The 144,179-nt window shown below is 38.9% G+C and overlaps 6 protein-coding genes and 3 long non-coding RNA genes across 20 annotated transcripts in view; 3 read left to right on the forward strand and 6 right to left on the reverse strand.

Annotated features, from left to right (window-relative positions):
- Positions 1 to 479: 479 nt before the first annotated feature.
- GNG5 (G protein subunit gamma 5) lies at positions 480 to 5,207 on the forward strand. Its single transcript, XM_086901585.1, has 3 exons — positions 480 to 687; positions 1,753 to 1,908; positions 3,997 to 5,207. The coding sequence occupies exons 1-2, from the start codon at positions 607 to 609 to the stop codon at positions 1,876 to 1,878; spliced, it is 207 nt and encodes a 68-aa protein (XP_086757711.1). The 5' UTR covers positions 480 to 606; the 3' UTR covers positions 1,879 to 1,908; positions 3,997 to 5,207.
- On the reverse strand, positions 5,196 to 10,274 carry RPF1 (ribosome production factor 1 homolog). Its single transcript, XM_086901584.1, has 9 exons — positions 10,075 to 10,274; positions 9,936 to 9,992; positions 8,724 to 8,804; positions 8,247 to 8,342; positions 7,379 to 7,532; positions 6,743 to 6,825; positions 6,190 to 6,371; positions 5,977 to 6,103; positions 5,196 to 5,612 (listed from the first exon to the last, which is right to left on the reverse strand). The coding sequence occupies exons 1-9, from the start codon at positions 10,228 to 10,230 to the stop codon at positions 5,571 to 5,573; spliced, it is 978 nt and encodes a 325-aa protein (XP_086757710.1). The 5' UTR covers positions 10,231 to 10,274; the 3' UTR covers positions 5,196 to 5,570.
- A 9,682-nt stretch (positions 10,275 to 19,956) lies between these two features.
- LOC147651666 (uncharacterized) lies at positions 19,957 to 23,267 on the forward strand. The gene is made up of 2 exons (XR_015290373.1): positions 19,957 to 20,382; positions 21,437 to 23,267. It is a non-coding gene; the product is annotated as an uncharacterized LOC147651666 (long non-coding RNA).
- Positions 21,543 to 26,493, reverse strand: LOC111932861 (uncharacterized). Its single transcript, XR_002866394.2, has 4 exons — positions 26,397 to 26,493; positions 25,140 to 25,306; positions 22,857 to 22,966; positions 21,543 to 21,624 (listed from the first exon to the last, which is right to left on the reverse strand). It is a non-coding gene; the product is annotated as an uncharacterized LOC111932861 (long non-coding RNA).
- Positions 26,494 to 31,149: 4,656 nt separating this feature from the next.
- On the reverse strand, positions 31,150 to 49,188 carry DNASE2B (deoxyribonuclease 2 beta). Of its 6 annotated transcripts, none has more exons than XM_086901608.1 (9): positions 47,638 to 49,188; positions 46,834 to 47,067; positions 43,722 to 43,802; positions 41,060 to 41,211; positions 37,184 to 37,361; positions 35,855 to 35,936; positions 34,694 to 34,855; positions 32,970 to 33,167; positions 31,150 to 32,370 (listed from the first exon to the last, which is right to left on the reverse strand). In XM_086901608.1, exons 4-9 carry the CDS (start codon positions 41,170 to 41,172, stop codon positions 32,015 to 32,017), a joined length of 1,089 nt encoding a protein of 362 aa, XP_086757734.1. In that variant the 5' UTR covers positions 41,173 to 41,211; positions 43,722 to 43,802; positions 46,834 to 47,067; positions 47,638 to 49,188; the 3' UTR covers positions 31,150 to 32,014. The 6 variants fall into 6 exon arrangements, with proteins under 6 accessions (XP_086757734.1, XP_086757732.1, XP_086757733.1 ...); XM_086901606.1 differs by adding an exon at positions 44,696 to 44,793 and having other exon boundaries at positions 46,834 to 49,188; XM_086901607.1 differs by having other exon boundaries at positions 46,834 to 48,683.
- On the forward strand, positions 41,942 to 49,188 carry LOC111932859 (uricase-like). The gene is made up of 8 exons (XM_086842033.1): positions 41,942 to 41,946; positions 42,331 to 42,724; positions 43,500 to 43,616; positions 43,742 to 43,820; positions 46,969 to 47,155; positions 47,644 to 47,767; positions 48,105 to 48,188; positions 48,982 to 49,188. Exons 1-8 carry the CDS (start codon positions 41,942 to 41,944, stop codon positions 49,117 to 49,119), a joined length of 1,128 nt encoding a protein of 375 aa, XP_086698159.1. The 3' UTR covers positions 49,120 to 49,188.
- A 7,520-nt stretch (positions 49,189 to 56,708) lies between these two features.
- Positions 56,709 to 68,513, reverse strand: SAMD13 (sterile alpha motif domain containing 13). Of its 2 annotated transcripts, none has more exons than XM_086901614.1 (4): positions 68,375 to 68,513; positions 66,922 to 67,002; positions 62,828 to 62,939; positions 56,709 to 57,955 (listed from the first exon to the last, which is right to left on the reverse strand). In XM_086901614.1, exons 2-4 carry the CDS (start codon positions 66,972 to 66,974, stop codon positions 57,812 to 57,814), a joined length of 309 nt encoding a protein of 102 aa, XP_086757740.1. In that variant the 5' UTR covers positions 66,975 to 67,002; positions 68,375 to 68,513; the 3' UTR covers positions 56,709 to 57,811. The 2 variants fall into 2 exon arrangements, with proteins under 2 accessions (XP_086757740.1, XP_023787936.1); XM_023932168.2 differs by lacking the exon at positions 68,375 to 68,513 and adding an exon at positions 68,139 to 68,162.
- Positions 68,514 to 79,176: 10,663 nt separating this feature from the next.
- The window catches only part of PRKACB (protein kinase cAMP-activated catalytic subunit beta), a 67,000-nt gene continuing 1,997 nt past the window's right edge, over positions 79,177 to 144,179 (reverse strand). The window contains exons 1-11 of one of the 6 annotated variants that reach the window (XM_023932170.2): positions 115,634 to 115,786; positions 114,068 to 114,159; positions 97,386 to 97,447; positions 96,314 to 96,442; positions 92,872 to 92,970; positions 91,818 to 91,900; positions 91,157 to 91,283; positions 88,900 to 88,995; positions 87,261 to 87,383; positions 85,069 to 85,233; positions 79,177 to 81,463 (exon numbers count right to left, since the gene is read on the reverse strand). In XM_023932170.2, coding sequence (XP_023787938.1) covers positions 81,338 to 81,463; positions 85,069 to 85,233; positions 87,261 to 87,383; positions 88,900 to 88,995; positions 91,157 to 91,283; positions 91,818 to 91,900; positions 92,872 to 92,970; positions 96,314 to 96,442; positions 97,386 to 97,447; positions 114,068 to 114,159; positions 115,634 to 115,668 — 1,137 coding nt within the window. In that variant the 5' untranslated portion in view covers positions 115,669 to 115,786 and the 3' untranslated portion in view covers positions 79,177 to 81,337. Of the gene's footprint in view, positions 81,464 to 85,068; positions 85,234 to 87,260; positions 87,384 to 88,899; positions 88,996 to 91,156; positions 91,284 to 91,817; positions 91,901 to 92,871; positions 92,971 to 96,313; positions 96,443 to 97,385; positions 97,448 to 110,469; positions 110,561 to 114,067; positions 114,270 to 115,633; positions 115,787 to 116,147; positions 116,264 to 144,179 lie in introns of those variants that run through there. The other 5 variants (XM_086901613.1, XM_086901612.1, XM_023932169.2 and 2 more) reach the window with 5 other exon arrangements.
- LOC111932864 (uncharacterized) lies at positions 134,628 to 136,213 on the reverse strand. Its single transcript, XR_002866397.2, has 3 exons — positions 136,124 to 136,213; positions 135,375 to 135,418; positions 134,628 to 134,715 (listed from the first exon to the last, which is right to left on the reverse strand). It is a non-coding gene; the product is annotated as an uncharacterized LOC111932864 (long non-coding RNA).

The raw sequence follows: 144,179 nt of genomic DNA on the forward strand, positions 1-144,179 counted from the left end.
CCGGACATTCCAAGTCTCACCCCGGCGCTGCAGAATTAAGATTTCCCCATGTCATTGGGAAATATCTAGTTAACAGAGGCTGTGTCTCTACTGGCAAGCTCCCACAGATGACCCGAGTGTAAGACCCCATCACTGGCACGGCAGGCACAGCGCTCCTGCCATGGTTCCTGCCTACAGGGAAGGTGCTGCACTTTGCAGTGCCTGATGTCACCCCGTGCTCCACCCCTCACTGCCGCTCCCGGGCACTTCCTGCACTGAACTACAGCTAGTAAACTGATCCTCCAGGCTACAGTCAACACTCAAACTGCTAGCAAGAACCAAGTTAGGAACTTCATTCATTGCGTCTCTAAGTAACCTCCAGACTGGGACCGCAGTGGATATTACCACCAGTGAAAGTCTCCTCGTCTCCCAGTCCACCCCACGAACGCGTGAGGGCGGCGGTGATTCCCGTGCCCACAGGCGGGTCCCCGGCCCGGGCACACGGAGCGGCCCCGCCCGCCGCGGCCCCGGCTGCGCAGGCGCGGCGGCCCGGGCAGTTGTGGCCACGCCGGGAAGTTGTGTTGGGAGTGCCGCGAGTGCCGAGCCCAGCCCGCCGCCAGCCCCACCATGTCGGGCTCCTCCAACGTGGCGGCCATGAAGAAGGTGGTGCAGCAGCTGCGTCTGGAGGCGAGTGTGACCCGCGTGAAGGTGAGCGCGGAGCAGCGACGGGACGGGACGGGGCGGACGCGCCGCCATTTCACCGCCCCGGGGCCGCGCCCGCCGCGCCGGGGCCGCCGGCTCCGACCTGCACCGCCCCGCGGACCCGGCTGGGCGGCGGCGCCCGGGCTTCTCCCGGGGCTCCGTCGGTGTTCCCCGGCCGAGGCGAGCCCGGAACGGCAGCGCAGCCGCGTCCCCTCCGCCGCACCCCTGCCCGGGGCTCGGCCGCTCGCTCCCCGCTGCCCCTTAGGCCCCGGGGCCGCTCCCTGGTCGAAGCGCTGCCCCGGGGCGATGGACGCGGCCCGCGCTGCCCCTTCGTGCCCTCGGGGCGAGGAGCTCCCTTCCGTCGGGCTCTGGGGAGAGGCCGCCCGAGCCGGGGCGCACAACAGGCTGGGCTGGCCCCTGCACGGCAAGATGGAGATGTCGCTGCCAGGCACACGGAGTGCAGTGAACTTGTGCCCGGCCGGGGTGGGACCGCGCCTGGCACGGCCGGACAAACCAATATAAGTGTCAGTGCAAGACGCAACTTTTTGAAACTTTGATCGTTTTATTTATGAGTTCAGAGTCACAGCAAAGAAAAGCGAGACAAAGAATTTTTTCACTTTCAGCTTTTAGGAAGGTACAGCATGCCAAAAACCCCTTATAAGGGTGCTCGGAACCCCATTATCTCATCATAAGGATGGCTTTCCAGGGGAGCCTGAAATGCTAGTTGAGTCGAGTAGAACATGTTAAACCATAGACTATTTTTGAATTGTTTATGCTAGAACAAGGATCTTCATATATTTAATAAAGCTATCTTCAAGATCTTGTTTATGTTTTACCCTTCATACTTAGAAGTTTAACATGGAAATTAAAACATCCAAATCCATTCTCATTCTTACAGTGTTCATCTTCTTGCTTTTAAGAAACGAAACTACAATGAAATCATTGCATAAAATCTATATAAGCAGCATTGCAGCATCATTTAGTAGTATTCTTTATACTTTTCAATGTAAAAACCACATCCTCGGTAAGGACTGCTCAGTGAATTCTAATGCCAGCTTTTATTATAACTAGGTTTCTCAAGCTGCAGCTGACTTGAAGCAATTCTGCCTGCAGAATGCACAACATGATCCCCTACTGACAGGAGTATCGTCAAGTACAAATCCATTCAGACCCCAGAAAGTTTGTTCGTTTTTGTAATTATGTGAACTACTTCAGTATCCTTCAGTGGTAAGTTCTTGAATTACAATTCATAAACTCTTTTGTCATTTAAATGAGGCAGGCTGTGTGAAAGGCACTCAGAAACATCTGACTTGTACAGCTGGTGTTGGTCCAGATCCCCGTTTTTGGTCCCTTCTCTAGTCACAGCTCTGCATGGGACTTGTGCTGGCCATAGGTATTATGAGTAGCACTTTGCTGTTGCAGAGCTTCCACCAGTTTCTGTAGCTGTAGCAAAGTAGTGGGGCCAGCTACTCCTGAGCTGCTATTTAGCAGCCAGACTAACCCAGCTGAACAGTAATTGTGCTGTATCTTCCTCTCTGTAAGGGTATTATTTCCCTTTTCTCACATAGAATTAATTGCCTGACAGCAATTAATATGTGCTGAATCCTGACTGTGGCAGATAAATTTGCCTTCTCTTCTTAAAGAAGAGTTCCATAAACAATTAGTGGTGGTGGTCCCCAAGAAGAGCATTGACCACTGTGGGGGGAAGATGCCCTCTCTGCCAAAAGAAAGAAGTATATACTTTTAAAAAGATATGTACTTTTAAAAGCCCATACTCCACTCAAGTAAGCTACTATGGGGGTAGCAGTTTAAATAACTATAAACAGTGAAATACTCATTTGGATTTTCATTCCAAAACTTTCATAGGTTCATTAGCATTACTGCTATCACCAAGAAGACTACTCACTCATCTGGCATTTTGGTGATTAGATTTTAGGCTAACCTCTTTAGAAAGGCGAGTTTTAGATCCACTATAGTTTCACCAAAACTCACAAAGTCACCATAACTTGGTTATTTTGACCACAGGAAACACATGATAATTTTACCATATTCCCTTTTCCTGTTGCCCCTTGACTTGGATCTGTTGGAGATGAGAGCACAGGCGTTATTTCGAAGCATCTGATGCACAGTTAACTGTAATTCACAATCCTTAGAAATCTCATAGTAAGTCTTGACCTTTAAAAATTCTGGTTGTGTAGCTGACTTATATCATCTAAAAAACTGTAGTTTGCTAGATTTAAATTGTGCTGTTAGGGAGCTTTATAGAAAGATGACTGCAGTCAGACTGAATTGTTAAAATTGTTCTCTCCTCACGCAGACTGTAGAAATGTTCCAGATGTGTGTACTAGAAGAATAACCACGTTTAAAGACCAGAGTAGTAATAGTATAGAAGTTGATCCTTAACTATTTAACAAGCAAAAACACTGTCCACCTTGTTTTGAGCAGTGAATTACAACAGTATAACTGAAATGTGCTTTAGAGTTCTTGCAGCTTTTAAGGTTACTTCTATTGTGAGTTTTTGCCAACTACTGTTATTTAAAAACTACTCTTCGATAATACATTAGTGTAGCTTCAGCTTAAGCACTAATCCAAGGAAGAAATCAGATCATATGTAAGCATTATACACTGCTTACTTCTACAAAGCCAAATAAACTCTACTTAATCAGTGACACATACAATTCCTCGTGGAGGTTTGCTAAGGTAAAGTAATTCCAGGATTCCTGGGTGTGCATGTAGGGAAACAGTGTTTCCTCTGTCTCACACACCACCTGTATGCATAGGGTGTAAAAGGCTTAATATTTTCTTTCTCAGTTACAGCCTTTGGAAAGGACCTCTTGTTTCTGTTTTAGTTACATTACTTATAGGTGAAACTCCTTCACTTTGAAAAGGGGTGATTCCTTCTGTTTTCTTGATGAGCCAATAGTGTTCGTGTTTGCAGTCAGCACCACCTCACTGAAGAGGAAGTGTAATTTGTTAGTTACACAACAAATTCCTTGCTTTTCAAAACCAAATGGAAACCTGGTGTTTTGGGGAGCACAAAGTGACTGGGAACAGCTTCTATCGTTCCACTTAGTTTCTTTTCCAGGAGACACTAAGCTTCAGTTCTTTTGTAAGAGCTTTGATTACCTTGTTTTATCTTTGGGGATGGCTTCATTAAGAATTTAGTTTTTAAACTAGTATTTTATAAAACAGCTGTGAAAAAGAGGATATTTTTTTCCTAAATAGTAGTCCATGGCATACTCTGAAATGTGTTCTTAAGAGTTGTTTCATTTAGCAGTGATGCCTTTCTAATTAGATCTTGGTTTTGTTTTTCAGATCTTCTAGCATCTTTTCCTACCTGCTGATGTGTGTATGGGCAGAATGCCTCAACGAGTGGCCTGGTTTGAAGTCTGTACAAAAGCTTAGCTTTAACGTGCCAAATCTAACTTTCTAAAAGTGCTACTGTCGTCAAACTTCTTACCATCTACCTCTCCAGATGAACTGTATGCTAGTTACGTGTTTCTGTTTCATACGGGAATCGGTTTTATATGCCAAGCAAAAAATAAAAGTGTCTTGACTTAGTCTGGGCTTTAAATTACTGTAAGAATTTGATTAACTTCTGGGTATGGTGGCACCTCAGAGTCACTGCATCGTGGTGTAGGCAGCTGGAGAGCAGAGAGAGAAGTGTAAATATTCTCTGCTGCTGCAAGTCTGCCTGCGGTTAACAGTCCTTCAGAACAATGAGACTCCATGCAGTACCATACTTAGAAGCATAACAGAAATAGAACACAAAAAAATTTTGGACTGTTTGTAATTCAGCTATACAGCTGTGCCATATCATAAACATCACATTAAGACAGAGTAAATTATTCTTTATCTTAATGAGTAATTCTACCCTAGGAGATAACTTACTCTTATGCACCTTCTTATTCATTAGGTAAATATGAAAAAGCACTTACAGCTGTATATGAAAAGAAAGTAGCTCAGAGAAAACTTGACCTTTTAGCTGCCAGTCAATGTGCAACTTAAGGCAAAACAGTAGTTTATGTACAGATAATACCAACTCGAGTGTTGCTGTGAGGCTAAAGAAGCATTTTTAAAATTTTACTGGGGAAAACCCTGCTCAGAGACTTCACAGTCACTGAGCAGCATTTTTAGATGACAGCTTTATGTAGTGCCTGTAAGGGTGTTTTATGATTCTTTCCCATCTGTCTTTGTTTCCTTTCAACTGCTTTGGGTATGTAGACCTCTTATCAATGTGGTATTTACAGAAGAGATACCTGTAGGAGTTATGCATTGCTTTTGTAACTTCAGCAACATGCCTACTTTATGCAAAATGCTAATTAAATAAAATACCATGGATTTCATGGATTGCATACTGCCTTCTCCATGTTCTCTGGATAGGAGAACCTTTTTGGAAAACTATTCCCATACTGACAGGAAACAGCATACTGTAAGTTAGAAAAAAGTTTAAAGTGTTTATCTCTTACCTGATTGAAGATGTCTGGGCTAACAGAAAAAATAAAACCAAACTGTAAAACTAGAAATACTTTATTTTGAAAATTTCTTTAACCAACATATTTGCTGTCTTTGTTGTGAGGCATAATCTGTTTCTGCAGCACAGCAGCAGTTCTGGCAAATCCTTTGTGATAGCTAAATGACAAGTTGCTCAAACATGGCCATAATTTTTCCTGGTAAACTGGAAAAGGTCACTGTCCTTGTCATGTTGGCTACAAACAGGAAGAAAGGCACATCCTACTTGATTGCTGCTGAAGAAAGTTCTAATGTTTGCTGTTTGTCTTTCTGCAGACAGAACATTCAGTATCATTTTCATTAGTTAGGAGTCCAAGATCATCCATAGTTCAAAGCAGCTGCTGTATTCCTGGTCACCAGCAATTGGCAGATTTCACTTATAAGTGGAATTTTCTTCTATTTGTGTCCATTTCTCGACGCTGAAATTTAAAAGAAAAGTTGTTTATCAGCAAGTTCATGCAACAGGATGAAACACAAACAAGCAAGGATGACCACTCCATTTTATAGCAGAGTGAACAGTGAAAGAGTTATGGTACAGTAGTTGCAAATAAGTAGTAGTATGGTATATTGACAATCATCATCCTTGCTATTTTTGACTTGAAATACAGCAGAATGTTTCTGCTTTGCATATTTCTCAAAATTTACCTCTAAATACTTCAGTTAAACACTTGCACACTGAGAACTGCATTTATACCACTTTTCTAGGGTAAGATTTTAATTCAAATTTTCATTTTGTGTCTGATTTAGCACTCCAAGCAGGACTGTTATCAGTACTAAGAATACCTTATGAATCCACTCATATTCTCCAAATTTGGAATCAAAGGTTCCTTTTTGAAGTGACCTCAGCTTTAATGTAAAACGTGGTCCAAGTTCTTGAATCCCCACTTTCTTTTCACTCTTGAAGATATATCTTGGGGAAGAGAAGAATTAAAATTAGGAATTAAGCTACAAGAGTATTCTCTCGCACTTGTAAATGAGTTTTGTGGAAAACATCACCTGTGGAATCTGAAAAAGATGTAGTCCCTCTGGTTATGAAATGTAGCTACTTGTCTTCCAATGAACTGAGGATCGTGTGGGAAGAGAGCAGCAAACATGCGGCCAATGGAATGGCCAAGCCGCGTTGTGAAGTTATTCAGGATCACTTCAGGGACGTGTTCTGTGGGCTCCTTCCCTTTTCGCTGGAATGAAGGTAATGAGAATGCAAAGAACAGATTGAATGCAAAAGGATTTTAACGTATTATCAAGGAAGTGTTTGAAATAGGAATATGGGCAAAAACATGCCCTAACAATTTTTTCAAACACAACCTAAGTTCATAAGGAGCAGCTAGTAATGTAAGCATCTTTGGTTCAACAATACAGCAAATAAGCTTGAAAATGGAAATATGCTGCTTATGAAGTAGAATACACTTCCTTTTAGCTTACCAAAAAACTGCATTTACCAGATCAAGCTGAATTATATCAAACTGCAGTTTTGACAGTTCAGGTAGACTGGCTGTATTTATCATTAACCAACAGATAACCCAGTCTTCAAATTTGTTTGGAGTCTCACCTTTATTTCTTTACGCAAACGCACACTACTCATTCTAAAATGAGCAGTTGGACCATCAGGCAGATGACTTAAAACAAGACCATCTGTGCACCAAGTTAAAAAAAAAAGGCTGGTAAAATTGAGCATGTAATTTACAGAGGAACATTCTATGCAAAATGCAGTATTACATTAGAAGTTTAGATCTATAATCTAAGCCCAAGGTTTTGTTTTATGTTCAAACATACATTCCCAAGCTCGTTAACTAGCTTTCTGAAGGATGTCCATTACATTTTGTTTCAACTGCTAACAAGGGTTATCCTCTATTGCTTTCTCATTCAACAAATTTGTGATGTTTTATCTAGCCAGAAAAACAGAATGGATCTCCCTGGTCAGAAAAACTTGTTAATTAATCAAACTGTTACATTTACTAAAATAGTAACGGTGCTTATTCATGCAGTACAAACAAAAAAGTGCCAACATATCTACACACTTTCTTTAGTAATTCCAAGTTCCATTAGCCATCAGACACTCAAGTCAGCACAGTGATTTTTTAGCTCTGTAATTTGCATTGTGAAGAGGAAGAAAACAGAATAAAGTAGATCTCTGATGCACATGAGAGAATTGTTTCCTTTCCCTGATAAACACACAAAAGGATACTTGGTATTTTGCGATCTTCATTAATGACAATTAAATCCGTGAAGTCCCTCGCAATGCACTGTGGAATGATTCTTTTCAAAGCCAGTCCTCTTCGATAGTAGACATGTGAGTTGGGTATAACAGTAGCCAGCTGCTCACAGAATCTCACTGTTCTCTGCAAAACGGGGAAGTTAAATTGCAATGTGGGCAATTCCCACTGAATTCAGTTATTAGGAGAACACAGGGTTGGTTCCAACTACACTCTCTGAGCATATATTACTTCCAGTATCTATAAAGTTTTGATAATAAGCTATTAAATTATTTTATTAAATTATTTTGTTCAGCTAGTGCAAAAACATCTTATTTGCAGTCAAGACTGTACACACATGAGATTTTTTAAACTTTTTTTTCTCCTCCCTCCATCACAGAAAAGCAGGGAAATGCAAAAAGCGTAATCTCCACATTCATCATTTATAAAGGGCACTGGTTTACAAAAATTTCACAGCATCTCAAGATGCAATATAACTGTTTCTTCATGAACTCAGTTTTTAGATAAACCATCTGAAGTGTATTTTTTCTTATTTTTAAAGCAATTTCTTTTACGCTTTTCACAAATGTCAGTAATCTCTCCAATCAGGCAATGCTAATCATTTCAATACAAGAACACATGCACAAGGTTGTTTTTTTTTTTTTTATATGAAGGAAACAAACAGTGCTAGAGAGACCAACAGATTACATACAAGAATATTGCTGGGCACTAAATAAAATGACAGAAAGAATCCATGTGAATGCTATCATTTTCAGTTTTAATGTAACAATCATAGGATGAAAGCCCCAGTATCTTATAACCAGTCAGTTGCTCAGAATTTTCCAAGGAAAACATACGTACCCCACGAGGTCGGTCTGACGTTGTAATAAGAATTTTGGGAACTGTCTGTCTATTAAAGTATGGTGCAAATTCATCAGTTGCTTCATCAAAAGCAACCTGGAAGAACAGAAGTTTTGTTAAATCCACCATGTATTAAGTAAGTGAGGAACAATTGTTCAATCTGATCTAAATTTCAATTCACAAGATCTATTCTGTTATTAATCACCCCAAAGGCGTGTGGTTCGGATGTTTTTCAGGATCTAGTGTGATGAACATGGGCAGCTTTTACTACCAATATCAGTAATGCAAAAGGCAATTATTTAATACACATAATAAAAGAATGACATCACCTCTTAGTAAACCCATCAAGTGTAAAAAGTAATTCATCAGAAGATTAAGAGGAAAGTGGTGAATGTTCAGTTTCGTTGATCAGTTTATGTCCCTTCTTAGAAAAAAAAAGGTTAACTTAATCACACATGCAGAAACAAAAGCAGTTACCTCTTCATCATTGGGATCTACAGTGGTTTCATCATACACTCGCTGATTTTCAATAGTCTTTGGTATGGCTTTTGGAGGTGCCTAAAATACATTTATTAATACATTCATGTCATTATTAAATGCATTGCAAATACCACATTCATACTAGCACGATATTGTGTATATTTCTACACAGAATTGGAAGTATTATTTATTTGATGCAACTTTTAAAGAAGGAGTTACATAACCCTGATTAAAAATATGCACAGGTATTGGGACACCAGAGAGCATCAGATGCAGAGAAGTACCACTAGAACAAGTGTCACTTTTTAAAACAAAACAAATACAGAGGGGAACTTTCCTTACACTTTTATTTCTTCAATGGAAGAAAAAGTTCCTGCTTTCAACAGCAATACTTTTTAACCTTGATATCTAGAATGTAATGACTAATAGCATTTAACGTTTACCCTGTTAACTTACACTACTCTTGTGAACCTATTGTAATATAGGAACTCTCTGACTACCTTCAATCAGTCCAGGAAAGGAAACAAAACCTTTGTTCATTACTAGGCTTGGAATCCAGCAGATAACTGGTCTGGGCGTGGTTTGGTCAGATCTGATTGTTTGAAGCTATACGGAAATTACTATTAGAGTATAATTCCTAATAATATCAAGACAAATGCCACCACAATCACATCAGAGACAACTTTTCAGGAGTGGTTTCATGTCATTCGTTTAAAACTCACCCTGCCTGTTTAAGCATCCTTTAACACAGGAGCAACAATGTTTCTGAGGTCAGGTGTTTGATACCTCTGCTAGACAACAGTGTCTCTGAAGGCTACCACAGCCTGTGAGCACAGAGAGCACACCATCACATAATGGTTTGGCTGGAAGGGACCTTTAAAAGCCATCTATTCCAACCCCTGTGCAGTAAGCAAGGCCATCTTCGACCACATCATGTTGCTCTGAGCCGCTCCAACCTGGCCTTGAACGTTTCCAGGCATGGGGAATCTACCACCTCTCTAGGCAGCCTGTTGCAGTGTTTTATCATCCTCAGCGGATTCACTGCTCCGCTTCTCTGAAGTCTGTGGAAAAACCCTTTGGCTGACCAAGGTGAGGAGCCCCAGCTCCGGGCAGAGCTGCAGGACTCTCACCCTGGCGAGCTGTGCCCCGTTCGCGGCGGGGCAGGAGCGGCCTCGCCGCCACACCGGCTACCGCGGCCGGAGCCCTTACTTTGTCTCCGAGGGCCTCTCGTTCCTTCTTCCGCTTCTTCTTCAGGGCCAACTTCTCCTGCGGGCAGAGGGACAGCGCTCCGTTAGCCAGCCCCGCCAGCCCCGGGCCTCCCCCGCCCGCCGGCAACAGCCCGCCCCACCTTTCTCTGCTGCTGCTTCCAGCGAAGGAACATAAAGTGCCGCCGCTGCTTGTTCTTGATCTCGGACACGCTGAAGGTGGGCGGGAAGAGCACCCGCTCCGGGGCGGGCGCATCGCTGCCATGCCCGGGCCCGGGCCCGCTGCCCTCAGCCGCCATGGCGCTGCTGCCGCGGGGCGGGGCCGACCCCTCACCCCTGGCCTCTGCCCGCAGGGCGGGGCCGCGCATGCGCAGCGCGGGGCTGAGGGGCCGCTCCGGGCCGGCGAGGACGGCCATTCTCCTCAGAGGCGGGGAGGGCTGCGTGTTGGAGCTCGTGGGTCTCACCATGTGCCTGAGAGCGTTGTCCAAACATTTCTTGAACTCTTGTCAGGCTGGTGCTGTTCCAGTGCCCAGCCACCCTCTGGGTGAAGAAACTGCTGATATCCAACCTAAACCTCCCAACTCAGCTTCAGGCCGTTCCCTCGGGTCCTGTCACTGTCACCACAGAGCAGAGATCGGTGCCTGCCGCTCCCCTTCCACTCCCGAGGAAGTTTTGACTGCAGTGAGCTCTGCCCTCAGTCTCCTCCAGGCTGAACAGACCCAGGGCCCTCAGCCCCTCCTCACACGGCTTCCCCTCAAGGCCTTTGACCACCTTTGTTGCCCTTCTTTGAACACTCTCTAACAGTTTAATGTCTTTCTTACATTGCGGTGCCCAAAACTGCACACAATACTCAAGGTTGAGCCTGCTCCAGCGCAGAGCACAGTCACCTCTCAACCCACGACATGTTCGGGCTCATTGCTCAGCAGACAGAACCGGGAGATAAGATCAGTGTATCTGATAGGGATTATTGCTGCAGTGTCATTTTTAAACCGAGTTAGCTGTCAGAGTGGGAAGCTTTGCATGACACATTGATGGGTTTACGTTAATGCAGGTAGCATCATGGCCCAACAGTGCCTGCCCATGTGAGCACTTTAACATTTAGACTATTGCTCACAGTGACTTAAGTGTTGGGGAGCATCTGCTACTTAGAAACCATAGGGGTTTTGATGGTAATGTTCCCAAAAGTTATTTTTATTCCATTAAAGTCTGTTAAAACTTGATGTTGAAATGAAACAAGAACTCCTACAGCAAATTAGAGATTCAATTTACAAAAAATCAGAAATGAGGTTTTCTATTCCTGAGCTAATTTTCATGCTTAGGGGTGTGCAAATGTTTCTGCACAGCAAAGACTACACAGTGTTTTATAGAAATTGAGTACTCAGGGATTTGGGGGACCTGGTCTAAACTGAAGGCATTTTAAATCTCAGACTGCAAAATTCTGAACCTCAGTGGAACTGATTAGTTCCATTTGTCCCAAGCATTTTTTAAAGCTTGATGTCTACTCATTTTATATACAAATAGTATTTTTCCTTACTATGTTTCTCTCACTAGGAAAGGGAAAAAGAAATCTGTTAACATAAATATAATGGGAAAAATACCTAGAAATAATCAGAACTAGAGAATGAAACCTTGTTCTGTCCTAAAAACAAATTTTGTTCTGCAACTCAGCTTGCTTCATTGAGATTATTCTGCTTAATACAAATGTAAATGAAAGATCAAAGGCCTCATTATGCACAATCCCATATATTTCTGGCCTCACTCCCATTTTTGTCAGGAGAAAATATTTCAGCTATCCTTACTGCCTTAAGGATAAGTAGTTTCCATGGTAATTGAGGTTTAGAGGATTTTGTTGAGAATATATTAACCAAGGACTTGCTGTAACTTTATTGCTCTAGCTGATGCAGATGTCAGAGATTGCAAGGTTATTTCTCAAGTCATTAGCAGATATTTTCATCACTGCTATTAGCAGAGCATACAGGTAGTTCTGTGTCGTTTGTAGTTTCAATTTGCAATGTTGTTTTTGTTTGGATCACTGAGTGCTCACATGAGGAAAAAACACATTATCTTTTTCCCTCCTAGCGAAAGAGATGACAACCTCCTAATATTATTCAAATACCTGTCTTCCAACGACTCACAGGAACAAAATAATGATACACAATAATAGCAGAACTTCCTAGGGCAGGGGAGGGACAACAAAAAGACACCAGAAACACACTGAGGATTTGGTAGAGATCACTGACAAGGTACAATTATAACTTTAATTGAAGGCCCAACTAATAAATGCATCCATAATATTACTTTAGTTCTTTCATAGAAGTTCCAAGGTCTTTTTCTTGTTTTATCTATGAACTCTATTCTGTGCAAATAACATTTTTACCGGGGGAGTCTTATTTTACAATTTTTGTGGGATTGTCAAGAAACCATCTTTTGGAAGAAGCTGCTTGGTTGAAAACAAAGCAACTGAAAAAAAACAGTAAAACCCAAACAACATCCTCCCCCCCCACACACACACAAAAAAAACCCTCAACAAGCAAATTCTCCTGTGAATAGTGATGAATGAAGACATTAATTTCAAGTCAGCATTTAGAAATTTTGGAGGAAAACTTTCTGTAAATAAACCCAGCTCAGTAGTGAAGCATCATTTTGAATGCTCAGTAGAGCACTGTTGTGTTTATTTTTCTGTTCTGTCATTTCAAACAATTGAGAAAATATTTTGCGATTAAGTTGAAAGAACAAAATTCATCTGGTGAAAGGAAATTGAATAAGAAAATACAGAAAGAGGTGAGAAAAGAGGGTAAGGTATCTCTGGATTCAATAATTTATTAGAGAACTGTTCTGGGGTTGTGGGGTTTTCTTGATTTTCCTTTTTGTTGTTTTTTGTTTGGTTGTTTGCTTGGTTTGGGTTTTGTTTGTTTTTTATTTCATTACCTGCAGGTTGAGAGCACATATGATGTGTCTATAACATTCCTTACACTAAACAAAATGCCTCAGAAAATGCAGTGCTCCAAACCAAACAAACCACTGTCTATGTTGGAAGAGAGCTATGCCCTACCATTTCCTTTCCTTCTTCCTTTCCTTTCCTTTCCTTTCCTTTCCTTTCCTTTCCTTTCCTTTCCTTTCCTTTCCTTTCCTTTCCTTTCCTTTCCTTTCCTTTCCTTTCCTTTCCTTTCCTTTCCTTTCCTTTCCTTTCCTTTCCTTTCCTTTCCTTTCCTTTCCTTTCCTTTCCTTTCCTTTCCTTTCCTTTCCTTTCCTTTCCTTTCCTTTCCTTTCCTTTCCTTTCCTTTCCTTTCCTTTCCTTTCCTTTCCTTTCCTTTCCTTTCCTTTCCTTTCCTTTCCTTTCCTTTCCTTTCCTTTCCTTTCCTTTCCTTTCCTTTCCTTTCCTTTCCCAACAAGCTGTTTTATACTTTTTTAATGGATTCATTTTGACTGTAGTTACATAGCCTTAGTAACATGGCAAAGGAATTCCCCTCTGAATCAGTGAGCCAGCATTCCTTGTGGTTGTTGTTAAGAGATAACCACCAATTGATAATAGTAATTTGAAGATCACCAGATTCTGAGCACAGTTTGCAATGTCTCTGGTTTAAGTATTCTTGGTGTGTTAGCAGAGTAGAGCACAAGGGAGGGATGACTATTTTTTCTCTAGGACAAAATTCCCCATATTACACAGCTGGAATCGTACTGTTGTGGATCTAAAAGTGGTGAGAAGGAAAGTACAAGGAACACAAGATCACAACAAAACAGTAACATGTGAGGCTCAAGGCTCCCGCAAGGTTTGTTGCAGTCCACATTTCTGGTCCTCAAAAACCTCAGCAAGGAGCAGCCTCAAAACCTTCAACAGGATCCTTAGGCCCTCTGAGCACTCTGGTGGTCGTGAAGAGGGGGAACAGAAGCAGGAGAGGAGCTGGGGGCTGGCAGTGTGGCTGCTGCAGCAGGAGTGCTTGTGCAGCTGCCCAGGGGCTGACTGGCAGCAGCAGAGTCCTGAACTAAGGTGAGTGCACTCCTCTTATTCTTGCATTCAAAGCTGCTTCTCCTGCCCTTCACAGTGCTGTGTAAATAATGAAGTGGTACCCCAAAGGTCTGGTTTTGTTATGCCTGTAAGTACCTCAGCCTTGACAATTCAGAGCAGTTGCACAGCTTTGATCACATCTGAACCCTTAGCAGGTCACTCATGCTTGCAGCTTCTCTCTAGTAGGTGTTCCCAGGGGCTGCTGAACACCATGGAATGTGTAGCAAAGTTAGTGATAGTGGCTTTGCTTAACTGGTAGTTGAAAAGTTAAAGAAGGATACAGAAGACAGGACTTTCCAGCCTCCAGAGATTATCATCTTACCTGTCAATGGAACAGTGAAACCACAAGCCTGCAGGTTTTTCTGAGGTGAGAACTGTCTTCATTCTTCCAGCTGAAGTGACTGCTGTGTGTTGAATAAGATCCAGAAAATGTTGAATCAAATAGCTAGGCTGGGGCACTCTTCTTCTGAAAGGAAACAAGATTCAACTACTGGCCAGGTCTCAGTATTCTCCCTGTAGTTTACTTTAAAAGTTACACAGCAAAAAAACAAGTTATGGAGAATGGATTTTAGCCAGCTTCAGTTTCTCTGTGTATGCTCTCATCTCGGGGCTGAAGAGTCTGGTTCTCTCTACACTCCTGGCCTGATGCCCTGTTGGGCTTTTCACACAGTGAAGAATGGACAATGTGGTCTCACCAGGATGGAACAGTCAGAGTGGTGGGAGATGCTCCTGTGGCAGGAGAATCTATCTTTGAGCCCTACCTCCCTTCAGCTGAGGAAAGAGTGGGCCCACCTTAATATGCTGTCCTATGAAAGATGGACATCCATAGCATCGTTTTCTGAGAGAAAGTCTGCAATTGTGTTTTGTAGAGAGACTTGGTCAGTGGTGCTTGGTATGTATTATTGTACCAAGCCATCTGGGGCCTCCACTATAGAATAGTGTCTTGTTTACCCAGCTAGGCGTAAGTACAAAATAAATGCTAAACTGCTTAGCTCTTTCCACATTGTTCCCAGACTCAGGCATACCCAGAGCTGTTTCTCCAGGGGTGCATTTCATAGGGGAGCAACATTAAATTACCAGGTGCCTATGCAGGAACTGTGTGGGTAGTTTTTCAGGATCATCGGTTTGAGACTTACAGGCTTGCATTCCTTAGTGGATCTTGTCTACAGTCTTTTAATTTCAGTGATTTTAGTCACCCAGGGCAATCTATCTAATGGATAAAATGGGTATCATGCACAATAAAGTTGGGTATTATTTAATATTTCAGGATGAACACTAGATCTTACTGTATGCTCTCAATGCCCTGTCCTCACCCCATAACACAACACCAAAAAAAAAATATTTTTGAATGCATTTCTGCGTTGTTTGTCTTTACAGTACCTGAGTTGTGTACAAACATTAAGATGCTTATTGGAAAGGTATGATGTCCATTATACAGATGGGAAAATTAAACTAGTCTGTCAAAACAAAATTTATCAAACACATTTAGAATGCCCAGTGTAAGACACCTAAAGATCATTTTACAAATATTTAGCACCATGCATTCAAAACACACTATATTCAATTAGATTCACAATTAATATCTTCATGCTCAGAATCATTCTAGATACCAGATTCCAGGTACATCAACCAGCAAATGAGGAATGCAGGCTGAGTGTCTAAAAAAGTTTGGTGTACTATGGGAAAATTAGGAGATTAAATTAGTTTTAATTCTGTAGTGGTCTTGCTCTTTAAAGTTTCTTTACAATGTTCACACTTTTCTGTAAAATGTCCTAGGTTTAAGAAAAGAAACAATGGTAAAAAAGAACAAAGACCCCTCTGAAAAACAGCTCTATCTTCCTGAGTATTAACAGCCCTGCCAAAAAAAAGTATCACATCTGAACATGCTGAGAATGACCTTAAAAAGAACATTAAGAGTTTTGGCCCCTGTATGGGTCCCTGAGGAACACCATTAGTAACCAGCCCCCTTTTTATGTGAAGTTAGCACTGCTGATCAACAGCTGATCATCCATCCACCTTGTACATTTTTCCACTCCGTATCTCATCCATTTGACTGTAGGGATACTGTGGGAGTCCAGGCTGAAGGCCTCCCTTAAGTCAAAGTAAATAGCAAGCACTGCTCTACCTCCTCTGTTGGGCCAGTCTTCCCATCAAAGGTTTGCCCTTGGTAGAGCCACATTCCTCCATCTGTTCTCAGTAACCTTTGTGTCCCTCAAGTGCTAGGAAATGTGTTTCAGCAGTATTTTTCCCATACTCATCCTGGGGACAGAGCTGAGGCTGACAGACCTGGTCACAGACCTGTAGTGCCCCGGCTCTCCCCTCCTGTTCTTGAAGCTGCAGCAGCTCATAGAGCAACCTTCGTGCTGAAACACTGCAAAGGGCAGCGATGTGTTCAAATGCTCTGTGTCAAACATCTCAGAATGTCTGTGTGTTTATGTACTCATGAGAAAGAAAAAGAAGCAAAACTTTTGGAAGCCTGGCTGAGCAAGATTTACATAATCTAAGGAAGAACTAAGCAAAGGAGAGGATTTTTAAAAAGGCATTTTATAAGGAATTCTTGCAAAAAACCTTGCAAATGTATTATTTAAAAACTATGGAATTCCATAGTCCACAGTGTCCAGTTTTCAACTCATTTGAGTTTAAAAAAATGACTTTATGTATGGATGTCAACACAGTAGTAAACATGTGGTTATAACCAACATCATAATAACTTCTTCTCACAGGACTTATCAAGATGGCCTAGCTGACCATTATCTTAATCTGGACAGATCAGCCTGGCTAGTACTGGGTGTCTGATTTACTACAAGTGTGTCAGCATTTCTGGTTAGTTAGTAGATTATAATTGCTAGATAATGCATTAATTACATATTAGCTGAAAAAAAAACCCCAAAAAAACAAAAACCAGAAACCCAGAAGATAATGAAGATCGCTAGAGTTTTAAGTGTCTAGTGTAGAAAACTGGAATACTTCCCCAAGCAGAAATTCTATGGACAATAAAGTTGTATTTTGACACATTTAAACTTTTTGAGAAGTTTATCCAATAGTTACTCATGGTAAAGTACTGAAGAAACTTGTTTCCAGCCTGGTCTTTTGCTGAATTCATTGTGCTGCTTCTGGAGATGCCTACCCTTTTCTAAAGAATTATCCCATAAAAGGGAAGATAGTCAATGGCAACATTTCATCAACCTTGGTTGGATGATGGGTATGTAGAAAAACTTGTGTTTCTTGGGAGGTGTGGTTCTCTTTGTAGAAAGTGATGCTTATATCTTTCTGCTGGTGCAATTACACATAGCTTGGGCTGTCTTAATAAAACACTCCTTCATGTATGGAAAAAGAAAGAGTTTACCCAAGATTAGAGTATGACTCATTTCTAGGCAGATTTTTTTTAGAATATGCTACCTTGAGTTTTCATTTTATTTATTAAATTCCTGTTATTTTATATTAAGGCATATTTGTGCAGTAGTGGAATAATTTTTCTGAAATAAATAGAAATTGGTATAGCAAATAATTTTGCTTCTTCTTCTGCATGCTTTCCCACAGATAGGGAAGAATTTTCTCCTTGTTAAAAGTTTTTGCAACGTAATTTGTAGGTGCTACTACAGAAATAAGGTAATTGTTTTGTTACAAAGTAAAAGGTGTCAAGTAAAACTGTTGTTCCCTTCCCCTTGAAGACTGCTCTTAACTCCATGGTATCAACATACATTTTATCAAGAGTAAGCAAAATATTGCTTGCATATTCCTCTATTTTAATACATTTCAGTGTCTGGCTATACTACACTTGGTTCTTAGTATATAATTTACATTTTAAATTGAGAAAAATAGTCAGGATCATTTTATACTTGGCATTATTAGTAAGTGAGAAGTATTTATAAATAACTAGTGACAGATACTAAATATTAAATAAATATTTAATATTTAATATTTATAAATATTTAATATTTAATATTTATAAACATTAAAATATTTTACACATGTGTAAGATAATATTTGTATAAGAAACAAAAATTGTAAAGTGATACATGATAAGAAATTAGCCTACCATGTTCCCAGAATATTGAGTAAGATGAGCTAACTTGAACAATATGCATTTTAGTATAGTTAAGTGCAGGCTAATACTGCAACAAAAGAAAAGTGTAATTTAGTTACCTGAGGGAGGGCTGCATCATGAAAAGGAGTGATACAGAAATGCAGTCCGGGGCACACAGAAATGCCATCCTTGTGAATAAATGTGGGGAGAACTGTAGCAATAGGGATTTTGTTGGTGGAGCAGTAGGTCTTGCCCTGAGACCAAGACAAAAACTGAGAAACTGGTTAAGCAGAACTATGTGGTTGCTTTGGGATCTAGAAACCCTTTTTACAAAAGAGACTTTAAGAGCTTCATCTCTTTAGCCCAATAACGAACCAGGGAAGAACTAACTCACCTGGAACTACTTAAATAAAGAGAATAATCATAGAAATCTTCAGTCTAGCAGACAAATCTTTTAAAAGATGCAATGGTTGAAAACTGAGTCAAGAGATATTTTTTGATTAAAAAGAAAATATCAGAACAAACACAAAACCCCTTAGATTAACTAAGCCCTGGGGAAAAAACCTGATAGATAGACCTGTGAAGTATTCTTTTTTCACATGAAATATTTAAATCAAGATGGTGGATTTTTTTCCAAAGGACACATCCCTCAATCTGATTATCACCTGTACCATGCAAAAGGTCAGGCTGGAGACCTGTGGTGCTTTCTTCTGGCCTGAAAACCTATGACGCTATGAAACCCCAAAATTAAGTTAAAAAAGCCCTTCCAAATGTTTTATAAGAATTTTAGAGTATCTTCCATAATATTCATATGGTATGAGGTTAGACACTGCAATGAATAAACTTTCAAAATATTTTAACAGGCTACATTATAACTTCATTAAAGTTGGGTATTTTTCCTGTTTGTATTGCTGTATTTTGATAAATAGATATTAGAATTGCAGTATCTCATTTATTTAAGCTACCAAGCCCCTTTTCCCTGATAAGATTTTCTTTCTTTATTGGTTTATCAAATCTTTTAAGACTGATATTTCAATGTTGGGTGTTCACCTAAGGATAGCTTTCTGGAAAGCATATTCTGTACTTGGCCGTGATCAAAAGCAAAATTACTGAAGCTAATAAAAAAAAATGCTATTGCAAGAAGTAGTTCCAAAATGTTAGACAGACACATGGGCTAATATGAAGATTTACAAGATTTCTTTCTCTTTATATTACAAACTCTCGATAACTGTATTTTTTTTCTTATATGTTGATAAAATATGAACATGCTTTTGGACATTTAAAAGTGCTAATCACAAACTAACAAAGATAACAAGCAATGTAAGACATTTATCTTGTAACATATAATCCCAGGGTCAGATAGACTCTTTTTTTTTCCAGCATGCATATGTAGCTCTTATTAGTGAAACTCCAGTTGCACATAATTACTGGTAACAGAAAAACACTGGCGTTTACCTCCCACACACAAAGCCACACCTTGCCCTCCAGGAAATCCAGAGAGCTTCCTAAGAATTATTTCGAGCTGTGGCCTAGATTTCAGCCTCTTTTGTATCATTTTACAGTGAAGCTTGTCAGAGCCAATCCTGTCTGGTGCACAGGGTTTGACCAAAAAAAGAAATTAAACTCATGAAATCTGATCTTACATTGGACCTTTTATCACAGGATCTTTTCTGCTAGGTCTGCATGGTTCAACAGGTTTGATGCTTTACCCAACACAGATTGATGCTGGGGACAATCTCTGTTCTCTGCAGTAGGAGACAGAGGATAGAATTAAAAACACATTTCCATAAAAGTTACATACAAATTGACAAGGAAGAATTAGCTACAGTAATACTTTGTATTTCCAAATTGATCATACTTTCCTCTCATTTGGAAGAAGACTTATTTCCTAAGCTTGCATGGAATTATTTATGAAAGAGAAGGCATGGCATGGTAACCTTTGTCAGGAGAGTTAGGCTCAATGGTTCAAACCCTATTTTTTTATTTTACCAGGCGACTTTTAGATATATCTGGAAAGAAATAGCAGCATTCATTCTGATCCAAGGATTGATCCAAGCTGACAATGTATCTGGCCATGGCCTCTGTCATTCAGCCTCACAAAATGTGTAGTACTGTAGTGCCGCTATGGGATTCAGGAGATCTGTCCTGTCCTCAGTCTCCTTCTTCACAAAGACTTTCTGGTAACCTCTGATACATCCCTTTGAACCTTATTCTTCTACAAAATCACTGTGAAAGCATTTTTGCCTTATACAAATAAAAAAGAAGAATATATATTCCAGAAAGAATAAAGGCCCAGCAAATCTCATAGGAAGCCCTCTGCTGGGAAGCAAAGTCAATGAAAAGGAATTCTCTCAGATCACAATTGCTACTTCTCTGACATAGTGACCAGAACATGGAAAGTAACTCTGGATTGCCCAAGTAAGTAAATACTGAGAAAAGATAAAGAGGTTTATACTTCATTTGTGTCTGGTACTGATGCAAGGAAAGGTGGAATGTTGTTTGGGATCTGGGTCCTAAATTCAAAAGAGTGATGAAAAATTAGAATGATTTCACAGAATAAAGATGAGACATGATTAAAGGATACTCGCCTTCTAATGTGGAGCTCAAGGAGTTCTACCTATTTAGCTTATCAAAAAGAAGGTTAATGGGGGCCCTTTATGTACCATTCTATGGTGTAAATATTCATTTAAAAATCCATGCCTTAGCTCAGGCAGACAAAGATCCAAGACCTGCAATCTTAATTTATAGTTACCCATAATTAACCACTGAGAGGGTTACCAAGAATTATGGTAAAGTTTTCCTTGATATTTATATCAAGATATATGTGTCCCCCTTAAGATGATACAATCTAGTTCGGACAGGGATGAGTTCAGGAAAATCCCCTCCCCATTATGCCAGAAGTCAGACTAGAAGATCACACAGGTCTTATCAGGCTTTCTAATCTGTTAATTAGATAGTTTATATAAATTCAGTTTAGTTGGGTCTGTGTTTTTACTAAACAGTATTTTTAATGTTTTGTGTTTGACTGCAGCCTCATGTAATCTCAGTTGATTCTTACTGTATGTGTGTGGTGGGACTTTGTCATCCTACCAACACCTCCACCTTCATCCTTAAGTGTTGCATCATTAGCTTGTTACACAACCTGCAGGGTTGATACTGTTGATACGATGCCAGCCTCAAAATCATTTAGAGATGGAGTGATGGCATTGCTGGAGGTCCCAACAAAAGCGCTCTAGATCTTGCACACAAGTTATTTATCAAGTCCAAATTCTGTTGTACCATTTTTAAAGCTTAAGTAGAATTTATTGCCCAGATGATTGTAGTCTCTCTACAGGTCTTTGTTGAGGATTTTTAGCATGCTATTCCAGATTTTTTTTATTTTTTTTTTTTAAAGCTAAATGTATAATTTTTCAAGTTTTTATCCAGGCTGAGGCTGATATTTAAAAAGTTTTGTTCTCACTTGTTCTTTCAGTCATATTTTGCTCGGTAGTCCAGGGAACAGCCTGCTACCTGGTATCCATTGGACACGCTGTTGTTTCTCTGGGCACCCCTTCAGCTTTGCATGGAGACCAGCATGTCTTCAACATCTTCTCATCAGGAAGCATTCCATCCTTTGGGATTTCCTTTCCTTTGGGCTCAAGATCTTTCATTCCTTCAAGCCTGTTGGCAGAAATTAAAGGAGTACCTTTTGAATGCAAAGCCCTCACCTACTGGCTGAGTTTCTAGGTGTTATTCTGCCTTAGGAAGAAGCAGGCACTCCACAACTGCATTTAAAACTCTTTGAAAAGTGCTGTTCCCTTCCTGTTTGCATTCATAAATTGTTTCAATATTTCTCATTTCCAAAAGCAAGCAGCAGAAGATAACCCTTTTCACTCATTTTGTTGTGCCATGTTTTGGTGCCAGTTAAGCTCCAGCTAGCTTCCTGAGCCCTCTGGCCTTTAAATACTTCTTGCTTTTCCAAGAACTTTTAACAGCCACTACCTAAAATGTCAATGCTACTGGATGTTCCAGTATAGTCTCAAACCAGACTTCCACCTACTGTGATTTAGAAAAGACATTGCATATGTCCATTACATATCCTTCACTAGCAGAAGACTGTTTGCAGAAACCAAACTGCGTACTGAGGGTGAAAAGCATTTCACCAGGTTTTGAGAAAACCCTTGTAAGTAAGCCTAGGTAAAGGCTTAGCATGAAGCCAGGATAATCTTGTGACTAATAATAGATCAAACTCAGAAAAATTGTTTAGCAGCAGAACTGCTATAGTGCACTGGAAGGGCTCCCACAGAAGGAAGGAAATGAACTGTTTGAATCTGTTAATATAAAACACTCTTTATGCCCCCACCTTTGTATAGGCATACATCTTATCGGTACCACTCCTACATATCCTAGATCAAACGTGAGAGCCATCATACTTCAGGGATCTAAATACTTTTGGATGCTTTATTTCACAATACCAGAGCTCTGCAGGTATAAATTTCTTTTTATATATCATGTGTTCCTACATCCACGTACAAGACTTACTGGAACCCTTTTCAGTATTAAGCCATCTGGGACAGGGTGCTATAGGAATCTGAGGTACTCCTTTTGGGAGTATCTAAATCAGGATATTCCAAGCATTAACAGATACAAACCTGTACCAACAGTGAAAGAAATAGCATGGGTGGTTTTCTTTAAGAACAAAAGCAAGTATTCTGATTGAGAATAGTGGCTCTCTATGTGTGAAATATTTTAAAGGCTTGTGCCTTTGAATGTATTAGGTCCAATTTCCAAGGCTGTTGAGAATTTGCCAACTGCATAATTTTCAGCTGTAATTATGAAAGATTACTGCCAGAAAGGCTGACTTTCATTTTTGAAGGCAATTCCTGAGAAGATACTGAAAAAAACAGACTCACCCTCGGTGTTTCTGATGAACCTTTTACAGCTTCTTCTGACAACGTAATGCTGGTAAGATAATAGCTTTGCTAGAGAGCTTTTGAAAACTGGTCTCTCAAGCTTAGACAATCTGTGTGAAGAAAGTAATAGTTATCATTCAAACTTGACGCCAGACTCTAATTATTACTTCAAACACAACACAACACAACAGGATTTTTTTTTAATCTCCTTGGTACTGCAGTAGCCACACCTGCATCCTTTCAGAGGAAACATATTTCTCTTCTCCTGGATACTTTGCACAAATATGTATTCATTTGTACAGTACACTCATAAATTTGTTTAGAGTTTGGGTCTTCTAATTTTTACTCTATTCATCTTATTGTAATGCTTTATGCAGTACTGCATTTAAATTAAACTGGACTTACTTCAAATGCTGTGAGCCCTTGAAACTTCCCTTGCTTAGGAAAGACACCTTGTTTATGGTAAAAAGTGGTAAGGGCCACAAAGCTGCTCAGTTTCACTTTGCCTTTACCACAGTGGTCTAACTAAGCCAATCAGACCAGTTGTGCTCAACAGTGTTGTTTAGGAGTGTCACTTGATCCCACAAAGTGCTGGGCTCATACTCCCAGAGAAGACAGGGACTATGAAATACGGATTAGCCTCTTATCTGACATGCAGTGTTTCATCTTTCCTGTACTATCTGTCTAGCTGACAGTCATCTCAGTTGGCATGCCAAGCTAAACCCACAGACCCAAATATCATTATTACATGGTTTTCAAAGCAGCCAAACCACATGCTCCACTCCTCCTTTCTTAGACTGATTATATATGTGCTGGTTGTTAACAATGAGGCCACTGAAAACCAGAGGAATTTAGCATTAAAGAAATACTACATTTTATTACAAAAAAGTATTGAAATCCCAAGTTCTCGGTACCTGCAGGGTCCCGAGCAGTGCTTGCTCTTTCAAAAATCCCAGCTGTACATTTTGACACACAATCTGGGTCTGACTTGTAAAAAGCACGGGATTTGAAATATTCTTACAGTTTTCCAAGAGAGGCTTAGGATTCCTTAAGAAATTTAATGTATGGAAAGCATGCATGAACTTGTATTTTGTAGTCGTATTTGTGGCTTTATTAAAGGTTGTCCATGGAACTCTTTACACCCAGCAACAGAAAATCATTGCTGCATAGAACACAGACATACAAACATATGTTAAACACAGCTCTTTTAAAGGGGCTTTTCTGAAAGTGCTTGCCATTGCTTTCCTGATATGGCTGTGTCCTGAGGTAACTCTCCCAAATTTTCCCTAAACCAAGACAGGCTGCAATGGTCTGGGGGTACAGACACCATAGGAAACATATGAAATATAATTAGAAATCAATGGAGACGCCTTAAGGTACACACTCCCATGGAACGTTTTCCTACTGTTCTTTGGAATCTGGTTTATTTGAAAGAGTCTGTGTTGTCAGACTTATTTTGATGACCAGGAAATAATGAAGGACACAGAGGGACTTTTCTCACAAAGCTAAGATAGGACTATGAGGAGCAAATAAGCTCATCAAGAGTGTAGCAACCTCGTACATTATACACATTTTCATCCAGTGACTTGATATCATGCCATATAATGCATTCCCAGGAATGGAAGAAGCACAAGGAGTCATCCAAAGGAAGGACAGGAAAACTAATTCTGCTGTTAGTACCTCTGTTCTTTGAATTTCTATTTGCTGTACGGTGCAAAACAAGACCTGCAGAGATACCTAGGAATGAGTTCCTTCATCCTGGTTTTCCCACATTCCCAGCATTTAGCAGGCTGTGTGCACCTAAAGTATGTTCTTAGCCTTCAAGGGAGATCTTCAATTTTCCTAGAGAATAAACTATTCTTTATATCCACACCACTCATCTTCCTCAGTTCTAACAACACAAATCAGGACTGGGGAGACAGAGCTTTCATTCTGCCAGAGACAGGCTTTGAAAGAATATCTTAAGCTACTGAGATGTAAAAAAATATATCTATAAAGGTGAGTATATCATTTTGTCCTGATTTGTGGACTGAAAATACAGCCATGAACAAAGAGAGACAGGAGGTTCATCTGTGCCCAGCTCACGTGCCTCAGAGAGGTTCTTGAGTCAAGGCATGAGGCCTCTCTGAGGTCTGTGCTAACACCACCCTGCCAGTGCCAGGGACAAGGTCATGGTCAGGCCAAGGTCATGCAGCTCCTGCTGGGGACATTTTCATCGTGTTGGGACTACCCCACCACCCCCAAACAGTTTGTGTCAGAGACTATGGAAGGTTCAGATTTTACCCTTCGGGTTTTATGGGTGATTCCTGTGTCTTTGAAGTTCTGTTCCCACTGAAGATGAAGGCAAATTCCCAATGATATTAATGGGGTTAGGATGTGTCCTTGTCTCTGTTTTTTTTGCTGTTGTTTCCTTTGTTGCAGTAGACCTATTCCTTTATTAAAGTTTTTGCCTGGGGGAAAAAGAAAAGCCACGTTGCTAAATAAATTATGAAATATTTACATTTGTGAAGCCAACCCCTTATGCCTAGCTCCTCCTCTGATGTTAAGATGACACTTTTTATAGAGCTTCAGCTTCTATACTGCCATTATTCCTCTGTGGGATCTGAGACCAGGAGGTGACAAAACAGCCACCATGAGCCAAGTGACAGTAAGTAATACCCAGGAATGATTGCTGATTTTGACTCAGTGCAATGAGAAACTACTATACTAGAGCAGTGATGGTTTGTTTATTGAAGGAGAGCAAAGTAGGATCAGAGATGAAACTGAAAAATACCATAAAACTGGGGAGGTTTCTAAACAAAGCTTGATTTTTAACCTGACAATAAAAGGCCGTATGTTGTACAAAATACCCATAATAATAATGATCCCAGGAGCAAAGTGTTAAAGACATCAGTTTGCTAATCCCTATGTATGTTCTTTTTGCTTTCTTTTGCATTTTTATTTACTTCTTTTTGCCTGCAGTGCTCTCAAAGATACAAGAATGAATGCAGCTCACTTTACTGTCACCAGCTGTAATGAAATGGTCTGCAGTTACTCTTGTGAATGTTTTGCATCTCTTGTTTTTATTGCATTTGTACATTGGCTTTAAACCTTAATAGTGGCTTCCTTCTCTTAAAAAAATGGTTTAGCATGTGTTCAAATATGTATGGTTCAAACTGGTTAGCCTAGCTTATGAATTTCTCCCTCCTACTTTTACCTGTTTAATGCATTTGACTTTACCTTACCCCACCTCTTGTAGGTTTGGAAACAGAGAGGCAATGACTTTCTCAGGTGTTGGTTTGTGCTGTGTTTTTTTATCACTTGGTTAAGTCACTTCAGTTTATGCCTTTTGCTTTTATTTCTGTGGTGTAGCCTATGGAGACTGTATCTGTAAAATGGGTGAATGTTAGGTAACTATCATGCTAAATGAAACATCCTAATAACTGGAATTTTGCACAGCTAACTTCAAAATTGTTGCCACACTCAAGGTCTCTGACTCCCTTGGTGTTGACCATTATAATGTTCCTTCTGCTCTTCCCTTGCTTCCCTTCTCTTGCTTACCTTCAGTTGTCTTGTTCTCTCTTCCATTCTCCTACAAACTATTTTTGCTCCCATTTCTGTTTTTTCCTTTGGCAGGTTGGTGAGCGGCTGGGAATACAACTGCACAAATTGTCCCTAACTGCTGTGAAGTGTTTCTTTCTTTGCAAAATGTTCTCTGCAAAATTTTCAGTTCCTTCATTCTCACTTTTACTTTCCTGAAAAAAAAATATTTGGAGTAGTTAGAAAGCAAGAATTAAAAGATGAGATTTGCCTTGCACAGTGCCTGGGATTTACAAGGTCAGGATATGAAATGGAGCAGCTTTCAGAGCAGGGAAGGGAAGAGTTCCTGAAATTGTGCTGAAGTGTAGGACAGTGGTGCTTACCTCCTACTTGTGTAAAAATACATTTTTAAAATGCACTATAGCAAGAAAAATGTTGCTATTTGGCTTACAGAACATTAGCCCAAAAAAGAACCCTGGCAAATGGCACACACAAAAGCACCCTGGAGCTAAATACTCTCACTCTTTAGAAAGTCATAAGTAAGCAACAAAAAGAAAACACTCAGTGACACAGCTTTTAGTGAGCTTTTGGCAGGTTTTGGAATGTGGAGAAACCACGCAGTGCTATAATGTTATACCTTTAATTTGCAGGCATTAATACATGTGAATACAGATTTTTGGATTACTGTATTATGATGCACAACTCTCTGGCTAATTTGCATGCAACATTTCTATGATTAATAAATGAGGCAATGCTGGTAACTACTGTATAACAGTGAACCACTTGTAGCAATTGCCAGCACTCCAGCATGCAACATCAAATACTATGCTCTGCTCCTGTAAGCTTTGAATATTTGAACATCAGCTTGCAGTTCCCAGGCTGCAGTGATCAAAGGAGGGGAAGAATGTTCCTTACTTTTATCCTTCTTACAGAGAACCAGAATAGTCAGCAGATACCTTGTGTAGAAATGTCAAGGAAACACAAATGAAAGAAAATAAAATCAAAAGGACTTACTAAAGTTACTTGAGTAAAAGTGTAACACAGCTCTTTATAAAAAGCAAGATATATTTTTCAAGTCCTAATGTTTTATAGTTAACAGTTTTAGTAAAATGAGCATGTCATATATGCATAGAATAGCATACTCTCAATACTGGGATATATAATTTAAAGACCATAAAGATAAGCATATAATGGGTCTGCATTAAAAAATTATATTATGCTGTCTGAATCCAAGATCTAGAAGAGTTACAACTGATTTCTTGATTCAGACACAACTTCTTTTACTGCATTCATGCCAAATTTGTGAGGATTATGAAAAATTCAGTATATTAGATCTATAATCTGCTATTTCCAGTCTAAATAAAAAAGTTTCAGATATGTGACACATATGGCTAGCAATTTAGGGCATCAGGATATCTAGAATACACCAATATTGCTATCCTAGGTTGGAATTTCAGGTCAGGCTCTCTGCCTTTTACTATGGAGAATTTTTTCCCTGCTACAAAGGGGTTTTTTTTCACACTTAGCCTAACACAAAGTTTTTCATCTCCACTCTCATTTTTTAATTCCTGTCTTTTTAAGACATCTCTTGTGAAATTCAAGAGGTGCATCATATTCTTGCATCACACCCTGAGCACAGTTAGGCTTTGGCTTACCGAGCTTTCAGGTGACGCTGCCAGCACCACTCTGCCTCCTGAACATTTTACTGCAGGCATGGGCAGCTTACATGTTCTGAAGCAATTACTATATTAAGTACCCAGTGATGTATCCTTCCCAGAAACTGAAAATAAAGGTATAAAAGAAATCCGCACAATAATTCATGGGCGTTAACATATGGGTGTATTTTCTCTGTGGATAATTATCTGGCTATGCTAATAAAGCCAAGGATGCTTTGATACATTAAAACAATTTCTCACAATGATGCTATTGAGCATTTCATTAGTCAGAAGTATGCCTGCAGACCCCTGTGACAAGACAAAGCACTGGGCTACTTTAGCACGCCTTGGAGAAGGTTCCCAGCTCAGAGAAATTGCTCCCAAAGCTTCCTTTGACTTGCTGGCAGGCAGCTGGCATGGAGCCCCAGAGTCCTTGAGAAATTCTCCAATACATTGCTCATCACTCCCATCATGAGAGCTCAGGGTATGTTCGGTGGCTGTGCAGACCCCAGAAGCAACTCTGCCACAAAGGCTGCCCTGTGAGGTGGGCTCAGGCTGCCACACCTCTGCCTGTTTTCCAGTATTGCAATTGCCCAGCTGGAATTGAACTTCACACAGTTTAAATTTTTAAGCCTTCAAAGTTTTTTTATATTTTTGGTTTTTTCTCGATGTTTAATCCTTTGACCTCTTGCAGTTATTTTGTGTAAAAATGCACTATTCTAACACAGGAAACCACTGCCCTGCTGACACACAACTACCTGCATTAGGGAGCATCCTCAGAGATACGGGGGTTTACAGAAGAACCAGCCAGGTTTTTTGAGCAGTGTCAGAGAGGCAGAGTCCTGCCTTTGCTCTGGGGTGGTGGTGGTGGTGGCTGTGGGGAGGGCAGGAGACGCCCCGGTGTGGGGGGGCTGGATTTGGAGAGCCTGTGTCTGCATTTCCTGCGCCCCACGAGCGTGTCAGGCGAGCCTCGGCTTGTGGAAATGATTACAAGGCAACTTACACCAAGCAACCATCCCTGCTGCTGTGTTTGTTACAAACTTGGCTGCTGTACAGTAATGTTTAGTGGATTAATAATGTTTGCTTTTGGCCTCTCCTACTCCCTCGGCAAACAATTTTCATGTATAATAAATGTTCTCAGAACAGAGCCCAAGGGTCAGAATAGCCAAACCTGCATGCTGAGAAGAGACTCCAGGTTTCCACACGAGAAACAGCTTTCTTCCCTCTCCAGGGTCCAGTGTCTGGGCATTTCTGCAGGGTCAGTTTTGCTGAGCAGGTCCCCCTGAAACTGCAGAGGGGCCACACCACGTATCTCCTTTTGCAGGAACCAGTCTGTCCAGTCAAAAGGGTCACAGTGGGCAGCAGAGGCAGCACAGAATCACCAGGACAGGCAGATATTTCTTGAGTGTTTGGCATTTTGAAATAGAAAAGCATATTTTAAATTAAAAAACTTCATCTATATATGTATTAGGCAAAAAATGAACATTTCACACAGGGCATACTGTGTTGAGCATGAGGTTGAGTAAGTGGCTTATGGTCTGGCATTTTCAAAGAAAGCCTTAGAGTTACAAACCCTTTAAAAATCTATATGGTTTATTTTGTTAATTATTAGTCTATTTTGGGAAACAAAGAGTCTGCCCACGTGTCATAATGTGTGGCAGAAATATAAGGATATGCAAATAAAGAAGTTACACAACAAAAGCAAAACTAAATTAAACTGTTTACAGTCAAAAAAGGAGAGAACCAGATCTGCAGCCTTTTTATTTCTATACCACTGAAATAAGAGTGTGCACAGCCAGGCTGCTGGGGTACAATGGTACATGGTACAGCTGTTTCTTTACGTCTTTCCTCTGCTCTTTATGCCTCCACAGTTACAGCTGAAATGGAGGCAACCAGCCTTGGGTACAATGAAAGAGGAACGTATAAGTAGTCTTGTAAAACTTTATGACAACTATTAATTGATCAAATAATTAAGAAAAGCAATCAGCACTTACTTCAAGTGGCCTGGGGAGCAGGAGCCTGGCAACACTGGGACAGAGACTCTTTGCTATTGAACCCTGTGACCCAAATGCTGTGGCTGAGTATTTGAAAATACTACAAGAAATACAGGTTGTGCCAGAGATCCAGGTGCTCTCTGACACACATGGTGAGCTCGCCAGCACTGTCTCCAGTGGAGGATTTCTTGCCAGTCCTGTACACTGAAGTTGTGCTTACACAAAGCTGTGGGTAAGATACAAGAGCTCAGACAGGCAGGTTAGGTTAGTGTCTGCCATGAAAAGATAGGCAAGAGAAATTAATTTTGTCTTGGCTTATCTGAGCAATGCCTTACCATCCCACAGTGCAGTGTTCTGTGTCACTGGCAATTTTTGCTGCCACAAAAGGTGTTGCTTGACAAACAAGCAGCCAAACAAGAAGTAAATATGTAAAACGATTTGACTGGCATCAGACAAAGAACATTATCAGACAAATTATTTATCGAATGTTACTGGGTCATATGCAGAGAAAATAAAATTTAAAAAATTCTTGCAGGATATCTGAGCAACAATACTATTTTCACTGAGCCATTAGACTCAAGCTACGAGCTATCTTCCATCCAGACTGGCTAATTATGAAAACTATTCCTTTACAACCCTCTTCATTATGCAGGATATGTACATTATTTCTATCTCTTATGCACAATTTTTTTCTGAAATTAATTTGTTTGGCACTTTGCACACTTTGTTGTTTGGCTGATTGGTCAGGATGAAAAGGGAAAGAAATCTTTCGTAACCTCTTGTGATTGTGGGGCATTTCCTTACACCTACTTCCACGGAGGCTCAGTGGTAGGGACCATGAACACAGCAAAACAGAAATGTGAGTGCAACAGCCAGATCTTCAGACTGGAGTTTATATTACCAATTCAGGAAAAAATGAGATAGAAACATATAAATATATTTAGGAACACATTAAACACAGATACACTTTTGAAATCTGAACATGAGAGTGTACTGGGGTTTTGCCAGTCACCTTTGTCTTTATAGCAAGACCATGTAAACTTCAGGTCCTGAGCCTGAGACTAGAGATATTGAAAATTAACAGCTGCACTTGTTGCAATGTGAAAATGTAGGTTAAATAACACCTTTCTTCAAATATATTCTTCTCTTTATTTTTTTTCCTAATTGTCTCCATTTTCCCTTGGCACCTACAAAGCACTGTAACCAACCACAAATAACTATACAGACGGAAGAGGGATACTGTAAATACACCATTGTTACTCCTTATTTTGCTTATTCATACTTTAGACATGTTTATTTGTTTATAAAATTGCTGTACATGAATAAAAGCGCTAGAAATATTCCCAAGCTATTGATTACAGATAATTTAAAGATGATTTAAAGTATATTAATTCTCTAAAAGTGAATCATATGAAGATGGGGTCTTCCTGTCTTCAGATCTACTCATCTCCTTGTCTGGATCTAATCTTCTCAGCTCTTTTAGAGATTTAGCCCAAGCTGAGCAGAAATGCTGTGATTTATCTCAACAGTGCCAGAAATTCAGGGCAGTTTTGAAGTATTTGGGAGTACTTATCCCTTACTACCAGCCCAGTCCTGACAGCCCAGCTCATGAGAGAGGTTTCTGTTGTCCCTCCTGTCCCACATCCAGCCCCACTCCCAAGGTGCCCAGGGATACCCGTGAAGGGTGCTCACAGAGATGTGCTTTGGTGCAGCCCCATGCAGCAGCATCCCTCCAGTCCCAGCCTGGTGGGGATGCTGAGAGGAGCCAGGGGAGCAGAGCAGGGCCCAGCACACAGCCCCAGAGGGCCCCACACCACAGGAAAACAGCTGCTCTTCACCTGCACACCACCTGCTCCTACAGCTAACAAGATGTGCTTAGCACATCTGGAAACTCACAGGGCTGATTTTCAGAGTGAAAGTACAGTTGAAGGGAGACATTTCCTACACTTCCCATGTAGCAAGGGCTGTGCTGGTTGGCAGGAATGGTTTGTTATAGCTCTCTGGGAGCAGAAGTGCAGTTTTCATAGTGGATTATCAGATGCCTGAAAGCTTTGTAGATCTGTTCATTCTGGGTACAGATGAACCCACCACTTCTCCAAGCTTGCTCAGCAGCACGGTTCAAGTCCCCAATGCATGTCCACTGATCTTTGTACTTCTTTGAAACAGCCCATTTGGAATGGTCATTAATGGAATGAAAGGTGGAGTTCAATGGCATCCCTATGATGTTTATGTTGTAGACGTGGTAGTCAAGAGAGCAATTTGAGTAAAGCTTTTCACCAGAACGCTGCCATGATTCAGCCAACAAATCAGTCTTCAGTTCCTGAGCCATCCAGGCCACATAAATATCTGTGGAATAACACAGGATGTGGACAATCAGTGTTTCATGTTCCTTCATTCAAGAATAGACTGAAAAGCATAATCTAAATTGTGCTTGCTTCATTGTAATGCATGAAGTCAGCCAGAGGGAATTTTGCCCACTCCCCTTATTTTGACTTTTTCAGAAGTTCATTTCTACTTTTTTTTCCTTCTAGAAAACACGTTACAAACAAACAGCAGGAAAAAAGGGAAGGGACAAAAAAATTGCAAGTCTTCTTCATAACAGAAAACCCCCAGATGATGCAAACCCTCTGTTTCTTCTTTCCTGTACTGTTGAGTAATGGAACATAATTTTCCTGAAAATCTAATTGTTGAATACCTTAGGATGGACCAGACAGCTTTTTGCTTTGTGGGGCTGAGAGAACACTGGGATGGGACAGCACACCTTGCTCTCTGTTACATTTATTTATGAAGCTGAACTTATTTTTTCCCCCTCAGGAAGAATGTGAGTTTTAATTAATTAATAAAAATTAATTAATTAATTAAATTAATTAATAAAATAATTTATTAATTCACATTTTAAGAATTAATTGAGAATGTGTTATATAGAGAGCAAAAGGTTCTCTTACCATCTATGAACAAGTGAGACTTTGCAAAGTGGAGAAAGGTTTCCCCATGAGCTGACTGGAGCTTGGAGAGGTGGCGCAAAGGGACCGAGGGCAGCCTGGACTTGGCACAGAGTTTCTGGAGATTTGGGAGATCAGCTTGGAAGATGTCAGGGATGGAACAGCTGTAGATTCCTGGATTATAACTCAGCATCTGTTGGTCTGAGAAAAACCCACAGAAATGAACGCATGCAGAATTAAAATGAGTTAAAGAAAAGCAATCAAGAGAGCAAAATTCTGTCTTGGACAGAAAACCTAAATCCTTCTTAATCTTCACAGCCTATCTCCTGGATGAGTTAAGTGTTGAAGTACCTTATTTTAGTGACCAAGAATTTGTGCATTGCTTTGTATTCTGACTGGCCCAGCAGCACAAAGACTGGCTGGGAGAGTAACACTCAGGCTTTCCACTTACACCTCATTATTTCTAGCAGAACTGTTAACTGGTGGTCTTGGTCCACTGCCACTTCCACCCATACTCATCTTCAAGCCTCTGTGCAGCCCCAGAGCACTCAGACATCATGTGTAAATCCAAACCTGTCTGTATTTACAGGAGTAGTTTCCAGCTAGTTACAGCTGCCAAACCAAATGCAAACAGGAGCTGCCAAAGGGTCTAGTTTGGTTTTAGGGAGAACAGAACTCAACTTTCAGCATCTGGATTGAATTTGAAGAAGAAATCTCCTTTTCTCAACAATGCACAGCTCAAATGTAGAAGTCCTTGCCATGGATAGCATAAACAGCAAGGGAACAAATGGGCTCATTAAGTGAGTTCATGGAAAACCAGTCCATCAGAAACATTCCAGTCTTTCTGGCTCAGGAAATCCCTGAACCACAGATTAGCAGAAGCTGGGAGGACAAGGCAGGAAAATCATTAGCATATGCATATCATTTTTTGCCCTCTTATGCTACACACATGCATAGATGTGTTTCCACAAACAGGAACCTGGGTTAGATAGCTCTGAGGTGTGGCCAACCTGGCAATTTGCACAGCACGTGTCTTTCATTAATATGATTTCAGGTTTTTAACTGAGAAAAGAGTGAAAAAACAGTGTGAAAAGAGTTAAGGAACATGCCAATATGACTTCTTGTAATGTCTTTTGATAGTCCCTTTTCAGGATTCCAGTACCAATTATCACTGCCAGATAGATCTAAATCTTACAGCTATATTTTGTTGGGTTTTGGGGTTTTTATGTATTTAGTATTAGCAATTTTTGCAGCAAAGAAATACCTGGGAAAATTCTAGGTGACATTTATTCCATACTTCGTACTTCTGTTGAGTCAATGCTACTACTCCAGCTCAGGCAGTGGTTGCCTTACATTTTTAGAACTGCAGATGACTGTTGCTGACTGAGCTATTACTGTTAAAAATTACTAATCATCCTACTTTGTATTTCCAAAGCATTTTGTTTGCGTGGACTGAGTTTACTCTTGATGTGCATTTGTGAGTATTATTATACTGATAGTCCCCACAGGGAGATGAAAACAGAGTGGAAGAGTGAATTTCCCACATTCACACAGGAAATCATTGGATAAACACAACTGAAGCCAAGAATGCTCTTTCCAGGCCCCACTTGGTTTCCCAATGTGACAAAAAAAAGTCAAGAATAAGGAACTTTTGAGGTGAAACCTCAAGGAAAGCATTCAGAGAGGTGTGGTGGGACAAAGGCCTTCTTAGGGAGAAGTTTTCATACCTATTTCTGTGAACTGATCATATTTGAAGGTGATACAGATGGCTGTCTGTCCAAAGGACTCCCCAGTAGATGGATATCCATAACCATCCTCCGGGATGGGAGGGAACAGGGGCACACTGTGAATCACCCAGAAGCCTTGTGATTTATCCAAGAGCAGAAATCCTGTCAAAATAAAAGTTACTGCAAATGAATTAAGGAGGAAAAAGCCCTGAGATGATAGAGCTGTGCCCTACTTTGGTTTTGCTGCTGCAGATACCACATTTCTATGTGTTAATGTCTACAGTAAGCTGTTCCAGAGTAGATTAGTAGACCATAGGAAACACTAATATTTCATTAAAATTGCATCAATTCTTTCCTGCATAACTCAAACTGTCATCATGTTTTATTTGAAAAAAATCCTTTCACACCCCCTTCCTCTGCTCAAATTTTGTCTTCAAGAGTTCTGACAACTTAGTAGTTGTGCTCCTCTTTCCATTTCTCATCTTTCTTCACTCCAAATATTCACTGGATAAAGGGAAATGGATTCTGTCAACACTGTGTCTTCTTTCCCAGACCAAACTGTCCCCCATGGGGAAGCAGCAGAGGGACAGGCTATGCTTCTCCCCTCCAGGGTGGATCACGGCTCCTGAGCTGTGCCCATTGCTGCAGCCTGAAAATACACCCCTGCAAGATGTGCTCATTTCCACGTCAGGCTGGGCAAACCCCATCTGCTTCCTCAGGGGAACATTTAAACTCCACTGAAATTTACACTTATTTAAAGTCTCGATTTTGTGTAACTACATCCTACAGCACTTCCATGATCTTGGCAGCAGTTTCTTGTCCCAGAAAGTTTGGAGGGGTTTCTGTTGAGGGCGTCTTTCCCTTCACATCTTGTACTGCTTTGCCATTAGGAACAGGATGGTCCTAAAAGGATTTGTACTAGTTTCAACTCTCGAAACAAAGAATCCATAAGCCCCAAGATCCTTCACACAGCACAGGTGTAGCAAAACCCAAACAGAAGCTGCAGTATACGTAACTATACGAAAACCACACACCATGCAAATCCCTCTTTGGTTTTGCTTTAGGCAGGAATTTTAGATATGCAAATAGACAAAACAAACAAGTAGATGCTAACCACAACTTTAGAAAGGATAAAATAGTAGTTTGGTCCTCTCCTTGTACCTTTGGTGTGTCCACACTTTGACCCTTTGGAGTCTGGTTCAGGGATCTCATCGTTGTATATCGCATATGCAGTGGTGTTCCTCTGCAGGGAAACACACATTTCTGAAACATGACATCCAGTAAAAGGAGGGCATTTAAACAAACATCTGCTGGGAACAGAAGAAAGAATTTGGGATTCCTCTGTGTGAGCTTCATGAGCCTAATCCTGCTCCCAGTTCAGCTGACACAGTCTCCACAGACATTACAGTAAAATAAACCTGAAGACTCAGCTTTAGGGCCTTGGCTGACATGAAGTGGAAGTTCTCTCCATCGCTGCAGTAGCCCTTTCCCAATGGTTGAATATGCTTGTTAAGCCAGTTTACATGGGTTTAGTGGGCACTTGCTTGCAAAGAAGTTCCACTCTGTTTTTGGGGCCTCTCTCTGATTTGGCAATCAGATCTGGTAAAAATATTTGCTGAGTAAAAATAGACATGACAACTGTTCTTATGAAGGGCAAGCAATTAAAGCTTTTCTGCAAAACATTTGCATACGACTGCACCTTATTTCCCCTGAGCAGAGAACTTCAAAGGAGTTGGGACATGCCTCCCCTCCCAATGTACTATGAGTTTGTGAAAAGTTTATTACAGCTACAGTAAGACCTGGGATAGCACAGTTTTCTGCCAACATTTAAGTGACTTCTGGGAGTCTCTTCTACATACAAATTGATTGAACCTTACCACAAACCCACAGGAGAATTGCAAAGACACACCCAGACTCCCAACAATACTACATAGATGGGAAAAAAATAATTATAGGGAGATCTTTTGATATTTTACAATCACTTCACACAAATTTAAGTTAGGTGTCTGAGTGTGGGAGCAAAGAAGGTCAACAAGCAGCACATCACTGCTGGAGCAGTCACAGTGATTCCAGGGGGATGATGAAAACCCAGATTTGATTTGAGTTAGAGTATGAATCACATGTTCATAGGAGGGCTTAGGACAAGTGTCTGTAACAATTCCACTGACTTTAGTTTAAACTCACAACTTCAGATGTTGCTCAACATGAATTGCAGAAAAGCCAAAGGGAGAATGCATGAACACTCTTTTTTTGATGAACAACACTCTAACTATATGGAAAGCTTGACTAGATATTTAGAAGTTTGAGGATTATTCCTAATTGTAGCCAAAACTGCAAACAATCTGCCCAGCTGTCAAGGTGCTCCTCCCCTCTGTGTGTTTTAGCAGATCTATTGGTCAGGCCTGGCCTAATGTGCTTATTTGGGCTGCTTTCATGTCATCTGCATATAATATCAAGTAACCACACTAACAAAAATGAAACATCACTTGCCTTGGATTCATATGTCTCATACAGCTGCTGCAGTGTTTGTCCCAGAGCACCCTGTGTCATGTTGATGAGGTATTTACCAAGCTGCCACTGCGGAGCCAGGGCGTCCATGTACAGGTATTCCAGTCCCAGCATGGGAATCTGTCCTTTGGCATGTTTTGGCAACTTGTAAAGAGCAAACCTGCAACAGTGAAGAGCAATTGTTTTTTTTATCACCACCCTGTTTGAATGTGTAAATAAGTATGCCCTTCCCTGAGGAAGAGAAGGGTGAATCCAAGGATGCCTGGGCTGGAGGGAGAGCAGTGTGGACATCTCAGCCTCAAAGCAATGACCCAGCCCAGGAACCAGCTGCAGTTTGGCAGCACAATCCCCTCTGCAGACAAGTCTTTTCTGCTTCTTAGCAAGCAACAGAGGCTGATTCAGCATCAAACTCCTGTTGCTGTGGCCAGCTGTTGGTACCCCTGAAGAATCTGAGGTAGCCTTGGTTGAGTCCATGAAATCCCTATTGTTCCTGGTTCTGGTAAAGAACCTCAGGTCCCAAACCCAGTCTAAAATTCCCCCAGGTCAAACAATGTATATATTATATAAAATGGCTTTATATGAAATAGATAAAATTAAGTATTGAAATTTTTAAAATGCATTATATTATGTTTATATGTATCACAATCACAAAATAAGTATAAAGCAACGTGATAAAAGGTTGTTCCAGTCTTACTTTCCACAAGAGACTTGCACTCTGATGAACTCTTTCAGACTAGAAATTTTCAAACCATTAGCCAGGAACACAAATTCCTTCAAATTTGTAAAGTACTCAATATTGTCAGTAAATGGCTCAGTTCATACTAAGGTTCCTGACAAAGCAAACAAGTTTTCCCAGTGCACAAGTCCATGGGATTAATCACAATGTCATTAACTCAGCTACTTTCTCTGAGGGCTGTAATTGAGTAATTTGCTATTAATGTCAACAGTAAGGACCAAGTGGCATTATTTTCAATCTATTTAACAAAATGCAGCTATTTAACAAAAATGCAGCCCGTGCTTAACCCTTCAAGTATATCAGGAGGAGTAAACCCTGCCCAGCTGACTTTCAGGCTCAAGTTGGTCACAAAAGACATCTCCAAACACAGGTAAGAAGTGTTAGGAAAACATTTTGCTAGAGATGAACATTTAATCCATAGGAAACGTACATGTACAGGCAGAAGAAAAACACACATCAATGGTGGTCCTGGTAACCCACCTGCATTGCCACTGACTGAATGATCTCCCTAAAGCATCTCAGGAGAAATAATTTCTGATGACAGATCACAGGCAAGAAAGTGATTTACAACTAGGCTGGGGAGAGCATTCTGTGCCTATACATGCAACAGGAGTCACAACAATTCATTTATTTGAAATAAAGATTTGAAACGAAGATTTGGAAAGGAGAGGAATAGCAGTAGTTACAGTAGTAAGAGCTGATCCAGGAATTAGTAGATGAAGCCTTTCCAAACTACTTTGAAACCTACTGAAAGATTTATGCTCTGGAAATGTTTACAGCCTCACACCTGAGAAATCCACCTTAGCAGGTATGCTTATGAAAAGCCAGTCATTGAGCTATCCGGAAACTGCCTGCAAATTCCCAGTGGATACATGTTTTGGCACTTTCCAGAAAGCCAGCTGAGTGTATTACCAATTAAAGTTGTATAAAATCTTTACTGCTATTCGTGCACAGGAAATTTCTCAAGAGCTTAGGCATTTGTGGGAGCAGAGTAAAAGTTATTTTCCTGAGAACCAAAAAAAAGCAAATCCGCTTAGACCGGATTAGGATTGTCACATTGTTTGCTTGTGACTGAACACAATTTACAAGCAAACATCACATCTTTACTTCTTCCCTTCCTCCCTGCCCCCTTAAAAAAAGCCCAAACAAACAATATGCATGGTGGCTTCAGTCCTTGACTCAACATTTCTCAGAAAGCATAGTTTTGGTTTTTATTTGCAGGGAAGGCTTCCCACAGAATACAGTGAGTTTAGATGAACAAAGGAAAGCCTCTGCTCTCCTCAGAGAGCCGAACCTCTGGCCATTTGCTCTGGCAGTCCCTGAGGGAGGTGCAATGAGGATTGTGGGATGAGATCCCGAGTGAAATGAAAACACAGGAGAGACTTCTGCCCGCCCAGGTACTGCGTGTGGGGAGGAGCTGCCAGCCCAGCTGGGGAGCACAGATGGGAGGGAGCAGGTCAGATATAGCAAGTGATTCCTCTGGTTCAGTGGTAAATGAAAGGGTGTGTGAAAACTGAGAAAGTATGGAATACTGCAGGATGAAACCACTGCAGAGCAGGAACTCACATAAGCCTCTTGCTAACTGAAAATAATGCTGCGTTGTTTGTTTGAAAGGGCATTGACTTCTTTTTATTAAGAGGAGGCTCCTCTCAGCAGTTTCAGTTCTGCTTCTCCTGTCAGCTTCATAGCAACCAAATCTAGAATCTAAAGGCTGACTCTTTCTTCTCAATAAACCAGGATGAGCCCAGCAGACAGGCAAGTTTCTCTTCTTTTGATCAGGGCATATTGAAAAGGAAATCCCTCTGTCCTACCTGCTAAATTTGTGAAAGGGAACATGGATTTGCCTGTGCAGAACCCCAAGTTCCCTACTGGAATAGGCCCCAAGTCACTGGCATTCACACAGAGACACAGGTGAATTATTCCTAGCCTCAGCCTTCAAATAATTTCTCAGAAAATTTTAACACAAAACTTGTCTTAATTTAAGAAATGCACAGTTTGTATATGTATTGGTGTGTGGTTTTTTGTTTGGTTTATTTTTGTTTGTTTGTGGTTTTCTGTTTGTTTCTTTGTTTTACACAAAAAAACTTCATTCTGCAAGGAATAATTCCAGTTTTGGGAGAAATTAAATGTCATACCTTTAAGTTCATGGGCTGCACCAACTAAGATTCTGATTCCTGAAAAAATTACATTATCCAGAAGGGCCTTGGCAAAGGGGACAAGTCATAGGAATGGATTAGACCCTCATACATTTGATACTATGCCAACAGAGAGCAAAGCCAGCTTTGTGCTCCTGCCTGTGGTGTGAGGAGCACCTGCCTTCCCTGCAGTTAGCTCTGTGTGCAAGGAAAGGGATGGGCAGACTTCTTTAGCACTTGTATCCGAACTAAGCACTGTTCATAAGAAAAACATTTTTCTTTTGAAAATGGTTGACACTTACTTTCAAGAAGCTTATGTGCTCTTTTAAAAGAGCCCTGATTTCACTTTTTAAATCTGGGCTGGGTATTATGCGACTTTACTTTGCGTCTTTCCATCTTGCAAGCGCGTTAATCCAATTAATCATTTAATGCCCGAAGCTGGGCTCGCCGCTGGCAGCACCGGGACCGCAGCGGCGGTGCCGGGACGGGAGCTGCGGGCAGGGAGCGACTTCTGCTCCAGCCACAGGGCACAGGGCACAGGCCACGCTGCTGCCGCCAGCCCTGGGCCGGCTCAGCCTCCGCCGGCCCTCGGAGCCGGCAGCAGGAGGACGAGGCCCCTCGCTGCTGTTCCAAGGGGAGATGCGGGCGCTTTCCCCTCGGTGTTGCCCGGGCCCGGCCGAGCCCCGCTGGCGAGCGCAGCCCCGGCACAGCCTATGTTCCCTCTGATCGTGAGACACCAATGCCGCGTAAAACCGGGATTATTCTGCAGTCACGCAGCACGGTGGCTGGTTCGGGGAAACGAAATCAGATTTTAATAACTTATCCTAGGTTTTTCAAACGCAGCGTTCAGCCACTACTCCCAGGCAAAGAGCGCTGAAGCAGCGATCGCCTTTGCATTGCTTCTCGGTGACCCACCCACTTCCCGCGGGTGACTCTGTGCTTTTATTTACTCACCCAGCGTTTCTCCCCTGCTCGGTATTTACTCACCAATCCACCGTCTCCCCGTCTTCATTCCTGCAGGAGATCCCGGCGGCCCACAGGGGCACGGAGGAGAGAAGCAGGAGCAGAGCAGGGAGGCAGCGGGCAGATCCCGCAGGCATTTCGGCTTCCCGGCAGCGCAGGGCGAGCCCCGAGCGGCTCTGAAAGGAGAAGTTGTGCTGCCTTAGCTCGCAGCTCCTGCCCACGGAGCACAGCCCGGCACGGCGCAGCCGGCCAGGCAAAGCGGGCTCCGCAGCACGGGCTCCTGCCGGCCGCCCCGAACTGCTCACCATTTCTTTAGGCCACAAAATGACAGCTGACAAGTTTGACAAAAAAAAAAACCCCAAACCCAGAAAATTATTATTTTGACTATTTAGAGTATTCCTGGTACTCTGCTTGAAAGAAACTCCAACCTGCAGACATCTTTTTGTTTTCTTTTTAGTGCTCCTATTTTTCACAACTGTCTGAAAAAACCCCTGGTGTTCACACAAGCAAACCAAGATCATTTCCAGCTCACTACTTCTCCGGCCTGCCCCGGCAGTGAGCGCAGCCCTCACACCGTGCCCGCAGAAAGAGCTCCCGGCCAGCGCTGGGGACCTTCAGTCACCCCTGGGGACTGAGCCCATAGGGACTGAGCCGGAGAAACGCTCTGATTTCTGAACCAAAAAAATTTACTTACAACTACCTAATGTTATTTTCAACTATTTTTAAAGTGCATTAGCTTTTCTCTTAGGAACAAACATGTCTGAATTGAGCAATTTCATATCTGATAATCTTATAGCAACTCACGCATAAAAAGCTTCAATTTATATTTTGGTGTGGCAAATGCTCTTTCTCCCTTCTCATTACGTCTACATGAAAAGGGGCTGATTTCCATTAGAAGTTGTTGATATGGAGTATGGGATATTTCAGCCTCGTGGAAAGCCTAGTGCAATGAGCTCTGGATATTTTAGCACAACAGAAATCCGCACAACCTCTGCTGAATTTTGTCGCCTTGCTAGTACAGCCTCTCCAACACCATAAGAGATGTGTAAATGGGGTGTGTTTGACAGAAGCAGGGTAAAACTTAATAATTTGGCTTAATGCAAACAAAACCAATGATCCTAGAGAAGAGACTCAGTGAAGGTCTGAGGTCTATATAAAGGACTATATAGTCAGGACTAATTCACAGAAGACAATTGAGAGACTACTTCACTGTGACTCCTGTTCTATAATCTGTCCCCCAGAAAATGTTAAAATTTTATCACAGCTGCTACTAATATAATAAGAGGCTCCTAAAGCAATTTTTTTCCCGATCAGGACTCTGTAATTTATAATGAAAGTATTCTCATTATCACAGGTAACTACAAAAATAAAGGCCATAAGCACTGTTTATGTTCATTGACATTGTTTCATGACAGCATAAATCAGGTTTCCACTGCATTTCTTCACAACTGCCACGTGTTTTCTTTGCAGATCAAGGACCTTGAAGTTCTCAACTGTGAATATGGCAAGAATACAATTAAGTTCCTTCGCCTTCACAGAGAGGGAAAGAAGCATTTCGTTAAAGAAGTGGAAGTGTGTGCACATCTCCGGCTGACTTCTCCTCAGGAGTACCTGGACGGGAACAATTCTCTTGTGATACCTACAGACACCATAAAGAATACTGTCCTTGTGTTGGCCAAAAAAAATGGGGTATTTTTTTTATTTTTTAACTAGCCTTACTGTTTCTTACAATTTCATTTGCAAGTATTTCTTATACTAACTTTTTATTTTCAATTGGGATATGAGATCAGTACCAAATTAATTTTCAATGATTTAGGAGAGTTTTCCTCCTCCACTGCTTGTCCTATGCACACTTTCTTAGTTTTCAAGAGTCTTCTTTTCTCAGGAGCTAGTACTGTTTTTTGTGGATTTGTCATATAAAAGCAATCTCTTTTAAAAAGAATAAATAATTTAATAGCCCATAATCTTGCATTATTCCTATAGAGTATTTTTAAACAGAAGGTCTCAAAGTATGAGACTCCTCTTAATTCTTCTGTGTTCTTACTGCCATCAATTGCATGCATCGTAATGATAATCTGAAGCACTAAATTTCTCCATAATGAAATCCCATCTTTACCCTGTAAAACTTAATTAGAATATCACCCTATCAATCAGAATAATCACGATAAATTATTATTTCAGCATTATATCCTCGAAGCATAAGACTCCTGCAGCAGTTTCTCTCAGTCCAAGGACTACAGCTCACTGTACCACAGAATGGGAGATTTTTGACACAACTGTAGCTGCTATTTGCAGCATATGCTGCAAGCTGGTCAAATGACTGGGCATAGTGAGCCAAGCTAGGAATAAGAGAAATGTGTTTTTAACTGCACTGATTCTTCCCAAATACTTACAACAACCAGAAAAATCTACTTTTGTACATGAGGTAATTGCTTCTTTCTAACAATACTGTTTGCTGCCTTAGATCCCAAGTTTAGAACAATTTGCTATAGATATCTGCAATCACTTCATGACAACATTTTGCCAAGTGGCCTACGTCAAAACCTACGTTCAAGAAGTACCATGGCAACGTCTGCATGAGGTATCTAAAACACTAATACATTCCATTTGTTTATACTGTAGTCATTCCTCACTCTCTTAGCTCCTGTTTTCAAATTAACATAATATTTATGGTACTTTTACTTACATGTCTGCTCTAAATTGCAGGATGGAGTTCCCCACATCCACTCATTCATATGTGTTCCTGATGGAATCCGCTTCTGTGAAGCTGAGCAGTGCCGGAATGGTGAGGAAAGAATTCTCTGTAAATATTTCTGCCAATGAGAAGTGAAGATGGCTTTAGAGATAGCTATGGCTGTTACAGGGCTTAGGGCACAGCCAAACTGCTCCAGAGGTCTAAACAAAAGAATATTTTTATAGTGTAATTTTGATGTTCTTGATCTCTGAGATGTGGCTGAAGAGCTAATGTAGCTCCCGTTTGTATATATATTTGTATAATATTTGTATATATTTGTATATTTGTATAAATATATCCCAAACATGGAATGGTTACAACAGCACATCCAGCAGGACTGTTACATCTTGCCACAGGATTTAACAGCCTTTTGAGAACAGGCTGCTTACTTTTCTACCTTGTACTATAACCTGCAGTCTCCTCTGATCCTTACCCGATACCACACTGCTGCAGGCCAATTGCCTGGTTTGCAGTAATTTTCAAACCCCTGTCAATAGGCCCTGATTTTATTTCTAAGAAAGCAATTTCATTGCTGCAAGCCAGACTAGCTTGAACACTGTGAGCATGCAGGTCTATATGTGAACCATTTTTCACATGAAAATACTTCATTGTGCTTACTACTTTTGCACACCATGCATAAACAAAGCAGTATTTGGCTTGGCAAAGAGTTTTGTGATATTTAAAAGACAGGCTTTCAAGCTCAGCTGTCTGTCCATGAATTGGCATTCCAAAGGGAGCGAAAAACTCATCTCTACTTGCTGTAGCTTGCAACAAAAGCCTAAGTTCAGTCTCACTGTGATGGTGTTTTGTTTAATACATCTCCTGGATTACTGGGGACCAAGCTGAGCCCACTATTTCATTTCACACAATGGCTTTAGAGGGTTTAGGCTTTAGTTCAGTACCTATCCATAACACATGAATGTTACCTGGAACTATTTCCCATCTTGCCCAGAACCAGTGGCAAGACCAGTTGCAGACAGGACACAAGTTTTGAAAGGTGCATTTGAGCACTGTCCCTGTGTTCCTGATGAAAGAACAGAGAAAGCCTGCACAAGTCTCCAGTGCTTCTTGGCCTCATCTTTTTTAATGTTTCTAGTAATATTAACTATTGCTGTACTTTTGGCAGCCTCAGTAGTATTGATTGTATTTTCTGGAAAACGTTAAGACACATGAATTTAAAAAAAAAAAAAAACAACCAAAAAACCAAAAAGAATCTATATTTTTTGGAAAAGCTACTGCTCTTAATGTAGATTGTATTAAATTTTTCATCATCATAAAAATTTAACATGCAATTCTGCAACCTCAGATTCTACACAAACAGAAAGCCTTTATGGCTTACTGAAGAAACCACCTTTCCCTTCATGCAGCCCTTTAGTTGTTTCTTTAGAATTCCCTGCCTAAGTGAACAATAACCAAAGTGAAGATTTTCAAATCACTTTTATTTTTCTTCAGAGAGAATATTCTCTATATTTAGCATCCTCCTATGCACCTATCAGCCAGACACGGGAGTTCATTTCAGTTAATCCTATCTTTTAACAATTTTCTTACCATGAAAAAAAACAAAACCCTAGTGAGGTTTAATAGAATTATTTTTTGCCATTATATCAGCTGATAAAAGGCTCCAAGTTTTTTGGAAACTCAAAACATCATAAGTAACTTAACAGAATCAAAATTTGTCAACTGAAGACAGCACGATCACAAAGCTTCCTGAAAGCACAGCTTGAGCTGTTCACCTTGGAAACTCTCCCTGGGTGCTGTATCCTTTGGAGTGAGTTTCAGGTTGATTGCTGCACAGCCAGCCAGCCTTTCAGTCAATCTTTTGTTACAAGGAGCTCTTTCAAACAAGGAAATGTATTTGAATATAAGACAAATATCTCTCCAGGTTCACTGATAGTATCTGCATTACATTAATACCTGTGTGTCACAGTCTTATATCCAAGTGATGAATTACTCAAGATCTGTACAAACCCCAGAATATCCTGTCCAAGGTCAGTCTCTTCTTTTGATCTTTTTAAAGCTTTAGTAAATAACAGGGGGACATAGGCAAAATGATATATATACCTCCTTAGATTAATTCAAAACCAAAAATGAATGTAAACAAGAAAAGAAACAGATAAGATGTAGTTTCAATATCCAGTCACAGAGCATTTTAAAAACACCCAAACCTCTAAACAACCATGCAATTTAGATATAACTACCAGGGTGGAATTATTTCCAATATAAATTCCTTCAAAGACATCATTTAAAGACAAAATTTGTCAGTCTTCCAAATCCAAGTCAGGATTACAATGCACTTGACATATTCAAGGCTTAATTTTGAACTAGCTAGTGTGAGCACCAAGAGCAGCACAAAACCAGCAGCCTGGGCTTCAGCCACTGGCTATCTGCACAGGCCCTGAATGAGCCTGCATGCCATGAAGTTTCTCTTTTCTGAATTTTTGGTAGTTCTGGTTAGTGAATTTTTCAGTTACCATCTTGGTGTGCTCTAAGTGACTGACTGCTTGAAATTGAAATAGCTGCTATTCAAAAGGTGTGAAAGAAGAAAAAGTTCAGGTCACAACTGCTTGGTCTTTAGAAGACAATAATTCACCCATGCAGCAATGATCCTCAACAGCTTGTTTTATAAATAGTTGCTAAGAGCAAAGCCACTGTTGGTTTGGACCTGTGGGTGGCATCTGTATCAGTGCCAGTTCCTGCTCATTAGCTGAACTGCAGGGATTTGCATTGGCTCTGGCTCTGATTCTCAGAGATGCAAAACTTCCAACAGGATGGGTATCTAAGGCAAATTACTGACCAAGACTCTGTCTTTATACAGAGAATTTTTACATTTGTCTGTGCTCTTGGAAAAGGCACCAGACCTCTTGCTGCGTGGTAGCCTATTTAATTTCCCTTTAAAGGCATTCCTAAATTGACATCAGCACAAGCCAACCCAATCCACGTTACAGTTCCAAGCAAGTGAGATAAAAAAGTCTATCCTCAGTTTTCCTTAACTGCAGATCCCTTGACGGGATTCTCTGTTTTCTAGACTGAGCCTGACTTCAGTAGTTTCTGTCTTGTTTCTTACCTTTCTGCCAATATCAGTGTGCAGAAATCCACTGTCTGCTTTCTGGCTCTGGAGCCGTCAATGCAAGTATGCACCCAAAGGTTTCTTTCTTTGCGTGAAAAGAAGCTCGTATTTTCTTGTAATTTTCAATCCCAGGTCCTCTGGTTGTCTTTGCTGGAATTAAGGACCTGAAACTTATGAAGACAACGCAGTCTGGATTTGAAGGCTTCTGTAAGGATGAACACACCACACTTCCTGAAAGGCATGACAGGATTCTGTGTGGAGAGCTCTTCTGCAAATGGTCATATGGCGAATGCAAGGATTTTGACTTTGACTGCATATGGTATATGTTATATCAAGTAATACTAATTTCCCAATCTATACTCACAAAGTCCCTCTATAAAATACAGAAGGTGTAAGGGCCAGATTCACACCTGTTGTGCACCAGCCACTCACAAGTCTCAGTGGCAGCACTAAGCTCTTGCTACACAGGGTGAGAGGCATGTCTTAGGGGTACTTCCCCCTCTCAGGGTAGATCATTGCACAGGATTCAGATGAACAGTTCAGTGTTCAGTATACTTTACGAGAATAATGTAACTAATTTGTTAAATAGTTTTAACAAAACCTATTTGTGAATTATATATCTGGTGGGGGTGGGGAGAGGAAACAGAATTTGGGTGACAGGACAAATTGTTCTTCCACAAAATCCCATGAGCTATTTGTCAGAAAAGACATGCAAAATATAAAAAAAAACCACCCCACAGCAGAGCATAATAGACTGAAGCAGAGACAGCTGATACAAGGTATTTTAAGAACCTGTGTTACCTCTAGGAAGAAAATCCGTGAATGTATCCTTGAAGCCTTTGCTGGACCACCTGACTGTGGGGAATATTCACCCTCTTACCAGAAAACTGTCAACTGTATCCAGATGCTTGTCCTTTCCAGAGTGTCACAGGTATCTTCTTTCCTCCTAATGATGTTTTACTTCAACAATAGTGAATGTTAATTGCACCACTGAGAAGACCAACATGAGACTGTTATTTCCTCTGTCAGTTCTAAGACTGGCAACTCCCCAGCTGGGAACACAATGTGGGAGAACTTCACTCAGTTCTTGGCAGCCCTTGAATAAAAGTGAAAGGTGTGCTACACATGTTCACTAGATTACATTTGATCAACTGTACTGGGGGAGGGTGGGGTGGCATTGTTCTTTTTTACACAGAGTGAAAAGCTTGCCAGGCTGTTGACTGAAAAGGTGCCCTAATTCATTGTCTCATCCATTCTCATGGTTTCAGGTACAGGTCATAGAAGTCGTCTTGAACAACACTTTTTATAATGTTGTAGACATGAAGAATCTAGGCTTGACCAATGACAAAGAAGTAAGTAACTGTTTTAAATACAACTTGACTGTCCGCTTTAGAAATACTCAGCCTCAAAGCATAGCAGCAGTTCTTCATAAAACAGAGTTAAAGTGAGCAAGCTTTCTTCCCCCGTCCCAATAAAAGCTCCACATTACTTCTAAAAAGACTTACATTGATTGCAAAAGGAGGATGAATAATTTTCTTCTTGTGGTATTGGTAAAAGCTAAAGGTCAAGTGGAATACTCTGGACATCAAAAGGATCTGTAACAGAGACTGTCTCTGAAAAATCATTCCTGTTTTCTCCACTGAATTTTACTCTCAATTAACAATTACAATTAACCTGGGCATTTTACCCAAGCAGAATACACTGTGGCATCCCAGATTGGTCCAACAGTGGATGAGGTACAAGCCTGGGATCAGGCAGAGGGCATGAGGTAGGGGGTGAGATGCATTTGCTCCTCCCTCCACAGCTGCTCTAGCACAGCTAGGTCCAGCTGAAAGTCTATTACTCTCATATGAAAGAGAAAAATTGAGTTACTCCATTTGACATCAATGGTCTATAGTCTGTTTATTATCTAGTCTCCCTCCAAAGTCTTGTTATTCTGCTACTGGGCTCTGCTATCCTTTCCCTCCTTCATGTGGACATTACAGATCCACTTTTACTTGTGATAATGTCAGCATCTAGCACTGATGTTCATAAGAGAGGGAAAGAGTCTGGGCATGATTTTATAAGGAGGCGAATAGCTGCATTTTTCTGCTGGCACATCCCCATCTCAAACATAACCTTTGTGTTTGTGCTTACGCCCCTCAGGTTTTCGTTCCAGTGGAAGCTCCTTATGGCTCCTGTGCTTGCACACTTGGCAGGAAGAAGTTTTTTGAAGTACAAGCCCACATGCTGAGAGATGAGAGGAAATGTCAGCTTGGACTGGCAGCTGCCCAGGGCAACTAAACTTCTTGGCTATACTCAGCCTTCCTGATAAACTTAATAGCATGGCTTTCCTATAAATGTTTACTCCTTATTGGCCTCTTCCATTGCTGACTACTTTTCCCTGCATGGAAAAATACTCCTGAACATGGGATTTATGAAGGACCCTCAGGAAATCAGAAATCAAAGTTTGCCCCTGAATTCCAATGTAATTTGCAGACTGAAGTGCCTTAAGCTCTTTGGAAAATCCCAGCTGGAAACATTATAGTAAACTAATTTTTAAACTACCTATTCCCAGACCTTTTAATGAAATAATTAATTTGATGTTTGTAACATGTTTTTGACATGTAAAATCAAGAAATCACCATATTCTCTTTATTAATATTTCTTCAGTAAAATGAAAACACAGGCACAAGACCTGCTGTTTCATTGACATAACCTGTCATGACCCCTTGATGCCACACTGATCTACAGAGCTGAGGTTCTCACCCAGTGACAGGAAATCAGTCAGAATAGGGATTTCTTTGCACTGGAAATGAGAAAAAGAAAAAAGAAAAAGCATCTCATATCTCCTTTGTGGTGTGAATAGTTAGAGCTGTTGACTACTTTCTTTGCACATATTCTGACTGCATGACTGCTGCTGCTACTCATCAGACTATAGTTACTATAGTACTTTTACATTAATCACTGAGGTGATATGAAGGTTTGGGCTATCTCTGTAGGTTTAATTAAACAGTTTTCTTTAGTCTAATAGTCTTATCATGACTTCTGAGCAGGCAGGAGTCAACATACATAGCCCTTTTACATTTGGGAGGGGTAGGGAGAAAACTAGATAATGCATATTTTACTGTAGTTACCCCAGGCAATAGCTTTGAACATTGAGATAAAACAATACAGTCAATAATTCTCATCTCACAAACTGTGGCTACATTTGCAGCAGGAATCCTGCTCAGCTTCCAACAGCTTCTAACCCTTGCTCTCATTTTCTCCGAGTGTCATTTTCACAGACTCCATGAGACAGAGTACAAATCGAATGGGAAGTGCCCAAAGTAACTCCTAAAAACTGCAGTTAAGTTGCCTTTGTGCCTCCTGAGTATGGCAGATGTGCAGCACTGCTCTGGGTACAATCATTAAATTCATAGGCACCAAAAATGAGGGAGATGTTCTGCTCTGTGTGACCTTTTGAGGTGCTTTGCAAGATAGAAACTTGCCTTGATGAGCAGGGCATAACAGATGCAAGGGCAGAACAGTCCTCCAGCCCGAGCTATCTCCTGAACAACAGGGAAAATGACACCATGGAGTGAAGCTGTACCAGCTATGATGTTCTCTGGTCACCAGCCAATTCTGAAAGCTTTACTTACAACACTTCCAGCTTTTCCTGGGGACATTCTCGCTTACCTTCTTAGATTTTGTTGTAATGTACTTGCGGGCTTATGTCTTGCTACTTCTGTCACTTCTACATGCTTTTAATTTATTAAAGTATCTTTTAAAGGCAAATAAAGAGCAACATTAAAAAACAAACTAGCTTTTGAGTATTTACTACTTACATATAAATGTGAACATTGTAAGTAAAATAACTATTTATTATTTACTTATTTTAATTCATCCAATTTCACCTCAAAAAGTGACCAACCTTCTTCCAAATGACACTTCACTACCAAGAGATGAAAAAGGATCTTAGTGAACATTTCAGCATTTACCTCTTTCTGAAACAAGGCAGATCTGCACAACCAACTTCCTTTTTACCTTCTAAGAAATCTATTGCATTAGGCACAAGGTTTCTTTATTTACTCTTTGTGCTTCATTTGTGGTCCTGCAAGGGAGTGATGGACTAATCTCCATGGCAGAATGAGGACACAAAGGAGTGAGCAGCTGTTTACTTGAGCCTTTCCTGTGGCAACAAGCACACACATACACTCGTTCAATGTGGTTTGTTTAAACCTCCACAGACACACAGGCATTCACTGTCTTTAGAGCATCTCAGTGCAGCTCCATCCAGCACTGCAAACCTGAGTCACTTACGTGGGCAGATTCCTTCTAAAAAAAGTACTTAGGCAATCGGAAGCAGCCCAAATTTCCCATATGGCAACAAGATTAATATAACAGTGGCATAAATCATTCTTGAAAATGTGAGTTAGCCAGACTCACTTGGGCCTGAAATCTGACCAAATTCCCATTGGTTTCATTAGATTCAGTCTCCACGATGGACTTGCATTAATTTCATTGAGACAGATGTTTTTTTGAGTTCCTGTCCTAAGGAGCTATTCAAGGTGCTTACTGAGCTCTACTCAGAAGCAGCTGCGGTGCTTTGCTGACAACATCACACTTGATGAAAATGAGCAGCAGCTAGCAGATTGTAAAACTGCTGTTTAAAATACAACTTCTTGCTGATAACATGAACCTTGTGGGTCCCAGACTACATCCCAGTAGTTCATAGGGGCTGAAGTCTCCTAACAGGAAACAGGGTCTTTCAAGTGCACAAACATGTTATCTTTTCAGTCTTTGACTCTGTCCCATCCTCTTTCTGTTCAATTCTCCTAAGTGCCCAGGACAGTCCCTGCCTCTGCTGCTCATCATGCTCCACACACAACCAATGTCACACAGATAAAATGTACCAGCAAAACTCATCAGCCATCAGTACCTAAAACTGATGAGAGCAGATGTCACTGTCAGGGTCGGCACAAGTCATCTGTCTTCCCTGACTGTATTATTCTATATATATATTTCTATCTGCTTTCCAATAGACATTTAAACCTGCCAGTTTTCATTAACTATTACAGATACTTTTTTTTTCCTTCCCCAGAGCTGTCTTTTTCCTTTCTTAATTTAACCTTACATTTATCAAGAGTACTTAATCCTGACTCTAAATTGAGGTGAGCAACTTAAAGTGACCAAAAAACTGTTTCTGGCTAAAAATCTCAAAATAAATACTTCTGAATTTAGAATTCCACTATTTTTATACATACAGAAACCAATCATATCCCTCCTGGAAAGTGCACAGCTGTATCTAGAAATGAAACATATAAAATGTTTCCAGTTACTGGATCAAAAATGTCAACTCACATCAGCTATATTATGAAATGTTTCCTGAAAGCTTCACCACTCATAGCAGACTGAGACACACACATGTACCTGAGTGCATGCATGCACATATACACATGTATGTGCATAAAATAAATGTATAAATGTCACTTACTAGATCAACTGATGTATGACTAATCTATGGTGATCACATCACAAAAAACACAATCTGGGGTTAGCTGCTGCTAAAACAAAAAAAACAACCCAACCAATACTCAAAATTAGATAAATGAGAGGGTAGAGAAACCTTTGATTCAGAGGGAAATACAACAGACACCAGAGTGCCTGAGTACTGTGGAGCGCTTCTGCCACTTCTCAAGTGTGGCATTAGGAATGAATTTCTACATTACATTAGACTGAGAAAGACAAGAGTTCAAGTTTTAATGGCCTCTTACTCCTGCAACGTTTCAAATCCTCTAGACACACGTATTTCCAGGTAGGAAAGCCCAGGCAAACTGGCATGTGTTATTTATGCAGAAGGGAGGAGGGATTTTGAAGAGTATCCTTGTGAAACCAGCATCCTGGTGAAACCAGGCACACACCCATTTCCACACTTCTGTTCCCACAGTTTGAACACCAGCTTGTGAACAAACTTAGCCACAAGTTCCTTACTTTGACTTCCTTCCTCCTTCCACCATCCACTAGGACAAGACAAAGCAATGTTACTCTTGAATCCAAAAGATCAGTGCAAATGATGAGCCTTCCCTCCCTTTTCTGGTAAAATTTAGCTGCTAAAATCAGAGGCATCCTCAATATAGTAAGTATCAAAGAGTGTACTCTGTAGAGGGGCAGCTGGATTATAGCAATCATCCAAAAAGGGGAAGAGAATATCCTGAGATGAATGCAAGTCTGCCAATGCCAAGACATTTGCTGCTGCCTTATCAGCAGATCAGCTGATGATACAGCAGTTGTAACTGCTGACTGCTCCTTCAGCAAGGATGCTCCTGAGTGCAGCACATAAATACAACAGTAGTCTCCAGTACTCACCAGCAGCCTTCAGCAGCAATGAAACTCACATGGAGACCAAGAACCACTTACAGGCTTCAAGGTGCTCCCCTTGGGCTCTCCAGGTGCCTGAAGTTGCATTCTCCAAATTTTTAGCAACTACCAACCAATGTTATTCTGGGAATTGAACACACATTGAAGATCCAAATGAACATCACTAAATTAACTCCCTAATTATAGGGGCTAAGCAAAAAGTAATATAATGACTATGCTACATTATTAAAAAGAAGACAGACTTTCCCAGTAGGAATGAAAACTATTTATTAAATCAATCTGCCCATTCTTCCAATGTAGATGGCCCCTGCCAGTGAGCTAATGACAGCCACTGTCCTCAGCACTCCCCCTGGGGAAACTGATGTCCAAACTGAGCAACACAGAGGTGACACAATGGGACATGAGTGAGATCTCTCAGATGACATCTCCAAGCACCAAGTCCTCTTGTTTGATGAAGAAACCAATCCATTGCCTGTGTAAATTGCCCAAGGTGAAGGAGAAAGTAGAGCAGACCCTCCTCTGCAGTGCTCCACTCACCCTGCTGCTTATGAGCCAGTGGCTGTCACACCCTCCACATGCACATTTACAGTCATTTTATTTCATACATGACTTTTGGGCCAAGAGCCATTCCTAGAAGAGAAGAAACTGCTCTTCTGACTTGGAAGTAAAAAACCAAAATGAAGACAAAGTAAATTAATATTTTTCTGGTCCTACTCAGACTCAGCCTTTAAATTTTGTATAATATTGTCATTTAAAAAATGAGAAATAAATCTGCAGCTTCTCCCAGACTCACAGAAAATAAGACCCTCTGATTTTAAAATAACTGTCACCTTAAGTGGGATGGTAGAAAGAGGATTGTTGAAGACAAAAGATCAACCGAATGCTGATTTTTAAAAAGAAGAAGAGGGAATGGATTTGGTAGAATTTAAGAATGCTGGAAAAAACAGGGAAAATAAGGAAGAGTTTATTTAGCAATTAATCCATGAGTGACAGCCTAATGAGGTATTTTGCCAGGGCCTTTTCTAACCAGGAGCAATGCATGGGGGCCTACTCCCTTTGTTACAGCTGATGAATCTTGTCTTATAATTATATGGGCAAAAAATCTTCTACAAACTGATTAAGTGCAGCATATTAGAACAAACTGGGAACAATGGCATGCAGGGATGGGAGAGAGGAGAAAGTAGTCAGAACAATTTTTTCAGGGTTGAGAAAGTGATCCTGGTGGACAGGTACTGCCACAGATCCCATACTTTGCTGACAGTTGCCTTACATGTGCTTTGTGTGGTACTTGGCTCTCTTTGCATGCAAAGAGAACATGTTGTGTATCCATAGCTTGAGAGGAGAGTGACCAGAGCTGATGAACAATTCTAATATATTTCACACCCATCATACCAGAACACACATATTGTAATGCTTTGAAATCATTTTGGAAGTGTATGAAAGATTCTGATAGATATGCATTTCTAATATTGAGAGGGAGGACAGGGAAGACCTTGGCTGCAGCATGACTGGTTTTGTGCTGACCGACAGCAGGGCAGGGGAGCTCAACGCTGATTTATTCCTTAAAGCTGCCCGCAGGAGAAGGGCACTCTCAATTGTGATTCAGTGTGAAAGCCAAGACCATCATCACACTCACCCACTGTATCAGCTGAGCAGTCAGATGCTGGCAGCTTAACCATCACCCAGGGCACAGGCAGGGCTTTTAAGGAAGAGGGACTCTCCCAGCTGCAGGCACATATAAGGGCATGATTTAAATTGGATTCCTGCATAGCTCTGCGACTCATAGCTGCTGTACTGACATGGTATCCAGTAATGCCTATCAGTTGCTTCCTCAACAGCAGCTGTGTTTTCTGCAAGAGGAATGGTAGCTAAAAATAAACTGGCTTTGACTTCCTCTTTTAAACCCTTCAGTCTCTTAAAAAGATTTTTTTGTTCTCCCAGAAACAGCAAAGCGAATGTAAGAGACAAAACCAGAACGGTCAATTGCACAAAGAGAACAGCAGAATTAGAAAGCTCAGAGAACAGAAGGAAACTACAATAAAAATCAGAGACAGTAAAAAAATTGTCACAGTTTTGACCAATGTTTTCCAAATTCCCTTTTGCACTTGCAATGACATTTCTGTTAGGCCTTTACTTATATGACTCAGTGGTGCTGAGCAAAAGGGAAATAAGATCTGGATCTTTCTAAATGCAATTCATTTTCTCATTAAACATATTAAAAGAAAGAATTTTTTTTCAGTGTTCATCAAATGCAGTCTCATGTCTGCACAGTGGAGATTTTTACCCCCTCTTGGAATAAGTATGTTTTACTTCAAATTCTGTCTTCTATAGGACCACAAAATGGAAATCCCACACCAAGCATGCAAATGGAGAAAGAATATTAATTTAATCCTTCAGTAACACAGCACTATGTATTATCATCCAAAATAATTCTACAAATACAGTGCTGGTTAGCATGTCCACACTGCTTTCACGATCCTTTTCATAAACATACATAATTCTATATTAAAATATTTAAGAGTTTCATGTATAATTTTTAAATGGCAATCCAAAATTAGCCAGATACAGAATATAGCTCAAAATTCCCCAAGGCAGGGTTGATGATCTCTATTTTAATCTAGTCTTTCAGCAGAGCCCTACTCTCAGCAGGTATCTCTGGACATGACCAAACTATAAATAAAATCATAAACAGAATTCAGACTATGACTTACAAACCTGCTGCTAACAGACCAATACCTGAAGTAAGCTCAGTACAAGGGACAGACAAAGAAATGATGAATACATCTCTGTGCTATTGTCTCAAATTCCAAATAAATACATTTTACCATGTAAAGGTTAGGAAGAATCCAAGAAAGCATGCTGCTGTATATATTTATGTAATATAGCATATACCATAAGCTTTACCTATGGCATAGCTATCACCATGGCTTTGTCCCTTCTCTCCCTTTAACACCAGTAACCACAAGCATGAACAGCCACCTCACACTTGCCCAAGTCTAAGTGAAGACAGGGCCACTACCCACACAGCAGATTGCAGGAGTTTCTCCTTCTTCTCCCTGAATCCTGTCCCCACTTGGCAGAAAGCAGCACCCTTCTCCCTTCCCAGCTGCACCCCCTCACCATTTCCTCCCACACCATTTCCACTTTCACCACACTCTCATGCTTATTTCCTACTCCCTCGTTCCTTTGCTCAGCATCACTGATGCAACCCCACATTCCGCATTTCAGGAGTCATGACAAAGCTGTCTGGGCCAGAGATGATGTGAGCCCAGACAGGGCTCAGCACCATCCCTGGGCTGTCTCCCAGACATTCTAGGATAAATTGACCCACCCTGGGTACCAGGGCCAGCGGCTCCACACCAGTGACAGCTCCAGACAGGGGTGAGGGAAACACAGATGTTACTGGTGAACTGTGGCCAGGGCTGCTCCTGCAGCAGTATGTAACACCAGAGAAGAAAGAGCAAAACTAATTAAACCTTTAAATATTATGGTAGGTGATGTTAAAAGTAATCACAAGAACATAGAATATTAAGTAGGTTTTGGTACCTTTTTAATAGGAAAATGGAGAAAAGGAGCTCCAGGATACCACAACAGAGAAAGTAAAATATCTGTAAAGTAAACTGAATCCAAACATAAGCAATGTTTTATTGGGATATAGCAAGCAACCTATCAAATAGGGAACCAGTACAAACGGATTGAACATGACTCTCTTTTAACAGAGATGTATGGTGACAAGACAGCTTCTTTCAGTTATTAAAACAAGTATTCAAAATGTTAAGTAAAGCATTAAAAAAAACAATCATTACAACACCAAAGACAGACAATATTAAAAATGTGCCGAATTTTACTTTTTACAAATTTCTGCATAATGTTAGAAAACAATCATAAATTAAAAAAGGAATAAAATGAAGCTTTTTTGTTTGCAAAGCAACACAAACCTTTAAAAACTAACTGTATTTTACATAGGACTACTATTAAAAACAGGTGAATAGCTGAAAATTTAAAGGACAGCAAAAAATACACAACCCAGTTTCACCTGTCAGCAACACCTTCTGCTATCGAAGGAGTTATGTTAGTTCTATGTACAGCTTTAAACATTGCAGCATACCACAAGTAAACCTTAATAAGGTCAAAATAGGACCCTCTGCAAAAAAGGGTGACTTGGCAAGTGTCAGTCCCATCCTGAAATTACATGTAGTAAAAATTTTAGTAGGTCTTTAGTGTAAACCAAAACCTACTTTAATTGGTTCCTCTCTCTAAAGATGCATGTAAACTTTGGGGTTGTTTTTGTTTAATTTTTTGGTATCTTAATTAATGAAATCAAGAACATGTCTGGCTCAAAAATGAGAATGACATACCTCCCTTTTGTTCTGGATACAGTGATGTAGCTATCTCAACATGCTCATTGACACTTCCTAAAAGAGAAAATCATTATGTACTATGTAAAAAATACACACCACCTCTCTCAGTTCAGACTCAGTATATAGTATATTGCCAGCTCTATCCAATAGGATATATATTCTAATTTGGTTTAAACTCTTAATAGATATATTCTCTCTTTACAAAGTTCCATCACATGAAACCAAATTGCTTATTTTTCCTTTGAGGCACAGCATGACCCCAATTAGACAATTAGCTATAAAGAGTTGTTCTTTAGATGTTGTGTCTGTAGAGGTTTTACGTGATATTCATAGATTTTCAGCGCAGGCCCCAGTTTTAATGAAAGTCCAGTCAGTACATCATTTCTTGTCATCAACAGTAATGATTTGCCATCAATTTCCTATAAGAAGAATTAAAGAGTTGATAAAGACAAATATACAAATCTAACAGATGAGAACAGTCATGCAACAAATGGAATACTACTATAGAGGATCAGTGAGAAAAACAGTAGCCTTGATTTTCCTGAAACCATGTTCACAGCTGCTAAATTCTGCTTGCTGTCTGCTTTTCAAGTGCTCACCTGTGCTGACTAAGGCATAAATACTATTTAGTCAAGCACAAAATCCAAATGAGCCTAATTTCAAAATTCCCTCCTTGTAAACCTTTTTCTAATTAATAGGTACAAGTGAAGAATACCTAATTATCAGCCATTAAGGGAAGGGTACTCCTAAGAATGCAGCTTATGAAGTGCATTTCCGAAGCAACTATTACTATTGACAGCAATATGCAAGTTTAAACTACTGAATATCTGCTAATAACTTCAGGTGCCTTCTTTAAAAGGCCATCCTTCCCATGCATCCTGTGGGGGAAAAAAGGGAAAAAGACTCTTGCAATCAGAATTTTGAAAGAGCCTAACTGGAGCCTGACACTGAGGGGAAAATTTCTCTTCCTCTACTTTCAAGGGAAGACAAGAAAAGCAGCAACTTGCCAGCTTAGGTCTCAACAACCCCTACACTTTCCTGCTTAAAATACCTCTTGTAAATCACAGACATGGTGGGATTTTTCTTTTCCTCTCAGACCTTGACCTTGTGACCTGTTTAGGTTAGAAATCCTGTAGGCTTTGGATTTATTTCCCATCTCAAAACCTTGACAAAAGCTTGAAAACTCCATCTAAATAATTTTTAAAGTCAAAATGGAAGAGAAAGAATCCATCTACATCTCTCCACTCCCTTCTCTCCCTTCTCTTATCTTGGAAATATCAGAGATCCCATCCTTGATTACAATGCAACATGAAAAAAAGACTTCTATTAGAGGTCAGCAGGAATTTGTCAAGACTGACCTCTCTTAAAGTTTGTTTAAGTTTATAAATACAAAATACATGGACAAACCACAACATAGCCGAAGATTAGCTGAAAGTGGCATTTAAAAAAATATCCCAAGATGTATATAACTACTAATCCCTCAGGGGAGTACAAAGTAACAGTAATTCTAAAAGAAAAAAAAAGTTTCCAATAGCTTTTTACCCAATTATAGCAGGTGCCTCTTTCCAATTACTGTTGAGAATGTAAATGGTTAAAACCAGTTTCTATCCTCTCTTTTCCATTCGTCACAATTCTTTCTGTGGGAATTTTGACACCAGTGAGTGTTTTGCTCATTGCTATGACCGATCTGAAGTTGCCTTTTCTGCTGCTGTTCAACGATGCTATGGAGGAAGAACAGCCTCCAGCTTGGTAGGATCCAAATGGAGTAAATCCAGTACCTAGAATAGGAGAAACTCCAAGAATAGGAAAAAAGCATCTATTCCTTTCTCTTCTTCTTCCACAGGGTTTCCTGTATTTTCTAGAAATGCTGGTAACTACTAAGACTTCCACTGAATAGAAAACTGATTCTTTAAACACACTTGTGTAGGAATGAGTGATTACATATTCAGAGTTCAGGTGTTTTATATCTGTGTGAATTGTAAGCTTTACCTCTTTCACTTCCTTTAAGTTTTCCACATTAATGTGCTTCTGCAGAATTGTCACACTTTTTTTGTACCAGGTAAGATTTTGCTCTGGTGACTTTTCTGATTCCTTCTCTGCTAGTCCTCTATTTTCTGGATTTTTTTCAGGATGCAATTTCAACGCTCGCTCTCAGTATGTCTTTTTAATGTTAACTGCAGAGGGACTTCTCTGCACAACTCAAGCTAACAATAATTCCCCACTGTGCCAGGATGACCTCAACACCAGTATCACATTGTCTTCAGCAAATAACCAAGGGACTGGTTAAGCTTCAAGTCCTCCCACCACCCCTGCTGAGTGACTGAGAAGTGCAAAGTTTTACAGTAAGCCAACAAGAGAGCACAGCAGCCAGCACACCCACATGCTCCTCCACACCATGGCTCTGCCAGAAAGCAGCAGTGGACACCAGTTGATGTCAAACCCCAGTTTCCCTTCTGGTAAGGCACTGCAGTGAGGCCAGCAAACCAGCACTGGGTTACCTGGGCATATCTGGCTATCATAACATAATGGTCAAGAAGCCACATGGGCCATAACAAAGGTCAGAGCACATCTTGAGACCTTGTAAACAGCTTCAGTCTTGGAGTGAGCCACAGTCCCCTGTGCTTCCAGGGCTCCTACAGAAAGCTCAGACACAAATTGGCAGGCTGTACTTCTCTCAAGGTGTTCACACCCTCATCCTGCAACTGCTATTCCTCCCTCTTCAGGTATCCTGTGTCCCCAACTTCTTGGCTTGTCTGATTTTGCTTGCTGATGTTATGGATTTTTGTTATTGGGCAACATCCTTTGGTTGAATCTGTTTTCAGCAGTGAGATCTTTTGAATTGCTGACATCAGTGGAACTCCAAGAAGGAATAAAAGATAATCATCATACAAGCATAACTTCTTACCAGCACTTAAAAATAGAGTTTTTATTAAAACATTCTGCAGCCCTTCAAATGTCTTCTAATTTTCCTTAAAATATTGTAAATTCAGGTCTTAAAGATTTTTTGAGCCACTTATTTTAGGTGAGTCCAGACATATTCAGATTCATCAAAAGAAAGTGTGGACTCATTTATTGCTGTGTAAAAGCTCAGTGTAATATTAGATGTCATGATTACCTTCTGGGCTAAGGATATTTTGTAAGGAAAACATTGTGCTACCACTACTGAAGCAGTTCAGTGGAAAACAATTTCTCAGTGTTGTAGGTGAAACCGAATACTTTCCTTTACTGCTTACAATCTCATTCCTCTTCCAGTACATATTCAGGGCAGTAGATCAAATGAAACTAGGTTTCTGGGGCCCAGGCAACTGCGAATGACAGAGAAAAATAGAAATGGCCAGAACTGCAGCTGCATGCCTTGTGCTCAACACACAGAGGATGGCTATGGGTTCAAAATTAACCTGTCTGCACTCCCATACCTGAGAGATCCTGACAAAAAAATACTGCAAGAGCACAGTTAAAGTTAGTGGTAGCAAATAGTGTAGAAGAAAGTGAACAGCACCACTGATAAGAAGTTAGGGATGGGATTGTTTATGGGGCTGCTCCTGGTGGAGACAGGGAATAGGCTGACAAACCTGGCATACAGAACCAGGCACTTGCTGCTCCTCATGCTGCTAATGGAAAGGAGGGGGAAGGAAGTGGCAATGACTTCTGCTGTGATTATCCATCCCTCAGCTCTTGGCCACATCCTGGTGGCAGCTGTCAGCCTCTCTCTCCAAGGTTTTAGCATAAGGTGAAGTTGGCAGTGGAATTAGAGCCACATTTCTGCACATGGCTGTCCTAGCAGAGTCCTCAGTTACCCTACTGAAGCCACTTATTCTCATTGCAGAATACTAATAAAGCATACACTCTACCTCTAAGCTGCTTTCTGTAAGACTATTGCAAACTGATTTCCCAAAACTCATAAATTACCCTCACCTTTCTGCTGTAAAATCAGTAGTAATTACTGCAGTATTATTAACAAGCCAGCTGTGAGGCAAAGAGGTCAAGGTATTTGATGGAAGTCAGAGGTATCTGTCAGTATAAAGAAAAGACTCCCAGAGGCCACAATTAGTTTGTCTATGTTGTTGTTTTAAGCACATTTTCAGGGCTGTTGTGACATGGATGCTGGTATTAAGGAATGGACACACTCAAACATTTTCCTTTTTGGCCTGTTCACTCGTCTTCAATTTCTGAAAAGTAAGTAGCAGCTGCAGAAAGAATCCCTCTCTGCAACCTGCCAGAGAATTACCCAACACCAGGCTTTGTTCTTGTTTCCTCAAGAACAAAGAACTAGATTTAGATGCTTTGTTATTTGCATCAGGTACAATCAGATGGGATTTCACAGACTTGGTGCTGAAGGTCAGCAACATTAACCTGACCAACCATGATGTCATTTCATATGCAATGTACAGTCTCCCTGCAAAGCTGCCAGTAACTTGCACAAGCTCAGTACCTTGGAAGGTCGAGCCATTTATTTTGATAACTAATTACAAGTGTGGGTGAATAATTTCCTGGTAGTCACACACAAGCCTAAAGACTTATCTGGGGAGGTGCTGAATTGCCAATCTGATGTAAGTTAGTTCTCTATGGAACAAGTGGGCTGTAGGCCAAGTAAGCTGACTTCCCAATTCTGCCCCACTAACACACCTTTACCAGCTGCTGGCAGGTGAGTTACAAGGAGCCACCTGACTGTTAAGCTCTTTGCTGATCTAATCTACCACAAGAAGTCTTCCATCAGTATCAGCAGTTACAAGGCCCAGAAACAAAGACCCAACCTGTTTCTCAGACTGAGTCCTACAAACATGCTGCTCCTCTGCCAACTAGTCCTTTCCATATTCACTTGTACTGCCAAGTTCCATGCAACACAGCAGCAGCCCCTTTTTCACCCTATGCCTTCAAACTCACATTGTTGCTTAGAAGCCCCAGGTTTTACAAATACTCATGAGTGTAATTACACAATACACTAAGAAAGAAGGGAATTCACATTTTAAACACCATTCACATTTTAAATAACAAGACAGTGAAACTGAGTGGGTTGTACAGGGAGACAGTTCAAGCTAGAAAATTTGTTTAGATTTCTCACCTTTCTGAATCTTATCTTAAACAAACTCCAACTCATTATCCACAGCTTGTAGAACAGTATTATTACTCAGAGATCACAGATACATGCATTGTCACCCAATAACAGACTCAAATCCCACCATTAATGTGGGATTTTCTCTCCCATTTTACAGTACGTAACCAGGCCCACAGCAAAAATGTGCAATGTGAGAAACTGGTGGCAGTCAAAAGGTGTTTGCTAACAGATTTACCTGTTCCTGAAAAGCACTGGCTTGTTCTTCAAATCCAGCTGTTCTGAAATAATTCACAACATCGGTAACAGCCCAGTCAGCAGGATCCAGAGGTCTCCCATTCTCTACTGAACTGCAAAGTACAAATGCAGACAAGTAATCACTAAAGGTGTGCAGAACATCTGCTGCTTCTTTGTGTATGCCTCACGTACATCCCCTCCTTCCTTGTTTCTCCAGGAAAAGTGTTCTACAATATATCTCCTCCACTCCAATACAGAACAGTCACTCCTGTTCTTTTGCATTCCAAAGATCTGATGCTGGAGAAAACTGAGACACCTTCCTTTCAGAAGGAAGTATATGAAACTTCACATCAGCCAAAGGTAATCAGTTAGGATCTTCCTACAAGTGTGCTGTCTGCTGTTGGAGAATGAATACTGCCATAACTGGGGAACCAAGTTCCTCCCTTTCAAGCCTGCAGCTTGCTTTCAGCTACCAAGTACTTAAAGAATGATATGTGGATTATTCTTTACACAAATGAGACTGTCCTTGTAACACGGGTAGAAATTACTGGTAGTCATCTTTATCTTGCAAAACAGCAACAAATAAATTATAAACAAACAGGACTCCCCAACTAAAACAAAAAAGAGGCACCAAATGATTGCACTAATTCTCAATATAGAAAATTTCCCAAAACTGTTGTCAGACTGATCTTTGGACAAATCTATGGACTTTTTAAATAGCTGTGCATCTGAGAAAACATCTCTTAAACACAATCAGAATTAATTCCTTCTGCGAATAACCTCAAGCAATTGCTTTCCAAGTACCAAAAACAACAAAACATTCATATTCCTATCCTTATCCTGCATTTCTTTTCCTCAAACTGTGATCACCCTATCACAAAGATAACCTTGGTGAATCTGAATATTTTGGGTAAAAAAAGACACATAGTGAACTCAACTGCCTTTTCTACTGCAATTTATGAGGATGAAGAGCAAGACATCAAAGAGCTTCTTTAACATATTTCTCCAACTAGAAGTCCTGAAGTTCATGCCAAATATTTTCCATTGTTATATTTGCTTAACCATAATGCTAATGAAGCAATATTGAAAATGTACAGATCAGGATAGGTGTCAGAATCCTGTTCTTTTTCTGAACAAGCTTAGACAGGACTTTGATTTCAACAGCACCAGCTGGAAAAGAAACACAGATTATACTCTCCTGACCATATTTTTGTTCTGTCCTTCAATTTTATTTTTTTTCCAACTGTCACTATCTCTGCCTTGCCCGGACTTGTATGTTTTTCAGCAAAATAACTGGGCAAATCAAGGGCCAGCAATTTTTCAAAGCAGCCAAATGGAATCTATACACAGAGTGCCTCCCATCGCTGTTTCTACAACATTCTTATTTCTGCAACTACCTGAGTCCTGGGAAGGAAGACTCATGAAAACAATGATTTGTGCACGTCCCCAGACTCTTGAAATGCATCTGTCATTATGGCACTAAAATCTGGCCACAGGGATAATCTGCAACCTGTGTTACACTGGGCCTTCTAAAAGCAGTTTCTTTCACTTATCACAGATCTCCATGCAATGAGAAATGGAGTTTCTTACTTTTGCTCATCACATAATAACTTACTTTATGAATTGCTTCACTGATTGTCATTATACAGAAAGCAACACTCAGCAAAATTGAAAATGAGACTATCTGACCTTATCAGAGCTGCACTTTTTTCCTATGTATTTTTTTTTAAATTGGAGAATGTCTTTCAACTAAGATTTTTTTGGTGTTATGCACATTCTGAGGCTTAAGAAGTAAAATGTGAAAACTGCCATACAAAATCTGCACATATTTATAAATGTAGCATTTAAGGAATTAGATTTAAATCTTTGCATTTTCCCTAAGACTGTCACTTTCAATTACTTTTGTTTTCTACCAAAAAAATAAATAAACAAAATGCCAAGCAGTCAGTTAAAAAAAATAAAAAGATACTAAATTTAACCCTTCCTAAACAGCAAATAAAAGGTTCAGTCTGTATAAATATCACCTAACTGTAATTTGCTTATTTCTCCAAACACTTTAATTTCAAATTAAATATGGCCCCAAACCCTCCTTTCTACAATGTTTTATCTCAGCCCAAGAGCTTTATTTTTTCTTGTAGCTCTTTTTTTATCACTAGGGAACTACAGCTTGATCCAGGTCCAGCCCCATCCAGGGCTCAACTGCAATGACTTCAGGGACTCTACCTCAGTCACTAATTAATCACAGGAAATAATTGCAAGTTCCTGCCTCAAGGAATAGCATCATGCTGGACCTCAAGTAGAGCAAACTTCCACAGATGTAGCTGCAGAAGACTGGAAGGCATGTAGTAGACTACTGAAGGCTGGCTGGATTTTAACCCATCTACCCACACAGATGCTCATTTGGCTTGTAGACTTTGTTAGTCTCCTCCTCACACTGCTGCTGACATGGCTCTACTCTTTAGTCAAGGCAAGGGAATATATCACATCCACAGCTTAGCCGCACACTAGCTTATGCCTGACATCCTGGATGCTTTAAAATCTTATGAGGACTGGCATTTTAGGCTTTGAAAGGAAATACTAGATACACTGACAATGAATAAGAATTAGGCTTGTCTGTTTTTCACCACTGTCCCTGTACCTTTATTGCCATCATGTGGCAGAAGCAGCAAGGTCTGAAAGGATATAGCTGAAAACAAACAGATTTTATCCAAGCTATTTTTATGCACTTCAAAAAAGTGTCAAATACTTCCTTTGTAGACATGCCCACATACACACTATATACATTCATTTAGAAACCACAGCCCCACAGTTTAAATACAATTTCCAGCTACTCTAAAAAGCCACCTTAGCAATCAGTAGTTGAGTCTTTATCACCCAAGCCTTGGGGAAAACGATTAAAGGTAAACTGTCCCTGCTTTGACTGCCTCCTTTCTCCTCCCACCCCAGAGTGCTCATTGAAGAAATCAGACTGTCAAAGGGAAGGCGGTTTCTGAGGGACACACGACAATTATTCATAGTCACTGAATAGGAAAATGCTCTTTATATTCGTGTGGTGTAGCCAGCATCTCAAGTGAAGGGGGAGGATGCCGATTTTAATGGCTGCCATCGGATCTTTTGATGCTTTCCATAATCAGTAGTCTGAAGTGACCATTATTATTTACCTTACCCTAGTGCCTGATAGCCTATGTATTGTCAAGTTTTCTTGGATAGCTTATGTAAAAGAGATCTGAAAGAGAATAATGAGGTACAGCTGCACAAAGTGTTGCAGCTTGACAGAACAGACTAAAAGCTTACTCCAGTACCTTTCCTTATGTTGTTTTTTTTTTTTAATATATATACATATGTGTACATCTCTCTCACCATGGCCTCTGTAACCCTAAAGCAGCAAAGCCAAGTTTTTCCACACAGAACTTCACTTCTCAGATCATGTCATTCAGAATTGCTAGTCCTAATTAAAGAATTTCTGACTTTAAGTAAATGCTCACAAAAAAGTTCTGATGCCTTAGTCTGTAGTCTACCACACAAAAGAAAGTTGTAGAGCAGTACATACCACATCTCTGCCTTATTCCCACTCTAGGTCTGAAATAAAACCCCAGCCACTTCAGGCTTCTCCAATAAGCAGCTTAAAGTATCTGTTTCAGAAGGGAACTGACACCGAAGAGATGCTGCTACTACTGCTCAGCCCTAGACAGGTGGGCTGGCAGCAGAGAAGGGCGCAGAGAGGTCACTTCCACACAGGACACTTCTCTCATTAGGCACCGTTTCTGCAAAAGCCACTAACAGCAGGTGACCAGAGGAACAATACTGGCTACAGTGCTACTACTTGCTTTAGTCTCTGGTTGAGAGGAATAGAAAAAACATACCCCTAACTTACTTGTTTCTACACCTCTTCATTGCTATACAGTTATACCACACATCACTTTTAATCAGCTTAGTGCCCTGGACTCTTCTATTTCAAAGCTGAAATACAACAAGTAATTAAGAACAGGGAGGGTTTGAAATGAACAAAGATGGAGATGGCAACTATTGCCAACCACATTAGTTCAAAGGAAAACTACATTCAAAATCCACTGTTTACATAAAAGGAACACTTACTTTTTGACATCCAGAGAGCCATTTTCTTTGTTTTCCATGTCAACAGTTAGCATAGGGAGGACAGATGCTTTACTTCAGCAACTGATTGATAGGGAGGGAAAAAAAAGCTGTGTTTAATTACTGGTAGTATGACCAGAGCAGTGTAATGTAACAGAAACAAGCATTCTAGCAGGGACACAAGCATGTTTCCACTTGAGAGCAACAGTGCTGTCAAAGACTGATTTCCTTCTTGGAAGCCTGGCAAAATTGATAGTAGATAATGAACTAGGAAAAAAGTTGGCCTATGCTTCAAACACAACAAATAATTCTTGCCTGAAAATCAAGGAAGGTAATATTACATTTAATCCTTTTCAAAAGCATTAAAATTTTGATCAAACTGTATGTATTCATATACGTGGAGATTGACCTAAAATACATAGCTGTGTATCAAGAGAGCTTAATAGGACTTCAGTCATCCTGTGATAGAGAATACAAACAGATGGAAGATTTTTAGAAAAGTTTGGAAATCCATAGCCTTGTTTTACAAATGTGGACTTGGATACAGATAAGTATGTCACTTATGCCCATTGTGAAAATGAAGCTGGTAAGCAGAGTTACTAATTGAGCCCCAAACTCCTGAGGCCTAAATCAGTACATTATCCATAAGACCTCCCTTCCTGCACTAGAGCAGCTTCTTCTATAGGTATGCTACACTGGACTCCAAAAAGGAAAGGAGCACTTGAAAGACACAGGAGAAAATCCAGTCCGTTTCCTTCCTTGCAGCATGCTGGAGTACTTGTACCACATAGCTTTTTCCATCACTCCTCAGAACATGCAGAAGTGACCCAAGCCTTTCATTTCTGTTCTCAAGTAAGCCATTTCTATTTCAGAGAGCACCAGAGAACGGACCAAGGACTCAGGATGTTCTTGCTGTAGCATTAATGGATGCCAGTGAAATGTCTCAAAGCTCTGGGGAGTACAGAATAGGAAAATCATGCTCTTCAGCTAAAACTTTGCAAAAATAGAGAATAGCAATTAATACTGCTGTGGCAAAAAAATAAAAATAAAAGAAGACCCTTTATTATACACGTAGAAGCACGTAAAGCACCAAGAAAACAGTAACAAACTATTCGAAAAGATGCTTTTCCTGCACCGCTGACCAAATAACTCCACGCATTCCCTGAAATCACTTCTCGGTTCACCTGAGGTGACTGCAGACGATACCCGCACCAGCCTACCTGCGGAACGCCCCGCGCCGCGGCCGCGCACGGCCCGGAGCCCCCGGGCTCGGGGCGGGCACCTCCCGCGGAGCCCCCGGGCCCGGGCGGCGGGGGCTCCCGGGGCTCCGCTTCCCGCGGCGGCGCCGGGGCTGTGACACGCGTTCAGCATCTCACGGGCAGCCCCGAGCCCGCTCGCACTGCACCACATTGTCAGTTCTGGCTGGGGGCGGGGGAAGCAAGGCAGAAAAACCTACCTACGAGCAACTAAACCAGCGCATGGCTACCGGCTGCTGCGGAGCGGCGGAGCCCGCGGCCCCCGCCCCCCGGCGGCAGCGGGCGCTCCGCGGCGGCTCCGAGTGACACCGGGAGGGGCCCCGCCCGGCCCCGTGACGCGGCCGCCACACACGGACCGCCCGCGTCATGGCCGCCGCGTTAAAGGCGCCGCGCCGCCGGGCCGCTCGGCGCCGGGGGCGGCCGTGGGGCTGCGGACGGCAGCGGGGCGGGACACGGAGCGGCGCCTCCGCCGAGCGGCTTAGCCCCGGCAGCGCTTACCGCCGGGGGAACCGCGGGCCGCTGTGGGTGGGCTCGGACCTGCCGACGGCACACGACCGGAGAGCAGCGCTCGGGGCTCGCTTCATGACTTGAGGTTCTTGGGGCCTCCTTGTGGGCCTTTCTACTCCTCCGACCAAACGGGGTGTAAGAGATAAAGGAAAGGAAAGGAAACAAATCCCTAGTTGTCGAAGGATGCAGTACCTAGCCGAGGAAATTTTATACAAGGTAGGAAGTAGGAGTCGCCAGATGTTGGAAAATTGATAAAGTTACAAAAATTCATTCCTAGAATGAGTTTGTCAACGCGTATGTGAGTAGCAGACACTTGGCTTTCTGTAGAGCTCGTGCAACTGGAGGTTTGGGGTGATGGGAAAGACCAAGGACAGCACAACCGAGTCACCCCCACCGTGCCACCGCCGGCACTGGGGAGAGAGGAAGGAGATGGAGGCGTTGGGTCTGTGGATCTTACTCGACTGAGCTCCAGACTTTATTTCACAAGGAAACCATACCCACAGGGATTTTCTGTACAGAAAGAATCAACTCAAAGCGCTTACAAATTACTAAGTGTCCCACTGGCAATAAAATCTCACACATAGAGTTTAATACAAAAGTTGTCAAGTTTTTCTGGCAACAGCACTTCTTTTTTCTTTTTATACCATTTTTTTATCTCTTCAGTATTTCCTTGATTGCTCATGTTTTCTAATGGCATGTAAGCATTACCTAGATGCACTGTCAGTGCAAGGGAAATCAAGCAAGGACTATCAATACACCCTACTTTTCCCCACACATGGGCTTTGCAGCCAGGGCTGCATCCCAGCCACAACTCAGATGCCATGACCTTTTGATTATCCTTAACAGGCTAGGTTATTTCAAATTTGTGGGATGTTTTCCTTGAAAAATTTCTGAGTCAAGGCACTCAAATTACACTCCTGCTGTTTGCTGCAATGCAAGGGGGACCTTACAGATTACCTTGGGATTTGCACAGAACCTACTGGTGACTCCGGCCTGATTTCCACAGAGCTCTGACATGAGTGCCTGGCTGGCATGGACAGACAGAGTCTGCTTGGCCACCAGAGTGGGCACATGGGGCTGTCCCAGGCACTTTGCATCCATCTCACTTCCAGACAAAGCTTACTGAACCCTGGCTTGCATGGGGATTCAGGTCACCTAACTGCTGACTGGACACAGTTACAAGCACTAAAATTACCAGAAAAGTGAACTTTTGGGCAAAGGACTGTAGACACAACTTCCAAAAACACTTTATTTTGTCTTATGTATGTGCTGTCAAATAACCAGAGTTTGCAGAAGCTTTGCAAGTAACAGCACTCAAGTATCAACAGAAGTGTTGAGAACAGAGGGCAGTAACAGTCCTCACTGCTTTGGGATTTAAATAAATGCAGATAAACAAAATAAATAGAGGATTAAGTGTACTGTGCCCTAAACAAAACCCTCTTCCCATCCCAAAGTGTACAGTAAAACGTGGCGTATCTGTGTTGGACAAGTGAGCCAAGCAAGGCAATTCTTCTCTGTGTCTAAAGAAATAAACATTCTAAATGAAGCCATAATGAGTTTTCTGCATCAGCTGGTTTCTAACTTTGGTAATGAACTGACATTTGAGGATACAAATATAAACGAGCTATTTTACTCATACTCCCTTTCATCATGTTCTTCAGTTAATCCTTTGAGTATTCAAAGTGAGGCTCACACAGTGCATGCATTCCTTGTAGAGGACCTTGAAAGACAGGAATTTTAAGGAAATGGGTTGTGGAAAAATTCAGTGTGGAATATGATCTGTGGCTTGTATTTTCATTCATTTGGGTAAGGTAATTTAATTATAATGAAATTATGTCTGGAGGGAGATAAAGCAGAAAAGTGAATTAGTCTTTTGTTTGACTATTTGCATCCCACTTCTGGCCAAAACCGAAAAGTTTCCAAGCCATGCAGGGAAGCAAGTGAGACCAGGGTTGGTAGATCCAGGTCAAGGGGACTGTCCTATGTGTGTCTGAACTCCTGCTATCACACGAGGGGAAAAAGGCAAAAGTCAGCACAGGAATTGGACACCAGCAGACCCTGTTTTCTAGGTATTGAAAAATGCCAGTTTTCTAATTCAAAGCTATCCTTTCGTTTTGTCCATGGCAATGAAAGAGTAGAAGATTAAATGCACGGCACATGCGGCAAAGGAGAGCATAGCACCCTGTTAGCTGTGGAGAGGGTACTGAATTTCAGTTCCCCAGAGCTAAATAAAGGCCTTTGAACTTTCTTTATTCCAGTGCCCTCGGTAAAAAAATATGGTTACGTGTACATTGGGAAAGGTGAGTGAGGAAATAACACAGGACCTGTGTGGTTTCACACTGAGGGAAGCCCCTCTCAATAAGATGGCATTATGCAGAGTACATTTGATCTATCCCAGTGTAAAGCACCATTTCTTTGCCAAAAACGACAGAATGTTTCAGAGCCTCTGGACCGTGCCCTAAGCACGGGTGGCCATGCAGGCCGCGAGCCGCCCGGCGCCGCGGGGGCTGCCGGGAGTTGTAGTTCCGCGAGGACCGCCCCGGGCACACCTTCCCCTCACGGCCCCGGCGGGAGCGGCGGGGCGGCCCTGGGAGCTGCTGCTGCCGCCCGTACCTGAACCGCGGCGGAACAAACGCTGCAAGGGGCTTGCTTCTCCTCTGGGTTTTCAGGGAGACAGTTCGGGGCTGGACGCGATGGTTTGTGGCTCCCGTTGCTCACTGTGAGGAGAAAGTAAACCAGAGAGATTTCATCCAGATGTGGCTGGGGCCCAAAACGTCATCAATTCCTTGTAATGCCCAGCACTGCCAGCACGGGAATCCAATGGGACCCAGGCTGTTTCTGAGTAACTTTTGTCAAGAGTGTGAAAGTGACACGGGTGTAAGACACCAGCTCGCCCAGCAAACTGAATTAATGTATAGCTATGTCCAATCAATTGCTAACAACAGTCTAAAAATCCCTTTAGCATCATTTGCCTCCTAGCAATACAAGACTGAAAAGGGACCAGGCCATGAGGTTTGACCTCCTGGCATCGCAGCCAAGCCCTCGAACAAGCCCATTATCAGCCAGTGCTGGCTTGGGGCCCCCCTAAGGAATCTCACCCCACTCTGCCGGGCAGAAAGGCTCTGTCCGGCTCCTCTTTGCTGAGGATTAAGAAATTTTAATCTACAGCTTGAAAAATATATAAACAGTTTATACCTGTTTGTTCCTGTAGTAATAATCTTTAGTTTAATATTGTTTAGTTTAATATTTGACTTCTCTGTTTCTCTGGTATTTACATTCTTATATAGACGCGGCTATCTGAATGACCACAGCCCTTTCATTATCTACATTTTCTGATCTTGTTCCCCCTTCTCCTTTCTGTACATTCACCTTCCAGGAGTGGACATTTGGACCTGCACCCTGGGCTGCAGTAGGGTCTCAGTAGAATCTTCTCCCTTTCCAGTCTGCTCTGAATAGCCCCTTATTTCACACTACATTTTTATCACACCTGTATGGTACTGATGATTTGAGACATTCTTGGACTGATTTTTCCACAGCTCCTGGCAACTACTATCTACCCAGAAAGAGGAAAAATCCCTGTTACTGGTCCAGTTGCACCTTTCCAGCACTTCACTCTCAGAAAACTGTCTTTCCTCACTTAAGGTCTTTTCCACCCCTGTCCATAGTCTTTTTAGTTTGCTTGAATGGAATTTTGCCATGTACCTTTCTCTACAGTATCAACAGCTTAATACATGTTGTCCTGCTCTCCCTGCCCTACTTCAGTGCTCCACAGAGGAATGAGAGAAAATTCTTACCCCAAGGAGTCCAGTAACGAAGTGCCTCTCTTCAATTCCTGTCTTGGCCAGGAAGGTTCTCCAAAAACCATGCAGTGTCTTCTTCAGGGTCCCCTTCTGACCTGTCAGGGTTTCTGCATGGCTGGGTATTGTCATGTTGCTCTGAAGCTCTGCATAAAACCTGGACAAAAGCCTAAAGATTGCAATGGTGTTAAGCAAGTGAGGAGGGAAAGGAGGCAGAAAACCCATGGCCAGAATGCTGCAGAGCAGCTTGGTACCAGCCTGGCATTCATTTTCGAGGCAGTTACGTTACAGTGTGTGTTAAACATGGAATCAGAGCACAGCAGCCAGTCGGCCTCAATTTGCTTTCCATACACTATTCCCTGGGTACACTCTTACAAGGTGAAGAACAGGGTCTGTAGATGTGCACAACGTTTTGTGAAAGCTCTGCCTGTCAGGCTGAGAGCTGTGAAAGTGCCCAGCGCTGGATTAGTGATAGCTCCTGGCTGCCAGCCTGTGTGGAGCAGCACTGCTCAGACTCACTGACCAGGCAGGGGGACAAAGATTTTGAACTGGTGGAGAGGCCCTGAAACCTTTGCTTTAGTATCCTAAGGTACTTTTTATACAATATGCATTACCCAATCTTTTTCTCATATGAATTTCCAATATGATGAGTAGTGTTTCAGCCTCTTCATACCAGCCTAAAAGTGAATGTGTGCAGAAGCTGACTACAATGCAAGGCCAGTGATACCTTTCTGCTTTTGCTTCCTTTTTTTTTTCCAAGACTGAACTGCTTAAATAAATCTTCCTGCACATGAATTATATCCACTTCACTGAGAATTTCTTGCCCTACTTATTTTGTTGTGCAACTCCTTATTGTGGTAGTTGCTCATATTTAATAAAGCTTCTGTCTAGACTTAAATCTTTGTTATTTTAAAGCTTATACTTTATATTAAAAAATCATTGTATAAAACACAGGTCATTGTGCCCATACTAGCAGTAATACCTGCCACATATTTTCCCAGCTTGTGATAATGTAACAAGAAGCTTATAAAAAGTATTCACATGAAATACCAACACTGTTGAAGAGAATCCAGCCTGATAAAAACATTTTATATAAACATGGCTCAGACATCTCAGTAAAATAGCTACTACCTCTCAGGGAAAACTAAAATGTAGTATTTGGTTGTACAAAGTGAGGTAAATGAAAAAGCACAACATGATGACACACTCAGAAAAACACAGTTACAGATATGTGTCAACAAAACACCAGCAGAAATCTCAACTATATTTCAAAGAGTACACTGAAAAATTAGTGCTAAGTTTTTCCCCAACTTTGCTGGGAAGCTTTTCTCCTAGGAGTGAAGAACCTGACTGTCTGAATATCCAGATTTTTAGGATTTGTAAAGCAACCATGTCTCAGTAAATACTGGCATCTTCTCTCCATGTTGTTATTTTGGTGTAACTGCCAGAAGTGATGCCAGGTACAGAAGAACAGTGTCTGGCATTTCATTCTTTACTTAGCCTTGGAGGATGCTGCTCCTCAGCCCTCTGAAAGCACCCTGGACCCAGGGAAGGGCATTTTCTGCAGCTCTCAGTTACTGCTTCTGTTGGGGGAACTTACAGGTGCTCTATCTGCTCTTAGGCTCTGGACTGTGAGCAAACCAGAAGAAATGACATCCCTATGATTTGTGTGTCACTATGCAAGCTCAAAGCATTCACACACTGCTTTGGTGGACAGTGGTTGCCAAAACAGACTGCAAGAAAGGAACTGCTGTTACAGGATGGCAAATGTTCCAGTCACACATTGGGTGACCTTGTTTTCCCTTCTCTCCTTTGATATAAAGCAAACCCAGATACATCTGAACATGAGCAGACATGACATTCATGACATGCAGTTCTGCATTAAGGTTATAACAGTTAAACTGATCATTTAAAAACTTACTCAGCTCTTAAACTGGTTGATGAGACTGATCACAGGTGCTCTCGAGAGCACATTGCTGTAACTTGTTCTCCAACTGCTCTGGTGACCACATAATTCAGAAAAATATGGACAGTTGTTCTTTTGCCTGTAAACATAATTAGTAGAGACATATCTAAATTTGATTACCATCCAACTCAAAATTTTATATCCACTCTACTATAAAATCTATTTACTTAACAAATCAGCTTAGGAACACTTCAATTTTTATCAATGACAATCTGATTAAAACCAGTGTATTTCTGAACTTTCAATTGCACATAAAACAGAAATGTCATTGTGGGCTGTTAGTACAGACATGCCCCTCTGGTTCTAGCTTCAAATAAAAATAGGAACCATCAATCAGGGATTTTTAGTGAAATTTTTGTATAGTCCATGCAATAATACACATTATGAAAAAATGCTTTCATTCAAATTAGTGTCAAAACCTCATTTTTTTGCTCATGCTGATATGAAAACCAGTAAAATAAATATTGCAACTATTAACTCTAAAAGGATTTAAAGGCAAAATCTACTAATACAGGAAGAACAAATACTCATGGTTGGTATTGCATGTGTTATTATTGACATATTATGTGACTGGTACAATCTAAATTTTTCATTCCCTACTGCTCTTAAGTATTTTCGAAGTCTCTTGTTCTTACTGTGCTCTGCAGCCGACATTTCTTACACAACATTCTACACCATGTAGATGTGACATCTACTGGCAAATAAATGTAACTAGAGCAGTTGGTTATGGAGAGCTCCTCAAGGTGCAATCAGAGAATACTCTGGGTTTGAAGGGACCTTAAAGATCATCTACCTTTATGATTTTAGTTGACAGGATTTTGCAGTAACCTGAAACATTAAAAAAAATTTCAAGGAAAGTCAGAGTAGAGTTCTGTTAGTTAATAAGTAGTAGCAGAATTAAGACTGGTTTAATAACTTCAGACATAATACTAGATACGCCCTAAAGCAGAGGTTTGTGTTGTACAAATCCCAAGTGAAAAAGCATTTGTGCTGATATTTCAAGTTTCTTAGAGGGGCTTTAAAAAAGACCAGATAAGTTTATGAGACTTTAGGGAGTTATTTTCCTCCCAGCATTCCCTGCAATACTTCTCTTGGCAGGATACATCACTTGTGGCAAACTCAGTCCTGCTCTGAAATTCCTTTCCAGAATCCGTGAACTGGGTACTGTGGCCTTGGGAGGTGGCTCTCTGGAGTGGATATCCTCCTGGAGCCAAGGCCCTGGGTTATGTCCTAAACACAGAGCAGATACTTCTGTGGAAGCAGAACCACTCTGGATATGAATTCATGTGCTTGCCCTGACAAACTGTATCACAACATGCACCTTACATCACATGTTCCACCACTGTGATCCTGTTTCTGCGGCAATGGGATGTTTTCACTAGGGCTGCCTGCTCAGTTTCTCTCTTGGTTATTCCCGCTGGTAAGCAAGCCTGCCACATGCACACCTCCCAGTGCAAATGGCCAGAGAAAAACAGAAATAAAGTATTAACTGAGGACACACAGTGCCTTTTTTAGGGGTGCAATTAAGAACAGATACTTTATAAACACTGGACATTTATAAAATGATAACATATTGGTTGCCTAACCTGAATTAACATGCCTGTGAGATAGGTGAATTATGTTTTACTTATCCAGGATGTTGCCTATCCTTAACAGACTACCAATCCCCAGTTCATGCAAACATCAGAAGGATGATGGCAAAGATGGGAGAAAGTGAAAGGACATCCCAATCAAGCATTTTGTTGAACTGTTACTTAAATAACTACATACACATTCAAAGGAGCAATGTAGATACAAATTAAAGAGCAATACTTCTGGTATTCTTGTGATACTGATGTGTAGACTAAAGCATTAATACACCACTAAATCTAAGCAAGATCTTGGACCATTTTTTTTCTTCAATTGAATCAAATTACCATGGTGGGGGAGGAATTTCAGTTAACCAAGTCTTTCCAGCACTCCAATTTTCTCTTTGTTGCCTTAGTCAGCAGTAATTTTTCTTGGAACTTACTGAACACACTCAGAACGTACCACACTGCTTGCCAGGCTGCTGAGACCTTGCTCCACATGTGTCAACACAGCTACAGATGTGTCCTCTCTAATCTTCCACAGCACCTTGGAAGCAAAGGCAAAGGAAGAAGTCCAATAACCTCCCAGCAAAGGAAAACACCTGTCACTGTGGCTGCATACGGATCACTGATCTCCCTCCTCAAATCCCAACAACTTTTCATCCTGAAGTTTTTGTGCTGCAGCCTTGTCATCAGACATTAGATTGCCACTGTGTGATCCATCAAAATCTACACCTGTAAGCTGAGCAGCAGTAAGAAATCACTGGCTCATATCACTGGCTCTTCCATTCATGCTTCACTGACCAGCAGCTCATGTCAACGAACACCACAAGTATGTTTCTTTTAAGCTTCAAAGCAAAGAGCCACACATACACAATTCTTTTTGTTTTTGCAAAGAAATTTGTACTGGACCCACCAAGGGAGGGAACAGCACAATGAAGCTGTAAGGATTCTAAAGGAATTTTTTTTACTGGCTTTGAAACACCGTTTGGAACTGATCCAAATGATGTCATAGAAACTTCAAGCTGTTTTTATCACACTGAGGGACTTTATTTTTTGTAGTAGTCAATTATAGAATAAAACACTTTCAGTATATGGAAGTTTCCTTCAGGCATCCCTTTTTGTCATGATACCCCTCCCTCCCCAAATCCAAACAACAAAAAAAGGTAAAAATATGACTAGATCTCAGATTTAATTCATACTTTTATTCATCATCAAATTCAGAAGTTAAAAAGGGAAGATATCTTGAGATCCTGTCTTGCCTCTAGGTACCCATCTCATACTTCTAAAAAAATCCAGCACTTCACCAAATCCGTATGTAAGATGACAAACATTTACTATCTATAAGGCATTTAAACATCCTTGTGGAGTTCTAACCCTTTTACTGGCCAACTTGATATTAGGTGCTTATATTTTACCTTTCTGTTAAAGAACTTAAATCAGTCAATACCTCAAGTTTTCAATTAAAAACATTTTTAAAATGTATGCAAGACCCACACTTGTAAAACTGTGGTGGTCAAACTATTTTTTTTTTTTTTTAATATCATCAAACAGATCCAGATCAGCTATATACACCTCAGCTGGAGAATGGAATTGGGTTTTTACCAGTTTCTTATGGAATGTTTCTTCAATTCTGATCTGGGATAAGTCCTACTTATGCAGCAAATCAGAAGAAACAGATTTGAATGACACTTTCAAATATGTGGCTCAGCATGCTGTGCTTGTTTAGGAGCTGTAGTAAAAGCAGTATTTTCACAGGTTTCTTAGCTCAGCTTTAGAAAAGGTACAGAGGTCTTTAAAATGTAATGTAGCAGTAGTACCAGGAAACCAAGAACACAACACCGCAGTCGCAGGCGTACAGCAGCAGAAGCACAGAGGCCACAGCTTGGCTCAGACAGTGGGAAGAGGAGGAGCTGCGTTACAGAGCAGGCACCAGAGCCTCTCCAAACACCACTTGCAGAAAAAGCCTCAAGACAGACAATGCCAAGACCATGAACAGTCTTTACTTCTATCAGTTGTTTCACAGCACAATGAGACACAGCACAAAGTTTGTACAGCGGGATCTGCAGACAGTTTAAAAACAGGCAATTATCTTTAATAAAAAGCATTGAGTCTGAATGAAAAGAATATAAAGACAAACAATACTGAAGCTAATGATCACCTTGCTTGCTTTTGATTGTCGAAGAAGTCCAAGACTTCTCATAGTGCCTTTAATGTTCTCCACACCACCTTCTCCAGACACCCTAGTTAGTGTAAAGCTTAATGTGCCCCAACTCATACGTGTAGTAGGTTTCACAACCTTTTCCTCATGCTCTCAAACTCTGCTCACGTGTGGGGAGGTGCAACAACTGTCATCATACAATATTCTGATTCACAAAGAAGCAGCACAAGTGTTGTACATAATTTAATTTGCACTTCTGTATATAAATGTTTACTATTGCACACTATTGCAGCACTTAAAAACATCTAATTATTTGCAAAAATTAGTAAAATACTTTAAAGGATTTAAAAATAAGGGTTTTAATGCAACTGACAAGATAATAAAAAAAGCAATTTACTTAATGAGATACAATCCTTTATGTTGGAAATGAAAGTTACATACAACTAGAGTACAATTAAAATATACCATATAGTTCAACACTTAATTCCTCAAATGTGTAAAATTAACAAGCTTCTACTGTCATAGATATACAATTTTTCCATATTGTGAAAAGGATTTTTCAAATTAAATACAGGTAACATAATATTCTGTAGTTATATTTCATGACTGTGTTTAAATGAGAGGGTTGTATAATACTCACATTGTCAAATGTACTCACTAATGCCTTGGAAATTGCACACTTCCCCTCCTTTTCCAAAATAGAATCTCATTTCCATACTGAAGTCTATTATGCCATATTGGAAAAGTGTTTTACTTTCTAACAGGATTTTCATAAAATTAAAAAATAGCATAATATCATGGCATTATGATGACTTTTCCACTTATGCCCATGTAGAATTTAATCTGGATATCAGACAGACACGTCAGAACCAATTTCCTAGACTTTTGTCTTATTGTACACGCAAGATGAATGATTACAGTATTTTACAGAACAGAAAAATATCTGAACCTTTCTAGAACTAGAAATGTAATGATTAAAAATTAAAATCATAACAGAATCAAATTGTGATCTCCAACATTTATTAAAATCTTTTAAAGTTCATAAACGACAACAAAGTTACTGTAGAATTTATCGCATACAGCTAGCATACAGCAGCATGTCCTTGGTCTAAATGAAATACAAAAGATTTTAACATTTTCATACAAAGGATTTCTTTAAATTTATTAATGTGACGATATATCTTTGTTACATAAAATTTGCTACAGCAAAGTATCTTATACTTTTCTTGCATGTATGTAAATATGGGTGGACAAAGACTGCATTCAGTGTCAGCCTCCTAATGACGTTGTGCAAAAATGCTCAACAACCTAAACAGACAGAACATTGGGTGGTATGTTTCATACTCTTTTGTAAAATGTCTACAAAGGCCTTTCTTTTAGGAGCGTCGTACAGATTAAAAGGAAGGACTGCCAGCTGTTTATTTCCACTGGCATTCAAACAAATCCAATGGCTATGTATCAATATAGCTCATTTCTTTAAAAAAACAATTCATCCTTGTATGCATGTAAATTTATCATAAAACATGAGTCTAGTTTTAACTTTTAGATGTGCTGTTTAAGACAGGTCACTGAGACAGCCAGAACCAAGTGTACAAATAAAACTACTATGAATAAGTTTAAAAGCAACCCCGAAAAAAAGTGCTGAGCCGCTGATTATTAACATTGAAATAAATGTGTAAAAGTGCCCAAAGCTAGCACATGGTAGCAATACCTTTTAAGTCAGTTGGTGAGAGTATACAAAACATAATTAAACCCAAATACTTGTATCTGTGTGACCATACATTCTGATTGATTGAAAGAAAGTAGGTTAGAAATGAAGACACAACGCAACTAAAATAAACTCAGCTGTTGCAGGTTTTAAACTTGATCTTTTCTTCATGAATGAAGTGCTGTAATTAAAAAGAAAATGATTGTAGCAGTACTCCATCCTCAGTTTACTAATATAGTATACCAGAATAAAAACTTGGCAATAACCTCTTATTCTTAACAGCTAACAAAAAATAACCGTGTTCTTCCAGCGATGCATCTAGAACATTATTTTGCGTTTGCTAAACCATTTGTTTTTCATAGCTAATGGCAGAGCGCATTTTGCTTTTTGTGGCATGATGGTTTTTATTCTAATGGATGCCTTTTTTAATCAAAAAAGGCTTGAAGCAAGGAATACTTTGGAAGCCAAAACACTGGCTACTTTTAAAAAATTAAGGAAAAAAAATAAAAGAAGAAAAAGTGAATCAAAATGAATTCTCTACAGTACTGACCAAAACTTCCTATAAGTTTAGGGTTCTTGATCTTAAACAAGCCATTTCACACCTGCCAACTGAAATGCTGGTAAATTGACTTGGTTTAATGTGGTCCAAAATCCAGACCAGATGGAATTACTCCCTCTCATGAGACTGTAAGCTTTCCATGGTACAGTCTGGTTATGGCAACTTGCCTACTGCCTAGGTGGGAAATACAAAGGAAGAAGGCAGTGACAAAAACTGCAGGGATGTAGAAAACCAAGGCACGGGGTCTAGCTACTTTCCCCTACTTAAGCCATCCAATTGATTCTACTGAATTTTGGTCAGCCTCCAGGAAGAAATGTTTTTAAGTTAATTTAGCAGACATTTATATGGCGATAAATACTACCTTCAAAAATGCTAAAAATGTTGGCTAGGTTTAGTCTGAGCTACTAAAAAATTATTATAAATTGTAGCATCAGACACAAGACAGACATGAATTATTGGCTGGCACAGACTAGAAGCAACATTTATCTTTCACTTCAGTCTAAATCACACTAGCCGCAACACCTTCCATTTCACTCACACAAATAATACATTATTCAAAATAAAATGGAGCATTCTTGGGTAAAAAACTACTTCATTTCAAAGGGGGAAAATGAACAATACACAGAAACAAAGAACGACAGAAACCAAAGTTAAGTAGGAAAGTGGTCTATTATTCTGTGTTACTGCACAAACAGTGCTTGCTTAATTGTGCCTAGTTAGAAGGGTTGGTGCAAACTGCACACATGGAAGATGGCAATAAAGACCTCAGTCAGCTTTGTGGAATGAAGTAACTAGGTAACTGTTTTGACATATGATGGTCTCAGCTCCACCTCATCTGTTAACAGAGTGCAAAGATCCCAATGTGAGCCCTGATGTCATCTTGTCCTCTTACTCCTACTAAAAATCAGCAAATTCTTTTGCACATTTTTCTGTTAGAGAAGCACGAATATCTTCTTCTTCATAGTCATCAAAGTTGCTGGTATCTCCAGGACCTCTGCACTTTGGTATGAATGGAGCTTCTACCTGTATTGGTAAGAGACACAAAAAAGGCATGTGAAATGTTACTGGCCAAATACCAATAGATTTAACACTGTAATAATGAGCACAGCAATACTCCCATTACTTCTCAGGTTGTGCCAAGAAATCAGGTATTACAGGTTTAAGCTGTGGCACATAAACAAAACTAACCTAAGAAGGCACAGGCTTAGATGTGTGAATCTAAATTGAAAAAGAGTAATCTCTTGCTGACAGACATTAAAAAATTACTTCCACCTCAAAACAAAGATTAGTCCTCTCCTTGCATAAGTGATCCTGCTCCTTCCAGCTCCTTAGCACAGGACGTGCTATTGATTGCCACCACCACTATACAAAAATCTTAGGAAAGTTTGGAATGCCTCTCCCTCCTACTTAATAACAATCTTCTATTTCAAAATGAAAACTAACCTAATACAGGTGGAAAAGAATTTGTTCTGCATCTCTTATGACATTCTTCCTAGGACCTAAGTGAGAAGTGAAGGCCTCCTCCAAACTAGGCCACAATGAGACACAAACAATGACTTGAAAGAGTCACTCAAAGACTGTACCATAAGGTAAGCAGAATTACAACAAAACTATGCAGGTGGTGCAAATTTAAACCTGGAAACACAAAGTAATCAGATAAGTATCTCTCCCAAACAACTCAAGGAGTAAGTGTGCCAGAGGCAGAATGGTGGGGAGGCAATGAAACAGGGCAGGCACAGTTCCAGCTGAGGCAGAGGATAACACCACACTGTGCCCCCAGGTAGATTGCTGATGGTGGGGGTGTGTTGTGTGTAGATCAGTAAATTAAAGAGGTACAGCACAGACTAACACAAATTAAACTCCAGGCTGTGTGCAATACCATTATACACTGCCAAGACATAACAGTGACTTGCGCATTTGTGTGTGCAATTGTCACGTGCACATGTTTTATTCTAAAAATAAGATACGTGTTTCAGTGATTTAGCCATGTTTCAGTGATTTAGCCTGAGTGAACACACAGCCTGTGTACATACCTAGCCTACAAAGCCACACATCACCATTATCTGAATTCTGTCTCTTCTTAAACTGATTTTTAGTTACTCTCTCATAACAAAACTCAGAGCACAGAAAATATCTCATTTATTGCTTGAACTTTAGAACACTTTCCAATAAGATGCATCATACCTTTTCCTATTATCTTCACTATGGAAATTGCTAAAAAGAGATTGCAGAAGATAACACTGTTTTTTAGTGGAAATACCTGTTTGGCCCTAAGTACAATCATTTTATCAGGCAGTGTGTTAATAAATATGGAAATGCACAAAGAAAGGAAGACTTGGTGGCATATCATGCAATGGGTGAGTAACTGGCTCACAGGTGGGGCACAAAACGTTACAGGATGACATAAGACTGGTGACCTGTCACTAGTAGGGTTTTGTAGGGCTCAATCCTTGGCCCTGTGCTCTTGAACATCTTCATAAATTATTTGGACACAGAAGTGGAAGGGATACTAACTAAGTTCATAGATGACAGAAAACTGGGATGAGCTTTTGACTCTGTGGAGGGCAGGGAGGCCCTGCAGAGAGACTGTCAAATTTGAGGACTGGGCAATCAGGAAGTGTATGAAATTCAGCATTGGGTTCTGCACCTGGGATGATGCTACCCTGAATGTAGGGTCAGACTGAGGGACGAGAGCCTGGAGAGCAGCTGTGGGAACCTGGGGTCCTGGCTGATGGCAAGTTGAGCCAGCAGTGCCCTGGCAGCCAGCAGGGACAGCAGTGTCCTGGGGACATCAGGAACAGCATGCCCAGCTGGGAAAGGGAGGGGATTGTCCCGCTCTGCTCTGGGGCAGCCTCACCTTGAGCGCTGGGTGCAGTTTGGGTGCTATAATGTAAGAAAGACATTAAACTGTTAGAGAGTGTCTAGAGGAGGGCAACAAAGGTGGTCAAAGGCCTTGAGGGGAAGCTGTGTGAGGAGGCCCTGGGTCTGTTCAGCCTAGAGGAGACTGAGGGCAGAGCTCACTGCAGTCACAACTTCCTCGGGAGGGGAAGAGGAGCAGCAGGCACCGATCTCTGCTCTGTGGTGACAGTGACAGGACCCGAGGGAACGGCCTGAAGCTGAGTCAGGGAAGGTTTAGGTTGGATATCAGCAGTTTCTTCACCCAGAGGGTGGCTGGGCACTGGAACAGCACCAGCCTGACAAGAGTTCAAGAAGTTTGGAAAACGCTCTCAGGCACATGGTGAGACTCCTGGGGTGTCCTGTGCAGGGCCCAGAATTGGATTTGATGATCCTTGTGAGTCCCTTCCTATCAGCATATTTTGTGATTCTGTATCCAAAATATTAAGTAACTGACTGGTTTACTTATGACTATAGCATTAAAAAAAAAAAAAAAAAAAAATTCATTCACATGACATTAGCTGCTAAGGAACACTACATTTATTCAGGAGAATACATGCTGTGGTAACAGCCACTGAAAAACCAGTATAAGCCTAAGGTTTATTGCTGCATTTCTGTGACTACTGGAATGATATTACAATCCATGCTGTTGTTTCAGACCCTCAGTATTACAGTATTTATTCTTTATAAGTAGAAGCTTCAAACTTAACTTGGTATCAGTTTTCACAACCCTTTAAATCTAGTAATAGCTATTCTGACTCTACTATTTCTTAACATTTAAAAATATTTCTTATTTCTGTGAAAGTAATTCACTACAGCAGTACACTAGCAATGCTAAGAATATTTAGCACAGTATTAAAACACTGTTAATATTATGGGGCCTGGGTGTTCCCAAACAGACTACTGGCAAATGAATCTCAGTGCTTATAAACCTGCCTTACAATAAGGCATTAAGAAAGTGAAGAACAGATAATTAGAATTCCACAATGGGGAATATTTTCTTAAAAATATCTATACTTAATGCAAGGAATATAGGATGCATTAATTGTACCCTGTCTTCTAGTAATTAATACATTAGTGAATAATTCAACAACTGTACTGTCAGTTTGTGTAGCCAAACAACCAGTTTCTTTTTATAAACTATTGTTAGTATTTAGGTTTGGCCCTTAAAATACCGCTCTAACAGCAGTGAGTTCATGCCTCTATAGTCAGACTGTTAGCATTTCAAATTCAAACCAATTTCTTTAAATATTATTGCTTATCTCTAGCTTTTTTTATGGAGGCAGCAGGTTGCTTTAGGAGAAAAAAGAAAAGCTCTAGCTTTGCTTGAGATTCTCCACACTGAAGCACAGTCTGAGTGCTAAGAGCTGCCTGGAAAGGAAAACAAATTCATTTCTGCTGTGGAAGAGTATTTATAGATGCCACTATAGCAGGGGTTAAAAAAAAGAGAGGCAGGAGATGCCTCATCCTGAGATAATCCAGAAATAGACTAAGGCACGACATGTGTGTTAAAGGGAACGTGAACGTATACAGAGGTCCAGAATAAAATACCCAGAAGAAACAAACATAATTCAATCAATACATATCCTTTAGAATCTTAAAAGATTAAAGTACTTTCACCCTTTCTCAATTTAAAGTCACAGATCTAGGAAATAAAAAATAAACACAATAATTAAAAATTTTAATTCAATCCCTTTAAGACCTATAATAGTTTTTATCAGGAAGGGTCTTACCTTTCTCTGATAAATGGCAATCCAATCTGTAGTTGCAAACCACTTGTGATTCTTTATGTCATTTACACCATTCTTGAGATTTCCATATCGTTTGGTCAAATCTACCTGGAGTAAATTTCTTAGAAGATCCTTTAGGTCTGAACTGAAGTGTGATGGGAACCTCACCTAAAATGATACATCCTCAACATTAAAAAACATGATACAAATTTGATTCTTTCCCCTGTGAGGGCAAACAACTTCATACAAAGGGAAACAGTGGGGCAATTTTCTATCTTTCTTCTAAAACCAAATCAAGCAGGAATGCATGAAAGGATGATTATTGTTGCACATGTATTTCTGTTTCACAAGTCTTTATCAGTAGCACTACATTGCCCATCTACTGTTTCTTGAACTGGAAGTTTCTAGGGGGCAAGATATTAATTTAATATAACTGTGATCTAAAAGCTATGCTTAACTTGGTGTTTGAACAACAAATCATCTCAAGACTTTCTCAGCTATTTTCTTGGTATAAATTTTTAGATTCTATTTTATATATATGTATACAGACACAGAGGAGACACAGTATATAGCATATACACAGCATATAAATACATAGATATGCTCTGAAATAACTGTACTTCAGCAATCATATATGAAAAGTCAATCTGGAACTTTATGCTGTACTGCAATCTGTTTCTGATAACTAAATGCACCAACATCAGAAGCCTTACATAACAGCACTATTTGAAGATAGCACACTAGTGACTTGCAATTCATTCAAACCTGGCTAAAGGATATTTGAAGATGATTCGTGGGATGTAATTACAAAGGGTTTTGCTAATAAATGATCTACTGACACCATTTGAGATGGCAGAGGGAAGGAAGGGGAAAAGAACAGGCAGATAGCTGTATTTGTCATCCTCATAGTCTCAGTGTTTGACACTCCAGTATTGAGCTGATCAGTTATGATGTAAATACAGATCATGCAATAACTTGACATAAAAACATTTCAAAAAATCAAGATGTCAAATTATCAAGGACCCTGCTTCAGTTTACCTATCAATATAGTTCTACTGTAGATTATGAGAAATTCACAGGTTTAATGACTATAATACCTAGACCACTGAGAAGTAAGGAAATATTAACTCAAATTTTTAAGTAGAGAACTAAGCAAATGAGGTAGAATAAATGAAAGACCCCAGATTATAAAGAACTGCTAGCTGAGGACTGAATTACAGTTTCTAGAGTTGATGTCCAGTGATGTTTCTGCTGCAGTCCATCCATGGACTCAGTAAAAAAGGTAGATGACCTTTTACAGATGTCAAGCCAATTAGATAAAACCACAAAAAATGCCCAACATTTTGGTTTTAGTTTAGAAGAAAAGGATTTCTTTAAAATGTGTCTTTGCAAATTAATTCCCATATACTCATGGACACCCCTGAAGGTTCACAAAATTAAAACCTTTTAAAGAGCAACCACCAACCACCTTCTTTATTAAGTAAGAATCAAGCTCAGTGCAGTGCACCAGAGGCCTACTGAGGCACTGCCCTCAATTAGAATTACAGAGGCACCTGAGATGCAGCACTCTGTGTGTCTATGTAGGGGCAAGGAAGGGAACAACTCTAACAAATTAAGTGAGCACAAGGAATCAACAGTGTCTGGCAGGAGAAACAACAGAATGACTACATTTTGGTGCTATCCAGCGCACTAAGCAATATTAATGAAAAATAAAAGGGAAACATTTGAAACACTTTTCAAAAAATTTATATAACAATGAAAACCAAACAGAATGTTAGACATGTCTAGCTGTAAGACTGTGGAAGTAAAGAGACCTACTGGGAACGATGGAAACCGCTCAGGGTTTCTCAAAAATGGCAAAAAAATTATAGAAAACAGCTAGGCAAATTAAGCACACAGTTAAGTCGTTAATAGTCGTTGGATCACTTTAATCCAAGCATAAAAGAATAGAATACCAAAATGTCTGTAAATTTAGTAACTTGCATTTTAAATTTGAAGGCAGGGAACAGATTTTTATAACTTTTGATTTTCAAGTAACAATGCTTGTACTTATGAAATGTACATTACAAACTTCTCCTATGTCCTTTTCAAATTGCTCACTGTCTAGTGGCCAGTGAATTCTGCATCTTCTCCACCAAAAACCAGGTTCTATAGAAACAACTGCATTTGTGAAAACACCCAGAGCCTTAACTCACCTTGCCAGACACAATCTTCTCGTAAATTTGAATGGGCTGATCTGCAAAGAATGGGGGATATCCAGCTGCCATTTCATAGATTAACACTCCTAATGCCCACCAATCCACTGCCTTGTTGTAACCCTGAATAAAATGAAAAATGGCACTGTTAGTACAGTTTTTAACACAGGTTAAGATTTTCAGTATATGTCTATATATTTATAGAATACAAAGGGAGCAAATATATTATTGCTTGTTTTATGCAGAACTTATAACCTGACTCCAACCAAACTGGCACTCACAGATTCCAACAGCAATACGCTTAAAACCTAAGACAGAGAAGACAGTGAAACGGTGATGGAAATAAAGCATTTTGCACACATTCTTGTGCTGAGTGTCAGGGATTTCTTTACACTCCTATTACAAGACTCCCTAAATGACAGAAATGGGCACAACCTATTCATTTATTTGAAATCAAAACAATCTTGTTACAGACTGATAAGTCTTCAAAGCTTAGGGAAATTTCATTCTAACAACATATACAACAATACATGCTGTATTGTACACTGTCACCATTTTCCTTGATTATCCACATTTTGGAACATTCAGTTTCATATGTAGTTAATCAGCTACAAGAGCTTTAAAGTTCAGTTAATTAGCTGTTAGAGTAATTTATGATCTGATTTTAAAAGCCTGAACCTTAAATCATTAGTAGGTCCTATTCAATGTTACGAAAGACAAAGAAACTGCCAAACCCATCCATTTCATATATGTTCTCTGAGATTTTTTACAAAGCTCAGGGCTCAGACTCACACTTTCAGGAAAATCTATTTTGAAGACATTGTAGTAGATGCATTGCAATTTCTTTTGCTGTTTTAGCTGCACAGGGGAAAAAAACCATGCAAACAACAAATATTTTTTTCCCTAAACAGAAGTATTTTTTGTTCATTTTTGACAATCTGCAAAGGGTATTTAATTAAAGCACATGTTAAATGTGTAATTTAACATTATGAACTATGATTTCTTTATAGTGTAAGCAGTTCTATATTTTCCATTTGCAAAACATACAGTGCTACAGTTAAACAGCTGTAGGATGAATAATACTTTTTTAAAGATGGAACACTTAGTGCAAGTAGTAGACAAACAGATCTACAGTCAGCTTAGACTGCATGAACTTCAGGTGTAAAACAGTGGATTGTCATGCTTGATCTGATATCAACTGCCTTAGACCTGAAGCTCTGCAACTAGTTATGTAATAACTACTGATTCATCCCATCCGCAGTTCTTGTTACCTTTGGAGTTCTTGTTCTAGTGTGTTAACACTTCAGAATGTAATCACTCAGATCTCTTGTTCTGATAGGGATGTTAGTTAAATAACCTAATTACAGGTTTTAAAAAACTCTTTGCCCCTCACAAGTTATGTGGCAAGCATGCAGAAAGTTTGGTACAGTTAAGTGAAAATTCCTTATTTGACGTAAGTTTTGGCATACTAAACGAATATTTACAATGTAATGACTTAATTTTGTGTCATCTGTAAAGAATTGACTAGTCAAGATTTAATTTTTGGAAGCATCAGCAATTGTTTATCCCTCAGAGCCTGATAATTGGGTCAGAAGTTTTAACTACATCAAATGCAAGGCTGAGTAGTAAGACAAAGTACCTTGCTGAGAATTATTTCAGGTGCCAGGTATTCTGGAGTCCCACATAACGTCCAAGTTCTGCCTTTTACTCTTTTTGCAAAGCCAAAGTCCGTGACCTGTCATCAGAAGAAATAAACTGACTGTAAGTGCATTGCTACAAAGAAATTTAAAATTAAGTACTTTAGAAATATTTTGGAAAGCCATTTTTTACAGGGGAAAAAATTATTTCTCAAATCACGTGGTATCATATAGTCAGGTGAACCTTTATTAGTCAGTCCTCCTGGTACTTCTAAGTCAGATAAATAGGTCTCATGATAAAATTAATAAAGAACACAAAATATGTATTATCACCCTGACATCAGCTTCTATTTATAATTTAAAAATCAGTGGAAACTATGGCTTATTAATCTTTCACAGGTACTGCAATTACATTAATAGTTTTACATATACTTTTTAACATGAGAGTGTTTGTAATGCTGGAAATTTAAAGAATATAAACAAGATATTTATCTTTTCCTTTAGTTTCCTTTAGTTAAACAAATAAATGAATCACAAAGAAGGGTCAATATATCCCCCAGTCTTGTAAATTTAGAATGTTATTTCTTAAGTCTATAAAGGTCATATGTAAAATTAGTGTGGGAATAAGATGACATAGAAGAGGTCTTCCAGTAACTTCTGATTCTGAGTATCTCTGAAAGCACCACAGAGTCAAGTTTGTTTATTTGAGGTCTGGGGGGAAAATTTAACAATAATTCTGTTCACAAATGGCAAGTACTTGGACATATAAATTCTTCATTTCACTTGTCATGTTTTCTACAGTAAGTTTTCAGAATTCTGCAAGCAATATCATACTGTCTTTGTTTTTTCCTGGACCATATTGTGGAATACATACAGAACCCAGGTAATTACATGTGAAATTCTGGGAGCAATTTCAAGCTACCAAGTCTATGCTTGTTTCTTCTGTTTCCTCCTTCTTGGTTTCAATTTCAACCCATTCCTTGAGAAAACATACTGTACCAAATGAGAATCGCTGCTAATTATACAATAACTCGTGCTGATGTTGCTGTACATTAATGCCACAACTAAAGAAGCCAAACTCCAAGCTACCAAGGCAGCTTTTCTTAATTTTTGGTAGAAACAACAGCATCAGCAGCTGAAACTGAATGGGGTGGGTGACATGCTGACTGGAGAGACCTGCTTCATCAGCGGAGAACAGTTTCTGTGTTTTGGAATGCACATCAGTCTATGTGAGAAGATTACACCGCAGACACAGGAAAAACCATAATGGCTTTAAAATGCAAAAAGAAAATAAAGCTGGAGCTGCAGCATCAACATATGAACTCAAACCTCCCTCTGCCACCATCACAAAAACATACTGTTGCACAGAGGGAGCTGCCAGTGGTGGAGTAAGCCGGTCACAGTAAATGGAGCAAACCAGCTGTACCTTAATGGTGCTCCACAGCTATGTTAAAGGAGCTCTTCTCCCTACAGTGTTACCTTACACTCTATGCAGAAATATTTTACACTTATAAACAAGGTAAGATATGAATCCTTTACACTTCTCGCAAACATTTTTATTATGTATTTTCTTGTTTAGATTCTGCTGTGACAAAAGGTGACACAATGAGGGAAGAAGAACTTCCTTTTAAGGACTGCACAGCCTTGCAGAGTGCTTGTTGCTGCACTCTGCCTTCCCATTTGCCATTTAGCTAAAAACATAAGAGCTAAGAGGAAGATGAGAAGGTGCCACGAGAGGCTGTTGTAAAACCAAAGCTGTCACTTGAGCACTGCAGTGCTGATCTCAACTCAGCTCCCACTCCAGCTATGCTGGGAAGGCTAGGACTCTCCAAGGGTGGGATACACCTAATGGACATTAAGTACTATCATGTCAGGGTTAACATCTGAGCTGGTTTTCCTAAACTACTTATACAGACAGTGCACAGAAACAGACATTTTAGGGCACCTTTCATCTTGTTCTAGGGCAGACGTATAAAATAGGTCAGATGAACAGAACCATGTAATCACCTACTTCTCACCACAGACCCCAAGGGAAATCCTGACAACTGGCTCAACTGCAGACAGCTCTACTGAGCACACTTAATTTTAGTCAGAGGAAGTACAACCCAAGGGTTTTAACCATTACAAGACAGTAGGGCATTTGAATGCTCCACACAAACATGCTAATAGACCATTTATTCTAAACACATATTCTCACATTACCTAAATCTACACTGCAAGACAAAACTTCACTCCCTATATATACAAAGAATACCATACCTGGATGTATCCTTGTTGATCAATTAAAAGATTTTCAGGCTTTAGATCTCTGTAGATGAGGTCTAATGAATGGAGGTACTCAAATGTTAGCACTATCTGAGCTGCATAAAACCGTGCATGTGGTTCACTGTGAAGAATGAAAAGAATATTAAGTACCCCAACGCTACGCTAAGGTACCGAAACAACCACCTAACTGTCAGGGGTAGACATATTAAGTATCTTTTAACTGGTTCTTTAATGGTGCAACAAGAAAAAGTAAAAGCAAACATTTTCAGAATTGACACATGCAATCCCTAAAGTTAAGTCTTGCAGCTAAAATACACATGCAAATCAAGATGTACTTATCCCACAGTGCAGAGCTTTGACTTCAAATTTTACTTTTAGAAACTACCATGAATTTCAGCGACAATATACATAGGAATTCCAAGATTCTACCATGTACAGATCACAAATGCCTGTATTAACTCAATGAAAAATAATTTAATAATTATTTAAAAATTAATAATTTAGTGGACTAATTTAAGTCTACTGAATGAGAGGTAAAGTAAATGCACTTAATCCTTCAGAATTTTTTCTTCTATGCTAACAAGTTTTATAAAACCCTCTTCCCAAATCATCAAATTAAGCCTTTTTAAAGGAACAGTGTCTTTAATACTCTTACCTGAACCTTCCGATTCTTCTTAGATGTGAAAACATTTCTCCACCAGGAACATACTCCATTACCATGTATAAATTAGAATTGTCCTAAGGAAATTAAGGAGACAAGTATACACATACAAATACACATTAGGCATGCCATAGTCTACAACTCCCATGTGGAGTACATTTTACTAATGAATGGAAATGAAAAACTGTAGCCATCCAATGACATTGACAAATATAAAGCAAAGTCTGTAGAAATTCTTGAAAAACTGCGGAAGAACCATCATCTATTTCAAGAAATCCCTTTTAAAGCAGATCTGAATAAAGATAATTAGTGAGATTCAAACACAGACTGGTGTGTAAGAGACCTGACAGAGAGAGGGTAAGATGACTACTACAAGTCAAGACCTTGAACTCTTCAATGTTTGAAACTGACAGCTTGAGGTATTGTCTCCACAGCCCCTGCCCCAAACCTCAAACGATTAAGGCAGAACATGCCTACTCATTTAAAATTAAAAAAAAAAACAACATCTCACTCTATAAACTAGAAAGCTTCTCAGTTTCTTTACAGACTAACTAATATGTACTGTCATGAAATTAGAAGCTAAGCTCAAAGTTCCTTCCTTCATGGTTAAAACTGTCATTAAGACTTGCCTCAGGTATGAGTCTCAAGCAAAAAGATATGCAGAACAATTACAAATTTATCATTCTGTACATTGGTATAAAAAGACATGCTTTGGTATCTTTCCAAGATAAAATGATGCCTAAAAGCTCCCTTGTTGTACAAAATCTAGTTTCCATCCAAGAGGAGAGAAAACTCTGAGTAGCTTAATTTAATTTTCTTTTTTTTTATTTGGAGATATCCTTTCAATCATTACCTGATGAACTGGATATGTGAAGTGTACACGAGTGCACTTCACTCCTACTCAAGCCCTGGCAACAGTGCCAAATGAAGCATCTTTGAAAACAAAAATACTTGAACTATTGTACAATAAAAGTTATGTATTTTAATATCTGAAGTGTAAGCATGCACTTCCCTGAAATCCAACAACTACTTTGAAAGTAATGACTACCTTAAAAGAATACTCCAGTTTAACAAGGAAAGGGAAGTTCACTGCTTGTAATATCCTCTTCTCATTCAGTGTGTGTTCTATCTGCTTCAGTTTGACGACCTAGGAGAGAAAAAACAATCTTCAGTTTAAGTCTGATATTTTATAGTTCTTGATAAACTTTTTAGTGTTAAACAATAAGTTGAAAGCAAGCTTGTAACTTTACAAAAAATGAAAAATCTTATGGATTCCTAGTACAATAGCAGAACCAAGAAAGGATTAAAAAGTCTAATAACATTTTAAAGAGTAACACTTGTGTAATATGGTTGGCAGACAACTCTACAAATACTGTTTCTTCCTACTTGCTGAGTGTAAGAGTCAGTAAGGAAAACATCTCTGCATTTTCTACGAATTGCTTAGGTTTACCATACTTAGGTTGCCATACTTCCTCAGCACTTCAATAAAATCCATTTGATCTTTGGACCCTTTGCTCAGAAAGGCAGGAAACCGTGGGACACACTAAATTATGAATTTTGTTACTTGTGAACAGAAGTAAATGGGCTTATGTTATACATAAGACTTATGTTACACAGCTCACATATTAGTGATAAAACCAAGGAAAATACAAATTCAAAATCTCCATTTTTATGAATAAGTTACTTCTTGTAATCCATTAAAATGTTAGGTTGCTAACAAGGCAGCAAGTGGCAGGTTTCTGATCACTGTTCTTTCTCAGCAATTAATAATTGGTTTCCTTGTGTTAGACCCCAACATTGCATAATGAATTCTATCCATTTTATTTAATCCTTATTGCACAATTTATCTATAACCCATTTTCAGAATGGCATGATTTCCAATTCAGTTTTTTTTTCCTTGCTCCATAGGAAAAGAGAAGAAAATGTACAAGAGTGATCAAAACAAGTCTGTTTTTATGTTTGGAAATGAAATCTAACTGCTATAAATAAGAGATAATCAAGATTTTCCAACCCTGACTGAAATTGTATTTAAATTTAGATGCAAAAGGTAGTCCCTATAAAAGACTCACTACTGTTTTGAAATAAACATCATACGGAGGAAATAACGATTAAAAACATTACACCTCCTTAGAATTCCAGATCTTTAGTGTGCAAATAAAGTTTTGCTCAAATCAACTCATTTGTAGGAAGTGTCTCTTTCATCCCTAAAAAGCTGGGGTGCTGGAATGATCTTATCCATCCAAGCAAGAAAGCCAAGGCTCTTGTCTGTGAGGTGTTCAGCTGCAATGCCAGACCAGACTTCACCCCCTGTTCCTCCTGCATCTCCTCCCAGTGAGGTACTGGAGGTGGATGGAGCAATAGCCTAGGCTGAAGTTGCTGTTTAACACATCAGAATGTCCAGCTGGGGCTTCAGACACAGCTTTGTTCACACTAAGCCCAGGCTCAGGGCAGTGTCAGCTTCCCATATACCAAACAGTGTCTGGGAATGGCAGATTCTCCAACAGCTTGTTTGTGTCCAAGCTCTTGTTCATGATTTTTTTCTTTCCAGAATCAATTATGTAATTAAACTAGGCAAGCCATGGCTTGTTACAGCCTTCCCAACTCAAGGCAGAGAAAGGAATAACATCCCTACACAGAAAACTACTGGCTGCATCAACATCTATTACATTTTTTTTTCATGTTTCATGAAACAAGCATGAGATTGGACAACAAAGACATACACTGGATGCTGTCCCTTTTTCCAAGTAAAATGGAAATGAAAAATTATAGGCAGCCTGTCCATTGTCTAATTTCAGACATCTGTATGTTTTCTGTCGTAAACAAAGAGACACAAACGTGTTCTCACCAAACCATCTCCTATTTTTTTAACAATTAATCTAAGCTACAAATATATTTCTATACACTAATATATTTCTAATAGAATACATAAATAATTATGCTAAGTTGAAAAAGCAGGTATTTCATAAAGGAACACATCAAGACTTATTATTTTAGACAAAACTAGCTAATTTATGAAGAGAAGACTGATGTGTGGATGCAAATGTCTTTATAATCCTGTGAATCATTTACTGCATGTCCACTGCAGTTGTTAAAAATGTGATCTTCTTGCTTTTTCCAGATAACTTTCCAATTCTGAGATGTAGCAACAAATTAACTTTTTTTCCAAAAAAAAATTGAGTATTTTTACGGCAGCTTTCTGAAGTAAGATGTTATTTCCTCCTCCAGTGATGAAAACTCAGCCATTCACAAAAAATTGTTCAAAGTAAAAAAAGCTGAAAATCTGAAATTTGGTAAAGGGCTCCTTGTGCAGCACTGGGATGCTCTGCCTGCAGGGTGCCACCAGCCATGCTGAGGTAATGCTGAGGTATATTTCCACATGGGTGGAAATGGCTGGGCTGTCTATGCTGGAATGTAATTTTAACTTAATTGGATTTTGTTTAAAATACAAGTTAGACACCATTATTCTAGGAGAATGCATTAGGTGCAAAAAATTGATCTTTCCTAAGTAAGTATAAAGTAAAATCGAGCTTTCCTAAGGGAAAAAAAAAATCATGTCAGATTTGACACAAAAAGATGTCAAAAGTTTTTGTTTGTCAGACCATTATAAAGCAGTCCTTCATTAAATGACCCACTATTCAAGGTCCAAGACCCCCATCACATGTAAAGAATACTGGAATTGAAACGCAGGCAAAACAGTTTGACTATGTCACTGCCATAGTTCCATTACATAAAATTACTCAGAAATGTAATAATGTCTAAGTGCAGAAGTCCACACTGAGGCAATGCTGACTTTGAGTTTGTTAGTTGCTGATTATAAAGTTCTCTTTGCCAGATTAATATTGTCTTAATATGATCTTTGCTATACAGCAGCAAAATTATGTATAGTGTATTACAAAATGTGAACAGCTCTTACATTGAGAACTTTGGAATCTACTAATCTAAATAATGCACTTTGAAAAACTTGTCAAAACTGTTAAAAACTACTTGTATTGATAAATTCTGTTAAAATACTTCTTCACATTCTGCAATTCTATACTATACAATTTAAAATTTGAATTTTATCAAATGACATTGCTTACTTAATCTAAGAGTAATAAATTTCTGATCTAGGTAGTTTTGAACTATCCTGCAAAAGTTTATTTGTTTATTTGAACCATAGCTACATTTTGCTTTTGCCAAAGAATATACAGGCCACCTTACAAAATCAAAGAAAAGGATTTATCCAATAACATTTTATTAATGCCTTGTACTTAGAGGCTACTTAGAGCCTCTTTAGCCTGTTGTTAATGTTACTGGCCATTGTACAAAGTCTGCACAATCCCAACAACAGAACCTACTAGCTAAAACAGAAAATAAAGCATTTAAATTATCACTGGTATCCAAGTGTGATAAGAAAAAGCACAGTATGTGCAACTCAGTTCAGCCACAGCTACCAGATCATCCACATCAAACTCCTCTGTAGCACAAAACCCACTATAAATTATACCAACCTTCTGTTTGTCCAGTATCTTCATAGCATAATACTGTTCTGTGGATTTATGTTTCACCATCATTACTCTCCCAAATGATCCTGTTCCAAGGGTTTTTTGCCGCTCAAAATCATCTAGGCCAGCAGTATTCTACACGTAGGATATAATCACATTATTTACAAACTAATACCAAAGACAATTTTAACTGGATGAATTCAGTTATGAAAACAGTTGAGTAATATTACATTAAACAAAGATAACTATAGCCAACTATACTGTTATAATTTGATACCTGTCAAGTTTTGAAAAGAGATTTTACATTACACTCATTAAAGCAGAAGAATTAACTGAACTATATCAACATTTCTCTGATTTGTCCATACTGCTATCCATACATGTTTAGTAGGGAACATCTAGCAGTAAACAGATCATGAATATAATATGCAGATAAATAACCCCTTTGTGCTTCATGAACAAGAATATTAGAACATGCAAAAAACGCCAAGCTCTTGAGACAGTTCTACATGAGAGCTGTCTGAAGAGCACATCCCTGAGCACATTTTCTCAGACATTCATTGCCACAGCATCTCAAATATTGCTTTAGAATAAGAATCAACTTTCCCCAAAATCCCAAATTTTACAAGATTTCTCTCTAACAAGCTCCTTAACCTGTTCCCAAGCCCTATGCAGTAGTCTTAATACGCTTAATTCCACTTATTATCATGGAGGAAACTATTAACGTGGTAAATTGCAGATGTGCCAATGCTTCTGGTTATTAAAAAAAGCCAACTAAAAACATGCCAATAGATTTTGCGTCTTGTCATGTTGATTGTGAACATCATTCTCATAAGAGAAAATGTTGTTCAGTGGGAGCATTTCATCAGCTCAGATCTGGAGAAGACCTGAGAATCTTTGTTGATAAACTTCAATGAAAAGTGACAAAACTGGCATTAAAAAAACCTGCAACTCCTTTACAAATTGCATTAAATTATTACTGTTTTTTGCACTACTCATTAACAAACTGATAACATACTGATAATGTTATCCAAAAAATACAATACAGAAAATTACTGAATGCTTAAATGAGCGATACCTGAGGGGGGCTTTCCCATTTTCTTAAAAAGTCTTCTTTGGCTTTGGCTAGGAACTCTTTCACTGAAAATACACAAAAAAAGTACATTTTAATGAATATAATTCATTCTGGGTACAACTGAGATGCTTTGTTAACAAAATACATAAACTTCATTATCAATTTCTTTCTTCAATTCATAATATGCTATTTTCACCATGGATAAAAGCAAGCATCAATGTCTCTAGAACTTCTACCGTATCTCCAGGTGATATCTAGGCTTTCTGGAGTAACTACATCATTCTACACAAATTACTTCAACTTTACCAGCTCTAATAGCTCACAATACTCTATAGGCAAGCAGGCTTTAAGGTGATGTTAGACATTCTTAATTCAGCTGGGAAAAAACCAAACACCTGCCATTTATAAATAGCCATTCCACAAAGATTGACTTATCTCTTAAATAAATTGCGTTTTCTTTCAGCTGCTTGAGTGTAATGTCAATCTCATTGCTTTTTTCCCTCATCACCTTTATTTAAAGGCTGTTTGCAAGCTCAAGGACCAAATGGACAGCATTACTGCAAGCAAAGACAAAGCACAGGGCTACAACAACACTGCACATTAGGCATGCCCACAGTCAGAGAATATGCAGTTTTAATATTGATTTTCCATTGAAATTGAAGGAATGTATAATGGCAAAATTCTGGATGACTGTTTAAAATGTGCACCAACATATTTTGTTCAGATCATCTCTCAGCTGTTCTCTTTTTTTTGAGTATCAATGCTCAGCCAGATCAATGCAGATTACTTCATGCACAGTCATTAATGGGAGGTGTTTCAGACATTGCTGTGGTTCTGAAAGAGTCATAGAATCAAGAAAATATCATACTGGTTGTGTGTTCTCTGAATCATTGCACATAATACAACATTAATAACAGTGGTTTTTCTGTACTGTGACGTTCTGCCACAAGCAATTGCTAAAAATACACAGCAATATGCCAAGATTATTCTGGTCAATATCTAAAAATCTGTGTTTTAGCAACTGTATTTTACATTCTGACTGTCAAAAAATTAGATTTATAACAGGTTGTAAACAAATCATTTGATGAATCAGAACTTCCTTGTACTTTTCAGTGAATACTAATGTTGACAAAGAAAACTTCAAAAATTCTCTTCATATACTGGTACATTTCCAGCAGCACTAAAAACAACAGCAGTCCTGAAGAAGGCTGGTTGTGAGTGTTGGCTTTTTTTCCCTTTTTCCCCCTTCTTAGGTGTGTTATGGGACTTGATTATCACAAAACACTCAAAGGAGGTTTATGGTTCCCACTACCGCTGGCTCTGATGGAGTACTAAATAAAATGGAAATTTCGTAAAAGTTGTCAAAAGTTCTGGTTGACCTCAACAGTAGAAAAGTGTTTAAAGCATGATATCCACTCAGCAATCTTATTTTAAGAGAAACAAGCAATATCACAGAGGAGGAGCACATTCAGCATTCTAAACTTCTGGTTAAGAAAATAACTAAAATCATAGTTTATATTAAAGAAACTGGTAAAGTGGTATTAAAACTAACTGAGAGGTAAAGATATTTTTGTGGCTAATCAGCAAAAAACGTTAACATATTTATCCTGTGTGTAGAAAATATTTCCTGTTTTTAAGTTATAGAGATTATTAATGTAATGACTTTTAATTATCCTAATTTGAAGATAGGACAGTATTTCCTGTGGTATGAAATAATTGTCAACACAAAAATTGGAAACTAGCAATGTCCAAATTCATGTTTGATGATCCTTCTTCCATTAGGAGAACAGAGATGACTTGATCAAGTGAGGAATACTGATATAGTTGTTCAAACATCAGTTTATGTCAAAGTAGCACAAATATTTTCTCTTAATGACAAAAAAACCCCCAAAAAACAGGAAAATATTTAATATTACCAAAAAGCTGAGCCCTCAAACTTTAGTGGCTATAGCTTAGAAATGAGCACAACCAAAACACAAAGAAATTGGTGTTGTTTTTTCATGTTATCACAGTACATATGTCTTAAATATCCCTCATGCCATCTCTCTCCATATAAATAAATATTTTAAGTTTCCACACATTTTGCATTGAAGTATGACTACTCAGTATTTATAAAAATATACAATGACATTTACAGTCATTTTTGTCTCTGTTCTACTCATGGAATAAAGAATGCTGTTTATGAACTAAATGTGATCCAGCTGGAAATATTCAAATTGTGGATTTGTGAGAAAAATATCTCATTTCTAGAATACCACTAAGCCACAAGCTCTCCTGCAACAAAACTCCTACCTTGTTCTACTTTATCTTGGCCCTCTTTTCTTAGAAAGCAGCATAGAACATACATTTTCAAAATAAAGCTACCCAATGGTAATAACTTATCTGAAAATCACTGTCCTTTAAATGCAGTTTCATGTTTTGTGCTCTACTTTATTAAAATTAGCTTCTTCCTAATGAGAGAGTAGATTAAATTCTGCCTGGTTCTCACTTTCAGAGGTCACCTGAGCTCCTATGCCTCAACACAATTCCGCAGATGCTTTCAAACAGAACTTAGGAAATTTAAGGACATGCACTTCAGTCATTTCTCAAAACACAACTTGGAATTTGAACTTTTGAAAATTATCTCTCAAGCACAAAACAACGGCTCTTGCTACAGGAGTACACATTTAATTATGTGTTAATCAATAGTACTTTCAAGTGAAAAATTTACGCCAACTGGGTGGAAGTGGCCATTGGTATTACTATGACAATGCCAACAAAAAAGTGTAATAAATGATGATTTAGAGGTTTTCCTCAAGTGCACATTTTTAGCCACCTTACATTGTGATGATGTGGCTCTTGTTTGCTTTTCTAGTCTGAACTGTACCTAGCATCTGTGACTTTGGGCACTTATGAAGGAATGAGCATACCAAACGTCTCTATAGGTTCCCCAAGGGTTTGCAGGAACATTCACCCACACAGATGAGATGATGAAGAGAGGAAAGAAAGAGAAGAAGAAAAAAAAGTTTTATGCATTTCCACAACAAACACATAGAAAACACAAATACATTCCACCCTTTCCCCTCCCCACTCAAGAACAGACCCTGTAATAAACCAGTCCTTTCCCACACAGACAGAATGACTCATGCTAAATCACAGAATGTTTGAGCAAAGAAAGAAAAAAAATCACCAAAGGCAGCTAAAATCAGTATGAAAAAAAAGATGATGCATCACAGAAATAAGCACAGCTTAGAAAAACTTCAGAAGATCAAGTTGGCATCTTTAATAATTAATCTATTCCAAGACATACACATCCACGGAACTGTTGCTAACAATAGTGTATCTATCTTCATCACAGCATGCTGGATCACAATAAAACCTGTAATCGGGTGATCTTCCCACTACTTAGCACTTTGTTCCAGAAGACAGCATGTGTGAATTGCATGGCATGTGGTAGATAGCACAGAAGTGGCAAGCAGTCTCCAAAAAAAAAATACCTCAATCAGATTTCAGTCCCATTACCCAATAACAGCAACTTAAGAAGTCTGAACTGCACAGCTGAAGTTACTGTATGCAAAGTGGAATGTACACAGGGATCCGCTATGGACACCATATCGCTATGATTTAATTTTGTAACACTGTCAGAAAAAAAGGAACTAAGAATGTGGATATACAGGTTCCCATAAACACTGAAGAGCAAGGATCACTTGTCTATGGCTGAGCAAAGTGAAGATGAGAGTGGGGCAAGGAATGTATGCACAGACCAGCAACAGACACTACTCAGACTGGTTTACTGGTACAGTAGAAGTTGGAGTGCAGGAGGCTGAAATCAATGCAGGAGGAGCTGTTGCTCAAGAAAGGAAGGTACTGGAAGGAGACAGCGAAGCACAGATAACAACACCAGCACAAGGACCACAGCAGGAACAACTGATCATGGCAGGAAGGGCACCAGTTGAAAGCAGAGAGGAAACACCAGCTGTCCAGGGATTAGGCAAGCACAAGCACACAGCACAAAGCCAGCCCTTTATGACCAGCATGAGCAAGCCTTAGCAGGAGAGGTAGGTTCTATGCAGCACAAACACCCAAATCAGGAAATCAAGTGATATTCAGAAGAAGGTGGGAAGAGATGGAATAATGGCCAAGGACCACAACTGAATGTCTTGCACCTGCTTTGGTTCACCTTGGTCAGAAGCAGTGCTACAACCACTACAACACAAGATCTCAGCTACTCCCTTCCATATCACAGGTGGCCTTTGGAGAGCTGTACTGAACCAAGGCAACATGAGGATAAGCAGCAAAGTCTGCTGGAACAGTGTTCTAAGGGAAGAGGAGCCCAGAGATTCCTAGGTAATGCCAGCAAAGGAGGAATTAAAGAAAACCCCAAGCAAACAAACCAACAAACCCAAACAAATGAAAACATTCTGCTACAAAACTGAAACACCCCTGAGCCCACCCCCAAACAAGATTGTTCTCTATTAGTACATTCACACAGTTCACAATATGCTTGCTTGTTTTATTGATCAACTTTTCTATGAAAACTTAACATGCTTATAAAAAAATTGTTAACTAAGGGTATGAGTACTGTAGTGAGTACTTTGAGCTAAAACACAGTTTAAGGGCAAGTGAATCAGAATAAAGTTCCTGAAAAAAATCAAGAGGGTGAGGACCTCTCAGTTGCAGGATTGCAATGACAGCAGAGGGAAAGGGGTCACAGATGGAGCAGTCCTGAGAGTTACCATGAGTTACTCTGCCTTTCTCCCACCTCCCACATGCGCAGTATTTGTTATTCTCAATCACATCTCCCACAAGAGCCAGCAAGCCAGGATTTATTTTTTTTTTTTGTAAGGGGAGAAAAAAAGAGTATTTGGCTAGGATTCGCAGCAAGAAAGCAAGAACTAAACTGATTAAGACTAAACACTGGGCACCACTACAAACCCCCATCTGCTGTGCTAAATGCCAATCTCTGTCTGGTATTTAAAATGCCCTTTATCAAAATACAATTCAAATTTTGTTCCAAAACTGTAATATAATCATTTGAAGTCTGGAGTTAAATGGGCTATTTAATTAAATCATTTAATGGAAAAATGAATATGTATGAAGAGATTCTGGTAAATGTATATGTATATTTCATTTTTATAAAAAGTGTATTTATAGCCTTAAACTTTATCAAGATGTATATAGATACCTCAGTGAATCCTGTGGCTATGGTACCATATTTCAGATGCAAGTGAGAAGCTTCTGATTCTGGTTCCAAGTCCCATTCTTACACCATTAACCTGTCATCTTAATTTTTTAAAATTTCTCTTTTGATTAGCAGGAATAATATAAAAAGGCTCAAAATAAGATTTCTCCACCATTTCAAAATGAACACAGCTAAGTGTTAAGTATTATTATAAGCTCTGAGGAAGCAGTGTGAGCACCAGTTAACAATGTAATAGCTGGAGAACACTTCAAAGCACAAACTAAAATGGTATAATTGAAACAGAGTGTAAACAAAACCAAAGCACTTTGTTTCTCATGAGATGAAAATGGTGGGTGAAAAAAGTCCAGGTGATATAAGCCTGGTTGAGGGCAAGTCCATCTCTTCATAACACTGCACTGAGCACAGCCACTGGCCCTCTTGTGAAGAGCTGACCAGCAAGGAGCCTGTCTTTTTTCTGGGAAGGCTAGATAAATGAACTGCATCAATTGAATATCTCATTTATCAAGGTTTTTGACTTTGAGAGCAAGGTTCTGACTTCATATTTCTCTTTAAATGCTAATTATGATAAAAATAGGTGATGCAGAGCAAACCAACTTACCAGCTGAAACGGGTAAGAACCATCCTTCAGTTAAAAAAACCAAACCAAACCACCAAAATCCAACACTCCCCAGAATCAAAGAGCCAAACACATGGACTAGTTCTGAAAGAGTCCATTTGCTGAAATACAAAACCTGGAAGTTCTTAGTAGACACGTGATCATGTAAAATTATTAACTGAATATAAGCTTGCTATTAAAACGGAAGTGCTAATTATCTAACTGTACACTGTAAACCTTTGTATGGAATAATGGAATGAACAGGGAAGAAGAGGAGAAGAGAGAGGCATGGAAAAAAAGGGAGAGAAACAGGATAAACAGTAAATTAAGACCAATTACAGCTGTGGTGCCTAAAAACTGGAAGACGACACTGGAATCTGATTTTTGTAGAAGCACACTCAGGAGTTAATTTAAAACATGCAGCAATTATAAAATACAAATTGCTCTTCTCCACTACAACTCAATTTTGGATCACAGGAAAAATCTTATTTTAATCCTGTCCATGATTTTCATGTCTTGATCTAAACAGTATTTTGTGAATTTTATAAAAGCAAAGTTAAAACAGTTAAGAGCTCTGTAAAGAACCCAGTTCACCTCTTTACTTGGCTGGCTACACAGCAACAGCCTGCACAAGAGATGTGACAGATTAAGACACACCAGAACAGGAGCCAGGTTTTCAGCTATCAGAGATGGCACTGATCTTTGTTGAATTCTGAGCAGTAGATATTCTACTGCATATAACTGCCACAGTCAGACTGACTTCATTCTATTTTTATTACAGATAATATAATTAATTTCATTTCCAAATCCAATGCTCAGTCTTTTCCCTTGATCTTTTCTTAAATACCAAAGTACTGCTTCAGAGGTGGTAAGCCCTGTTAATGCAAAAAAATATAACAGGGGCCACTCTAGGGAGACAGATCCAAACCCAAATAACAGAGTCACTTAAGACACAAATTCCTGAAATTTTGTTTAACTCCCCCCACCCCAAGATGTATAATGTAAATCAGTAAAGTCAAATGTATAATGCCAAGCAGTAAAGTTTTTTCAGTCACAAATGCAATCAAATCTTGTACTAGCACTGCTCAGCAGAGTTGTATATGCATACATGTCCCACTTGAATAATTGTCCACAAAAAAAATATACAGATGAGATAAAACTCTGCTTTCTAAATCTAAAAGAGAACCCAGAGCCAATATACATCAAAATTTACAAACACATACTTTAATAAGTGACTTCTCTCTCAACAGAAGATAAATGCCAAAAACCCCATAGCAGCCAATCAAAACTTATGATTCAACCTAGGATCTATTATTCAAATCCTAAAGTAATAATAATATGCAAGACTTCCTCAATGCTGGCAAGCAGAGTATCTTCATCTGAGCATCCATGTATAGGATTTGACAAAGCCTCCTGCAGACTCCCAGTGGCCAAGAGCAGTTCCACTCCACCTTTAGTTATTTTGGTCCTTCGGGCTGATACCCCTCTGTATTACCCAAGTTTTCCTTTCAAATTAAAGTGCTATTAGCAACCTTCTGCTGATTGATTAGAGTTGGGGTTTTTGTTTTAATTCTCTAAATGGATCAGTTAGAACTATCATTCAATTAGCTCTGGAATATGCTAAACCTAGGCTTTGGTTTAATGAAAGGAGTCTCACTCATACCTTCTTCGTGCCCTTGAAGCATTAATTGAAGGAGATGACACATTGGGTAATGTGCTTCCTCTCTTGCAACAATCCATGTGATTTGAGGCTTAAAAGTGCAACAACTAGCAGTTTAGTTTGTCAGGCTACAGTTCAGTGTTCAGTATGGGCTGAAAAAAACCCCATGCCTGTCCTGACCTCTGACAGTCAGTCACTCACTCCTGCATTTCTGTAATGACCTGCCTTGGAAGAGCAGAAGCATTCTTGTGTCTGATTGCCAAGCCAGGTCAGGGAGCCAGCCCAGACTAAGAAGTAATGGGCAGAAGGCAGGGAATAACCAGAGAAGCAGCCCCCTCTTCTCTTCTCATGACTGCTCCTGAGGTGAGGGAAGGGAGAAGTGGGGTGGAAATGGGCAAATATGGGGAACAGAACTGCTCCTTTTCTGAAAGGGCACCAGCTTGTGCTAGCGTGACAAGACCATGTACACACCACTCTGGCTACTGAAAAGGCTTTTTTTAATTTTAAGTTAGTGGTTTTCAATTATTGTACTGAATATTAAAATTTATTCAAAATTAATGAAGTATGTGTTTAATACAATTACTTTTACATGCAGTACATAACACTCCCCACTTAAAAAATTTGTGCATACAGAAAAAATCTATGTGAAGAATCTTAACATGTAATGTACTCAATTGTCATACACTGAGGTAGTTTGTAAGCAATTAAGAATTAAGCTGCAGCTGTGCAGTACCATCCTCTATAGTTGTGGCTGAACTTTATCCAGCAAATAATCTAAAATGTTACAACTACCACAGGACCTGTAGTGTAAAAGACCACCTTCCTGTGTGACATATAACCGTTATTAACAATATAACAAAGAAAACTGAAAACTGTTTGAGAATTGTGAAAATTCAAACATCTTTTGTTCCTGCAGTGCATATATTTCCATGGTTACCATGTGGGGAGAAAAAAAAAGAATACAGTTTAAGAATGAGTTCCAAGAACAACATTTTCTAGGGCACTACTATAAAGCATCTTGTAAATGTATCACATTTTTGAGCAAAGGTTTTTAGCAAATTCTAGTACTTAATACAAATACACAAATTAATCAGATTTTCCTTACAGTCAAAACCACCTACCAAGAAAAATGTTTTCAGCACCTGCTGCAGATTGCCTCTAGTTAAGCTCTCTGCCCCTCTGCACCATTAAGCCTCTGGTCAGCACCCACTTCCCTCTCCATATCACTGCCCCACATTTCCTCTTTGTAGAAGTTCAGTGGTTACAAAGGATAACATACTGCCATGCAGCTGTCCCTGAGACCAGGCTTTATTGCTAGATTATTAGTAACAGTAAGCATGAATTTGCAGGTAGTTGGTCTTACCTGCATATTGACTAATGAATTCCCTGCAAGCAGGGTGTAATACAACACACACTCATGCACAAATACCCCTTCCTTTTAAAATATAAACTTTGTAAGTTTTATTAAACTGACTTCTTCCTTATACTCCAAACTAAACAACTGCAGGGGCCATTCACTGTATGGATGCATTTAACAAGTTACTTGAGAAGAGCAACTATTTTATTTGTTTGTTTTTTCCAAATATTTAATACAAGGCATAAAAATAATAGCAGATTCACCAATCTTGGTCTATGTGCACTCATGTCTAAGTTCATTTCCCATAAGCTACCTTGTCCCAGCCCTTGCATTATTAAAACTCCACAAAAATTCTCATATAGATACTTTGGGATCAGCAAGACATCTTCACAGCTGTCAGGGTAAATCAGCAAAATAGTTCTTCATCTCCTCACAAGATCTGAGTTTCTGACACATTGCTGCACTGACATATCTCCCGCAGAACATGTTTTCAATATTTACAGGAAAGGGTTGCCTGCAGTAACCAGCCAAGCAGGAGAAGTTCATTTATACCCTTAAATAGCAGAGACTGGCTTCCTGAATAAGGAAGTCTTATGTAAATAAATACATTTCACAATTCAACTCATTGGGTGAATAACGAGTTTTTGTTTGTCTCAGGAGTAAGGCAGGGAAAAAGTAGGTAAGAATGTTTATTATCCATTCTGATAAAGAATGAGATTTTAGAGAGAAACTGGATAAATTCAGCACTTATTTGGCATAAAGGCATGCCTAAAACTTGCACAGAACTGAACTGCAAAACCTGGGGGAAAAAAAAATGCTAAAGAAATTAAACCACAATTTTTAATGGGCTGGGGTAACTGTCATCAGCTAAAAATGATAAAATAAAATAAATAAAAAAATAAAAAAATAAACCTCCAAATAAAATAAAATAAAAAATATAAATTGAAAAATACCACCAAAAACATTGTGCAAGTTACAAAACTGCCTGTAAGAACCTCCACAATTAAAGCTGGGAAACTCCTGTGAACTTTGGCCTACAACAGCAGGAATAACAGAAACTCTCAGAGTAACCAGCAACAAATATATAAACAATTTGAGATGTTAACTAAAAATGAGGGCAAAAACCAAATCTTTCTGGTAAAAAAAATATACGTAAGCAATGAAACAGGGACTAAAGTCAGAGTTCAAGATTACAACATACCAAATACCCTTTCCTTTGGAAGAAACCCTGATTCCGTTAATCTCATTTTTTGCTGCTGCCCCAGACCAAGCACTGTCAGGGACTGTTCACTTTGTGATGCATTTTAAGAATTATGTCAATGCAGCAGCTTTTGTGTTGTCTTCTTCAAATATTTTGCACAGGAACTAGAACAAAACATGAACCCAAGTTAACACCCAAGAAATCACCTTAGTTTGCTGTCAGAGGCTAATGGGCAAGTGTGTGGAATTTTTGAAAAGAAAGCATTAGTCCTATGAGACACACATAGGACAATGTACGGTTCTGACACCCAGAAATTCCATGGCATCCTTCCATTTTTTACAATCTTTTCAGCAGCAGGAATAATCAGTTGCTGCTTTTTGTCCCTTCCTGTTAGAAATGTTCTTAGTGCATATAACCAATATATTTATACTACCTCCTTTCACCCTTCACCCCTTACACATGCCTATGCTCTAGTGTGCATTAAACTTGACAACATTTTAGCAGAGTCCATCAGTGTGGCTCATGTCTTTTCCATGTACTGCTCCATCTGTCTCCATCCACATCTGGTAACTGTCTTTTGAGTGCAAATGTCTGTATCAGCAATTATCTCTATATTTGCAGTACTGGAAAATAGTAGCCCAGTCATGTAATTAGTGACACTTCAGAATATTAAGCCTATTCTTAGTGAAACAGAAGATTTAGTAGACTATACCTTTCACCTCTGGGAACTGGGGCTAGTAATTACCTGACCTTACAGTTTTATCTATTCAAGCTGTTCAAAACAAAAGTCCAAGTCCAAAGAAATAGAAAAACAGCTTTTCCTTTGAGTCGTTCCAGAAAAAAAAATCTAATCATATAACCAGACCTTTTTTGGGGAAGGAAAAAAAGAAGAAATAAAAGGGGAAAAAAAATTAGCCACTTGTACTTGCAATTGAAGAAAATACATATTTTTTTCATCAAGGTTTCACTTGCATCTTGGCCATCTTTCACAAGGAAAGCATCTGATTTTATCTGCTGACAGGGTGCAATGTAACACTGCTGCAGTGAAGCCAGCCACAAAAATGCATTGAAAAGCATAAGCGGTTTAAATAGGGAAATGTTTACAGCAAAGACTTAATGGAGCAGGAGATAGTCAACCTTTTCCTTGTCAAAATTAGACTCATTTATAAGTATTTTTGATTGGAAATCAACACCTGATAAAAGTTGTAGCTATTTATTTCTATTTTTATGGAACTGGGAGCCTGCATGTCAAGATGAATAAAATCTACAGATGCAAATTGCAGAATAAACCCCCAAGAGAAAGAAAAAATCCCCAACCCTAAAAAGAACTACCACCACCCCCAAAACCCACACCACTAAACAAACAAAAAAATCAACATAATTGTTGAAGTTACAAACAACTATAACCTCTTTCCCACCTAGCTCATGTAAAATTTATTCCTTTATGACTCAATCATAAGAGAATATCCAAACAAAAAAATCACCCAAAACTCAGAATTCACAGAACTAATTTCCACAAATCTCAATTTCTGTGGGTGCTATGACCTAACTGTAAGAGAAACAGAGGAAAATGTGATGGAAAACCCAGCCGGGTAACAACTGGTGAAAAGTGGAGACTTTCTGACCCCAGAAGAGACCTCTCCACAAGCAGGCGAGGCAGCCGCGTGACATGGAGGAAATGGGGGAGGCTGTCGCTTTCCCCCACCTCCCCCAGAGGCTGAGCAGGGGCAGGTGGTGGCAGGATGTCGGGATGCCATCGTGTCCCTGCAGGGCAAGTTCAGGCCACCCGTGGGCTGTGTGGCCACACCAAGTCTCCAGCAGGTCCATGTTGTGCTCCCAGCTGCCAGCATCCCTGCAGGGAGCACACCCTGGGCTGGGACACCACTCTCAGGGACAGCCTGCATTTAGGTTTACTTAAACAGCCATGAATGATGCTGTACCACAAATCTCCATCATGTAGGTACAAAGTACTGAAACACTGCCTTAATAACTGTATCAGTTTTGACATTTGTACTTTGTACATGAAGGAAATGACAGCCACACTTTCCATTCTGGGGAAGATGACCTCAACACATTTGTATGTGATAAGTATAGACAAGCTGATATTAGATAAGGCAGTGGGATAACTCCTCCCAGTCTTTATCTCATGCCATGTACACAAGTGAAATCTTTGTAAAAATGGTCTTTTAAATTAGTAGTATTAAGCAAAACCACAGAGGCACACATGCACACAAACCCCACATATACGATTAATTGCTCTTTCTTTTCAAAAAATCTCTGTCTCAAGTCATTTTCCAAAGCTTCAGACTATCTGTTTGAAACAAAACGGTATCATTTAGGAAACTAGCATATTTGGGCTTTTTGCAAATAATTTTCAAAGGATATATTTTTTCTAAGAAAACAAATTTACAGAGTCTACATATTGAAAAAAACAACTTTCAATATTAAAAGAAAGAATTAGCAGTTCAGAATTCCATTATATTCAAAGTACCTTATAATAAGCAGTCACAGTGGTTTTGGAAAGTAAATACCTGTCTGATAAGTTTACTAGATCTATTACAGGATCTCATTTCAAATGAGACTCCCCTCCCTTACTTCCATGAATGACCTCAACTATTCTGCCATCCCAGCATCTAGAAGCCTAAGAATCATAGAAGAATAAGCTGGTTCAGATAAAAAACAACAAAAGCCTGTTTAGAATTTTTAGGTGATGAATATGATAATTTCAGAAAGCCTCTCTGATTTGTATCAATTCACAGAAGATAATTTATTATGAGTGACACAGAAAATTAAGTGAACAGACATATATATGTACAATTACAAAATTGTCCAAACCAGATATTTCTAAAAGAAAGCTTTAAAATAAAATTTAAAACACTAAACACCAGTCATGCAAAGCAAACTGTTTAATAAAAACCTGCAAATCTTTAAGACTAATAATTTTACATAGAAACCCACAGTGAGTCGATTACAAAAACAAAGAAATCAGCAGTCGATGCAGCTCTGCAGACAAGAAAGGGAAACCTGGCAGATTTTCCCTGATCGCGAAGACAGAACAAAAAATGTGTCAAAAGGGAATAGAAAAGACTTACCATTCATGCTGAAGAGCTAGTTTTCAGAAACATATTGCTCCAAATATTAATCCAACAGTTGATGAAATATGTTAATCTCTACCAAATCAGTGCTTCAATCTCTAAATACACTAACACACTAACCAGAAAGAGAGCACACAGAATCCAGAGAGCTGCTCTTCCTTATGAGCTCCTTGTGATGCAAAAAACTACGAAGCACAAGATACCAGTAGAATATCAAAATCAATATTCAGGACACGGGTATTTGGTTTTGCTCATTAACTACTACTGTTCTGACCAGTGCTACCTATTCATGTCTAAAGCAACTCAAAATGGCAGGGGAAAAAAGCATGCAAACACCAGGAGGGTTTAAGATGTTCTCAATTATATCAAGCACTGGTTGTTTCCATGGCAACCTTAGACCAGAATTATCTGTTGACTTGTACCCAACTAGTAGTTATTCTAAAGCTTTAAGCAATTCATACAGTATGCTCTGTACATTATTTCATATTTCACATGCATTTTTTTTCTCTCTACACACACATATACAAGTAACTATTCAGCTAAAGCTCTATAAATCACTCCACTGTATTTGGAAGCATACTGGTATTATTTTGAATCAGAGACCAAATGATACTCTTTTGACTGTTCATCACCCATCCACTTTCAATTTAGGGACTATGAAGATGGCAGATACGCTAGTGGTGACCATTTCTGTTATACAAGCTGTTGATATTCTTATGCAGTTTTGGAAAACATTTTTATTGGTTCGAGAATGTAAGACACATTGATCTTACTGACTCTACACTCAAAACCAAGCAGCCTCATTCTCCTTCCCTTTTGCATTTCCATGTTTTCAAAGAGCAACAAGCAACTAAGAAAACAAAGCAAAAATCAAAATGTAAGTTCCATATAGTTGCAAGTGGTCACAGTCAAGACTTCTAAAAAAAGAAAGAAATTGTTCTGATGGCTCCCATCATGTATCTTTCACCCTTGGGCAGTGCAGCACAACTGACCTGGTTACCAGTTCAGGCTGTACCACCACATGTGTGCTGCGTCAGCTTTTCAAAACAGATTTTGAGGCCTGTGGTGCCCTTAGTTACCTCTGCCCTACTGGACTCTGAGGATATTACAAAGCACATTAATTTCATGCATCAACCAAGCATCCAAGGCAAGTCGGAGAAACTGTATGCTTTATATATCAAAATAACAAAGCAAAGATGTTAAGTTTCAAACTCAGCCACTGAAAATCCCCTAAAGCCATAGACCACACAGCAATTTACTCAAACCACAACACTGACAAGAGCAATTGACAACCCAAAGTCCACCCAAACAAGCAGCAGCTCCTGCCCTTCAGCAAACTCAGAGCTTCAGCAGAAACCACTTGTAAAAGAAAAGAAACAGACCTGCTATTGTATTTCATTACAGCAGAAGATATAAATACGTTAATTTCCTTTTCAAATGGATTCAACCTGAAGCCTAAAACAACAGAAATTCTGAGAAGTCACTTTCCAATTTTTTTTTCAGGAATTAGTGTTTTTGCCTTGAACTTCAAGAGTAATTTATGCTGTCTGCTAAGTAGCTTCACCTAAAACTTTACACTAACATTTCTAAGTTGCAGTGATATTAGCAGAATAGTTGAGACTATTTAAATATCCTTCCAAGACAAACAACAGTATGTTTCTAAAACACTGCTTTTTTATAAAACTTTCTGTGAAATTAATGTACAAGCTGAATTCAATTACTTTAGGCAATTCTATGACATTGCACTCTTGGATAGAAGACCACCCCCACGACTAAACAATATGACTGCCAAACAAACAAACCAACCAAAATGAAATTTAAAAAAACCCCAAACACCCTGTTTCTCTTCCATGTTTTACAAACTGTTTTCACAGATTATGTATTTTTCTGAAGATCTAGCTAGGAGTCAGGAAGATCTAATTAGGAGTCTGAAATACTTCCTCCACTGTACTCCTTTTCTTCTCTATCACTCTGGCTACAGTGGTAGCAAAATGAGAAGCTTTAAATGTGGACTCTGTTCATGGATACCTACAGTAATTTTATTTTTTTAAAAAATAATCTAGAGGTTGAAAGTAGGTTTTCAGTAGAGTTAAGATTCAGAACTTCATCCCAAAACCAAAGCCACATAGTCATCCACCATTCAGTTACCAGCTCAGCAACTTCAGCTTAGAAAACTGCATGCAACTGCTCTGCTTAATTACGACTTAAAATAGCATTCACAGAACAGCCATTTTCACCATGTTTATCAAGAGACATGACAGTCCACTTCCTCATCAAATATGTCACACTAGGAAGCCTGCTTCACGAAGAGGGGGAAAAAGTGGAGACTTGTACACAAACAGGTCACAATCTGTGAGTGTCAGTAGGTCATTGCCATTTTTTTCTTCATGTTATGTAAATGAAAATACTTCAGTGTTATTTTTTTCAAATACCTATTTACATAAAAAAGAGCTTCTACATAAACACAAATATGTGCCTATTTTTACCAAGCTGAAAATATTTTGGAGAAGTGAAAGCTCAGAATTTATGCACTTTCATCATTTATCTTCTCAACAAAACGAGTCAATTCTTTCCTGTCGCATTTGGGAGACCTAGATTTAATCTATTTTAGATCACTGCATTAACACCTTTTTGTTTCCATGTTTACTGCTTATCCTCTGAGAATAGTTTCACTCCCTACCCATATAATATATTAAATTTGAAGTAAGAAGTATAAATACTGATTTTCTTCATGGTAACACTGTGATGCTAAGCATTTCCAACATGGCCTATCTTCAACTGAAATAATTGTGCTATCTCAAATCCATCAATGAATCTGAAATTTGGAACAAAATTATCATAAATTACCATATTGTAACATTTTAAAATGAGTATTTAACCAGAGACAAGAATTGCTATGCAAAATACTACACAGCTTTAAAATTAAAAAGAAAATCAAATGTCAATTTATTTAGATTGTGATTTTTTTGAAATCTCTTTTATTACTCAAAATACAACTATGAAGATTTTTAATCCATACAAATAATACTGTGAACTGTTCACTAATTATGAAATTAAAGCTAATTAGCATTCCCACATAAGTTAATATGTAATAGTTAAAATCAAATACAATTTTATATTGTTTACCACAATATACCACATTTCTGATGTATATATCCCTTAAAAAAACTATGAATGATGAAAATCCCTTTAAGCAGAATTTTAATCTGCACAGCAATGTCTGCCTATTTTGAAGTTTAAACATTCTAGTCTTTAGTGAGAGCCTTGTATTTCTGCTGAACTCACTGATTTAATTTGAAAATGAAATAAGTAATTTAGAAGTAAGATCTGGTGTGGGGGCTTGCCAAAACAAGTCAACTGTGCTTTGAAAGAAAAGAAAGAATGCAGGATAAATTCTCCTGCCAGCCACCAGTCCATGAACCAGCCCCTATCTCCCTCTGCCCGATGCAATACGCTCTTCTTTCCATTAATACCTTTAGGTAATGAATTATAAAATTGCCCCAAAACACATCACACGTCAGTGCTCACACCTCATTCGCGAGGCAAACTGAAGAGCAAATATCTATAAAAGAAACAAACCCCTCCCCACACTTACTTGATGCATCCCACTGGGCAGTGAACTCAGAGCACTGTTGGCTCTCATTTCCCAGAGCCGGTTTCTGCTCATGCGCACCATTCTTGGAGTGCCTATGGAAGAGGCGATTAGCGAACCCTTCCAGTCTCTGCAGCGCCGTGGCTGTCCCCGTGCCCTGGTTACAAGGGACCTCCTTGTGCCCTGCCATCTACACACACCAGCAACTCTCCCAAAAGCAAACCAGAAAACATCTAAAGGGATCTGGACAACCCAGCGCCACTAAGAGCTATGCATGCGTGGAGCTTCCTGCCTGCAGCGTTTGTTAACCACGACTCTTTTCTACTTCCTGTTAAGGAAAGCTCTATGATGTACTGGTTTATACATTGAAAAGTCTCTTTTCATGTAGATTGAAAAGTGTTTTGTTTTTTAAAAAACAAACAAGCAATAATTTCTCTAGTATATGTTCTCATAGCTTTTTAATGCATTACACTTTATATTTAAGTACACATTTTATGTTAGAGTACGACAAACAACCCGTTCAGAAGATCAGAAAGTAGATGGGTATTTTTTTAATTTACCACAACCACATGTGAAAAAAAACCAGTTCCTCCCCTGTTATTAAGATGGAGTACTACATCATCACAGCGAACATAACCAGCTGGATTCTAATCATTAGTAATCTCATGCTTTCAACTAATCAACTTCCTAAGCAAGGAAGTTACTGGTTACTAAGTTAAATAAACTTATTTTATTGCTGAAAGAAAAAAAAGTGCATTATTTTCCTCCTCTGTGGATAAAATCAGTGAAGAAATTCAATCCTATTGCACGTTTAAACACAACTGCATTGTATTTTTTCAAACTTGGTTCTACTTACTCCGCAAATGAACCAAATGCATTTAACTTTTTGCTGATAAGATTTCATTTTTTCACAAGAAATCTTAGTATTTTCAACTGTGGAGTAAGTCTAGAAAGTGTAACTTTTAATGGCATAAAATAGAAGAAAAAGAAACTGAAATCTGTATGTAACATTAAAATTATTTGCAATTGATGCAATTTTGTATGCATACAATGAGCAAAACTAAATATTTGTTTGTGTGAAAATGGAAACACATAGATTTCTGCATATCTACAATGTGGCTTCTTAAAACTTTAGGCTATTCTTAAAGATTGAAATATCTTTTCTTCAATCTGTCTCCTGTCTTACAGTAAAACACGTGTTAAAGACATACCTCTCATTTTTCCCCACCATACTTCTCACTGCATAGTTTTCAAATGTCAGCAGATACCCACCCTTGGACATTACATAACCATTTCATAACAGCCCTGTGCCTCAGAAAAAACCCTCATGCTAACAAACTGCCCATGACAATGATAAAATAATAAAAATGCCAACAGACAGATTTTACAAATTTGGCTACATTCTTCCTCATGGGCATGCTGCACTTGTGACTGGCCTCAGCCAGCACAACCCATTACATTCCTAGACTCTACACAAAGCCCAGGAATGCCCTGGGCTTGCAGGCTCCAGGCACTCTGGAAATGTCCAGCCCCTGTTCAAATTTTGGAACCAACTGTCTAAATGCCTACATTCTGCACAGCCATCTGTTAATCTGGGTGATCATCAGCTAATCTCAGGGGTGACCAGGCTGCTCTTCCATCAGTCTGGTGCTCCAGCCTTCCCTGGATGCCACCTCATGCCTTCCAGCCTTTCACCTGCTCTGTTCCAAGACCAATTATGACATCCACAACATCCCACTGGTTCAAGGCTCTGCTACCAGAAACAAGAGGTAGTGAAGATCATGAGAATCTGTTTGCCTTACCTGGGGTCACAGATAGGCAGAGGGGATATATTAGACACCATGTATAACCAAACACTTTAAAACAGAGTAAGGCCATGCACCTCCCACACAATAATATAAAAAATATTTAAGACAACATCAAGATGCTTATTCCCTTCATGGTGATCTTTGTGGAGCTGAAGAGCTTCTCTGGAATTGCTTCCCCTGTAGCTCACTGCAAGTCTTCGGGCATTGAGGGAGCCTTTCCAAGAGATTCACGTTCTCTCTAACCTCGCTTTTTTTTTTCCAGTAAACAAAGCTACCTGGTATGATGGCGTGCTTATCTTGTCTCTCTGCTCTCTCATGGCTTTCTGATCCTTTACACTACTGTTGTCTTATCTTTCACACAGGTCTTCAACTAAATCATTTTTTCCCTGATCTGAAAGACAGAATTTACAAAATTCACGTTACATAAATTACAGTCTGCTAGCCATATTAAGTCCACTGAGAGATGTAGAAACTGCCAAAGAGCAACTCTGCCCACCAAAACTCAGAGCTCTTAATGCACCCAAGTGTCTAACCTGGACACTTGAGGCAGGGGCCAAAAGCAAAAATCATAAATACTCATAATCTGATATCACTGAACTAAGTCCTTTAAGTGAAAACATGTTTCCAAAAAGGAATTCTTAGAAGAAGTCCTAAGAGAAAGCCTGAATTTGCCAGAATTTTGTTAATTACTGCCAGTGTACACAGTTACAGAAGTTCTGCAGACATAAAACATGAAAAGAAAGTGCTGATCACATTTTCACAGATAGCAATACACTTTCCTAATCTAAGAAATTCTTGGCATTGATTGGCATTGCTCAATGGCAATACAAGAAACTACCATATAAACCCACGTTTCACGTGGCTTTTAATGTCTTCAAATGAAATCCATGATTTTCAAGGCAGACATTCCTATTTCCTTTTACTTAATCTTTCATCTTATTGACTGATCTTCCAAATTAATTATTACATCAAGAAAATTATATGCTGTATAGGAAGAATGCAAGAAAACATCTGAAATTTCTGTTCTGTAAGAGATAACGAAGTGCCAATTACTTGCAGCCAAAGTCAACACTGAAATTGTTGTTAATTGCCTTTAGAGAGAAATTTTGTTTTTGCTATCTTCTGACCAACAAATCTTGGCAAAATTTTAACACATATTCAAAAACTCAGAGTGGTAAGACATTCAGCTCTGAATTTGAACATTGCATGTGCAAATTCTGGTATTTTGATAAACAGCATTTCAGTAAAAACTCACCCACAATTTTATAAAAAGCAACATCATGATGACAGCCAAGGACAAGGGCTAACACAGTGGTACTCTAAGGTGATAAAGGCAACAAAGCCATTTATACCTTTCCTGATGGCCAACCTACAACCTTGGGCAGATTTCCCAGGGGCTGATGCCCTGTGGCATACCACAAAACACAGCACTATAACCCAGCCACAGACCTTCCAGCTCTTTGCTGAAAAAGAATCTACCAGGTAGCTACATGAAGAATTTATTTTTAATAATCTCTGCTAAAACAATATTTCTCAATTTCTAAGAAAAAACTCTACCCTACCAGTCAAGCCTTAAAAATAAAGGATTAAGAAAGAGAGAACACTGCTCTCCTCAAAGGACCCAGATGGTTGAGTAACAGCATGTTACCATGTGTTGTAACTTTACTTGGAAATCGTTTTAAATATTTGTTAAAGGATAATGTGTGCATTTTTCTATATTCAGGCAAAGCAGGACTGTACAAATAACACCATTCTCTAGTGTTTAATGAATATTAACCCTGAGAATCTTGCAATCAAGAACAAGAGTTTTTAAGATAAGTAAATCTATTCCTTGACAGTACCTAGAAAAATGGGTTTATGATACAAAACACATTTCAGGTCACCCATAGTTAAATAAAATCTAGGGTTTAGTTCCAAATCTTGAAACAGTATTTTTCTGGTTTCACATTCTATTTCGCTAAATAAAAATATTATTTTCTATCTTAAATACTAAACATACTGTTTTAAATTGAAATATTTATATTTATCACAGGAAGCCTCTATCTGTATTAAAGAGACATACTGCAACATTTTCTGCATTTTTTTTGTAAACAGTGGAAAAAATAACTTAAACTTTACAAATGCCTAATAAAGAACTTTGTTTTTTTCTAGAGGTTAAAGGAAGTTTATTTATTTGCTTTAAAAATTGATGACTTGATGAAACACATTTTCTCCTTTATGCATCAGTTATTTCAAGAATGAAAGATGAAAATACAACTTCAGCATTTATTATTTATTACAAAAGGAATGAACAATTACTTGATACAAAGTGTTAGTGAGGGATCCTCCATTTTTAAGAGCTTGGGGATCTTGACAAATTTTGCTGGTCTGTTATTGACCAATAAGTTGTTTGTAAGTTGAAAGATGAAGCCAACACATTTCATAAAAAGAAAACAATTTAAGTATCTAATTTTGAATTACTAAATACAAAAGTTTAGAAGCATTTAATGACTCAAATTTTTTACGCTATGTATACTAAAAAATCTAATGTCTGTACTATAAGCCTTAGGCAATATGTGTGGTATTTTTCTAATTGTTATATAAACCTTGAAAGAAAAGGATGTAAAACAAGTACACAGATAGCCCTTTTGTAACTTAACCCCCCCCCCCCTACATTTTCATCCAAAATTATGTAATTGAACACAATCCATTTTGAGTCTTGCCAGGCATGCATATTTCAGAAGGAATTATGGGTAGAAAGAGAGACAGAAAAAGGCTCTTGAAAAAGCAGATGTGTTTTGATTTTCACTGTACATCCAGCACTGTTCCACTGGGCTGCATTTCTTCTTAAACACACACAAGGAGGAGCAGTATTTGCTCACAGCTTACAGCTTTAATGGTTCTCCATTTTGAAACAAAGATTTTTCAAAACATACATAAAGAAAATAAACACAATCAGTAAATTCTTTGTTTAATAAAACAAAAGAAAGCAAACCCATACGGTTTTAGTGTGCCTCTATGCCTACATTTTTTCTAACAAGGTTAACCCTTCCTAGAGAGTCCCTCCGAGAGCTGCACTGAGGCTGGGACTGCAGCACTGCTATAAATAGGACTGCCAGGAGGAAGTTGTTACTATGGAAACACTGATCATATTTCTATTTTGACTCAGTAGGTCTCTACTGGCATCTACTGTACATGAGTTTAACTGCAGCACACATCTAATACCTTCAGCTCTCATCAGGAAGCATTAATTTAAGCTTACATGGCCCAACAGCATCATTTACTTGTTAACTGTGATGATACAAAAATGAATAAAAAAATAAGTGAGAATGTGCAGAAAAAAAAGAACATCAAAATCAGAATCTGATTTTTCATATGTAAGCTGAAAGTTCTTACTCTTCCCACCAGTTTTCTTGTCAAAATTTGACAAATTCATCATGTAAGATGTTGTGATTTTCTGTGGACACATACCCTGGCAGCAGATCAAACAGATTTCCTCATTTCTACCAACACATTATCTGGTCTTTTTGAAATCAAATACTTTGTAGTCACAGTCCCAAATCTAGCGCTGACAAGGAGGGGACAGACAACTCTCAGTACAAAAGGCAAATCTTCAACAAAACTGTTCAATTTGCCAAAGAGAACTGGATTTCTCTCCTAAGATATCACCTTGCTCCATGCTTTTCTCACAGGTTACCTCAAGGTGCTGTGCTCACTGATACTTGCCAATACAATAGTTCAGACTGCAAGTTGGCAGAATGTGAATAAAAATTACACAATTGCTCCATAATAAAACAAAGGTTAGCCAGGAACCATCTTTGCAACAGCTGCTTTCACATGGGTACAAGAGATCTGAAAGTAGTGATCTGAAAGGTGAAATCTGCTTGGTGTCCATGCCCTTCCAAATCACACACTGTCCAAATAACCCTCTGTAGTTACCTGCTAGCACAATTTACAGTAGTTCGACAGCCATTCAGAAGTTTTGAACAAACTCTGTTACTTTGCAGCAAAAGAGAAAGTATGTAAGTGCTTTTTGTTACAGTTACACAAAATAGTAGTCTGCCAGGAGTAAGCTGTTTCTGCTTTTGAACCAATGAGGTGTAGGAAAAACATATAAGTGTACAGACTTTTAAAATTAAAATCCAAGGTTAAATTGTGAAGCAATTTAGCATGAACTCACTTGCTTTGCCTCTCTGAAAAACCTAACAGCAAATAAAGGTTTTGTTGCACTTAATTTACATCAAACTAATTCCTGTTGATTAATATTAAGCATTAATGGGTTATTGATCCAAAATAAGAAAAGAAGAACCATGCAGGCATTTTACTCAGTATCTGACTGGGCTGAAGAAGAAGCCCCCTGCTTCCATTCTGGCCATTCTCTATCAGAACAAGGATGCTGAAGATCTGGCTCTCACAGGAACCTTAAAGGCTCCTGCAGGTGTGAAGCTGCAGTGGAGAGGATCTTGGCTACAGGAAGCTTTGGGTAGAAGAGCTCTACTTTTTCCAAAATCTACAAGTTTGGTCTATCCTTCCTTGGTTTAGCTACTTAGCTAAAGGAACTTGTAAGGAACTGCCCCTTATGAGGCACACTTGGGTTCGAAAACCCCTTCCCTAGGACACATTTAGTATTATGTGTCCTGAATCAGAGTGCTGCATATAACAAATTATTATCCCTGAGAGATCTGGAGTCGTATTTACAGATAGTTCCTCCCATTACCCTATGTCAAAAATTAAGAGAAACTAGGAGAAAGGACAGCTTTCACCTAAACTGAAGTCTTGCAGGCAAAAATTATTCACTGTATTAGCAGCTACACTTCACTAACAGATCTGTACTGTACAGTAAAAGACCAGAATGCTAAATACTAGAGTAACCAGAGACATTTTAGTAACACTTTCAGAAAGCCAATCTTAAAGCATTTTAAATCACCAGCACACTAGGGGAAAGAATAACCCAAGCCAAATTACTCCACCTTGAGTTAAGTATTTTAAATTCATACCTTTGTTTTCCTCCAAAACTGAAGTGTTCCTTGATTATATGACATTTAGGTTTAATTAGAAAAATATCCAAATAAGAAAGAAAGCAAGCAAACCCAAAGTAACTCTATTGGAAGTGCTTTTTCATAGACTGAAGGAGTACAGAGTGCAAATTAGAATACAGTAGCAGCTTTCATAAAGTACAGTCTGAAGCATGAAAATTTGGCCATGTGCTGCAGAGATGCACTCACGACTCACAGCCCCTGCATTCCAATGCCTCACCAGACTACAGGCTGCCCTAGAGAGCCCTGCTCCCTCCACTCCCACCAGCCTGCTCAGCTTCATGTGCCCCACAAACAGAGGAGCAAGTGAAACACTCCCTGTCCCCCACAGCAGCTAGAGTGGAACACAGGCATTAAACCCCAGAAAGGAGGGAGGATGCTGCTGGCCACAGGGCAAGAGGCTGTAGAATGTGTAAGAGGGCATTTCGGAGTTTGCCCAGCACACCTTGTGCTAAGTATGTGGAATCTCAACTACAGGAACTTGCACAACTGCAGAGGCATCAGAAACACAACTCAGAAAACAAGATTTCTTTATATGCTGAAGTTAATTACGCCGTGTTTACAAAATATATGTTAGTCTGCACTTAAATGGAGTAACAAATGCCATCTGCTGGTTTAAGACCAAACAAAGCATGAGGAACTATAATACTGAACAGAAAATTTTAGAAGTACTCAGTCATTCATCTGTAATGTGTTGTATAAACACAACTAAATATCTTGGATTTTTTAGAGGGGAAATAATTCACGCATCAACCTTCTAATTACTAGCTATTTTTCTTAGTGAGGGCATCAACAAAGTTCACAGATCATACTTTTCTCCCTATTTGTGATGGATTTTCATTTAAAAATTCTGATTTCTTTTGAGTTTATTTCACATAAGGTGAATTTATTTATTATTAGTCTGAATATATTCTTAAATAGTATTTACATTTGGATATAAGTGAAATAAATTACCAAGTTAAAAAAAAATTGTAAAATTGTACCTTTGAATTTATGAATTGTGTTTATCAATAAGTAACAGGGACTTTGCTTCTCAGTTCACATTACCCTGTGGCATTCCCAAGTTTTACTTTACAAGAAATGCCAAAATAACTAAAGCTTGGACAGGCAGAATAGTCAAAAGACATCTTTCACTCTTCCATTTACAAAGAATGAGCTAAATACATATACAGGTGTTTTATGTTTATTTAAAAGCACAGGAAAGCTGAAAAAACTTTCCAGGAAAGAAACACAAGATTAAATGCATAGCGTTTCTTTTCTTTTTTTTTGGGGGGGGGGGGGGGGGGGATAAAATATACCAATCTTTGTAATTCTCTGAACAAAGTCAAACAATTCACATGGCATCCAGTTCCACATGCAATGTGTCAGCAAAGATATGATTCTTTAATACTGTATCCTCAACCTTTCAATTTATTTTCCCTTTCAAAGCACCATGATCAAAGATTTTTTTAAAAAAAAGATCAAAAGAAACTAGTGACTCCTTCACCAGCTTATAGAGAGTAAGTTACAAGCTGTGCTGCTGAACACAACATTTTTTCTTATTTTTAGTGCAAAATGAGTGCTTGATAATGCCTAATGTTTTTATTTTGAGAAGTTTAACAATTCTGCATTTAAAAAGTAAATATTTTCTTTCTAAGAAACAGGTTTTCGTTATGCTGGCTACTTGTAATAGAACTCACTCCATTAGATTTCACAGAGAATAAGCTTTTCCACAGTAACACTATTTAAATCAAATAAAGAAATAATTTCAGATTAAATGTAATGTGAACTTTTAACTGACAGGTAAACCACAGCAAATCATCTTGAAGCTACTTTTTAATTAGATACAAGAACATCCATCAGTTGTATTTACCTTTAATTTTCTCTAAAGAGAGAGCAAAGAGTTACTTGAAATGCATTCTGAAAATTACTGTATTTCATACTGTGAATTGCCACTAAAAGCATCTTCTCAAAGCAGTGACAATCAACCCCATACCCTCCCGAACAAGGATACTGTGACTCTTCTGCACCACCGAATGCTTCAGCACACACCTCCACTGCAGGGACAGCAGATCATTTGCCAAACAGGCTTCACCATCTAGGGCCTTCCTGCTAGTAACTGGGAATGCTATCCTTCATCTGGCAATAGTCACATCATAGGATAGGCTATCCTAATCATGATTACTCCAAAATAAAGAAAATGTTTTAAATATTCCTATTTTGAATAGGTGAAGTCTATCTCACAATAACATTGTACAGGCCTTTCTTATTTCTGGGAAATAAAAATCTCTCTAATTTAGCAGAGCTGGAAGATATCTCTTGACTTTTTATCTTAATTTACTTGAAACATTTTGAGAAAAAACGCTTAAAAGTTTTTAACTAGCCAGAGGCTTCATTTCTTCCTCCTGGAAGAACAAACATGTTTCACTGTGAGCCAGTCTCAGATGCTCATAGCTCTTCCTAACAAGCTCAATACAGAATTGTTATTTCTGGGAGTCACATGGCATGTGGGAAGGTTCTGGTTTTCTTCCAATTCCTCTCAAGTTAAAATCTACCCAAGAAAACTGCAAACTGCCAAAATGAGGTAACAGTTGCACTACATTGGGCAATTTTTCTAAACTTATTTCCACTATAAGATCCACCTTCTTCCACTCTAGAGAGGGTGGGTGGAAGGAAACACATGGCATCCCATTTGAGTGAAGTTTCAAAATAATGAATTTAGTAATTGCAGTAACTGAGCCCTTTCTAATACCAGAAAAAAACCTGCAATACTTAAACTACAAGAAATAAAAGCCTAAATGAATACTTAATCTGAAGTGAAAATGAGTGCTTACATATTATTATTATTAGGTAACATTTGACATTTGCATTCCTTTTTCTCTGGGAAGTTGACACTTTCAGAGGAAAATATCAGCTTAATTTATCAGCCAAATAAGGCAAAGTATTATTGCAATTTTTGAAAACACTGCTGATACATGATTTTTCTGTAAAGTTGTGCAAGGCTAACAATGCATTTATACATTGCTGAAAAACTTACAGCCTCATTGCCATTCGTGTTGAAACACCAAGCTTATCTTCCTTCCTTGCCCTAAGGAAAAATGGGTACATATATACTCACTCCAAAAAACAGGAAAGAAAGGCAGATATTCTGGGTGCAAATTTTGTTCTGCTTAAAGCAACCAGCTCAAGGAATATAGATAAGAAAGGCATTTAGAAGCATTCAAAAAAATTAAAAGCATTTCAGAAGAATTGCAAACAAAACCATAACTAACAACCCTGATAAGAAAATGCTTGCAAGTCACCTAGAATAGGTATGAAAACAGCAGGGTGGAAAACTTGGCATGAACCTTTACCTCTTTTCCTTTTCTACTATTTCTTCTCAATACTATTAAAAAATGCAATTCACATCTCTAAGTAAATATTTTAATTCTGAACATCATATATAAACATCGTTACATGAATATATATATTACATAGTATTTTGGAAAACTTTCCCTCCTCCTTCCTCTCATGTAGATGGTTTTTGTTGAAATTATTTGTTTCACTCCCTTAAAGGACTGAACACACATCTAGAGATACAATTACCAGATGCACAACTGGACACAGCCACCTGCAAGACAAGAGGCCCCTTACTCATGTCCTGTGCAGTGTGCTGTAGAGGCTGAGCTCAGGTGTTCTCTCTGCTTTTCTTTGTAGAATTCTTCTGCACCTCTGGTTTTGCAAATACCTTTTTGATATAATTTTGTTCCACATATTATACATTAAAGTATTTTTCAGTTCAGCCTGACTGCTCAATATGCCAAAATTTCTAATCATACATGCCATCTGTTCTCATTAATTTATGTAGTCTAAAAATAATTGGTAGCCTGAAATTCAACAGAAAACTCAGTCATACACATGGAAACAATTTAAAATAAAACTGACTGGTTTTTGTTTAAATTAAAAATAAGACTTTTTTTTTTTTTATGTTTCATGCTTAAATTGACATCCTCAAGTTCAAACATTGTTGTTAATTTTTTTTTTGCATCAGACAAGAAGATGGATTACCATCACACTTTTGACTGTAAACAACATAAATTGGCTCACATATTAAAAATTAAGAGAATTATAAATACACATAAAAAAGACACATTCAATGAAGTCTGATTTTTGTCCTAAATCAAATAAAGCCCAAATTAAAGACTCCTAAGAAAACATACTGAGTGAAATAGATCTTTTTAAGACATATTTACACCAGCAACTTTAATTATTGTTTAAACAGGTTGAAATATGAAAGATAAAGGAAATTAGGCCACTTCTTTGCTTACAAGTAGTTAGTGAGGCATTAAAACACAGCTTAAAATTAAAATGTTCTTTTCTTTGCCAGTAAGTGTCCACTTCAGGAACAACTATGACACAAGCACGGGGAACATAACAATATTAGAATACATCGGAATGTCACCAACACTTGGTCAAAAATTAGAATTTCGCAACGGAACTGGGGGGAGGAAAGGCAAAAAAAAGCAGAGGAAGGGCTAACAGGCAAAGAATTGAGAACTGATGCAAGACTGCATTAGGGAGCTGGCACAATGCAGAGGTAAAACTGAAACAAGGAGCTAAGGAAGGACAGAGTGAGGGCTCTGCATCTGAAACCACTACAGTGAGTGAAGGCAAAATCTGAGCTTGGGGGTATATTAAAGAGCAAGAAAAGGCATCTTCACCAGCAGCCTTAAACAATTAGAATTTTATTCTCTCATGTTATTACAAAAAAAAAAAAAAAAGTTGTACAATGCAAGCCTCCAAGAGTGTAGTGTAGGCAAATTTTTTCTATATAAAAAGGTCTGGCCTATCACTGTACATGGAGAAGAAAATAGCCTAACCCCTCGCTGCCCCAATTTTTCAGCCATTTAAAGGACAATACTCCATGTCTCTATACAACTTTACCCTTAATTCTGTTTTAGACATTAATTTTAGAAGGTCAAAGACCAAAAACTGATTTAACACAATCTTATTATCTCAACTCTCTTCAGTTCTCAAACTGAAATGAAAGCTTAATTTAGTTACTGACTGCCAACTGGGCATAAAGGAAAGATGAAACACCCACTTTTAATATTCTTCAGTATTTTAGCAACTTATGACTTGGCTGTAACTGACTTGGGAAATGAACACCAAACTACAGATACACTTTGGGCATGCTAAGAAAAGGGACTCCTGAAACACTAATGTCTACTAGATCTTGTTTTGCTATCCTTCATTTTTATCTGATGTTGCTATAGCTGCTGATTAAGACATTTAAGCTGTAAAACTTAGTGGTTTTATTAACATCATTAATATGTTGATGTCTTCATATGAAACAAAAAAAAAAAATAAAATCTGACCTTGGGGTGCTATCTCTTCAGCCAGAGCCAAGACTTGTAGCATGAAAAACTACTTCAGAAAAGCACTTCTGCTCCTTGGCTCAGAGGCTAAGCAATCAAAACATCCAAAGTTTATCGTGGATTGCGTCTGCCAGTGTTTGTCACCTAAGGGTACTCCCTTGAATCTCAAATTATGATGCAGCTCAGACTGCAAAAATAATATTCCTTTATGATGAGTTATTAAATACTGGTATCTATGGTGCTGCTTGTCATTGGTATTTTTGTCTTTGTAACTCAGACTGAATTACTACAAGCAGCAATTACACACATTTAGGCTCAAAAGCCCAACTCCAGACAGTGTACAACACCACTGCATGCTCTGACAGAGCCATGGAACCAACACCTTAGTACCATTTCACCTGCTCTAAGACTCATCTGCTGCATTCTACAGCTGCCTTCAACCTAGAAATGACTAAAATTCCTTACTGTCTAGGCGACTCTATCCATTTTCAAGACTGTGATGATTTGGTGAGGGATTTTGACAGGAAAGTCCTAATATTGAACTTGGACCACATGCAGAGGGGATAAAGAGATCCCTATTGGCCATTACAAAATAAATATTAACCTATACATAGCTTTCGAGCCATGACTCCATGACAGCAGAGTAAAAAAGGTAAAGACTGTTTGTTTTCCAGTAGTTGACATATTTTTTAATAGGAGACTTATTTTTAATATGAGATTAGTAAATTTTGAAAAGCCTGTCACTTACAGGAAGACAAATTTTAATTTTTTTTTTTTTTGTGTTGAATGTAAGTTCACAGAGAAAACATTCTCAAAACAAAATACCATTAATATGATTTTGAGCTCACGACTTCCAGCATAAATTTCATTCTCCCTTGCAGTATCTGAACATTTTTAGGACTGAAATGAAGAAGATGAAGTTTCCCCAGCTTGCTCATTTTGAAGAAGAATTTAAACAATTCACCTGACTTTGCTTCAGGGTTTTTTAATTAACTAACATAAAAGCTTGAAACATGGCCAGAAAGACAAACAGATACTCCAGGACCCCATTAGGAGGCACTTTACCCAGGAACACATGGGAAACCTGCTCTGCAGTGGAAGCCAAAAGTTTGCAAAGTACTTTCCCAGAGTCCATTTAGGTTTAAAAATAGAAATGTAGTATTATGATACAGCAGTCACATGTGGTACATTTGATCTATTTTGAGCTAAAATTAATAAGCACTTTGAGAACGTGAAGTAAATTGATATACTAATTGCCATAAAATAAGGTATAGTTTTCTCTCTGTAACAGACCACCAATTTAAATGTATGACTGGCAAAAAATGAAGATACACATTATTTTAAGTTACTAGAAATGTTACTACAAGCCTAGGGTAATTATAAGAAGTCACTTCACTATATTGCTGTATGCCTAGGTCGTCTAAAGAGTTAATTGTTAAATAAGTATTTGCAGTTATTTGCCAGTTTACAGATGAAATGTGTTTAATAGTGCCAACTAATTAAAAAAACTTGCTGTTTTCCCAAAAGCTACACTTTCCCTAACAGAAACTCAGAAATGGTTAAAAGCAATAGGACTGTTAAGCCTGATTGCATTGCCTCTGCCTTGTTTTTCTGGAACATCGCGAATGAGAAGTAAGGATTTAGACAATCATATGACTCCCAAGTTTAACAGCCCAGATTTTCAGTGCATCAAGCCTAAGTAGGAAGGTCAACAAATACTGCAGTTTGACCTCGGATAAGAGATGAATAGTATCTACAAACAATTTTCATACCGTGATACCAGAGCATAACACATTTCTGTTATTTGTACAAAACACTGATGGGTGGGCTTCTAATGAGATTTTTAGGAGTACTTCTGAGTTTAGTAAAAAAAACTCCCTTAGAGTTCCAGAGAGCAAAGGCTTATCACAGTATCTACTCCCTTCTTATGATCCCAAATTGTCTTTAACTTGATATAATATTTATACAAACTGATTTCTTCACAACATTTTTAATAAATTCCTTTAACTTGAACATAAAAATGTGCAAGCTACAAACTGTGTCACTGAAAATGCTGCTGTATTACCTCTAAGCTTTATTGTACATTCTAAAAATAATAACCAGGAATTCAAGGGACACTGGATAAAGTCAACTAAACTGCTATCAACCTATTGTCATACTAATTAGAAGTATTTATGAATAAAGACAATAACTGACTAATAAAATTTACTGCCTTTTTACAGGAAGACATTTACAAATCAAACTGTATAAACAAGTAGTCTGTATAATTAAAACAGAAAACTATGTTTTAAAGACATCATTTATATTTCACATTTTGGCATTCAAAAAGGCATTAGAAGTCAGAATTAGTATTCTTTTAATAACCTCTTCATGCCCTTGTTTACACATTCTTTATAACAACAGATACAGACGTATTCCTTTTTCCACAGACTGGTACTCCCTGCAGAACAATGTATGGAACTATCCTGGCACTCATTCAGGATCAGGCAGTGAAGGAACTGTATCGGTTCAGCTCCTTTGGAAAGATCTACAGAACTTTGGAAGCAGGATGAAGTAGCCTTTAGCAGCATCAGGACAAACTGCTGCCAAAGGCTACTAAATACCACCCTTGAAGAGCAGATACTATCCTTGTTCAGTGACAAGTTACTTAAACCATATGATTTTCAGCTGTAGGTATTGCTGCTTTTTTTATCCCCACAGTGATGAAATGGTATTTGGGTGCCTATTTCACTAAGAAGAAATAGAAACTTAGAATGGGAAGAAAACAAGAAGGGAGGAAAATGAGGCTTTATTTTATTCTCTACCCATTTCATTGCTTAACTTTTAGTAACAAATCAAGTAACTTTCATATAGAAATTCAACAGAAAATAGTTTAAAGCAATGTGTGCATACACTATTGTAGAAACTCCAATTTGAACAAAACCATGATGGAGACATAAAACTAATGTGTCTGAAATAGATCTATGTGGAAAGATAGCTTGGAAAAAAGGTGTAATGAAAAAACAGAGAGTGGCTGTGCATGTATGTCAATTACATCTGAAAGAAAGTCAATAGGACTCAAGATACATAGAAATGAGGGAAATACATTGAATTCTTTAATAAAACACTTCCCCTCCCCATCATGAGACTGATTTTAATTTACCTGAACAAGGAATCCTTCAACTGTTATAAGAGCTATATAACCATAAAAATTCATTTTAAGATGACTCTTTATTATGGACAATAGAGGCTCACAGAACTAGAACAGTTTCACTAGAGTTTTTTTTAAAGCTTATAAATGTATACAAGAATTACAAACTTTCTTAGCAGCAAAAGTACATCAGTTTTGCAAAATAAAGTGGCACACTTTATGTCTGCTGGTGTGCGATCACAAACTCTGAGGAACTGTTTCTAGAGAGAAAGCATATATTGATTTTTAACTTCCAAGGGAAGGAAAATTATGTATCACCTGAAAAGTCACATCTTGGCCTGTTGATAGAAACACCAAACCATAAAACAAAGGCAAAGAACTAGGTGATATAGCAAAAGAACCTTTGGACAGTACATATCATTACACCTCTGTCAGTCAAGAAAAAAACAACCAAACCCATGCTCCTCACACAAATGCACATTGCAACCTACTTGACCCGAGCGGGTTACCTGTTTCCATCATCCACTCATCACCTGAACAGAAATAAGTGAATTGCTGCTCTCTGCAGACTATCTTGATTCAAGCCTGGATATTCATGAAGAATGTATAAAATTCTACCTACACAAAGAACGAAACGTGAGAAATCCACAACAAGGCTTCTTTAGCCATGCTGTCGAAAAATGCCTTGCTGTGTTCTTCACAGGTTGTCTTCCACTATTTGCTCAAATTCTCTCTGGTCCATTCTTACTGTGTCTTCGACTCCCCTCAGAAACAACACACACTCATCTTCCCCAAATGATATACAGGTACACAGATTCTCCTTCCTGAAATATTCCACTGGTGAGCTGCCTGGTTTTTTATTTTGAAAATATTAATTTGCCTGGTTTGAGTTTTAGTGGACTTTTTGGTTTATTTACCAAGAATAGGGAAAGTTGCATTTCCAGCCATCATTTTCACTAGAAATCTGCCCAGCCCATAATATCACAAATATGATATGAAAGGACAGCATAAGAAGTGTTTGAATAATTCTACTCTAACCAAGCAAAGTAAGATATTGAAAAACTACACAGAAATAATGTAACCTTCACTTCTAAGCAAAGCAAAATTTAACTAATATTGAGTAGTTAAAAATACTAAAATGCACAATTTTTAATCTGCTATAGTCATCACTGTTTACTATTTAAAACACTATTAATTATCCTGTAATATGAGATCAAAATACATTCTTGAAATACAAGGTGTTAAAAGACACCCCACAGCACCTCACTTTAACAAGGTGTACATGTCCTTTCATTTTTTTAAATGAACAGGTGCAAGATTTGAGGGATAAAGTTCATTAAGAATGACAATCTCCCTAGCCCACAATACTTTCTGCACCAGACTTTAGAAGACAAAAGACAAAACAGAAGACAGACGTATCATGTATAAACACTTGTTGGCAAGAAAGTATTTTCTTTTAGTGAGAATCCTAACAGTGTTTGTCATTAAAATCACTCAATGGAAAGAACGTGAAGAAAATACTCTACAGTGAAGAAGATACATTTTTTATGTTGTTATGTGTACTAAAATAGAAACAGTGAATTAAGACAAACTGTCTTGATCCTCATAAATTGTTTCCAAGCTAGATTATCTTTGCTAATGAATCAACAAGTAATACTGCAACATGTAGGTTGAATTAATGAAAATGCTATACTTGCAGTCTAACAGAGGACCAGAATATACTATTTCACTTTTAAAAGATTTTCAGTTTCTTAAAGTGAAAGTCTTAAAAATGTTCTTGTTAAGAGGTTAAAACACTCACTGATGTAAGAAAAAATGTTAATTGAACTGTGCTAGTATGTGCCAATAGAATAACAAAAGAAAAGCAGATCCCTTACCTATTAATGACTTAATTTTTAAAAATCAACTTTAAACATAAATGTCCAAATTTTTCTACCCTTAACTGGACACCCAAATTCAAAATATTACTACCACACCACCACCATAGACTGAAAATAATTTATGGTCTATTTACAGGGGGCATAAATCCCACACATTCTGAGATTTAAATGGAAAAATGAAAAAGTTTGCTAAGAAAGTAAATATTTATAAATGAATTAAATACATTTGGTTTAAAAAGCTCCCCATGATATATTAAAAGACCTTCTCTTGAAACAGGCCCCTTTTTTGGCCACTTTATCAAAATTGGTGACTGTCATGGGAACAGAACAAGACCTGGCCATCATCTTCACTCTTTTGTGCCTTTACCAGTAGAAAGATAAACTGATACCTAGTTTACTGCAGTATGTCACATACAGTGCCCACAGAATATTCATATATATTACAGAATTTTTAACTACTATCACGTGACTGTTTAAGAAGCATCTGTCGATATACTACCATTTCTTCCCATTTTCCTAACTTCATTTCCAATATATCTCACACCAACATCATCACTGTCAAAATACAATAAAATTTTTACAGACAATGACTTTGCCTAGAGCATAATTACATTGGTTGTATTAAAACCATAATCCTTCTCCTCACTTTCTCCAACTTGAAAAATCAAGTGGTGATGGTAGAAAAATTTCTTCTTGCCCTTGTTCAAAGCTTTTCTTCCTTCAGTTAAATGAATTCCATCTATATATTAAGTATGCATACTTCAGTATAAAGCATCTATAAATGTTAGGCTACTGTTAGGTCTACATTTTTGCCTTCTTATATTGTAAAAATTTCAAGGACCAGATTTATATCTGCTTGTAGATCATCTTTCAAAACTGTTCTCATTTTGCCATCCCTTCTTAAATACTATCACCAGTGAAGAAGTATTTGAACAGAACAATTAGCTGGAAGTACTTTTTAAACAGCAATGATGCCAAAGCGCAGTATTTTAGTACTTCACATTGCAGTCCTCTAAGTTCAGTTCTAAATTATCCAATGCTGTGACAATTACTCTGTGTTTGGACCACAAAAGCATCCCAGTAAGTACATCTATAAAAATGAAATCCTGGTTTTGTTGTGGTTACATATTGTCTCATAGGACACTGCAAAACTCACGCTGCTGCAGCACAAAAGTAATTCTGATTCAGATAACCCTCCTCCAACTACACAAAGAAATGAGAACCTCCCAAACAATAACAGATGTCAGTAACATCTGCAGTTTAATCTTTCATGAAAGAACACACTCTGCCATGTGACGAAACACCAGAAAATATTTAATGCTACCTTTCATTGAATAATTCTTGATGCAATCACAAATAGGGAGATCGAGCGTTTCATTATATCCTTGGAGTGCAATAGAGGTCCATTGGGCTCTCATCAGCAGGGAAAGAAATGCCACAAAGAGGAGGTTTTTTTTAACACACAATGCTGATGTACTGCTGTATTTTGGAAGAGGAAAAATGCTCTTTGTGCTATAATGTTATTGCTGATAGCTGTATCATTAGCAAATACTTAATAGGGACTAATAATACTATTTCTTAATTTTCTCTAATTTTCCTTCTTCAGCATTTACTCTGACTCAAAGTTGCCAGTATTGTGGCTTACACCCATATCCTGAATATATTCCATCTTTTGCAATTGAAGCATACATTTTCCCCAAATGTATTTCCCTCACTAAATGTCTCCTTTTCATTATTAAATGTGCATTCAACAAGGAATCAAAAGTGTTTTTCATATAACTCTTGTCTTCTTGAGCGTATCCAACCTCGTTCACATCATTTGAGAGGAATCAAAATTCTCACCTTGTCTTTATTTCTTCAAAGTGTACCTGTCTATTGTCTCCTTCCCAGTTTGCAGTCACTTTATAAACCTCTCTCTAGTACTGCATGAGTATCAAACAATCTCAAGCTCAACAGACCAGCTCTGCTACTCAGCTTCTCTGTAACACGTCAGAGAATTATAGAATGTCAGGTTGGAAGGGATCACAAGGCTCATCTGGTCCAACCTTTCTCAACAAAAGCATGCCATAGACAAGATGGCCCAGCACCCTGTCCAGCTGCACTCAAGTGTCCTGCTGTTGGGGAATCCACCACTTCCCTGGGGAGAGTATTCCAGTGGCTGACAGTTCTCTTGGTGAAAAATCTATGTCCAAGTCTGAAGAGAAAAGGATGTAGGTGAAAGAACTGCACTTTCATGCTTTCCACACTGAACATCTACTGCTCTGTTTTCTCAGCCACTGTGTCTTGGGCTAGGCCTTTTAACAACAAGACTGGCAGCAGAACAAGTAAGTTTGTATGCATTAGCGGAAATGAATGAGTCAATTTAGTTGGTGGAGAAAATTATAGTGTTGTGAATAGAACTGTGGAAAACCAGCCAACTACTATTTTCTGTTTGGAATTATTTTCACACAAAGAAAGGCAGAACTACCACAAGTTATTTTTGAAAGAAGAGACAGTAAGGGTATGAACTTTATTTTTACTTTAAATGAAAAATACATCCTGCAGAAAATCAGTGTATCCACCACTAAATGCAAGAATTCAGTTCAACTGCAGAAAAGATAAATGCAAGAGATGCCTTCATTTTTCTTGCCAAAAATCATATTAATTTTCCAGTGCTTTTACCTCTAGTCTTACCATACCATTTAGGTTAACTTTGGTATTGGATTCTTTCACATGTCTCATTGTGCTGCTGCACATTTCTGTACATCTCTTCTTCCTCCTGCTACTCCCTACTCACATGCTGTATCTAAAAGGAATGTGTATGTTTTAGTCATCTTCCCGTTTTATTTGTCCTAACAAATACTTGAGTACATTCTGAAGCAATTAAAATATGAAGAGGAAGGCTGGTGATCTTTTTGATAACTTTGTCAAAATAAATTGGGCTGACGACCATGAGGGTAATCACATTAAACAAAACTAAAATGATACAAACACTATTTTAGTCTCAGTTGTAAGCAAAAAAATGGGACAACTCTTACAGATAGTATTTGAGAATGGCATGGTGATGCATAGCACTACTAAGTCAGTCAGCCGCATCTCTGAATCAAGGGAAGGCTCCAAAGAGTTCCTCAAATTAAAAAGCACCTCATGGTAACATATCCAAAAGGTGATATTGACACCATGCAACAGTAGCATTTTCTTCTTCCCTTCCGTGAATCCTGTGTGTTTTCTTCAGTGGTAAAAGCCACTTGCAACACCATTTCCCCCTTGTTTTGGATCCCTCCTTTGTGTCAGCCCAGCACAAGGTAGGGCAGTGTTTTAAGAAAGGTCCATGAAATAAGGGGTTAAAAGAGCAGTGCCAGGTGAGAACAAGGGTCTTAACCACTGTGGTGAGACACAGAGCAGTCCTTGAACAGCTGTATCAGCACAGGAGGAGCAGTGAATTGTAGCTATGAGCAGAGCAGCAGGGGTGATAACGGCAGGCATTTTTCAAGTCAGCTTTACTGCCAAAGAAAATTGGTCAGGTAAGTACTCCATAAGTAGCAAGTTGAAGAACAGTTCATAATTATAGCCCCAAATCTCAAGCTGGAGACAGTACAAACATGTTTTGGGATTTTTCAAAAATATCATACCAGCAAAAGTCAGGTTCTACACTGAAGACTCTTACCCAGCAGACACTATAAAATTGCTTCTAAAAGAAGTCCTGAAAAAAACACTCTAAAGTAACAGTGACAAGTAATGGGGGCTATAACTGGTTTGAAAATTCAACCAAACCATCCCACAACCCTGTCTTAAAGTCAAAAAGTCAAAAAGAACAAATTACTTGGTCAAATTATGTTCAATATTTCTGTTTTCAATTACTTAGTAAATGGTTTTCTTTAATAAACAGCATAGTTTCAAGCATCTGCTTAAAAACAGAAAACACGAAACAAAAGCCACCACCAAAAAAATCCCAAGTCTTCTGAAGTGAACTAATGCCATTTTAGCTCCTGAAAGTACCAAGGTGTCTAGAGACACCTTCCATGAAAAAAAAAACCAACCAACCAACCAAAAACCCCAACAAACCAACAACCCCCCCCAAAACCCCCCAGTAACTGTCTGAAACTATACAATGTGCCAAGTACACCTTGCACCCCTGGCAGAACAAAACCACAGACTGTACCTTTGGGCATCTGGCATGAAGGTAGTCAGGGGTGTCCTCTCTGCCTGTGTAACAAGAGCTGAACTAAATCACAAGACTAAGGCAAGTGTAACCCCAGCAGAAGATTGTTGTCCCATGAGATACATGTTGTCCCCATGTAGTATTTCAGTATTTCATGGAATCCTGTTCATCTTCACACCTCATCTTGGAAAATTCCATTATGCCCTCAAACTTCACTTTCTCACCATTTGCTCAGCATAGCAAGCAGGGGATGGGATCTCCTACCATCAGGAGAGGCATGATGCCATGTGGATTAGCGTGTACTTTGGGCTAAATCCAGAGCCCAGCCAGGAAAAATACATTAAAGATATGAGCACATCCATAATGCTCTGCCTGGGGTCCTGAAAGCTAGTTCCCTCTAGGATAAGGTGGAATATATGCATGCCATGGCCCAAGTGGGATTAATGGCAACCTCTACTTCAGCTTTTCCAAAACTTCTTATTAAAATGTTCTTGGTTCACCTTTACATTTCTAAGGCCCCACATGATACAGGATCTCTTCATCAGAGACTTTGCTCCTCTGACCAAGCTGCTACCGGGAGGAAGAAGCTTTTCAGGATGTCCCAAGACCTGTGGTACCTCCTCAGGCAGAGCATCTCTGGCCAGCATTCATCATCTCTCTTTTCTGGCATGGGAGTATGTGGACCAGACCCAAACCATATTCTGCTCAGAGCTCCCTTTGGCTCCCTGTTTTTACATTTCTCTACTCACGTTCCTTCTTTTACCAGCTGTTATCTGTTTTTTCTCCATCCTCATTTTCTGTAGTTTCTCATTCTCAAGGACAGCTCTAATGTTTCATTAGGAATAAATTGGTATCTGTTCCTAAGGAAAAAGCCAATAGAAGCAATGCAGCTACTTAAAAAAGGCAAGCTAGGACATTCCTCACTCCCCATGCCACACAGTTTTACAGATCATGCCCTCCAGCTATTCTAGATAAGAGATGTCACTTACATAGCAATTATATAGTAATTCTTCACATGGACATCATTCCATCTTTGCCAACCTTTTCCTGAGTGTTCACCTGAGATGCAAAGTGTTTGATGTTCATCACCAACTCATAGTAGTAGCTTTGCTTAAAAACAAAAATTGTTAACTGAAATTGAAAAAACCCAAACTCTGAACACATTCATTTAAAGTTCAAGAATGTCCTGCCTTGGAGTTGAATATAAAAAACCTAAGTTAATATGCAAATGAAATAAATTCTGCATCTGAATATTAAATGATGATGAGGTAGGTAGTATCAAAAGAGCAATCTTTTTGGAAGAAAGCATGTCATAACAATAGACCAAATTTAGATAGAAACTGAACTTTCCTAGGTATTAGTGCAATCTGTGTGAAAAACAGGCTAATTTTTTTAGTGTCATGTTTGCATCTGATCATCCATCCTCAAGAAATTCAAAGGGGGAAAAAAAAATTGCTAATTTGCAAAAGAACCAGGAAACACCCTAAGAACCACTACAAAGCACTACACACCCTCAATCTCCCAGGCAATTCCACATGCCATAAAGTTGCTGTACACTTAAATTTCCAAAGCTGTTTGTTTTGCAATTTGATATTCATACAAGCCATTATATTAAGCTAAAAGATGCAGCACCTAATTTCTCTCTGAGTTCAGTTCACATAAACACGTACCACTACAATGTAGATTTTTCAGCCAATGGAGAGAATCCAGCTTGAACACACCACCCACTGCTGCACTCCACTGCCTTAGAATTCTTAACCCATAGCTGCCAAAGCAGAGAACTGGTGCTGGGAGTTGAAGGGTGCGCTTCTCACTACACAAGTTTTCACAAGGAACAAACATACAACTAAAGGCATTGAATTTTTCAAAACTGTCCAATGTAACATAGTCCTCAAGTTAATGAAAACATCTCCTTTCATCATACCTGTTGGAGGGTAACAGCATGATCTTTCAAATGGGCTTGGCATGATTTTAGCTACATAATGCTCTTCTCTATCACCACCTACACTGTTTTTCAATGAGAAACCCTGATCAAAACCTACATCCTTCACATTAATCTATGGGTCAGTTAATAGAATGCTGGAATGCAGGTAATTTGCATAAAAAACTTAATGCTAGACTTTAGTACAGTTAAATCACAATTTCACCCTGTGCAAAGTAAGGCTAGATTATCATATGCTTAACAATCATAATTTACATACACAATAAAACTGTTACTGCTGCTTGCTACAAGACAAAGAATTCAAACTGCTTAACGCTATAGTAATCAAAACTAACCTTAATTACTATAACAATGCAACTGCTGAAGTAGCAGAGTACATACACCCTTAATTATGTCATTTTGTGAGAGAGAAAAGCAAACTGATTCTGGTCACAGGCAAAGTAACAGTTTTTTCCATCTTTCAAGTTTCCATCTTCTTCCCAAAACTGCACTTTCCTTTGTTTTAATTTTTTGAGCCACATGGCAGCTGTGGATGTCTGTGGGTTTACAGACAAGTGCTAACAGCAAGTGCAGTATGGTAATAAGTACATACTTCCTGGAAGCAGTTTAACCTGATTGAAATAAAAGAAACAAAAAGTTCCTGATGTTCTTAGTTTAGATTCTACAGTATTTCAGCAAAAGGATACAAGTTTATAAGAGGCACAGGAATAACAAAGTAACAATTACATTTACAAATCACCAAAGCAGGTTTGGTGAGAACAGTTCCGATATTCACTCACCTAGCAACATTTTAAAGGACACAAGGTAAGATACCTTGCTAACTTTACTGCAAGTCTATCACAGAAATACTGTAACTCTAAAGAAAAAGGTCAGTGGAAGAAGAACAGCACCCCTCTGTCCTTCCTAAGGGAAGGAATTAGCTTAAAATGCTCATCAGGCTTTCTCAGGTAAAGATCAGCTATGTCATAAAAAAGATTTTTGCTTTCTCAGAATCTGGATAACCATTTAACTCCTACATGCAGAGCATATTTATATGCCTCCCTGATTTACTGAAAAGTATTTCCTAAAACCCTCAAAATTATTGCTCAAAATTACAGACAGATGACATCCCAGTGTACAGAAACTGGTTGTTTATTCTGAAGTAACAAAACCTGTGGCTTTAAAAACCCACATAGAACAAACACCAAGGTGGTGTTTCCATACCTTTACTGCACAGCATAGTGCTAAGAAGTTAGCCTAACCCTTACTACGTGTATAACAAGGAATATGCACCAGAACTCATTCTACCAGAAGCCAGCTAACACGTTCTACTTCTGGGCACAGAAAAGCAGAAAGTAATTTAATAGAAGAAATAAAAACTTAATTATATTTCTTACTCTGAATAGCAAATTGGAAAAAAAACAACCAAACAACAAAACCAAAGAAATACAAAATGAAAAACTTGAACAGAAAAAAACTCCACAAACCTCTTAAAATGCTGTTGTCTTAAAAGATCCATATGGCAAGTGCAGAAACAAGCAATGTTTTACTCTATTTTTCTCTACCTTCATATAGCTCTAGATGTCAACTGCTAGGTGATAACACCTCTCACCAAAAAAGTCTTGAAGTAATTTCTTATATAAACAAATACAGATGACAAAGTAGTAGTTTGGAGCAATTTTTTTTTTCAAGAAGTTATCAGGGTGAGGTCTTAAAGAGCTCAATGCTAGAAAATATAGATTCCTTTTTCTTGCCACTTGACCATTTAATTGCCAATGAATGTGCTTTCAGTGCTTAATTTGAATCTGTCTTTTGCCATCTGACACCTCAGTGTATTGATTTGGTGCGCAAAAATAATTACAGATAACCCAAAGAGATAAAACCTGCATTGTTTTCTGCCTATGTTAAAGACCTTAACAATGGATTGGAGAAACACTTGAATTGTGACCTGTGAAGGGTCTAGGATTAAAACCTGATTTTTCAACAGTGCAAGTCACCAGCTGGGCTCAGCTGTTTAGTGAAACCTTACTCTTAGCGGATGTGATTCTGCTGAGATGTGGAAGAAACAGCAAGGGAGATGCCAAAGAGAGGCTCAAACGAGCCCTGAAGAGACTCTTGTTTACCACTGCTGATCCCAACACCACAGGCAGGGCAGTATCTCCCTTTAGCTCCCTGCATAGCACACCCTCTAAACTGCTGTATACCAATTCTTCTGCTACACAAATTAAGAGTCTCACTTTCATTTCCTGTCAGCATTCACCTTATTTTCCAAAACAGAACAGGGGGATTTCAGAGAACAAATTACATTTTGTTTGTACAAACAAAATGGGGTCCTAGCTCATGACTAGCCCTCCTGAACACCATAACACAAAGAAGTAAAATGTGTGTAATCCTTTCCCAAACATTGAAGGGGAAGGTTAAAAAAAAAAACAACAAACCAACCAACCAAAAAAAAACCAACAAAAAACCAAACTGAATTTATCTTCTAGTTTTGCAACTCTAAGACAACATATTCCTTACTTCACTTACCTCCTCAGAGCTCCACTGCTACTTTGTTCTCTTTCCCATTTCCCAGGAAGCATTTCTACCTCACAGCAGAGAAACTGCTTATGGTAGGAAAATACTTGCAGTACAGCCTGAAATCACAGCTCTCCTTTTGGCAACAGCAGTAGGTCAGACAGCTCCTATTTAATGCCTGCTATCCACTCTCTTCTCTGTGCCATATCCCACCTGCACTGGTACAACTGCTTGTGTGGCTGCAGTGAACTGGATCAGGAAGCCAAATCCAGGTTAACTGAAGTCCCTCCTGCTTTCCCTTTTTTGTAGGGTTATTTTTAACCTAGATCAATCTCAAATTCAGTTCACCTTGCTATCTCATAAATAGTTACTCCAGCACACTTGAGGGCACAGAGGCAGGAAAACAAGTGGCTGGGGATAGAAAAGCAGGCCTGCAAATGAAAGAAATGCTTATGAAATAGCACCTTGTATCTGAAACAAAGGCAAAGCTTGAGAGCAGCACTGCAGGGTAGACTTTTTACCAAGTTCTAGCCCTAGATTTCACAAGTTTATAAAGAAAATCCCCGCTGACTCAAGGTTCCTAACACTGAAAACTTTGCAAGCTTAAATGCTAGAAGCACTGATTAAATAAAACAAACCAAACCAGTCTACTCAGATCTGATCTGGAACTGCATAGCAGAAACAATATTCTTTATTAAACCAACCACTGTAGTTTGGAAAAAAAAAATAATCTGGACAAACAAGTCCCTTATGATGTCTAGAAATGATGCAGGCAGAAAACAAAATCTGATGTCCATCCAAAAGTCTTTCCAAAGGAGCTCTGTCCAAAGGAGGGATGTGTCAGCTCCAGAAAAAAGTTTCACTGTCTGAAGACTGTGATGTGTCTTCATCACACACTGCCAGTGTGGTGTGAAAAGGAGCAGAGCCTTTCACTCCACACCGTAAGCTGCACTGCTGCCTCCTTACATTCTGCTCCTTGCAGAATTCTGCAATGAGAGCTTCATTTTTGCAGCACAACATAGCCTTAATTAGGCTAAGGAACAAAGTGACTTGAAAGAATATGAGAAATCCCAGCATTATTCAAGATTTATCTACATAATCTATAATAATATTATCTACATAACCTACTTTAGATTATGTCACTTCTGCAACTTCTACTTATGTGGATGGGTAGATGAACAAACACTAAACAAACCCAGCGAGGAGGGAATGCCAAGTAATTTAAAATACTCTGTCTTTCAAGTAGTCTGAGCCTGTAATAAAGGCCTAACCACAACAGCTAAATTCAAACCAATTTATCACTTGGAGGCCCTTCTGACCTTTTGTTAGGCTACCACGTGGCTATCTTTAATGAGTGATAACCTCTCTCTTTGCTAGTCCAAGCTGTGAAGCATTTTGTTTTTAATTAAAGCAGAATTTTCAGATGGTGCCTCTCTCCACACAGAGCATATTGGCAGTCTTACATTGGTGATTACTGCAGAGGGATTTTCAGGTATTTCTTCAGCAAGTAATTACAACTATTTCTTTTTTTTTTCTTATTGCTGAAACCTACCTAATTAATAGAGGATACAACCACAACATAGTGGGAAATAAGCTTTGCATACATTGTTTTAGAAATGTTATTCATGCAGACCATTCCAGCATCACTCCAATATGTATTGTTAATTAGTCTTTATACAACACATATTTTAGCTGATGTTCTGATCCAAGCACAAGGCTCCAAAAGCTACCCATTTCAAAACTGGAGAGCTAAACATAATGAGCAAAAGAAAAAAGATACTTTCTGTTGAATAAAATTACACTCTGATCAAAAACACTCAAGGCAAGAGTCTCTGGAAAAGTGACAGGGAATCAGCTACCTTGGAATAGCAATGGATACAGGGTTTTTCACCTCTACTTCACCAATTTTAATCTAACCAAGGTCAGCAGTGATAGAGCCTTGCCTCATCTAGTCTTAACAAGAACTACACTTGTGGTCTCTTTTGATCTTCAGCAAGAAAATACGACAGAATGACCCAGCAGTGAATACACATGAAAAAACCAAACCCTTAGTTTTTAAGAAATGTACCCAGAGGATGTTAAAATCTACAGGAAAAAGAAAAAGTAGAAGACTGCATCTTCCTGTCAAGCACATTTCAAAGAAGCACTACTTAAAGAATAATTATAAGACTTAAAAAGCAAAGAATTGACTATAATGGGAACTCTGTCATACTGAAGCTACTGTAGGGAACACTTTGAGGAGAAGGAGTGAATGAACATAAAACTCACATGCAGAATACACATCACATTTGCTGTACTTGGCTATTTAAAGACCACAGAAGTCAAAGTTAGTAAAATCATGCTGGATTAACAGAACTGGAGATCCGGCTACTAGGTAAGAAGATACATGTACAGAATCATGATTTGAAAATTATGTATAGTTTCCTTTAAAAATACATTTTAAGAGCAACTTGGTACCACATACTGCCACAGAAAAAGCAGCAAAGACCATCTGAATCCCAGAAAATAAAATTCAGAAGCCAAGCCCACATCATCAAGATTTACTGGAAGAAGAGAAAGTTTACAAATCTTCCAGTACCTAAGGAGTACATTCTAATCACCTGGTCTCTTATCCAGTCTGGTAGTAACAAAGAAATAAGACATCACAACTAAGTACTCCTGAATCTGGGGGGAAAAGGGGAATGGACAATGCGGGAGACAACCCAACAAAAACCACAAACAAAACATCAAGTGGAATTACTATTAATTTATAACCAAACCTCCTGCTGCCATGTATGACATTCCTTTGCATATCTAATAGGACAAATAATTCAGAGCCATACATCATAATTAATTTTAAAATCTGTATTATTGTGTTACCTGAAGTAAAACACACACAAAACTTTCTACAAACTCTATAGTTTTGCAGGGCTGACATTCATTCTAGTTTAGAAAGTAGTTCTAGAAAAGTTAGAATATTCCTGTTTCATGTAAAATCAATGGTTTTGAAAGTACCAGATTCACTTGACGAATTAAAAAGTTACGTGACCTTTTTTAAACTTCAGATGTGTTGTACTTGTGTTTCATGTTACTTTCACAAATTATTCCAAGATAATGAATAATAATAAAGCTATGATTTTCCTACATTAATTGCAACAAGTTAAAGAATTTCCTGTGGCCTTTTTAAAAAAATGTAATTTACTACATGTTGATATTTTTAACTTCTAGGTTGCAAAAGTTCTCAACTACTGTAAATTGAGAAGCTGAAAAAAATCCCAACAAAAAATTAAGAGAATAATTAAATTAATATTAGGATAAAGAATTAGAGCAACTTTTATGGCAACTGATAACTGTGTCTCTCCAGATATCAGATGAAAGGTTTTTTTATCTTTCATATTACTATTCTAAAATGCCCTCAGAATTTGTAGGTTGCGGTGCCCTGTGGAAAACTGTGAAAGCATTTAAAACAAATGAAGTTCAAAATGGAGCCAGAACCCTGAAGCATCTCGTTACCAAAGGAAGATTTTTGGTTTTGGTCCTCCTAGTCAAAACCCAATGCCTATTGGGTGAACCTGAAAGAGAAGGCCATAGAAATAAACCCCTAACAGAGTACACTGAAACTTTCCCATCTTCTGTATACACAATGTATCTTGCCCTGCCTGCTACACAAGCCCGATTTCCTCTTTTGGTGACCCAGCTTAAGAAACCACTACCACTCAGATGTCATTCACCTGCAACTTCAGCCCAGAAATACTTCAAAACATTTGCTCTTATCTGCTACTGGCATTCACATACTCATGGTTTTATTCCACTTCATTTCCTAAGTTAAGTAACAAGTAATAAAGATATTTGACTATAAATGGAAAGCTACAATAAATGAGAAGAATATAAGTGCCATAGTTGGGTGAGCAGCATTTACTGTGCTGACCATAGACAGTGCAAGAGGTTTCAAATTACACTTCATGAACTAGTAAGTATAGTTATCAGGGGAAGCTGCGTTACCCTTCATTGTTCTTCCAGGGACCTTAGCATGCCCTTGATCCACACAATTCCAAAAGCTCCATGCATGGATCAAGGGCATAACATCACCTTTAGAATTCAAAGATGGATATTCTTCTGTTACCCCTTCAAACAAGTTCATGTTCAGTGTGCTATAGTCTGGAAGACAAGCTACTGAGAACACTTAACATGCAAAACTAGAAAACAACAATGCAAATGCAATGGTTCAACAATACAAATAAAAAATTCAAAACATTAAAGCTCCATCACATTTTATATTTCTTTAGTTTTTAGTTGCCATGTATCATATGAATAGATTACAATCAACGTTCACTGACAGTAAACCAAACAGTGTTTCTAATAATTAATTAGTTGTATAGTATCCATAT

This window comes from Cyanistes caeruleus, chromosome 9 (assembly GCF_971803275.1).
Source record: "Cyanistes caeruleus chromosome 9, bCyaCae1.hap1.1, whole genome shotgun sequence".
In the NCBI taxonomy this organism is placed as follows: domain Eukaryota; kingdom Metazoa; phylum Chordata; class Aves; order Passeriformes; family Paridae; genus Cyanistes; species Cyanistes caeruleus.

Coding starts and splice junctions, on each gene's coding strand:
- GNG5 (XM_086901585.1), top strand. CDS start 607: ATGTCGGGCTCCTCCAACGTGGCGGCCATGAAGAAGGTGGTGCAGCAG. Junction 688..1,752: donor CGAGTGTGACCCGCGTGAAG/GTGAGCGCGGAG, acceptor TATTATAACTAG/GTTTCTCAAGCTGCAGCTGA.
- LOC111932859 (XM_086842033.1), top strand. Junction 42,725..43,499: donor TGTTGGCCAAAAAAAATGGG/GTATTTTTTTTA, acceptor TTGCTGCCTTAG/ATCCCAAGTTTAGAACAATT. Junction 47,156..47,643: donor TTTGACTTTGACTGCATATG/GTATATGTTATA, acceptor TGTTACCTCTAG/GAAGAAAATCCGTGAATGTA.
- SAMD13 (XM_086901614.1), bottom strand. CDS start 66,974: ATGCTAACTGTTGACATGGAAAACAAAGAAAATGGCTCTCTGGATGTC. Junction 62,940..66,921: donor GGCTCTCTGGATGTCAAAAA/GTAAGTGTTCCT, acceptor TGTACTTTGCAG/TTCAGTAGAGAATGGGAGAC. Junction 57,956..62,827: donor CCAGTGCTTTTCAGGAACAG/GTAAATCTGTTA, acceptor TTCTTCTTATAG/GAAATTGATGGCAAATCATT.
- DNASE2B (XM_086901604.1), bottom strand. CDS start 41,556: ATGATCTTGGTTTGCTTGTGTGAACACCAGGGGTTTTTTCAGACAGTT. Junction 41,212..41,340: donor TTTTGTGGCCTAAAGAAATG/GTGAGCAGTTCG, acceptor TTCTCCTTTCAG/AGCCGCTCGGGGCTCGCCCT. Junction 33,168..34,693: donor TGATCAGTTCACAGAAATAG/GTATGAAAACTT, acceptor GGTTTTTCTCAG/ACCAACAGATGCTGAGTTAT.
- RPF1 (XM_086901584.1), bottom strand. CDS start 10,230: ATGGCGGCTGAGGGCAGCGGGCCCGGGCCCGGGCATGGCAGCGATGCG. Junction 6,826..7,378: donor TGAAGATCGCAAAATACCAA/GTATCCTTTTGT, acceptor CTTGGTGCACAG/ATGGTCTTGTTTTAAGTCAT. Junction 5,613..5,976: donor AATATGAGTGGATTCATAAG/GTATTCTTAGTA, acceptor TTTAAATTTCAG/CGTCGAGAAATGGACACAAA.